The 126,278-nt window shown below is 49.7% G+C and overlaps 1 protein-coding gene across 1 annotated transcript; it reads right to left on the bottom strand.

Annotated features, from left to right (window-relative positions):
* Positions 1-26,494: 26,494 nt before the first annotated feature.
* Positions 26,495-106,582, bottom strand: P3H2 (prolyl 3-hydroxylase 2). Its single transcript, XM_063306237.1, has 15 exons — positions 106,242-106,582; positions 54,168-54,314; positions 52,792-52,981; positions 49,214-49,345; positions 46,051-46,193; positions 45,026-45,115; positions 44,357-44,397; positions 43,431-43,525; positions 41,434-41,561; positions 38,885-38,980; positions 38,266-38,416; positions 33,385-33,502; positions 30,942-31,017; positions 29,645-29,785; positions 26,495-26,824 (listed from the first exon to the last, which is right to left on the bottom strand). Exons 2-15 carry the CDS (start codon positions 54,267-54,269, stop codon positions 26,732-26,734), a joined length of 1,596 nt encoding a protein of 531 aa, XP_063162307.1. The 5' UTR covers positions 54,270-54,314; positions 106,242-106,582; the 3' UTR covers positions 26,495-26,731.
* Positions 106,583-126,278: the final 19,696 nt, after the last annotated feature.

The following is a 126,278-nucleotide window of genomic DNA, read 5'->3' as shown; positions in this document are numbered from 1 at the left end:
CCACAACCTTCCAGGAAGAAACACTGGATATTCCTGAGGGGTCCTGCCCTTCCTTTGCCCTCCTTGGGGGGCAGCTGCGGTCTCTTTGCATCAGCGCTCCCAGTCCCTCTTTTCTAGCCTTGGCACCATTCCTATGTTTAAGGTCCTGTTCTCTTTCTGGGGGGTGGGATAAGGAGTTGTGGCCAGCCAGCCGGTGGCCTAGATCTGGGGGCGGGGGGGGGGGGTTCGTTACTTCCCTTCCGTTTAAAAAGGCCCGGATCCTCAGGCCACCAGAACGTCCTCTGAAGCCAGGAGACCCGCCCCAGCTGCACCCCCCTTGGCTTCCCTTGACCATTTCAATGCGGTGGACCTTTGAGCCAGACCTAGCCTTTTCCACCCCTGCGCCAGCTTTCCTCTCTTGCGGGCAGCATTTCTACGCAAGGACCCTCTGGCTGCTTCTGAGCTTAGAGTCCAGCAAAACAGCCCCATCCCTTTTCCTTCCTTCCTTCCTTCCTTCCTTCCTTCCTTCCTTTCTCTTTCTCTCTCTCTTTCTCTCTCTTTCTTTCTCTTTCTCTTTGTGCCTCCTTTTGATCTTTGGGAAGGCGAATGTTCAATTGCAGGTCGGTTGCAAACGCCAAGGACATTGCGAAAGAAAATCGGTTTATCAGCTCTGAAAAACGTGGCGGCGGACTTCCTGTCCATCCCCCCACCCCTTGCCTTCCACTCACCTGCGCTCGTGTCTTCCATCTACATTCTGCCTTGGCTGTCCACTTCCTTGGCATTTCTCCAGCTGCCAATCTTGCAGTGATGGCCGCCCTCTGCTGTTCCCATTGCCTGCTGCCAAACTCTGCAGATCACCTGCTCCGCTCTGATGTAAAGTTTTGTAAGTAGGGATTTGTGTTGTACGTTTTTTGGTTTGTTTGTTTGTTTGTTTGTTTTTGGTAATGCCCCGGAGCTTCCTTACATCAATTCCTTTTTATATTGTTATTGTCTCTCTTTGGGATTTGGGGGCCTCTCAGAACCACAATTTTGTTTGCATTTTTTTTATTAAATTGTTTTTATGGGAAAGGCTTGTTTGCAAACTGCTGTGGATGGACATCTTCATGCTGTCTCTGCCATAATGGAAACATGATCAGGAGGACGAAATGGGTACTACCCCCTCAGGGGAGGGGAAGGGAAAGAAAAGGGAAGGGGAGGGTTGACTTGGCGTCAAGAGTCCTAGATTTCAAAGTAATCTTATTTGTTCAGCTCAAACTCCTGCATCTACAGGTTATTTGTGACTTGTAAGAAGTCTTTGACGAAAGCCACTCTATTGTCAATGCCAGTGTAAATAAACCACGTTATAAAAGCCACATTAAATCTTCCTAGCATTTGAGGTGGTCATTTCGGGGGGGGCGGGGGGGGGCAGGCTGGGGCTTCCCTTTGCGGGAGCTGGAAGAAATGCTCCCAAGCCCGTTTAAAGGCTGGGCCACAGTTTTCATATATTTTGTCCCTCCGAATGGTGGGGAGAACAGGTTTGCCGGTTTGGGGGGCTCAGAAACTGTCACGTAAGCACTCCTAATAGGGAAGAAAAGTTCAACTTTCCTACATACTCCTGTCCCTTTGGAAGAAAGTCTGCTACAGAAGCACTTTTCCCTTGTGCTGGACCTTCTGCAATGTTCATTCCCAGAAACAAAAAGGAGACATTCTGAGCTGACCACGGGGATCTCGAACAGAGAGTTGGCCAGGCATTCCCCCCACCCCCAAAAGCAGTGACTTTTTGCACAATTACAGGTAGTCTCGATTAATGACCTCAGTTGGGACCAGAATTTTGATTGCTAAGCAAAGCGGTCGTTAAGCAAATCTGACCCGATTTTACTACCTTTCTCCAGCGGTCATTAAGCGAATCAGTGCAGGCACTAAGCAAATAACATGGTTGTTAAGCAAATCACGCGGTTCCCCACTGATTTTGCTTGCCAGAAGCCGGCCGGGAAGGTCAGAAACGGTGATCACATGACCACAGGATGCTGCGACGGTCATAAATGCGAACCGGTTGCCAAGTGCCCAAATTGTGATCACGTGAGTGCAGAGATGCTGCAACGGTCGTAAGTGTGAGAACCAATCATAAGTCGTTTTCTTCAACACCGTTGTAAGTCTGAACCATCACTAAACAAATGGTTGCTAAGTGAAGAGTACCTGTAATCCAGTGGTATGAAAGGGAGAAAGAACCACTGAGCTTTTCAGCAACTATCTTAATTAGACAAGGACACAGACATTAGCTGATGAGCACCGTCAAAAGCTCTCCCCAGAATGCTTTTAGAGAGGGAACAGTTCCTGCTAACATGAGCCTTCCAAGCTGCATCAGAAGCAAAAGCGTAAGATCAGCTCTTCTGAGTCAGACTGAAGGGTCATCATCTGCTTCCAATATTGGCCAAGCAGATAGTTCTGGGAGCCCGCAGTCAGGGCCATGGAGGCAAAATGCCTCCTGTGATATGTGTTGCCCTCAAGCAGCCCAGGTACGTTGCCTCTGAAGGCCCCATCTCACCATCCTTTCCTAAGACTTGGGAAGATGCATCCACAAGCAAACAAAAAGGATTGTTTATAGCAGACCTGTGACAACATTGGCATAATTATAGAACTTTTAAGGCACACGTAACCTCACTCTCTCTGCTGGGTTGGTTGCAACTGCATAAAGAGCCCAAACTAGTTTCTGGGGGACCAGGATTGCAGCTGGAGCACCAAGGAGGAAGAACATGATTCAAGAGCATCTGCCAGCATGTCAATGCAGTTACACACCATCTGAGGTTTGCATCATAGCTCCCTCCACAGTGTTGTAAATGTGGATGTCTAACAGACCCTGGGAACACTGAGGAGGGAGTCAGACCATTACAAGAGGGAGTTGGAGAGATTTCTTAGTCCAGGGGAGGAGGAAATGTGAAGAAGAGACTCAGTGACTCCAGCTTAACTACGCTAGGTATAAGTTGACCTGGAGAATTGCTCTGACAGGTTTTCAAGATATTGTTGGGTACGCTCCTACCAACAAAGATCTTCCAGAAATCCAAATGGTTCTTGTTTCTGAGTTGGCCAGCCTCACGGAGCTTGAATCCTAACATTTTCTTCCAATTCATGAGGTCTGAGCAAAACAGTTCAAACTCGGCCTCAGCCCAGAAAGACGGAAGTTCTTCTCCATAGTCTCTGTGATCTGCACAGATGGATTATGGGCCTGTGCAGAGTCCTGTTTAAACCGCCCAGAGCTTACAGAATAGTTGATGGGAGGCAGCCTGTAGGCATACCAGGTGACTGAATGTCGTGCCTGCCAGGTACCTTCAGTCTATTTTCAACCATCACAGTGCTGGCACATTTGAGTTGATCTTCCTTCTGCTTATCAAATTTTCTTATTTTTCCCTTCCTTCTTTTCTCAACTCCTTACACCACCTTCCGTTGAGTTACTGCCCTGAGGGCCCTATTTCACAGCTTCCAGTTTTGCAGTGATACGGCGTGAACACCATGTCTCCTCCACTGGCCCAACTCCATCAGTGTCCAGTTCCTTCCCACAGCACCTGCCATCTCTACTTTGGTTAGCCCTGTCTTTGATGGACTCTCCAATCTGTCCTGTCCTTCATGCTCCTCTTGAGACATGGGAGTCGATCTTGGAAGGGCGTATTCAGGACGAAGCCTCTTCTCCATGCTGCCATCTCGCCCACGAAGATAGTCAAAACGGTCTGTCTCAAGATCACCTATGGTATAATTGGTCACCTGATGCCTATTCTTTTTCTAACAGATGTCTATCCCCAGTTAGACCCCATCAAATAAGTTGATTTTATTATGGTCCTAGACCAGCATAGAAGCCCAGTCTGTCCTCCTCTTCTAGGAAGGATCACTGGCCCTCTTTTCACCCACCGGTGGATTTCCTGCAACAACTAAAGTCACAGCATGGCAGGCCCTCAGGACTTACTGAACGTCTACATCTTCTCAAGCCATCTGATCCCCTGACGGCTTTTGCAGCCGTGAGCCCCTTACCTTCAGGACTCATCTTGCCTCCACGATACACTTTCATGGCAGATCTAACCTCTGAGTTCCGGCCTAGGAAAGCCACCTGCCCAGATTTCTCAGACTTCCCTCAATTTGTGAGAGGACCCATTTTGTTCATCCTGTAGTGGAGCTCATCCTGAGCCCTGTCAGTGTGATGACGATGCCTCTGCCGCATTTTCAGTCTGTTCGGTGTCTCCTTCAACATCATCACCCAGTGCTCAGTTTGGGAAGCAGTTCTTCTGTTGATGGTGATCCTTATTAAATCCTGGGGAAACCCCATCACAGGAAAACAACATTTTTTTTCTTAGAGGGGACTCCCATTTGGCACATTTCCCTATTGACCAAGGTCCTGCTGAAGATCAACTGGAATTTGATCAACTGCATTGTCGTCACACTTTGTGGCCTCACCAACTGTGGTGCAACCTGTTGTTCTGGCTCCCTTGTTGGAGGTTCCTCCATGTTCGAAGACCACTTGACAACTTCTCCATCTATCATGGGTCGGTCGTTCATCTAGACCTCAGCGCTCTGTACCCAGTTTAGGCATCTGGGAGGAGATAGCACAGCTCTTGGTGGCTTCTCAGAAGCTTTCCACATGACGTTTTAAATTTATTTATTAAATTTATCCCCGCCCACCTCCTCCCATCAGGGAACTCTGGGCAGTTAACAATAAAATCATCAATTAAAACGAACATACAATATAAATACAATATATAAATATATAATTACCCTTAAAATGAGTATAAAAATAAGAATAGAAATAAAAATAAGGTCCTAGGTCAATAGATTGAAACCCTTTTGCTCAGGATGAGCAGCTTTATTGCATGCAGTATGAGATCCATCCCATTTGGGACTTCCTCTTGCACCTAGAACAATGAGGCTGGGCTCTCAAACAAGGGTGTACCAAGTAGCTATAGCCCCCTTTCTGCCTTTGTTGGGAGGCAAATCTCTGCTTTTTTGCCTCCTAGTGATTAAAAGGTTAAAGCTCAGACCCTTCATGCCCATGGCTACCCTCCTGATTCACTTCCTCTCATAATAGCCATGATAATGTTGACTTGTTGAGCTGGAGAACTAACAACTTATGAAGGCATCTTCCTTAGGAAGACAAGCTAAAGGAACTGGGGATGTTTGGTCTGGAGAAAAGGAGAAGGCATGATAGCTGGGTTCAGAAATCGAACAGAAGCTACAGGGAAGATGCTGAAGAATTTTTTTCCCACGGCCACAGAAACTAGGACCAGAAACAGGGATAAGTTGCAGCTATCTAGATTTGGATGAAAATAACATTGATAGCAAGATCTGTCCAACAGTGGAACAATCTACCTATGGAGGTTGTGTGTGTCCTCCTTCCCTGCAGGTTTTTAGGGAGAAACTGGAACCTCTTGAAGATGATTTAATTGGTTTTCTGGTAAGTTGCAGAAGTTCAAACCAGATGAACCTGGGATTGTCCCTTTCCTATGTCTTTGTAGTGACAAAGTAGAAGGTACCAATAGAAGAGAGTATCTGTAGCTCAGGATTGAACTGCGGAGTTCTTGGAGAGCACCAAGGACTCCAAAGTAGAAGGTATTTCTTCCTCCCTTCCAAAATCACCCTTCTGTTTGAATCAAAATGTTCCTGTTTTCCCAACCTCTCAACACCATTGGGAACATTCATACTTCGGATGCTTTCATTCTTGCCTACACCATGTGGCTTTGTTTGACTGTTTATTCCTGGCCTTTCCAAGGTCATCTGAAAGACATGCTTTCTCCCCAGTGCCTCCAAGTGGCCTGTCAACCATCAAGCTCTGCCATGAACTGGAGAATCAGCCATGCCTCTTTCTGATCATTCCAAAGTACCCACTGGCGTGTTAGCAATCTTCCTACTGGAGTTATACTAAGCAGCCATAGGTGCTTGGCCCTCCAACTTCTAACTAAGGTTAGAGGCAATCTTAAGGACTGTCCTCTCTTCTGTCCCCTTATGAAAAGCACAGCCTCCTCCAGCTTAAGAGGTTCGTTGCTCACCCATGCGTGCATGACTCAGAGCCCCCATGAAGAAGAAAGTGTTATTTAGCTGCAACAGTTGCCCTTCAAGGGGTCATCTGAATTCACACAACCCTCCTTCCCATCCTCCTTGATCTTAGGTGGCCTCACCGTCCCTTTGGACCTGAAGGAGCTTGGTGAGAACAGTGCCTGGTTGCATGTTACACATGGGGCACAGGGCTCCCACCAATTTTGTAGGCTCTAGGAGATTCTGATCAGGGGACCCCTTGGAAGATTGGCTGATGATTGATTATATGCCATCAAGCTGATGTTGACTTGGAAGAACAGCGCCAATAAATATCCTCTTCTTTCTTGCATGACCCACAAAAGAGACATTTTCTTGTTTTATTTAGGACAGACTTGGGTGAAATCCTATATATTTTCTATCCTTCTGCCTTCCTTTACCATCTGGGTGTTGTGTTCCCAGCACTCTGGAGCACATTCCGTTTGGAGAAAACTGCCCAAGAACTTTCCCAGGGTCATAATTTGCATCTATGGATGAACTGAAGATTAAACATCAAAGTCATCATGTTGCCCTTGGGCATTGTTGACATGCAGACAGATTTGCATATGTTATGAAGCCTAGAGAGAGCCAGTTTGGTGTGGTGGTGACGGCACCAGGCTAGAAACTGGGAGGCCATGAGTTCTAGTCCCGCCTGAGGCACAGAGCCAGCCAGGGGACCTTGGGCCAGTCACTCTCTCAGCCCTGGGAAGCAGGCAATGGCAAACCACTTGTGAAAAACCTTGCCAAGAAAACTGCAGGGACTTATCCAGGCTGACTCTGAGAATCGGACATGACTGAACAGATAAAAAATAAATAAAGTCTAGGAGCATATCATGAGCACGGTGTAGTGGTTAAGGTCCTGGATGGGAAGCTCTGTGGGTGATGCTCCCAGCCCAGCCTGCTTCACAGGATTGTTGGGAGGGAGGAAGCCTAAACATTCCACCTTAAGCTGCAGGGGAATCCGTGAGAAATGAAACCACATAACAATGTATCTGCATAGCTGACTGACATTTGGTTTCTTTAGAAACTTAACTATCACCAGCCTTGAACAAAGGTGTCTCTTCCCGAGTTTGGCTTGAAGTCAAGCAAACCCCACACACACATACAAACCATTTCTTCTTCTCCCACCTGGATCAGTGGGCAATGGCCATCACTCTTTGTTTTCAAAAAGTTGGAAGGAAAAGGGCCCCCAAAGAGGACGCCATGAGCACCATTCTTGTGCTGCAACCCGACGATGAAGCGCCTGAGAAAATTCGCCGTGGGCCATGGCAAACAAGGGCCCCTGGTAGCTTGTCTCTGTGGTCGCCATCCCCCCTCTTCTCTTGGCCCAGAGGGGTCCATGCAGTGCTGCGCCCCCTCCCTTCGGCCAGTCCTTGGGGCAGGGACCTTAGGCATAAAGAACCTCGGGATCTCCTGAGTGCTGGGCTAGAAGGATACAGGAGAACTGCTGGTCAATGCACGTGGAATCAGGATCTCCACCAGTGGAAGGTGGACAGCTGGCCCCTTGGGGTGGGAGAAAAGGCGGATCTCCATCTCTCTGAGTATGCTGCGGGTTCCCCATCTCCAATTTTTATTCAGGAAAGCAAGCCAACTGGTGTCCTCCATATTCGGGTCTGGGAAAAGCTAACACTGTTTCTGAGAAAGAGAGAGAAAGAAATTTGGGCTTTGTTTGTTCAAAAACATCAGAAAAGGCCTGGGAGCACCTTTCCCGACTCACCAATTGTATTCCAAAATTTATAGAAGCTTCTGCCTTGGAATAAAATTGGTGGGCCGGAAAAGGTGCTCCCAAGCTCTCTCTGACGTTTTGCCACCATACTCTAGGATGGCTGTCCCCCTGCAAAGTCCTCTCAGAGCTTCCTTGATTGAAATATCCAATTCATTGATGAACAATATTTACAAGTAGCCTGTTCACCTTCTTCAGCTTCCTGGGATACACTGCCTTTCCAGAACCAACTCCTCTAACTGAAGCTTTGACACTCCCTTCTCCAACAAGGATTGTCTATTCTGGCTCCCCCAGGGTAGAACCAGATACTGGAGCGTTTTTGACCTCAAGCCAACCATCGCTTCAGTTCCATGTTTGGTCTTCAGGCCTGCATCTCTTGGGAAGCAATCAGCCAACCACCAGCTCTTCTGTGGAGCAATAGATGCCCTTAAGGAACCAGCTAAGTGGTGGGAACTCAATAAAGACGGGGAGGGATTTACTCATGCCTCAAGCATGACATCCAAGTAATAAACGCTCCTGGAAAGCTTGTGTCTGGTTGGCAACACCCAGGGTGTGGTCCGTACCTGCTGCCACACACAAGATTTGGCTTTCAGCACATGGTTCAGAAGAGCTGACAGGCAACTGCACTGCCAAAACTTCAGAAGTGCAGGTAACAATGTGGTTTATTCACAGAAATGTGCTTTGGGATGCCTACTTGCCCCAGGTGGTACACACATGATGCACACAGTCCATGGTTCCCTTAACCATTATTTATAGGCTTAATCCAGTCAGGGGCATGTAGGACACTCAGCTACAAAGTATCTGCACCAGCTGGGTTCACGTTACAGACCAGACACGAATCTAACACAGTCTTAGTTAAACAGGGTAATTTATTGAACGTATTCTGAATGAATGCAATCCAGGGGAAGGTTATTCTGTTTGATGACCTGAAGGGTGGATAGGGGTAAAACGAATTAGTACAGACAGCGGGGCTGGGCCATTTGGAGATCTCGTCAAAGTGGGACTCTTTGAAGAGCATCGGATGAGGAAAAGGCGTGTTGGTTTCAAACACAGGGCTGCAGCATACATCTCTTTCTATGTGCACATGACAAAGGAACAAATACACTCCAAAAGTCTGTAGGTTGAGTCATGGCAGCTGGATTTCTTTCTTTCTTTTTGGTAGAAACGCTTCGCTGCTTGTCCAGGCAGCTTCTCCAGTCTGGGCAAAGGTTGGTGAGGGACCCCATATATGTCTTCCAGGGTGGCTGCATTGTCCCTGCCCCTGAATGGCTGTTGATTGGGCCATGGAGGCGTGGATTGCCTTTGGGACGTCTTACTCCTGGATCCTTTGTTCCTCCCCAAGTGGATCGTTATCCCCAAGTGGATCAACCTTCATCTAAAAGAAAAAGGACACTCGTTTGAGGACAACGATGTTCACATTTTGGACAGAGAAGATAGGTGGTTTGAGAGAGGCGTTAAGGAATCCATTCATGCCAAAGTGGGAAATCCTTCCCTCAATAGAGGCGGAGGCCTCGGACACAACTCGTCCCCCATTTTTCATGCTGCTCTTTCATCAGTCCCCAGGGAGATTAAGACCACCAGGAAGGCCGCTCTTGATGATCCACTTGGGGAGGAACAAAGGATCCAGGAGTAAGACGTCCCAAAGGCAATCCACGCCTCCATGGCACAATCAACAGCCACTCAGGGGCAGGGACAATGCAGCCACCCTGGAAGACATATATGGGGTCCCTCACCAACCTTTGCCCAGACTGGAGAAGCTGCCTGGACAAGCAGCGAAGCGTTTCAACCAAAAAGAAAGAAAGAAATCCAGCTGCCATGACTCAACCTACAGACAATTCCACCGGGATGACTGAGAATCTTCATCGACATAATTCCAAAAGCATTTTTGATTTTGGTTTAGTTGGTTATGGAATGTGTGCTACAGATGGGGAAAAAAGGATATTTTATGATATGCAAATGCTGGCAGAAAGGTAATGAAAAATATGTGATCTATTGGGAGCAATGAGTATCATAAAAGTAAAAAAGGGCTGTGCAAAAGAGCACGTTTATGCCCACTTTGTTACATGGCAGTGAAGGCTGAATGCAGTGGGAATAGGGTACTTAAGAATGCACAAGATAGGCAGTGCCTGGATCGACAGCAGGGCCTATGAGAGGGATCTGGGTGTCCTGCTGGACGACCGCTTAAGCACGAGCCAGCCGTGGGCTGCATCAACCGAGGGATCGTTCCAAGATCGCGGGGAGTGATGGGACCGCTCTAGACCGCACTGGTGAGGCCACACTTGGAATCCTGCGTCCAGTTCTGGTCACCACAGTACAAAAAGGATGCTGAGGCCCTGGAAAGCGGGCAGAGGAGAGCAAGAAAGACGATCAGGGGTCTGGAGGCCAAAGCCTATGAGGAACGGCTACGGGAACAAGGCATGGTTAGCTTAACGAAGAGAAGACCGAGGGGAGAGAGCATCGATTTATTCTCCCGGGACAAGGAGCCACGGGTGGAAGCTCATCAGAGACCCAACCTGTAAAGGAGGAGGAATTTCCAGACAGACAGAACTCTCGAGCAGCGGAACGGCCGGCCTCCCGGAGTGGTGGGTGCTCCATCGCTGGAGGTTTTCAAGGAAAGGTTGGACAACCGTTGGTCCGAGATGGTGTGAGGACTCCTGCCTTGGGCTTGGGCAGGGGGTTGGACTAGAAGGCCTCCAAGGTCCCTTCCCACCCTGTGGTTCTGTGATTCTACGATTCTATGAAATGTGTGTGTAAAAACAAGAAGAGAAGAACTCACAAATGAATGGATGCTCATAGCATGCATCGAAGTGATTAGTAGGAAAGAAGTACCTTCAAGTGATTTGACCATATAGAAGAATAAATGAAAATCAAATGGCAAAATGAGTATTGATGAAGTGAAGAGGGAAAGGGAAATAGTAAGAAAGTTGGGATTGGATGGGGTTGATGAGATCCTGAAAAACAGAAAGAGGCAAGAAGTTTATTAAAGAACAAAGCCACCGTAGGAAATGGCAGAGAGGCACGAAGGAAGCAGGAATGGTTTGCAAGGAGAGAAGGATATGGAGAAGCATAGCAAAAGGGTGTTGGTGTAAGCTAGGCTTAGCTATATTTCCTTTATCTCCTGCCTAAATCCTTTGGTTTACTGGATTTTTTAAACTCCTTTTCTGCATTTTGCATAGCATTGCATACTCCAAGCAATGTTATCTAGGTATGGGTCTATGCATACTCACAAAACTGTGTCTGGGTGAGACAGAGAGAGAAAGAGTGAGGAAGTCCTGTTGATAAACTAGCTGCTTTGATGAGAGATGAACTTCTGGAGAAAAAGTGAGGTGTCTTCGTCAAAGTGCAGGGGTTGTATACAGGCAGGGGCTCAAGATGGAGCAGGCAAACTGCTGAGCTGGCTACCTAATTTATGAGTCCAGAGAATCCATGCCAAATTATCCCTGGAGCCTGAGGTCTGCAGCCCAGGATCCCACTGAGCAAAGTGTAACATTTCCGCAACATGTTGAGTACCATCATGCCTGGTCCCAGAAGGTGGAACTGCTTTGAAGGCCATCCTTTTGGGACATTTCCTGTGTGTGCGTGTAAATAAAGGAATTAGAAATCTACTTTTACAACCCTATAGATTAACTTGCCAATGCTGTATGTGTGATGGATTGATTGCCATTTACACAGCTGAGTAATATTTGCTATCTGTCAGAGTGGCTGTGACAGGGAGACATTTCTCATGGACATGTGAGAACTGGGTGTCTGTTCACAGTGGTGCCCATTCACTTCAATGGCACTGCTTCCTCTGGCCAGATCCTGCCCACTTTCCCTGACCCTTGCTTTTTGCCAAGCTGGACAAGATGAACAAAATTTGCTTTGTGGCTTTCTTGAAAATGTTCACCACCCTGGCTGATCACTGATGGCTTTTTTGCTGGGGAAAAAAAATTCTTTTGGTTAACCCTGATTCTAAGGGGAAGGGAAGGAATAAGGCTATTTCCCAGCTGAAACTCCCTGAAGTCATTAGTACCATCCCAGCAACATGGATAAAATGGAGTTTACTGAGGTGGCCTTAATTGTAGGCAGGCACCAATTAGTTGTAGAAAAGATAATGATATTTCAAGGTAAAAATTACAAAATGGCTCTATTTAATGTGTCTTCTGTCCAACCAACCAACCAACCAACCAACATCACCTACCCTCTTCTCCTACTCTACACCATCTGTCTATTTGTATGTCTCCTGTCTACCTATGTACCTGTTATCTACCGACATAACCAACTCACCTTTCCTATGTTCTATCTGTATGTCCATCCATCTACCCAATTCTCTTACACCAACTGCCTGTGTATCTACTCACTCATCAAACTTCCTGTGTTCCTTCTATCTGTCTGTCCGTCCATCCATCCATCCATCTTCTCCTCTCCTCCCTCCCGTACTGACTTCTCTATCTCTAGACAGGCTGGTAGTAGAAGTGTCTGTTTGCGTGGCCATCCATCCTTCCAAGCGAGCCAGCGTGCCCTGCATGCTGACCCCACCCCTGTTGCCTTCGCTCCTGTCTCTTGCCGTTCTCCACGTCTTCTTTCGGGGGCCATCAAGCTCCAGTTTGGTGCTGACAGTTCTGAGACGTGAAAATGTTCCTCTCCTCTCCCAAAGAAACTCTTTTCCATGAAAGACCTGAAAGACAAAATGGCAGCCGGATGGGGTGCCAAGGACGCCTGTCCCCTATAGCAATTGTGACTCACCACCAGAGGATTGTGCTGAAGTGTAGAAATGTGAATTGGGTGCAGGAGGAGGCACAACAGCCTTCCCTTGCCAAATAGGGGGGTGACACAGTCCTACAAATACTCATATCACCAACTCATTTGACCTCATCGCATTCAACCATCAGAAGAGGCTGATTAAGATAAAACGGTTTTGCTGGAGGGGGAAACACTAATTAAAAGCAACTCAACATCCCCTTTGTCTGTTGGAATAGGCTCTCCAAGCAATTTGCAGTTGGCAGACTGAAATAACCATGAACTGGGTACCCTGCCAGGGCTGACACACAAGGACTCATGGCTTGAAGTCACCGATGACCTAATTCAAGCTTAAAAACAACCAAAAAGCAGTCTCCTACACCTTTTTTCCAGAAGCTCCTATTTCTCCATCCATGGTAATTTGGCACATGATGTGCAGGCTCTGTCTTACATATGGCAGCTTTGCTGCGCTTTGGGATTGCTGATGTCCCAATGCTGGCACAGTTGCCAACCTAGGCGTTGGTTCCCAAGCATTCTCGCCATGCTACGAGTCATGCCCACTGATCAATCAGGTGAGGCAAGTCTGCCATAAATAATTTCCACTGACAAGTTTGCTAGACTTGTCCTCAACTTGTGGCGAAACTTCCGCCTGGTTGAGGACAAGGACCATCGTTTTGGAATGAACTCTGAGATACAAGCATGTATATTTTTGAACCGTTCTTCAGAATTTTAAAAAAACAAGAGATACACTGACACCAGGCTAGAGGGCAAGGAAGATAGGAAGTCATACTGTAAAGCAGTGTTTCTCAACCTTGGCCACTTTAAGATGGGTGGACTTCAACTCCCAGAATTCCCCAGCCAGCGCTGCTGGCTGGGGAATTCTGGGAGTTGAAGTCCACGCATCTTAAAGTGGCCAAGGCTGAGAAACACTGCTTTAAACCAGCGGATCCTCAGCCAAGCTGCACTGTAAACCTATTGGCCAATGAGCAATGTCACTCTTAGGATTTAAGTATCTAATCTGTACTTTAGAGAACTGCTTCGAAGTACAAGGCTGGGCAGGATCATTTAAGTTGCAAAGGAAGGGGGCTCGACTCGAGTCAAAAAGAGGCCAAATGCTACCATAACACGTAATTGCACCAGCAAATAAACTCAGTGGAAAAGAAGAGCGTTAAGAAAAGCCGCACAGACATGTCTGCAACCAGTACAGAAAACCACCAAAAGGCTGAGGCCGCCAGACACAGAGGCAAAGTCAATACTTTCGGGTTCGAGATCGAGATGGATGCTGGGGCAAAAACGTTCCGTTTGTTCACGTGGCAAGTTGAAGCCCCAAAGAAGAGAGGCGGCCTGCGTCTACTCAGGAGAAGGGGGATTAGCAGGGTAGCCAAGCAGAAGGATGAGTAGCTGTTCCAAAATGTCAGTTTGGGCACTTCCAGCATTTGGGGCAAGTTCACAAAGCTACAACCGACCATGCCCCCTCAGCCAGGGGCTGGGCATGTCCCTGAGAGCGCAATCACCAACTCAGCTTGGCCATCGGCATAGCGGCTGCTTGTAAGCTCTTGAAGGATCCCAGGGGAGCAAGACAGACATGCGAACCGCAAGGCCCTACCCTCCTTCACACCCAAGGCAAAGCCTTTTCCTGAGAAGATAAACAAAGACCAACCCCGCCAGGACATCAAGAGGAAAAAGGGGAAACGTTGGCCTCCACCCAGCCAGCACCCTGTTTAATCTATGAATCAGGGCAAAGAAAACCCAAGAGTTGGCACCGTTGAGACAGGAGCTGAGGCAGCTTCTCTCCTCCCCTCTTGCTGTGCCAAGGGCAGGAGGGAGGGGGCAGAAAGGGGGAAGCCGCTTGTCCAAATAGAGAGCTCTACCACAGGGAACGGCAACATTCATTTCTCCTCCCAGTTTGCTGGAACCAAGGTAAGGTCCAGGAACATCGCAGAGAAATCTCGAGCGGTTCCAAGGTCTGCATAGGAGTTCCCACCAGCCAGGCTGAATCTCCAACCTCAGTGGCCACATCAGAGACCCTTTCCCAGGCGAAATGCCACGCCTCTGTGGTGGAGGGCTGGTCCACGTGTCTGCTGTCTGAGCAAAGCCTTGGTGGGACGTGGAAAAGAACAGGGTCCCCTTGGCTTTGGGTGGGTGGGCTTGAGGCTGCGTTGGGAGTGCTTTGGGTCTGTCCAGCAGGAAAGGGGAGGGAAATCTTGCTGAGGATGTTCAAGAAACTGCTTGTATCTAGTCATGAGTCACAAAGCACAGCAAAAAAAACCCATACGATTTCAGCAGCAAGGGAGGCCACAGATGGTCTGTGATGATGGCCACAAGATGGTGACCACAACTACAGCCACCACGTTGACTTTTTTTGACGCCACCTCCTCCTCCTCCCTGCCCCCGGACACTCCTGTCCAACTCTATTTCTGTTTCTTCAAAAGAGATACCAGGTGGGGTCAACGCTGGCCTTGATCCATCCTGGTTAGTGAATTCATACTGCTTTTGCCGATGATTGGGCGGGATAGCCCAGTCTAGAAGCAAAACTCAGAATTATTTGGGTGGGCTCAAGAAAAGATGTAATAGAGACCAAGCAAAGGTCTTCATGGGTGAAAGAGAAGTCAGTTGGACAGGTATAAAATAGATTCTGAGCTTGTTTTCCTGCAGATGTGTCATTACCAGTGCCCAGATGACGTTATATAGGCTGGCAACAAATTGTCTGCGGAAGATAACCAGGCTCGAGGCACACTGAGGCCCCAACAGCTCAACCCTGAGCATCATATATTCTCAACTGTTAAAAACGGGGTATCCTTGCATTGCTACTTGTCTGCATGAAAAGGATCCGGGAATTGTAGCTGATCCCCTGTGGACTGTCCACCAGGAAGGCAGCATGGCTGCTGGAAATACCAAGACAATGTGAAGCTGCCTCTGGAAAAATACCATTTTCAAATCACAGGAAGTAACTGTTTCACTATAATCAGACCCCAGCCATAATTACTGTATTCAACTCTGGTTACAAGTAGTCCTCACTTAACAACCATTTGTTTAATGATGGTTCAGACTTATGACAGTGCTGGAAAAACGAACTTACGACCGGTCCTCACATTTAGGACCCTTGCAGCATCCCCATGGTCATGTGATCACAATTTGGGCACTTGGCAACTGGTCCGCATTTATGAATGTCCAGCCTTCTGTGGTCATGTGAGCACAATTTTCATCTCTCCTGGACAAGCAATGGAGAACTGTGTGATTTGCTTAACAACCATGTGGTTCACTTAATGCCCACCACAAAAAAAAGCTCATAAAATCAAGTTTGCTTTGCTTAGCAACTGAAATTCCAGTCCCAATTGTGGTTGTTAAGCGAGGACTACCTGTACCATATTTTAAGAAAGAGGAGAGTAGCTTCAGGGAAGGACAGTGAAGATGACCAGGGGACTAGAAAGTAGAACTGGAGAGACTGAAGGAGCTGGAGATGTTTAGAAAAACTCTGGCCAGGTGGGGGTACGTAGCCTTTTTCAGGACACAGAGAAGGCCACTGCCTCTTCTCTCTCAGTCCAGACTAGAAGAAGGGATTTACGCTGCAGGAAAGCAGACTCTGTTGGAAGGCTAGAAGAAACATCAGGGTCATTTGAGAGCAGGACCGATGGCCTGACGGAGTGGTGGCCTCGCCTTCCCTGGATGCATCCCAGGGATGTTTCAATATGGATCTTTGCCCAGGACAGAAAGTCGAGTGGCGTGGCTTCTGTGCCCTTTGTGTTCCCCACAAGGGGGACCCCAGCCAGGCCACCCTGGCAGCGATAGGGTTAGGGTTAGACTGCCAGCTTTACCCCCCAACCTGGCAGTCTTGGAGAGAAAAGGTGGGGCTGACGGGGCCCAGTTAGCCGGCCCCTCTTGTTGACTTAGCAGATGAGCCCTCCGAGACGAGCTGCTCTCTTCCTCTGCGTCACCACTCGCTGCCGCAGGTGAGGACGCCCCGAGAACAACACTGCTCCATCAGATGGACTCTCCACCACCCCCCCCACCGCCAAGAGGCAGTCGATAGGCTCTTGTCAGCTGGAGGCCGAGCGCCAGAGACAGAACGTCTTCTAGGTTGGCAACGAGCTGGCAGTTGGCAACGAAACATTCCTGGCAGCTGTGCCAGAGCCAAACAGCGGCTGATCTTGGCAGGTAGAAGTACTTGGAGACCACTTGGAGACACTTGGAGACCAAGGTAAGGCTTCCCATCCATGGCGGGAGGTGGGAAGGACCACCGCCGTGCCGGAATGCCGGCTGTCCAGCTGCTCCGCCCTTCAGCGCCAGCCTGTGCACCAGATCAAACGAGCTGCTTGTCTCATCTTCACCCTCTTGCCATTTGATTGCCCAGGAGATGCCATGTTATAAGGTCAACCATGATTCCAAAGGAGTTCATATGCAGAAGGGTGTCTGCTGGTGGTGCAGTTGAAGCTCTGCTGGATTTTGATGTGCTTTTTTGACCCTGCCTGCTGGCACCCCTGCCTACACATAAGCCACATTCAGACAAGATGCCTAACCTGGTTATGGAATTAGCCTGTTTTCAAGGTTGGCACAATACAATGAACCATCGACTCATAACATGGGTTGGGTTAGCATGACATGCTCAGCCACACTTGGAAGCAATAACCACAAAATATTACTGGTTGGTTCAAGGGCTACGGCGCCTTATATCATCACCATGGTGGGAGTCTTTATGAAGTGTGACTCTTTTGTTTCTGCATGAGTGCGTTAACAGAATTTGGAGTCTTTAAAGTGGCTCCTGTCTCCCCAGAGCCCAGTTGCTCTTCCCGTCCCACATTTGCAGTGCAAAGGAAGGTGGAAACCGCTAAGTCTTCATGCAGGGTGACCTTCCAATGAGAGTCGCGGCCATGGAATAACTGGGGTCCGGCAATAACCAGGACCCAAAATTGCGAGGGGCTGAGTTGGCCCCTCTTTCTGAGAGCCTCCAGTGCTGTAGGACATGATTCACAGAGGATCAAAGGTCAGAGCATAGGATCCAGCAGCATCAGTAGTACGAACAAGAAGGGGCGGGAGCATGTGCAGGTCGGGGCGGGGGGAGAGAAAAAAAACACAAAGCAATTTTGGACTCAGTGGAGTGAAACCTGGTGCAGAAGTCAAAACTTGAGAATTTTGAAATTTGCACCCGGATCAGAAGTGACCAATCAAAACTTTCTCCTCTAACAGCAAAGATGGGTATGAATTACTTTCCATGGCTGCAGAAAGTAAGACCGGAAATAAAGGGTGTGAGTTGCATCCATATAGATTTTGATTTTTGTGTTTTAATCCCATCGTATCCGATTCTCGGACACTGCCTGGACAGGACCCTGCAGTTTTCTTGGCAAGGTTTTCCAGAAGTGGTTTGCCATTGCCTGCTTCCTGGGGCTGAAAGAGGGGACTGGCCCAAGGTCACCCAGCGGGCTTTGTGCCCAAGGCGGGACTAGAACTCACGGCCTCCTGGTTTCTTGCCTGGTACACCGAACTGGCTCTATAGATTTTGTTCAAGCATAAGGAAAAACTTACAAAAACTTAAAAGGAAAAAAACAACAACTGGGTGACTTTGGGCCAGTCCCTCTCAGCCCAACTCACTTCACAGGGTTGTTGTGGGGAAAATAGGAGGAGGAAGGAATATTAGGTATGTTTTCCCCCTTGAGTTATTTATAAAAATAATAAAGGCAGAATAAAAAATAAAAAAACCCAACAACTTGGGTACAGAGGAACAGTCTGCCCATGGGGGTTGTGGGTTCTCCATCTCTGGAACTTCAGGACAGTCCCTTCCTGAGGATGGTTTAAATGGTTTTCTTGCCCACTGCAAAAGGTTGGACTAGATGATCTCTGGAGTTCCTTCCAACGCTACATTTCTAGGATTCTACGACTCTGGAATCGCTGGTGCTTCTGGCCAGTCGCCTTCTCATTCCCTTCAGCCGTTCACATCCACGTTCTCAGCAAAGAAATGCTGGTGTTCTTGTTTGGATATTCTGGGCAAGTAGGATTTCTGGGATGGGACCATTGCTTGATGTCAGGGGCCAACGGCCAGAGGGTAGCCTGCCGGCCTCTGTACATGCCCTTACTACATGCTGGGCTTTCTTGCTGGGTACCAGAGGTCAGCGAGAGGTGCCCTGGGGCAAAAACAGAGGAAGATCTTTTGGACTTTGAGAACTGCCTCAGCACAGGGAGGGCTGTTGATTTTTTGTTTTAAAAAATCAAATTAAATAAAAAATCAAATTTGGTAGCCACTCCATACTGAGTGGAGTTTAATACCTGCGATGCACAGAGAGGCAGCATCTCTCCAGCGACCTTTTAAAGGCCATCCTTGTTGCTGGGTAGAAGGGGGCAACTCAGGAAGTGACTTCAGGATTTTGATTCCCCTGCGCCGACTGAACATTTGTCGGATCGCCTCTCCCAGTTACACCCACCCGTCCCATCAGACCTGGCAGGAGGGGCATGTTATGGGTCTGCTGGCTGGGGAATTCTGGGAGTTGAAGTCCACCCATCTTAAACATGCTGAGGTTGGGAAACCCTGCTCTGGAAGGCTGCATTGATGGATGCAGGACTTGTACTTTCCGGCCGATGATGTTTCAATTTGGTTTTTAAGGTGGTGGTTGTTTTATTGTCATCTGTATATTGTTTATCATCTTTTGCAGTTGTTTTAATTAGGTGAGTCACGCATGTGAGATGGCCAGCTATAAAAATCGAATGAATAAATAATAAACCTTTCCATGAAGCTGTTGGGGGAAGTCAACCGATGGGACAGGGTGAGGTATCATCAGTATGGTGATGGTTGAATGTTCCCATCGCAGGCCAGCCCAGCTGTGCCGCGGAAGTTCTCTCTTGGGGTCCGGATGGGGAAGAACAAGCTTTGCTCAACCCAGCCCAAGCCAGCCCTCGGGGCTCTGGGTTCAAGGGCCTTCTAGATGCAGGGATTCTCCGTCACTGGTTCTGCATGGGGTTGCACTGCCCCAGGAGGGATCACTGCACAGCCTGGGGGTTGCCTTGGGCTCCTGGCTCATTCTCGGAGCAGATGGCAGCACTGGCCAGAGGGCTTTTGCACAACCGTGTTGTGTATCGATTGTGCGATTTTCCAGGATCAGGAGGCACTGGGCACAGCCACACATGCTTTGGGTGGATTACTGCAACCCGCTCTCCATGGGGCTGCCCTGGAAGAACACCTTTGGTCCAGAATGTGGCGGTGCATGCAATTCTGGCCATGCCTTGTAGGCCCATGTTATACCTTTGCTTTGTGAGCTCTCAAGAGGCTTCCTGGTGCAATTCAAAATGCTGGTGGTCCTTATCAAGCCCTCCAAAGCATGGGGCTGGGTTATTTGCAGGACCCCCTTTTTGCAGCTGTCTCTGCCCACCCTCAGGTCTGGCAGAAGAGCATGCTCCAGGTCCCACTGATTAGCAAGGGTCACCTGGTGGGACCCAGGAAGTGGGCCTTCTCTCAAGATGGGCAGCCACACAAACCCATGAAATAAATTGTAAAGAGAAGATGTAAAACCTAGATGACCAGGCACATTTTTTTTAATTAAAAGGAGAAGCCTTAATCTCAAACCCGGGGAAAATTTACAGTATAAAAGAAGATATTCACTAGACTTGTTCTCATGGCTGTTCATGGACAAAGCCCATGCGATGCTGAGAATCTACTGAACCTCTTCTGCAAGATTTTAGAGAGTCTGCATTGAAAGGGGCTGCAAGAAAGGCCACAGCAATTCTCAGAGCCAACAGGGAAGGATACGTCTCCTGAACAGGTGATGGATTCTTAAGAATTTGACTCAACTCCTTCAGAGCCGGATTTGGATGTTAAGTACGGCAAATGAAACAGCCTTGGTTTACAACATATTTATTTACCGTCACCAGAAAGAACATCATTTATGCCTAGAGGGCACCACCCTGCTGAACTTGGGTGAGCTTGAAAAGGATTGGAGCTGACGGGATAGGTGACCACCAGGTGAACCCAGAGGTGTAGGCTAGATTAGGAAAAAGGCTTCCTGGAAGAATGCAATGGCAAACTCTTCCGTATGGTGGCTAATTCTACTGAAATGCAAGATGGAGGTGGGATGTCGTGGGGAAACTGCAGCTTCTGCTCCATCCTGATTCAACCTTGATGGTATGTGAACAATGCCCTCAGCAGAATTAGCAGCTTGGAGGTAGGATTAAGTACTGGTTGTTTTGTGGGGAGGGGAGGGTATTGTTTTTGCACTTCCTCAGTGTGCAAATCAATGGATCATCGAACAAATCAGCCCAGAGGTCTCACTCAAGGCACCAATGGCCCGGTTCAAATGATCCTACCTTGAACAGGTTGTGTGAAGACCCAGCTCCCTGGAGAAAGCTCTGATGCTGGGAGAGGTGGAAGGAAAGAGAAGAGGAGGACCAGCCGCGAGGGGGAGGGACTCGGTTACTGCAACGATGGGTGCACTGGTGGGAGACCTGAAGGACCAGGCTGGGGACAGATCTTCCTGGAGAAAATCTATCCATTTGGTCACTGAGAGCCAACCCTGACTTGATAACACATAATCAATCCATCAATCAGTGCCAAGACCCAGCCCCCTTGAGAAGTCCATCACGCAGGGAGAGGTGGAAGGAAAGAGAAGACCGCCAGCCGCGAGGGGGAGGGACTCAGTGCCAGTGGCATTGGGGGCACCGCTGGAATTGCTGAAGGACCAGGCTGGGGACTGCTCCCTTTGGAGAAAATCTACGTGATCCTGAAGAATCAACAAGACTTGGTACCACATAATCAATTTGGTCAACTATTGGCAACCATTTGGTTTTAGCAGCTCCCGGAAAATACCATGGACAGCCAAGAAAACAAACCAATCAACATAAAACACTTCAATCCACAGTTCTCACTCGAGGCACCAATGACCAGGCTCAAACAATCCACTTCGGACGCATTATGCGAAGACCCAGCATCCTGGAGAAGGCTCTGACGCTGGGAAGGGTGGAAGGAAAGAGAAGAGGAGGAGGACCAGCAGCACGGGGGATGGCACGAATTACAGTAGCGATGGGGGCACCGTCACTGGCTGGGGAATTCTGGGAGTTGAAGTCCACACCTCTTAAAGGGGCCAAGGTCGAGAAACCCTGCTTTGGATGATACCAGAGCTGGCCTTCTAAGGAGTGCAGCATCCATGACCCTTGACAGAGTCAAGTGGCTCAGTTCTACAGCTGAAACCTTCAGCCACAATCACCGGGCGCCCATATTTTAATTTGCCAAAGTCCCACACACATTCCTCTGAGGGGGGTTGCACAGCACCCTCAACTCGGATGCCAAACGAACCCATGTTCTGAGTTGACACAATATCGTGAATCCTAAATGAACCAAATGGCATACTGTAGATTCATCCAGCATATTAAGCTACAGAAAACTAACCAAGTTTAAAAAACAATCATGCTTAGCACAGTCTACCCATGGAGCCAGTAGGCTTTTCTCGATCTGCTAAATCACGCTGCGTGAACACAGCCAATAAATTACTGGATAGAGCTGAACCTCCTGGATGAATGTTCAGAATATTATGCTGTCGGTGGATTTTCTGGGGTAAGAAGTGAGCAACTATGATCAGTCTATTGCCAAATCACCACTCAGGGTGACCGCTTTGTGCTCATTGCCTGCATTCCCACGAGATGCTTAAGCAGGCCAGGTTGATCAATGGCTGAATTGGCGAAGCATCAAAGCTTGCTTGATCTGACCCTGCTTAGCCCAGCTTGTGGCTCAATGTGCCCGAGAACTCAGCCTGCCGGATTGGCTCACGGTTCGCTGGATTGTGTGTGCTCAGAAAATGAGTTTCTTCTGCAACCAAGAGAAGCGTGTGGGTGAAGGAGAGCAGCCCACGGGTCCCAAGCAGCAGCACAGGGACGGCCAAGCACCACGTCTTTCCCTACACTGTCAAGACATCTGGCTGAAGAGATGGAAGAAAAGCGGCATCTCGACATGAATCTCAAGAACCCAGCAGATCCATCTTGACATTCAAGTTGTGTGAGGATTCAGCCTGCTGGAGACGATCGGGGCCAGAGTTCCCAGGAGAAAGTATTGCTCACCAAGCTGAAAAGATTAGAAGGGAGGATGCAACGCTACTGATGAAGTGAACAAACTTGTTTCCCTTGGCAACAAGTCAGGATCTGGTCCTCCCACCCTTTTGGAGCCATTTTTCTTCTGTCAAGAAACATCTCTTCGCCCGGGTTCTGCCACCAAACAGGGACAGGCAAGACAGGACTTTGGCTTGGGGGCCGCACACGCCAGGGTGCAAATTCAGGAGCGCCAGGTAGGCCGGACATCCACAAAAGCCACGGAAAGGAGGGATGGTTGGAAGAAGCAAGTTCCTGCCAGCTACCGAATGGCTGAGCCCAACCCTCTTCCTTAGCACAGGCCAACCAGGACTTGCCCAGGACAGTGGCTGCACCAAGATCTGAGCAGCCGCTGAGGATTGTGGCAGGGCAAGCGTGCAAAGGAAGCTGTGCAGAGCCGGGTCAGGGTTGGCGCAGATCCTCTGGCGGGGGGCTGAGCTCCTCCAGCTTGCAGAGGAGGGCCCCCTCTGGTGAGCCTCTGGAGAACCTCCCCAGAGGTGCAATCATACAAGAGGGGGTTGGACTAGATCTCAAGGCCCCGTCCAACCCTGTGATTCTACGAAGAGCGCGGGGCTGGGATGCGTCGCTCCCGAGACCCTTCCCTCCGCCTTCGTTCCCTTTGGGGAAGGTAGCTGGAATTCCCAAGCCTCCCAAATGTGGTGGTTTTCCAGGAGCTGTACGATAAAGTTACTCAACCCCGCTGGGTCCCGCCCTGCCCCGTTTTCAGCCCAGGGTGGGGAAGTGTGTGGGATAAACTGGATTCCTGCAGTGCTGGGTAGTGTACCTCCCAGGGATAGATTTAATAATCCGTTGCCTTCAATCTCAAAGCTCTGTATTGTAAATAAATCTTTCATCCTCGCAAGGCGTGGTAGACAATTCGGCAGGTTTCCCAACCCCAGTGCGAGGGCTGCTTTCCTCATCCTGAACCTTCAGGGCTGAGGGAGGGGCCTTTCAGCCTTGGGGCTTGGTTCGCCAGGCAGCCCCAGATGCTCTGATCCCATCACGGATGTGGCAAACACGCCCCCCCACCCCGTGCAAAGAACACGCAGAACGAGCCTGCCCTTCCTGTCGTCACAGACACCCCACAGCCATAGGAACTGTGGCAAGATCCCCCCCTGCCGTCTGCTGGGGGAACACACGTTCCGAGCACCGGGAGGCCCTTCAGTGTGGTTCTCTTCAGCACAAGGCACGTTGCATGGATCTGGAGCCTGAAGCCTAGGTTTAACGAAGAAATCACGAAGGAAGAAATCATGAAGAAATCACGAAGGATTAACGAAGAAATCATGAAGGTTAACGAAGGATTAACGAAGAAATCAAAGCAGATGCTTAATGTTTTTGTACTGCCTGAGGTTTTGCATGCATCAGCCGGGAAGATGCATGCTCGGCTGGCAAGGTGCGTGTTGCCTCCCCAGCTCAGATACTCTTCGGATTTTATCTCACCATTTTCGACGTGGGGAAGACAAAGCCAGGGTTGGACATTTCTCTGGGTCAGGAAGTCTCCCTCTCACCTTGCAAGGGAATCAGAGTGTCAGTGAAATCTGGATCAGGAAAGCACAGGAAGCTTTTTATAAGGACACTGTAGGAAGAGATAGGAAAAAATCAGCTTGATCTAAATACAAATTTATCTAATTTTTATCTAATTTATCTGATATTTATTTTTATTATGTATTGTATTATTTTATAGTTTTATATTCCTCTTATTTATGTTTTATTGTAAACCACCCAGAGTCCCTTTTGTGGGAGATGGGCGGTGATAAATCTAATTAATAAGTAAGTAAGTAAGTAAATTGCATGTACTAAACCCATGCATTGGAAGGAAAGAGAAGAAGAGAATGACCAGAAGAGGAAGGGGGGATGGACTCCGTTAAAGTGGCAATGGGGGTACTATTGGAAGACCTGAAGGAACCGGCTGGGGACAGATCCTGATAGCACATAATCAATCGATTGGTCAATGCAAAGACCCAGCACTCTTGAGGGGTCTACAATGTTAGGAAAGGTGGAAGGAACGAAGAGGACGACCAGCAGCAAGACGGATGGACTCAGTTACGGTGGCGATGCGGGCACCACCGGAAGATCTGAAGAACCAAGCTGAGGACAGACCATCCTGGAGAAAATCTATCTATGTGATTGTTAAGAGATGACAACAACTTGGTGGCACATAAGCCAGCCAGCCAGCCTCCGCACAAGCAGAAATGCAGCTTTACTCCAAAATCTGTGCTCTTATGTTCATAGTTTGAAATTCTGCACGTTGCGTGTTGCCCAGCAAGAACCATGTCAATGTTTTGAAATGTGTTTAGAAAAGAAGTATAAAATGCATACCAATATCAGACTTTTGGTGACTTTTTTATGCAGTAATGCAGAAATGAACCTGTCATACAGCTCCTTGGAAAAGATTCGAAAATGAACATGGACCCATTTGCCCTCAGGCTCAAGAAGCCTATCCACCTTTGAGGGCTTCTAACAGGTGGCCTCCTGGGTTGGCCAGAGGTAATTCTAATCTTTCCTGCTGCAGGATGGCAGCCTTCATCCAAGTTTAATCTGAGTTAACCCATTCTCTAGATTCAGACAATATAGCTGAACCCTAAACGAAGTGGCTGTTCTGCACAACCTACTGAGGTCAAATGTAAACATCCACCAAGCTTTGCATGTTGTGTGAATGCAGTTGTGAGGTCTTTAACGCTGGTTAAGTCTGCTGTGTGAATGCAGTGAATAGGCCAGCAGGGCTACAGAAGATGACCGACTGCCTATTTCTAGTCTTTTCCAGCTAATTTGATAAGAACAAAGAAGGCAAAATAGTAGAGAAGCAAAACACAAACAAGGTTTGCTTTCTGAGTTTAGTTTATTCCTCCCGGGCTGAGACACAGTTCTGTGGTTAACATCAAATTCCCCTCTGCACCCTCTTATGCCATGCACCTGTTATTCCACCTGGAGGCATCGTCTCCTCATAGGCCGCAATCCAGTTCAGATGCTTCTCTATTTTCAGAGGCTGGGGGAAATCGAGAATATAAATTTCCAGCACATTGGCGCCAGGGGCCTGTTCTGCACAGATAATCAAGGAGGCGGCTTTCTCAGGAATACAGAAATGAGTGGCAGAGGGCAAATCACAGACAGTTGGTCCTGAGCGGATAATCCACTCCCCACACATCCCTGTTTTCTGCGTTCCATGGAGCTTCTGCAGAAAATCATTCCAGATTAAAGCAATGCGGTGGTTAATGCATTTTGATATTGAATTTGTATTAAGGTACTTGGTGTATATGTCACTTACATGTACGAAAGGGGGAGGGCTTGGACTGCCACGCAGTGACCGCCATCTCTGACTCCCCCCGCCCCTCAGATGCCCTCAAGAGACAACATTCAGGGAAGACCATCCAGAATGAAATATCTTGAGGATCAAGGCAAGACAGATCTTACGCTTGGATTGAAATTGTTCAAACCAACTCAGTTTGTGGGCAAGTGGCCAGTTGGGGAAACAGGTTTCCACCAGCCCAGACATACACCGGGCCAAAATTACAGGCAACTTATAAAATAATTGAATTGTTCAACCTGGAAAGCTCTGAAGACAAAGGTTCGAAGCCCACAAAATTGTGCCTATCATTTAAAAAAAACATTTTCCCTTATTGGGGGGGGTGGCGGCGGCAGCGATGGGGGAATCTTCCTGCCTGCTCCAAGGTGGTTTAAATTTCTCCCCGTCTTTAGAGAAGCCAGGGGAATGCTGCATTTGCCCTTCCTGGCAAGCCTCTTCGGGGCTCTCCGTGTGCCAGCATCAGAGCCAAGCTGCTTCCGAGGCTTGGAAGTCAGAGTTTGCTCCAAAATTGGGGTCTTCCCTCCAGCACTGGAGCAGGAGATCCACACCACCCAGGAATTGCTGGAATGTTTTTCAATAGCGGGGACTCAGCCTGGCACACCTTGTGGGCCTTTTGAGTTGGGAAAAGAGGACCAATGGGCCACCTGCCCCGCAGATTCTCAGGGCAAAGGGAAACAGTTTTTTGGGGGCCACAGCGTAGAAGGAGGATCCAGAAAGTCCTGGAGAATCTCATCTGAAGGCTCTGGAGGGGTGAACCGACCCCCAAGCAGGAGGAGATGGAGCCTGGAGGGTCCCCTCTGCCCTTCCCATGCCCCACCCCTTCTTTAAATTATACCGAGGCTCTGTACAAAAATAAAAACGGTTCTCATAAGATTTACAACAAATATTAAATAAATATTCTGATGGAGAGTCCTTGGCCTGGTTCATAGCTCATCCTTGGGGTTGATGCCCAACTCGCTGGGTCCAAAGAGCTCCTGGTCTAAAGCAGCAACGACTTCGTCAGCTTGGAGTCGCTCCTGGAGAGAAAAGGAAGGGGCAAGTGCTGAAGGCTGAGAGGGCAGAGGAAGGTCCTCCACACCGTTTTCAAGGCCAAAGACTCTGCCCGGATCTGGAAGATGACGTTGGGTTTGTGCCATAAACAGAAAATCTCTTCACTTGTTCAGGGGATAAGAGGGCAGACAGCCCTTCCTTAGCCCTTCCTTCCTTATTTCTGAAGGAAATCTGTGTTAATTATAATTAAAGTATCTCAAGGAGAGGTCTTCAGTGGTGGTGAAGCAGAGTTTTGAAGCCCTGAAGCATCGGCTTAACTCACTGGTCTATTCCAACAACTTTCTCTCCCAGCCATGGATGTCCCTCTCTTGAATCATCCCGGGCAGCGAAGAGCCTGGGTTATTGCCCTTATTATTTCATGGAGCTGATGAGAGAGGGCATCGCAGTCTTGAGGCTGACTCCAGCTGAAAAGAGAGCGCTGGGGAGCCTGTTCCTGGTTAATCCAACTGCTGAGAAACTGTGCAAGAATCCCAACATTTCAGACGATGCCAACCTCCATGATTGGGGAGAGGTGCATCAAATCCCACTGGGTCACAGGTTCTGCCTCTTGCCAATCTCATGAAAGATCTAGTTCCTTGTTTGGTTTATTCACACCCAAAATGGTCCTCATGAGGTCAGGTTCCTATCCTGTAGACCAGTGTGTCTCAACCTTGGCGGTTTTAAGATGCGTGGACTTCAACTCCCAAAATTCCCCAGCCAGCATGGCTGGCTGGGGAATTCTGGGAGTTGAAGTCCACGCATCTTAAAACCGCCAAGGTTGAGACACACTGCTGTAGACTCATGAGCATCAAGGTCATAAGTATCCAGTAGAAGCCACAACGATGTCATGCCAGTCATTGTGCAAATGACATCATTTCCAGAATGATGTCAAGCGTGACTTCATCATGGCTTCCACCGTGCTACGTCCTTGACTTGGATTGTAGCTGGCAGGCAGGAAAAATTGGACAATAGGATTTTGCATGGCCAAGGTTTAATTTTGGGTTTAAAAGTTGAGTTGTAGCAATGTTTATATAGATGCCGCTATTACATCTATATTGTAGAAAAGTACAGTTATTTAATGTCCTTTCCCTCTTCTTTTTCTCTTCCTATTTATATAAGTTGGTTGGTTTTGCGCTATCTATCTATCTATCTATCTATCTATCTATCTATCTATCTATCTATCTATTTTGTTTTGTCTGAACCGTATTCCTAAGTTGGGTTGTTTTATTTCCAATGGCAATTGTAAGAAACTACAATTATAGTAGCCACCTCTGGCTACGAATAATAATAATAATAATAATAATAGTAGTAGCCACCTCTGACAGCAAAGTAACTCTCAAGCACTCCGAGAGTAAGGGATTAAAACAGAACTTCCTTTTACGGAGGAAGAAAACTTGGTATATTGCAAGCCAGATTTCGGGAAGGGTGTCAATTTTTAGGCATCTTGCCTTACGGACGTACAAAAGAGGCTGCACTGCCTTGAAGGTGCTGCTCTCCCTTCTGTGGATGTCTGTTGCTCTATGTGAACCTTGAGTGGATCTAATAAAAACATCGCTCAAGAAAGTCTCCCACCTCCAGCATTGCAAATCTGCTTTGCTTTTCCTTCTCCCTTTGGTCAACACAAACAATTCAACCCATGCAGGGAAAAAAACAATCCTGCTTAGTATTTCAGACTGATTCCAACAGAAGAGAATCGCTGTAGCTTGGGACTGAAATGTGGAGCTCCCTGAGCTGGGTGGTCGGCTTGCAGATGTTTCGTTGCCTGATTAGGCAACAGCTTCCGTGCTGAAGATGTTGCCTAGTCGGGCAACGAAACATCTGCAAGCCGACCACCCAGCTCAGAGAGCACCCAGGATGCCACATTTCAGTTTGAAGAGGGGAAGAACATTTAATCCTGACCTTCCTTTAAAATTGGTGCAGCTGTGAGAAGAGGCTGTGGAGGGAATCCCATCTTACAACCCCAACGGCCTGATGCCCCGTCCTTGCCAAGCACACTTCAGTCTGGCTGGGCTGGCACTGTTGCAGGCAGAATCTCTGCTTGCAGAGAGAAATCTCACGGCTAGCTGCTCAAAGAAGCACGGCCCAGCCTTCTCTCACTCCTCTGGGAATTTGCAACAGGTTTCTCTTCCCACAGCAACAACCCTGGATTGTCCTGTCCATCATTCCCTTTTCTGGAATAGCTTTTCCCAAATTGGCACCAGCCAGATACATCTGGCAGGAATCCCCATAATCCCCAAATCATCCAGGCTGGACGAGAATTGCAATCTCATCTGGCTGGATGGCTAGCTGTCAGCTTGGGAAAGTCTGGATTGTTTGGAATTGCCTAGAAATCTTTTACAGGATGGCAGATGCTGGGTGCTTTGGGGGTATCATTAGAATACTCCCAAACCGAACCTTGGAGTGAAAATGAGGTCAGCCAGACATCTGCCTGTCTTAGTAGCCCCACGATCAGAGATGCACGCCAGTTTTTCACTGGTTCGCTTGGTGTGTGTTTTTACCACTTGGGGGCGCTGTTCTACAACTAATATTCCCACGTCCTCCTAATTAGTTAAAAAATCAGAAGGGGCCTGTGATTGCAGCTGTTTATAAATATCATATATGTGTGTGTTAAACATCAGGAGCAGTCTGGGAGCATCTTTTCAGATAAACAAATGCCATTAAGCGGCATCAGCTTTCGTGAGCTACAGCACACTTTGCCAGATGCAACAGCTTCTGCCTCAAAATAAAATGGGTTTGCCTGAAAAGGTGCAAATGGGATCCTGATTTTTACTACCCCTGGCAATGTGTCTCGCTGCAGTCAAACTCACAAGTTCCCGGTAAAGAGGGTTGAGGGTGAACCACAAAGCCACTGCACATCGCTGGCCTCTGGTGACGGCCTTCACACCATGCGGATTCTCCCCACCGGATGAAAAGCTGATCATTCGCCCACATTTGGGTTTGATTGACGCCTGGGAACAGGACAAAAAGTGGTAAGGGGAACTTGGGTTGGATCAGCCCCAAACTGAGCGACCTGTTTCTTATCAGATATGGATGGATGGATGGAGTCTACAGACCAACTTTCATTTAAAATACAGCCAAGCATAGGCATCTGGTAGAAGCTATGACGACATTACATGCAAATGCGTGATGGCATCATTACATATGTGATGTCACTTGCCCCCTTTCTCTTAGACCAGTGTTTCTCAACCTTGGCCACTTGAAGATGTGAGGACTTCAACTCCCAGAGTTCCCCAGCCAGCCTTGCTGGCTGGGGAATTCTGGGAGTTGAAGTCCACACAACTTCAAGTGGCCAAGGTTGAGAAACACAGGTCTAGACATCCATATGGTTAAGGTGGCTAACATTAAAATACATACACTTTATGTATTTTAAATCAAATGCAGATTAGAAGAACTAGGGGACATAACAACATCGCCCGGATTTCAACCTGCTCCAACAGCTGGTCTATTTGCATGCTAAGAGTCTACTTGAAAGCAAGGCAATTCTTGCTTTGTGGAAACCCTGCCTGGGCTGGGAGCAGCATCTGAGGAAGCCTTCTCTGGAGTCCCCACGAAACGGCTGACTTCACACCAGAGAATTAATCCGGTTCTTGAACTAGCCCATGTTCTGGGTCGGCACAACACGCTGAAGCCAGAATAAATTGAAGGAGCTAGGTTCAGACAACACACCAAGCCCCCCTCCCCACTAGAGGAAGCTCAACACAGACCAATCTTAGCATGGGGTGGGAGAGCAAGCGCTGCCTCTTAAGCTCACTTCTCTGCAAAACACACTTTTCTAGGTTAATAAAAGACCCAGCGGCTCCATTCGCACAGCATAGGGAGGATTGGTTAGTGATAACTGTGCTTTGCATTCTCGTCACTTGCTGTGTTGAACCAGCATGTGTGTGTGTGTGTGTGGTGGGTGGGTATGGGTGTTTCCACAAAACACCTGGCTGTCAACCTCTGTCAACTGATGTACCAGGTTGATCTCATCGTCTTTACACCAACATGGAAAGTCACATTCCAGGGAGCAATAACGGATAAATGTGTGTTTGTGTATAATGTAACAGGTGTATTATTTAACTAGCCATGCTGCTCCTCTGAAGATGATTAGCGATCTCAGCTCACCGTTACCGTCTTGGCATCCATTTCGGTGAAAATAAATTCGCCACCTTCAAAATCGCTGTTCATGTACAGAAGGGCACTGCAACGGAGAAGCAGAATGGTGGCAGGAAAATCAGTTCAAGCAAGGGTGTCCACGGGACGGTGTCCAGAAGGTCAAGGTGACGACCATGGCGTGGCAATCAAAACCCTGCCCTTTGTTACGGGTGTTGTAGACACCATCTGGGCTGTTTTGACTCCCCCCACCCCTGTGGACACACACATTAAGGGGTGACACACACTGGGAAGTCCACTCAGTCTTCTGGCTGCAGCAGGAAGGACAATGGAGAAGCAAGGCCGCCAGTGGATTCAGAGGCACCAGAACTGGGTTAGAGGAGGATGATGAAGATGGTCAGTGTCAGATCCACCGATCAAAAGGATCACAGAACCCCTTATTGGAGCATCTCCTACTAGTTTCTTATCACTGGGAACAGACTCCATGTCGCCAGATGGGAGTGGGTGCTGAGATGGAGTGTGAGTTGTATTATTATGGCTAGGGAGTTACGGTGTTCACAGGTCAAGGCCAGAGAGCAGAGATACACCAGAGATTGGGAAGGGGGGTGACATACTTTAGTGGGAAGAGGGGAAAAAGTAATTAAGTGAATGTAGTTTTAAATGTAGGTCTGAGCGGGAATTCTCCATTCGCAGCTTTGCTCCTGTGCTGGTCATTTCGCTTCATTAAAACAGTAAAAGGAGCTTGGTCTCTCGACTGTCACTGTGCGAGTGCTTGGACGTGCCAGAGCTTACAGCCAGAGGAAGAGCAGCCAAGCTCTATCAAGAGGGGGGCCTCTTGAGAAAAGATTACTTGGGGGCGGGGTGGGGGTGGAGGTAGGGTAGCAGTCTTCAAATACTTGAAGGGGCATCACGTAGGAGAAGATCAACCCCTGCCCTCCCTCATTTCAAAGGGCAGAACAGGAATGGTGGCTGTGTCCCTGGGAGGCAGATTCTGACCGAATGCCAGGAGACGCTTTCTAAGTGGGAGAGCAGGAGGACGGGGGACCAGTGGCCCACAGAGGTGGGGCATCTCCTTCCTTGGATGCCGTCAAGCGCAGCGTGGGCGATCCTCTGCCAGGGATGCTTGAATCTGGGTTCCCTCACTGGCAGAGAGTTAGGCTGGATGGCCTCAAGGGCTCTGCCCTCCTCAAGGATCCCTTATGAAGGTAGACGTTGCTGAGCCTCCATCCTTTTCCCCATTGTGTCCTCTGACTTGGAGGACAAACATCTGCGGGAGGGGTTGTTTTACTCATAGGGGACCCTAACCCTGCGTAATACAGCAGCCAGATCTTCTGGGGTCCCAGGGCATTTCCACAGAAAGCTTTGGGGCCACTTCTGGATCAATGGCAGGCCCCTTGGCTCCCCCATTGCCATGATCCAGCAGATCTCCGTCCACCTTGGCTGTCCAACATCTCAGAGAATGCCAGGATTGGAAGGGACCTTGGAGATCTTCTAGTGCAATGTTTCTCAACCTTGGCAGCTTGAAGATGTGTGGAGTTCAACTCCCAGAGTTCCCCAGCCGGCCATGCTGGCTGGGGAATTCTGGGAGTTGAACTCCACACATCTTCAAGCTGCCAAGGTTGAGAAACATTGTTCTAGTCCAATCTCAAATGATAAAACTTGGTTTGGTGATTTGAGTAGCTAAAGCTCTGGAGGGCAGCAAGTTCCTCACTGGCAGAATTCACCCCATGGCCTGCCTTTGGGCTATTGTTCCATATCTCCATCTCAGATGACTTCAGAGCCCCCACTGCCATTACACCAAGCTACAGAGCTTGGTTTTGGGTTTATTGTCCTTATTCCATCATGTGGACAGGCAAGAACTGGGGGGTGGGGGGTGCTGCTGGAGGCCAAGTTTTGCACTGTCCTCTTGGTCAACTGGAGGAAGCACTGAATGGAGGTTCAGCCATTCACACAACATGGCTGCAGTGAGTCCCATCATGGACTGTTGCAAAAGGAGGGCTTGAGGTGAGTGTGAGGGGTAAAATACTGCACGGAGAGGAAGAATCCTTGCAAAAGCAAAGGATGGGCACCGAAGGAGCAAAGAGAGCCCACGGCCACTGTCACAGAAGAAACTGGATGGCCTCTTCTCTTGGGAGGTGCAACCAACTTCTGCATTTCGCCTATATGGCTGAACAAGAAACCTAACCAAGGTGGATGAGAGGTTGAGTGCTGCAAATGGGAGGTGAAAAGATTATCCCAACCTACAGGCAGATAGGCTTCTGTCCCCACCTGAGAACATGGGTGAGACTTGTGTAAAGGAGTGTGCATTGTACACTGGGGTGGAGGTCACACAGCAGGGCCTGATGGTCCTTATGACTTTTCTTCAGTAGCATCATCTGGAGCGGGGGAGACCAAGCTCTCAGCTGGAGCACCTGAAGTCCCTTCTTACATTCAGGGTCACAAGTGACCAACCCACCTGTAATCCCGGAAGGTATAAGCGGGGGGCTCCTTCCAACACTCATTGGCTTCCGGGTCCAGGAGACAATTGTCCGCATGGATTGGGTGGCTCAGATCATTCCTCCGTTCCTGCTGACCTGAACAGGCCAAAACAAAAGTGATATTTGGTCAGCAGCCTGTTCCTTCAGAAGAAGGTGGACTACGAAGGGTTGTTTTCCAGACTGATTCCGAACCTCTAAGAGGGGCTGAGGTAGCTCCAGAGGTGCCGTCAAGAATGCTCCAGGGGGACAGAAGAGTTTGCAGCTGAACCAACCCAGAGTGTCTTGGGGGCCCTAGAAGTCTGGCCAATGCCCAGAGGAAGAGGTGTTTGTGGACCAGAGGACGATACCTTCTGCTCCATTTGAAGGGCAGGGAAGGGAATCAGCCTCATTGGGCGTGGAGGCCAAATCTGTCTCTTTGCAGTGAACAGATTGCCAGTTTCTAGAGTGACCCCATTGCTCCGGTATCTTCTTCCCCAAACCTCTGAGAGCTGGGAAGACGCAAGCAACGTTCTGAACAGGAATTAGGTACCTTGTGTGGCAGAGACCACGCCATGGCTTCATAAGGTTGCATAAAATAAGCCAACCCCTGGAGCCATCCTGCTACTTCTATCCTATTTGTGTCTGGGCACGCCAAGCCACGTAGCTTAGCCATGAGAGCTGGTTTCCTGGAATTTGAGGGTTCAGCATTCGCTTCAACAGGATGTAGTGTCAATGGAAGGAAAACAATTTGGAAAATATCAGGTTGTTCATGTTTGAACCATGAATGGGACTCCCTCTGACCAAGGTTTTGACCATCAGCAGCTCAACTGGAACCTCGGGGCCACCTCAACCATCCAGCAAGTGAAATGGCCATGGGGCTATTTTGTCTGGTGGTGGCCTTTTTCAGGTGCAGACCAGCTGGCTTCACCCAACACTCCAAGCCAGTGCTTCCCAACCTCAGCAACTTTAAGAGGTGTGGACTTCAACTCCCAGAATTCCCCAGCCAGCCATGCTGGGAGTTGAGGTCCAGACCTCTTAAAGTGGCCAAGGTTGAGAAACACTCCTGGGATGGGATGCCAGCTCTTTCCTTGACCTGCTCAAGAGGGCTGGGTGAACTGGGTCCAAGGGAAGCAACGCCGGGTCCTGGGTCCTGCTCCTGGGCTGCACCACTGACCCAGAGTTGGTGCAGCAAGTGTGCAAAGACAGAAGGTTGCAGGGGAAGGGAGGGGAGCATCCCAGCCAGGAAGTGTCATGTTCACCGTTCCAATGTTGCTGGTACATCGTAACGTTTCGCATGTCATTTGCCTGATATGTGTTTGATCTCGGGAGGGAGGAGGATTCCTCTTCGGGGAGTTGTTATCTGTTGTCCGCTGGGTTGGAATGTGTTTGGGTTATCTCATGTGTTCAAGGTTGCTTTCCCAGGATGTGTGGAAAACGGTTACCGGCACCTGGGAGGGGGGTGGTTGCCATGGCGGTAGGGGGGAGGGATTACGTTTGGAGCCGAGGGTTTTTAGTTTGTATTTGGTGCGCTTTTAGTCATTCTCAGCTTTCTCTGTATCTGCCATATTTCCCTAATAAATCAGATTTCATTTAAGTAACCTCTTGTGAGTCTGAGTGTTTGGGGTAGGCAAACATTACATAAAGCTGAGAATCTCAAAACTTCAAATCCAGCTGGCCCCTATCCAGGAAAAGAAAGGCTCTTTCGATCCTGTGAGGGAGAGTGCTGGCGATGACCGATCCAAATGTGCTACTCGTGGAGAGTGATGGGTCGAGCGAGGGAGAGCCCGACTCTACCATGATGCGACCCGACAGAGCCCCCCCGTGGAGATTCGGGAGGAGGCGAGTTCGGGGTCTGAAGGCGAAGCTGCGGGCATGAAAACCACGCCAGAGACCACGGTCACGACCCTGGGCGAACTGGTCACCTGGGACGACAGTCGTGGGGACTTCTCGGAGGCGAGAGGCTCGTCCTGGAGGCAGAGATACCCGCTCTCCCCAACGGTGGTACAGGTGCCACCGAGGGGGGACTCCCCCCCTCCAGACCGAATTCGGGTACTAGAGTCGAAGATGGACTCCCTGGAGCTCATTCTGCAGAAAATGAGCATGGACTTGAGTTCGCTGAGAGAAGAGCGGGAGGGGTCATTCGACCCCTTCCTCCCAGCTACAGTCTCCGGAGCGGAGAAGGGGAGCTCGCTCGAGAGAGGGGACCCGGGCTCCCAGGGTGGAACTAGCGCCGCCGCTTGTCCCTGAGCGCAGGCAGCTGGGAGCTGTCAAAGCCGCCGAACCGCCAGTGGGGGGGCGCGGCCCGCCGGGCGGAGGGCTGAGGGATTTCCCTGTCAAGTTCGATGGAGACCCGACGAAGCTCTCGTTCTTTTTGGCGAATGCCAAGGCTTACATGGAAGAATGGGGGTCGCTTTTTCGCTCGGAAAAAGCAAGAATCATTACCATTGCCACGAAGCTCAAGGGGAGGGCAGCGGACTGGAATGTACAGATGTGCCAGTCGGAAGCCCCTGAATTGGAGAAATTCGACGAATTCCTCTGGGCTCTTCAGCACCATTTCGAAGATCCACTGGCTAAGGAGCGGGCAAAGCGTGCCTTGAAAGAACTCAAGCAGGGATCGAGGACCGTGGCTGATTACGCGCTGGAGTTTAAAGCACTAGCGGGGAAGGTGGAAGACTGGTCGCAGGCAACCATAATAGAGTTGTTCAAGGATGGTCTAAACACCAAAGTGCTGCGCTGGTCGCTGGGACGAGATGACCCTGACAGCCTGTATGGGTGGATCCAGCTCGCGGGAAAGGCTGAGCATGCCCACGAGGTGTTCGCGCAGAGACGGGCGGCGAAGTCGGGGCGAGACGGGAAACCCACCCACCCTTCGGACACCGCAGGGAGGCCCGGACAACGTTCGTGGGAAGAGGAGAAGGAGCGCCGCTACGCGAAGGGGCCGTGCCTGTGCTGCGGCAAAGAGGGGCACCGCGCGGCGGCGTGCCCGAGGGGAAAGGGCGAGGACCGGCAGGGAAAGTCGACTGCGAAGTCCCCCTCCTTGCCAAGAAAGATGAAAGCAGCCGTGGCTGACAGCGAGATGGAAAGCGTGCCGTTTTACGGGGATGAGGGTGAGCCTGAATTGCTGCAGCCGGCGGGAAATGCCAGCCACCTGCTCTAAAGGGCACCACAAGGCAGGTGGTAGAGGAGGGGCACGAGCCTGTGTCGGTGAGTGGCAACTATCGCATTCTCACTGTGAAAGTAAAGTTGGGATCCCGCTCGAAGACGATAGAAGTGTGGGCGATGATTGATTCTGGGTGCTCACGGTGCTTAATGCATCCCAACGTGGTGGCTGCTTTGGAGTTGCCCACCTTTCCGTTGCAACGGCCCATGGCTTTCACCCAATTGGACGGATCCATGGCAGGGGGCAAACCGGTCATGCATTTCACCGGTTTGGTAGCCTTGCAAATGGGTAGCCACCGGGAAGGGTTGTCATTTGTAGTAGCTCCGGTGGGGGGTCCTTTGGTGGTTTTGGGTGTCCCATGGTTGGTCCAGCAAAATCCTCAGATAAATTGGGTCTATTGAACTGTAACCTTTAGGGACGGATTTTATCAAGCACCGGGGGGGAATGAAGCCCCAGAGGAGGTGGTGGGGGTAGCGGCAGCTGCGACTCCGCAGTACCCAACCCCTCCTCTTGAGGGTCTACCAGAGGAATACCAGGGATTTGCTGATGTGTTTGGGGAGAAAGAAGCGGATCAACTTCCCCCCCATCGGAAAACTGACTGTGCCATTGAGCTGGTGCCTAACACCCAATTGCCTAAGCCAAAGATTTACTCAATGACTCAGAAGGAACTAACTTTGTTACGGGAGTTTGTGGACAAAAACTTGGCAAGAGGGTTCATTGAACCAGCTAGTTCGCCAGTGGGGGCACCGGTCCTCTTCCGCCCGAAGAAAGATGGGACATTAAGAATCTGTACCGATTTCCATGGGCTCAATGCAGTCTCGATATCAAATAAATATCCTCTGCCCTTGATAAAAGATATGTTATCACATCTGGCTAAGGGGAAAATCTTCTCGAAACTGGATTTAAGGGAAGCCTATTACCGTGTGAGGATCCGGGAGGGGGATGAATGGAAAACGGCATTCAATTGCCCGTTGGGAGCTTTTCAATATAAGGTTTTGCCGTTTGGTTTGGCTGGGGCACCTGGGGTGTTTATGCAATTGATCAATGAAGTATTACGTGAACATCTGTTTAAAGGGGTATTGGTCTATTTGGATGATGTATTGATTTATACTGAAGCGCTGGAGGAACATGTACAGTTGGTTAAGCAGGTGCTTCGCAAGCTAAGGAAAGCTGAGTTGTATGCCAAACTGTCCAAATGTGCATTCCATCAAACACAAATTGATTATCTGGGATACAGGATCTCAGATAAAGGCATAGAGATGGATCCTGCTAAGATCCAGGCCATCCTGGAATGGGAGAGACCCCGCACCCGCAGGCAACTTCAAAGTTTCCTGGGGTTCAGCAATTACTACCGGCTGTTCATAAAGGGGTTCGCAGAGATAACTTTGCCTCTGACAGATTTGCTTTGGACGAAGGGGGTGGGAGAAACCCGCCGGGTAAAAAACCCAGGCGCGCTGCTTAGATGGACTCCGGCTTGTCAGGCGGCGTTCGATAAGCTGAAGGAGTCTTTTACACAGGAGCCTATTTTACAACATCCTGACCCCTCCAAGCCTTTTGTTGTTCAGGTGGATGCCTCTGATTATTCCATTGGAGCCCTGTTGTTGCAAGCAGATGGGGCGGGTTGCTTAAAGCCATGTGCCTACCTGTCGCGCAAATTCTCTGAGACGGAGAGACGTTGGCATGTATGGGAAAAGGGGCTGGCCTTGTACCCCAGCCTTACCTGAGAGGGCCGTCCGGCACACCAGATGCGTGTAAGAGAAATAGAGGGTGGAACTGAGCATGAAGTAGGATTCCACGATCTTCCGGGCTTTCTCACTGACGTCGTAAAAGAGGCGGGCGCTTCTCAAAGGGATCCGCCCCTCGTAGCCAAACTGCAGGCAAACCAGATAATGGAGTTATTCCTCTCTCCCTCTCCCTCTTTGCCCCACCATAATCATGGCGAGGAGCAAGCCTTGTACTGCTGGAAGGGAAGCACCTCGCCCCTTCTAATAGCAAGCAGGGGAGCGATGAAAGTGTGGGGTGAAAGGCTGGCCATAAAGGGGGCCACGAGAAACAAGGGGGATGGATCAGATGCGGCTGTGCTGTGCTTTGCGTCTGAAGGGAAAAGGTGCTCTGGAGCATTTGGGGGACGGCACGCAAAGCAGGGAGAGAAGGTCTGGAGATTCCGCTTTTCTACCCGATTACAAAATGAACATTTCTGGAATCCCGCCTGGCCTGCCTAACCCAAACCCCACAGATGCTGGAGTGCACGATGGGAGGGTCCTCCATCCATGATCTGCTGAGGGACCTGATCTAAGCTAGTTTTGGGGCTCTCCAGCTAGCTTGGCACGACATCATACCTTTAGAGCTTTGAGGACAGTGGCTCCTTCAAACCTCTCATTGGGGGTGTGGGGTGAGGTCTTCCCCCAGTATCCATCGCCAGCCAGGAGAATGTTCTGCCAGAGAAGATGGGCCAAGGTTAGAGAGGACCGCAGTTAAACCCACCCTGAAATATAAATATATAGATTTATATATATGTACACACACACACACAATGTATGCATGTATGTATGGCAGAAGAAGGAACAAGCTGGAGTGCTGCTCAGCTTCCAGAACCCAAAAATCCTTCGCTGGGAGGAAACCTGAGTGACGCAGGTGGGGAATCCTGTTGTCCCCAGAGGGGTGGGGATGGTTTCTCCACTCTGGTGCCTCCTTTTCTGCTCTGGAGTTTGGTCTCAACGTTTTCTCATTAAACCAGCCTTCTCTTAGACGTATTGCTGCAGCGAAAGGAATTTCTCTGAGGGCTGAACCCACTAGGTTCCAAACACCCATGGAAAAGTCCAGGTCCCCCAAATACCTTGCTTGACCAGTGAGGAGCGGCCAGCAAACGCAATCCTATTCCAGTTGGAACGAGCTCACGTGAGTATTTTTCCCCTTCTACATGAGCCCGGCAGCTTCTGCATCCGACCAGCAGCACCATTATCTTGTACACATTTGACTTGGCAAGCAAAGATACGGGCTCCCCCAATTCCTTCCCCAAGCGGACGCCCTCAAGATCATCAGCCCTGTTTTTCCCAGGCGAAAGGGACTGTTTGGAGGCTCACCCCAAGCCTGGGGGAAGGACGACCACAAGGAAACCGAGCCCGCCCAGCGTGTGATTAGAGCTACTTAGCTGCTGAAGTTCATGGAGGACAGATGGCTTCATTTTTAATTCCTTACTTAGACACAGATAAATGTTTTTCCTGTCTGGCATCGTATCTAGTGAAGCCCACGAGGCTGTGCCACGCAGATCAAGCCATGGAGCCATTTCCAGAGGCTGGACTGAGGCCCTTTCCATTTCACAGGGAAATCTTTTCAGAAGAACAAGAACCACATTCCCCTATCAGAGCACCGGCAACCAAGAAAGTGGGGGCTTCTCAAGCACAAACTCCATTATCGGGCATCAGTTTTTCTGGAATGCAGTTCATTGCACTCAGGCCCATGAAGGCTTCTTAACCGTATCCAATTCTCTGCTCAGGTTGCTGCCTTAGGAGAAGTGGGAATGCTGTGGGTGTAATTTTGGAATTTTCATAGCCACTTGGATTCTATATTTATTTATATTGCATTTTATATTTGTAACGTGCTTTGTTTTAATGGGATTTTAACGTTTATCATTGTAGCATTGATTTTACTGTAAGCCGCCCAGAGTCCCTCTTTCGGGGGAGATGGGCGGTACCAAAATTTGAATGAATAAATAAAAACAAATAAATATATCTTTATTTCAGCAAAGCATTTGCTGACATTCCAAGCTGGTGGCTGGATGGTGCAATGAGAGCCCATGAATTGTTTCCCACCCAAGTAAAAGGGATAATGTGTGAGATCCCGCAAGGATCAGTCCTCAGCTCGCTACTCCCCAATATTTTTATTAATGACTTGGATGAGGTGGAGGGAAAGATTATCACATTTGCAGATGGCACAAAACGGGGTGGCTAAGAAGGCAGAGGTAACATTCAGAGCAACCTTGATAGGTTGGAGAAATGGGCTGAAGATAACAAAATGGAGTTTAACAGCGACAGCTGGAAAGCTCTCCACTTAGGACCTAGAAATCAAGTACCTCTGATTTGAAAAGATTCCTTGAGGAAAGGATCTTGGGACAGTATTGGCTGTGACCTTGGTAAGAGTCAGAGGCGCCAGATGGCTGCAAAAAAGGCAAATGGTGTTTTAGCTGCACCCCACGCCCACGCCAGATGGATTGGGGTCACAGAAGGACTGTGAGGACCTTGATGAGAAGAAGACCAAGGACCTTAAGAAGACCCAGGGGGGATCTGATATCCCCCATCAGATGCTGAAGGGAGGCCACACCGAAGAGTGTCAGTGTCTCTTCTTCCTTATTCCAGAGTGCAAGGCATGGGATGCCAGATTGAAATGACAGGAAGGAGGAGTCCAACTGACTGTGAGTAAAGCAAACTGTTTTTCCAAGCAGAAAAGCAATTTGTCAGCAGAATCAGATCCCTCTCCTTGCTGTCTTCAGAGGCTGGAGAGACATCCCCAGGGATGCTTAAATTCCTGCCCTCAAGGGTCTCCACAGCCCGTTCTGCCTCCCGGGGTTATATAATTCCACATAATTCATGCCTCTCCTGGTGTGATAATTTTCAGAGGCATCGGGGCATCCCTGGCCCCAGAACAGCCCAGATGGCTAGGAATTGTAAGATAAATAATCCAAGCACTTTGCAGGGCATCTGACTGATGACGTCTGGCTTCTGCTTCAACACGACGCCTTCCATGGGTTGGTCTTTCAGATGCCACAGGATTCCTGCTGATTTTGGCTCCCAGAGATGAACAAGGCAACCCTTCTGGAACTCAAACCGTTCCTAGCCGCCTGCGCAGAGGTGCCCTCTGCTCTGGCACCCACAGGCGGGCAGTGACTCACATCGGCAATGTGCTGCAGCTCCCGGCACTCTCCCTGCGAGATGACGTTGTCCAGCAGCACTCGCTGCGTCCCGTTCAGCTGCTTGGAATTGTAGACAAACTGCACTTCGTTGAAGAGAAGGGGGCCTCCTAGCCGGAGAGGGAAGGAAGGAGAGAAACCGCTTTTAGGAGGCCTCCCTGTGGGGGAGAGGACCAGGGACGGCCACAACTAAGACGTATGCCCAAGAACGTCCAGGATTCCAGAAGGCATGACCACAGGGCATCTTGCAAAGAGGCAGCCAACCCCTTGCTGAGATCCCCGTGTCCTTTGGCGATGGGACGTGAAAAGGCCTCCTAGAACAGAAATGGAGAGCAAGGCGGGCCAGGCCTGAGCTTTACTGCTAAGTCTGCATCAACACTCCATGAAGGGGCAATGCATAACACAGATAGTCCTCACTTAATGACCGTTCTTTTAGCAACGGTTTGGACTTATGATGGCGCTGAAAAAAAAACTACTTATGACTGGTCCTCACATTTACGATCGTCACAGGGTCCCGCAGTCACGTGATTGCTATTTTTTACCTTCCCATCTGGCTTCCGGCAAGCAAAATCAATGGGGAACCACACAATTTGCTAAACGACCACGTGGTTCGCTTGACAACCACAGCGATTCACTTAACAACCGCTGCTGCAAAAAAGTTCGTAAAATCAGGTTGGCTTGCCTAATGACCACTTTGCTTAGCAACCAAAATGCCAGTCCCAATTGTGGTCGTTACATGAGGACTACCTGCATAGGGAAGCCAAAGGACATGGATTTGCTCCCCACACCATCGCTCTTCTCAGATCATTTCAACTGGCAGATTTGGACAGGCCTCCCGGCCGTTGAAAGGTCCGGAGAGCTGCACAACACCCGCAGGGGTTGAACGCAGAATTTCAGCATCAAGGGACAATGTCTCCTTACAAGGAAACTAGTAAAAACCCGGCAACTTATTTTAGCAGATCTAGACACTCGAAGGAGGTGGATTGTGGAGAAAGGCAAAAGGTTGGCTTAACTTCCATCATTGCAGGTAATCATAGGGTTTCGGCTACAGAAGAACCAGCCCTGTGTTTTTCTGACCACTGGGGTCAGAAAAACACAGGGTTGGCACTGCCCACCTTTGCCCTCTGGGTGGGATTTCCAAGCACAACCAAGCGAAGAAGCCGCCAGCCCCACGAAATGCTGTGGGAACAAAACGCTGCCCCCGCCTTGGCGCAGGCTCGCTTGACGGCTTTCACACTTTTCCAGATGCCGAAAGAACCTCCTCTTTCCCTCCAGACATTTTGAGGGCAACAGCAAGGCAGAAGCCGAAGCAAATCCATCTGCGGGAGGGAGACGAAAGCCAGGCGTGCCGGGCTCTCCGGGCTGGATGGCGCAAGCGGAAAGCAAACCAGATGGGAAGTGGGAGAAATGGCTTTACAATACTGTATGGGCCATTTCTCAATCATTGCAAAACAATAAGGTATTTTAAGTGTGGGAGGGAGGCAAACAAAGAAGAAGGCATCTGTGAAAATGGACTCTCTGTGAAAAGTGTTCTGGTGCGGGTAACTCCGTTTCATTCTGAAGCCAGCAGAAGGCTAATTCCCCAAGGCAGTGTTTCTCAACCTTGGCCGCTTGAAGCTGTGTGGACTTCAACTCCCAGAATTCCCCAGCCAGGAGTTGAAGTCCACACACGTTTAAGCTGCCAAGGTTGAGAAACTCTGGCTTAGACTATGGCCCCAAAACAGTGTTATATAGAAATGAGGAATAAGTGCCTGGAGGAACTGGGGAGAAGTGATGTCATGCATGTCATGACACTGTTATGGAAATGATGCAATTTTGCAATGTGTGCAATGACATCCCATCCATGACATCATGGTAAGTGTGGCACCACGCTGATGCCATCCCCTTTTCTAATGGATGGCTATGGACCCTGCAGTGATGGCCACTTCTTTCAGGCACGTTAACCACAAAGCAGCCTTGGGCTGTGCATGGAGCCTCACCTTCCCGCAGCTGGTGGCCCGCTTTGGACGAATCCTTCTCGGCAGGCACATTCCCGGGGCCATCCGCTTGGTTGCCCTGCAGCCCGGAAGGAACCCTGCAGAAGACAAGCCGAGAGCTGCTGGCTGGGTTCCCACAACACGCCGAGCCCAACTTTGGTCACTGAAGCAGAACTGCATACTGACTGAACAAGCCACGCCAAAAATAAGTCAGTGAATTTTAGACAGCGCATTATTTTGGTTCAGAAAAGAGGTGCGGACCACACCGTGCAGTTCATGTGGTCTGGTCACGGCCACGTTAATGTTTCTGAGTTGTGGGGAAGGCCCATCAGCCTCAACTGCCCCCCTGCCCCCCACAACTTATCCTTCTCTGTGCCTCGGCCAGGAGGTGAACCAGCGCTGCTGCCCACGTGCAATTTGACTGGATTAATTTCAGGGCTCAGATGGGCAGATTCCCCGCTGTCCTTTCCACAGCCCTCTGCCATCATCTGGCAGCAGGAAAACCGGCCCCTGGTCTTCCTCCTGGGTAGTGGGGTGAACTCGGGGGTCCCATCTTTAATTGGCATTATTGACTTAGCCTAATTTTTAGAAGATATTGCGTGCTTCTCCAGCCTGCCCACAAGGGGTAACTTGGGCACCCTCTAAAGCAGTGTTTCTCAACCTTACCAACTTTAAGAAGTGTGGAAAGTATCGATTGAAGCCCCACCCCCTTTTTTACACACATCTAAAAAGGGGAGGGGCTTTGACGGTATGGTCACCACCACCATCTTGACTTCCCTGTCCCCTCCTGCAGACACCCCTGGCACCAACCGTAATCACCTTTCAAATATTCACAAACTGCACTGAGATTTCTGCCCCCACCGAGACCGCCAACTGCTGTGCTTCAGGGTGACACAGCTTCCCTTCACCTGCCATCAGGTGTGCCTTACCTCTGGCCATCCTGCTGGGACCCAGAGACGCTCCAATAGATCTGAAAGAAGGAGGGGCTGGTTAGTTAAGGTGAAGGAGGGAGGGAGGGAGGGAGGGAGGGAGGGAGGAAGGAAGGAAGGAAGGAAGGAAGGAAGGAAGGAAGGGAGCTTTCTCCCCCCGCCCCCCAACATATCCCCCAATGAATCGGCCAAAGAAGCATCTCCTTTTAACTGTGTCTCAAGAGCTGGTTGGAAAATTCATGCACTGAGTTCCCCTTAAATCATAAATCCAGGTTAAGAATGTGCAATTGCTATATGCATACGGCATGCAATGCTTGAACAGTGCACTGTGTTAGCACAAAGCCCTAGTCTGCGTCACATATTAAGAGAGCAGCTAGCTTATGAAACCGGAAGGCACCCGCCCCGTTTTAGCTGAGCCTCCTGGGTTGTGTGAAGTGGTGCACAGGTTGCTTGCCCTGTAAGAGTTTCTGCCACCTTCGCTACCTAGCTGGCCTCTCCACGTGCCCATGACCTCGCCAAGCCCAGATTTATTTTATCCCCACCAGCACCCTGGGCAGGATGCATGGCTGAAAGGGATGGTCCTCAAAGCAGTGCCGAGTTTTGCCGCCAGGCCTAAGCTGCAATTCTCATCTCCGTCTGTCCTCCCTGGCCCCAGCAGCGCATTCTCACCGGCTCGGTGTACAGGAAGCCCAGGCTGGCAGCAGCGGACTCCAGCAAGTCTGCTTCCAGCTGATGTCGCCTCAGGAACGTCACAGCTTCCTGAAAAAACAAAAGGACGGACCTGGAATCTGCTGGTGGTGGAAAATTTCATTCAGGCGGACACAGAGCTGCCTCCAAAATCCAGGAAGCCCCACAGTCCCTCCCCAGCAGGAGACCAAGGCCAGGCTCACACCACACACTTCGAGTTAATGGAAGACCTACCAGCTGCATTTACAGAACAGGCTCAACGTGGTTAGTGTTAGTCTTTGTCAGCTTTCCACGGCTTCACTCATACTGCAAACCCAGTCTCTTTGGGGAGCTCACGGCTCAGTGCACTGTGCAAACCCAGATAATGGGTTAGTTCAGGAACCAGGTTCAATGTGTTGTGTGAATGCAGTCAATAAAAACGCTGCAGACTTGATGAAACACACAGACACGTCACAGATCCAGTTCGCATATTGCCCTTTCAATGCATTTTTCTGGGAATTTATGCCCATAATCAACTTTACAAGAGCACAGGCAGCAGCTTTTATGTTCCTAGAAGGCGGAAAGCAGAAGTATCAATGGAGAGGGACACCCACCCTAAAAATAGAGAACAAATGCTAAGTTGAAAATGACGCTAGAGTCCACTTGGGAAACTACAGTACTGATCAAGCGGCTGATAGATCTCATCACAACCCGGGGAAAGGGATGCTGTTGGGCCCTGAAGGCGTCAGTCCCGATTCTGCTGTGAAGGCTTTGGCGTCACACTGCTTGCCCTCCCAGAAGATGCTCTCAGCAACTGACAATGCGGACTCTGACGCGAGCCACCTCCTTGGAACCACGGCAGGAGAGGTTGCGCGCGTGCAGAAGGCGGCCGCGGGCTGCTTCAGTCCTGGGGTTCCCCACCCTGATCCAGACACCACAGAGGGCCCACAATGGAGTCGGCATGCGCCTCGCCAGGGCCAAGGATCCGCCCTACGCCGACGCACCGCTTCCACGTCTGAGCCCCTTACCTCTCTGGGCTTGATGGCCTCCAGGTCCACGAACCCTTCTAGGAGGCTCTCGTAATAATCCTCGTTCTCTAGGACATCTTCACCATCTGGGTGGAACAGGAGATACGTCCTCGTGCACTCCAGCGCTTGGACGTAACTGCCCACTGCAACAAGGAGAGAGAGCAGCAGCCCAGGGTTTCACTTCAGCGTTGCTGCATCCCAGCTGAGGAAACCTCAAGGGAAGCGCGTCGGAAGTTGCCAGAAGAGATCAGCCGGAGCACGACCTGTGGCAGCAGGCCGCTGCGCCCAAAGCTCAGAGAGGTTGCATTCACCCAGCCCTTTTAAGCCCCCTCCTCCACCCCAGTCGACATCCCATAACTTTTGAGCATGCTCAGTTCCACCCAGCAGTTCTTTGAGCACCCCCCCCACCTCTCCAGCTGCTTCAACTTATATCCTATATTTGGGCAAGAGCTGATGGCCAAAGTTCCTGCCAAACTCTTCATGGGTCTCCGTGGGGAGGCGGGGGGGGGGGCACGTGTCATTTTGCTTTCATAAGATGAGAACGCATTTCTTGTAAGCACCGGTACCCGGAACTGTATTTTTCAAAGCGTATACTTTGGAAAAGCGTTTGGAGGGTGTAGCTCTGGGTTGAAAGACAAATCCATATGAAAATGGAAGCTAAGCAAGTACATTTCTGGGCATGAAACCAGGAGTGGGCAGGAACTTGTTTAGCGTCCATCTTCAAACAAACCGATGTAAATTGCACTTCTTATTCCTAATGGGCTGGAAGCTGCGCATTCTGGATAGGGCTGATTTACACCTCCTGGCAGGGAGAGCAGCAGGAACTGGTAGCTCAGTGAAACTCTTGATGGCCAGAGATTGTCCGCCTCCCACTCACTGTACACACACTGTGTAAACTCCTCTTGTCTGTCTAGGTGCAGACTGGAGTTCAATTATTTTATACAGGCAGTCCTCAACTTATGACCATTCGTTTAACGACGTTCGAAGTTACGATGGTGCTGAAAAAAGTGACTTGCGACCAGTCCTCGCACTTACAAACGTCGCAGCATCCTTCTGGTCATGTGATCAAAATTTGGGCGCTTGGCAACTGGCATGATTTATGACGGCTGCAGCGTCCCGGGTCGCGCGATCACCATTTGCGACCTTCTCAGCCGGCTTCCGACAAGCGAAGTCAATGGGGGAAGCCGGATTTGCTTAATGGCCATGGCAAAAATAAAATCAGGCGGGCATCACTTAAGGGCCACACTGCTTAGTGATGGAAGTTCCAGCCCCAATTGTAGTTGTAAGTCTTATATGCCGCTCCATTTCTGAAGACTCTGAGCAGCCTAAATTAACAACCTAAAATTAAAACACAGAAGACCAACGACGTAAGCCAAAGGACAGGAAGGCTCTGAGGTGTCACCCTTTTGCAGCAAAATTTTCAGGTGTTCCCAAATGCCTTGCCTTAAAAATATAATGGGGAGCAGTGGAAGATGTGACTACGCCATTATCCTTTGGCTTCACAGTTCTCTAACAGTTTTAACACAGATTGAAAAAGGTATACCAACATTCGTACAAAAGGCATAGATTAAGCCTTTTGTAAGAACTTCACACACACACACATGCATACATTCTTGCAAAAATGCATGTGGAGGCACAAAAAAGGAGGAAAAAATGTGCATTTTCACCTGGACTACATGGGTGCAGACTCAGAAATGAGTGAACGTGAGCTTGGAAAATCTAGCACGCGATAGAAGCCAACCCAATTTGGCCGTCTGCGGCTGAACTTTCTAGCAGCCGTAGCTTTCCAATTAGCTCCGCTAAATGCAGATCCCAACCTCATCTTTTGCAGGGAGCCTCCTAGCCCCAAAGTGGGCAGTGACTCCCCTTCTCCCAGCCGGCTACCATTTTCCCCTCTCCCGCCCCCAACCCTTGGCGAACAGGACAAAGGACGCGTTTACTCAGAAGCACAACCTTGAGGTTTCAGATGTCAGGGAGTGCAGACCCAGGATAGCTCCCCCTGCAAAAACACAGCTCCTGCCAGGGCCAGAATAATAATAAAGCCAAACAGCTGCTTTGGAAGAACAGCTGTTCCTGGCAGAAGAGCAGGAAAGGCAGCTGTGTGTACCGGTAGGTGAGACGGGCTGGCCCTGGCTCTGCGTCCAAGGATTTTGGACCAAGGATGCTCGTCTCTCGCCTGAACCAGCTTACCAGGAACGCAAACTCAGCCGTTGCTGAGTCCCGTGTCCCACCTGGGCCAGCCTGAAAAACCGAAGCACTTACGTGACACAGGGCTATTTGGCTCCCCACCTGACAGAGAGCCCATGCCAGTTTCCTAACAGTGAGCGCCACCCTCTCTGTTCGTGCGCTGTTTTGATTACATCACTCTTCTATACTGTTTCAGGTTTTCCTTCTTTTTTTTTTTAAAGATAGAGGTTTCATTAAACAGGCACTTCAGAGGGTTTTTACCCAGACAGGTAGAAAAAGTGAAAATGGGTGAAATGACCCTAACACAGATATGCAAGAGAAACTGCATTTCTCACTGAGTTGATAAGGGTTTAAAAATAACCTCAGGTCTGTCAGACCCTCCACGTGAATAATTATTGGTGGAAGTTAGAACTCCCATATATAATTATGTTTCGTCGGATGATCCTGGTCTACTCTGAAGTAGCCTCAGCAAATTGGGTGCTCCTTTTGGGCAGGAGCACCAAATCATACCCCACTTCCGTGACTTAGGGCAGCACAAGACGCATCAGGGGCACTGATTGGACATGGACTGGTAAAAATGGTCGTAAAATCAGGTCCAGTCATGTGATGACTTGACTTATGACTGCAATGACTTACAATGTGGTCCTTTGTGGCCAGTCCAAATTATGGCCTTAAGTTGAGGACTCCCTGTACATTCACGGAGGAAAGGTCTTTTGAGGGCTCCTGGTCCTAAAGACTCCAGGTTGGGGACCACCTGCCTCCAAATCCCACTTGCAGAGGAACAAAGGCGGGAGAGGAGAAGGTCTCTGTCCTCTGGTTGGCCACCATGAGAAACAAAATGCTGGACTAGGATGGGCTTGGCCTGACCCAGCAGGACCGTTCTTGCATTCTTGGACCTGGGCATTGTTTAGCTTTTGGATGACAACGCGTTCACCAGTCTCCACGCGGCAAGGGAGCCCTGAAAAACAAGACCCACCTCTGTAGTAGGCAAACTGCAAGAAGTCGTAATGCAGGGGCAAGAAGTTATCGATGGGTGAGAGTCGCCCGGGCCGTGTGGCGAGTTGCCGCACACACTCGTGCTGACACCGCAGGACTTGCATGTAATGCTCTGCAAGGAAGCAGAAAGGGAGAAAACACCGGTTTTGCCACCGAGAAAAAGACCGATTCCACTCGCTCGACGGAGCCCAGATCCCTAGGGCCCCAAGCACGCGAGAGGCCTTCCTCCGTAGGAAAGCTTTAACCAAATCAGAACAATGATTTAGGAAGCGCTGAGTTCTGTGCAAAGATTCTGAAAGGACCCCGCCACTGGTGTCCGCAGGGAGGGTCACCGGCTGTTTCGTAGTTCCGCGCACTGGGTCAGCACATCCCACTGTGTGGAATGTTGCGGTTCAACGTATTACGCAACCCCGGACGCCGGGAGCGTTCCACCCCCGGTGAGGTGTGCCTGCACAGTGCTGTGAGGAAGGAGACTTGCTCCCCTGCCTCCCTGGAGCCTGAGCAGGTGGCGAACACCGCTATCGAGCTTGGGAAGGTTTGGTTTCGCTGCACAGGGCACAGGAAAATGGGGCTGCCGTTATGCCAGCTGGGGCTCCGAGCTTTCTTCCCAGAACCAAGATGCGGGTGTGGCAGCAGGAGCCTGTGCAGAGGGCACCCTGGGCCGACTGCCCGTCACAGGCAGGGCCACCACCGCCCCTGCAGCAGCAGCCCCTGCGCTGCTTTCTCCCCACTTCCGCTCTTTCGCGGGCTTCTCATCGCTTCTGATTCCCACACACTTTCTATCTTTTTTCCATCTGATATTGACACAGCACCAGCACTGAAGCCAAGGGCCACCCGCAGCCTTTTCCCCCAGCTTAAACCGTTTCTGGGACTGGATTAATTTCATAATGCTCCACTCCTTGCCGCTGTGGTGACTTCAAGAGGAATTACCGACTCTGCTCCACCAAGACCCTTTCTTGGCACCCTCGCAGGAGGCTCAAGCGAAGGCTTCTCATTTTAATTGAAGCCTTTTCGGTTGAAAAACAAAACAAAACATGAACATGGAAGCAAGTGAGGAAGATCAGTCATGAGCACGTGAACAAAAGGAAGGGTTCATAACAACAACAACAACAACAACAATAATAATAATAAAAATTTGCCCTAACACTGGAGTTTTACACTTCTCCACTGTTTGCCTTTTCAGTTGGTTGAGCAGGATGGAAAACTCACAGGGGGGAGGGGGCCCATGGGGGTCTCAAAGAAGTCAATGTGGTAGCTGAGCCCCTGCAGTCAAAGCCCTGCCCTCTTAGGACTGACCATCAACAGGAAAGGCACCAGCAGTCAAGCAATACAGCATGCCACAGACTAACACTTGGTAGAGCAGCCACAAAGGCCTTGGAGAAGATATTCAGATGCCGGGATGCGTCTCCACCTACAAAGATCAGAACTGGGCAAGCCGTGGTCTTCCCTGTGACACCCTACGGAAGCCAGAGTTGGACTTTGAAGAAGCAGGAGAGGAAGAGCACTGATGCCTTTGAACTTCGGTGTTGGAGAAGACTCCTGAGAAGACCGTGGACAATGAAGAAAGCAAACCACTGGATCACTGAACAAATCAGCCCAGAGTTCTTACTTGAGGCACAGATGACCAGGCTCAAATTATTATATTTTGGACGCATTATCTGAAGATCTAGTTCTCTGGAGAAGCCTCTAATGCTGGGAAAAGTGGAAGGAAAAAGAAGAAGAGGACAACTAACAGGAAGTTAAATGGACTCAGTTACAGTGGTGAAAGGGGCACCGTTGGAAGACATGAAAGACCAGGATAGGAACAGAAAGAAATCTATCTGTGTGGTTGCTTAGAGCCAACAACAACTTGATGGTACATAATCAACATCAAAATAAACAAACCAAAAGCTGCACAGGATCCTGCAGGATCAAAGTGACTGGGCAGATGCAGTGGTCCCTCAGAATCATGCAGCAATGCTATTTCCTGTGACAATCAATCAATGAATGTGTTAATCTAGCTCCTTTAAGAAGTCCACAGTGCTGGGAAAGGTGGACGGAAAGAGAAGAGGATGACCAGCCACGAGCGGGATGGACTCGGTTACAGTGGCGAGGGGGGCACCGTTGGAAGAGCTGAAGGACCAGGTTGGGGACAGACCCTCCTGGAGGAAATCTGTGAGGTCTTAGAGTTGACACTGACTTGATGGCACATAATCAATCAATCAATTGATCAGAAGTATAGTCACAGCAACTTTGTTCCCAGGCCTTGATATAACCAAGCCTTCACTGACTTTTTGAAGTATCGCCAGATGATATGCATCACAACCTCCTAACACACATGACTTTCTGTGAATTACCGTATATCATCTGTTCAGTAGTGTGATGTCATGGTCCAGTTGCATCATTGTGGCTTCAGTGGGGAGACAGCACGCAGTGGGAACCACACCCTAGATCAGCCTTTCTCAACCTTTTGACCCTGGAGGAACCCTTGAAATATCTTTCAGGCCTCGGGGAACCTCTGAATTCACATTCAGGCTCAAATAGAGGCCAGAAGCTACAAATTATTCTATATGGTTCATGCGTAGGCCTGTATAGATGCATTAACCATGTTCTTAAACCAAAAATAAAGAATGAAACCTACCTCTTTAATGTGAAGTTGCCCAAATTTGAAACAATTTTTAAAATAAATCGTGATCTCCCAGGGAACCCCGCGTGACCTCTCGCGGAACCCGAGGGTGCGCGGAACACTTAAGGCGCTGGGCTAGAAACCAGGAGACGGTGAGTTCTAGTCCTGCCTTAGGCATGAAAGCCGGCCGGGTGACCTTGGGCCAGTCCCTCTCTCTCAGCCCAACCCACCTCACAGGGTGGTTGTTGTGGGGAAAACAGGAGGAGGAAGGAGTATTTTTATTTATTTATTTATTCGATTTCTACAGCCGCCCATCTCAGCGAGTGACCCTGGGCGGCTTATAACAATAAAACTATAGAACAATTAAAACAATTAAAATACAAAATAAATACAAGATAAATATACATGGCTGCCAAGTAAGCAATTTATGGATGTTAATACAGCCAAGAGGCGGGACCATCCACAAGCTCGAGGTCCCAGGCCCGGGCACACAGCCTGGTCTTCACGGCCTTAGGAAGGGCCAACAGGGTCGGGGACATCCTGATCTCAGGAGGGAGGACTTTCCAGAGGGCAGGCGCTACGGAGGGGAAGGCACACCTTCTAGTTCCCGCCAACTGACACTCCCTGGCTGACGGGACCTGCAGCATACCCAACCTGCCAGATTGTATTAGGTATGTTTGGCACCTTGAGTTATTTATAAAAACAGTAAGGGCAGGATAATAAAAAAAATTAAATTAAATTAAAATTTAAAAACCTCCCACATCAGTTAAGGTGTATGTTGATCAGCATAGCTGAAACATCCATCTGCTTCTTTTTGCAAGGGTGGAGAACCCACAGGTTGGAGAAACCTTCATCATCCTGAGCAAGACCCATCCAGGATTGGAAGGACAGGCTGGAGAAGCCCCTCTGGACCACCCTTGGTGGCAATAATCTCCTTCCACTGGGGGGCTTACCTGCAATGGCTTCGTAGAGGGTGGCCTTATAATCCAGATATTCATATTCCTCAAATCTCTGGGGCCCTTCACACAAGACCCGGCACTCGTCGTCAGCCACACCATATTCCTTCAGCGCCCGCTCTAGGAAATCAATGGCCAGGTGATATTCCTCTTTATCATAGTGTCGAACTCCTGACAGGTAGTCCTCCTGGAAAAGGTAAGGAGACATTGAAGCCGAGGCTGGGCGGCCACCTGTTCACCGAGCAGGGGGTGGGCTTGATGGCCCCCAGGATCCCTTCCAACCTGAGGATTCTAGGACTCTATGCAGACAACGTGGGAAGCAACACATAGTTGCACTTTATTCTGCTCTGGCCAGACTTCATCTCAAGGGTAGTGCCCAAGGCATCACACCGACTGGGTGCAACTCTAAGATTTTATGACGCTGTGGGCCCTTTCGGATGCTTCTATTGCGTGCCCCTTACTAGCTTTTTTCCTAAGCTAAAAAGCCCCTGATGCAGACTCTGCTGATTGCTGGTTTCTCTGCCTGGCCAGATCGGACGTAGGCACACCCTTCCTGCCTTTCAGTGCCCTTCAGAGGCAGCTGCCCTCAAGACGACTCTTTCTGCAAAATATTTGCAATACTGTATTCTAAAAACCGGAGTACAGAGAAAGGACACACTTGGCAAAGTTGCTACACCATCCCCCAACCTGCCGGTGCAACTTCAATGAAATGGGTGGGGAGACTTCGGACCTCAGAGGGGGAGGCCTCACCTTATCCAGTTGAGGTCTGGGAGCATTTCGATCAGACCCTTAGCCCCCACCCCGTCAAGATTTTTGAACATTCAGCCCATGCGCTCCAAAGCTGAACGCGTGTCTAACTACATCAGCAAAGACCGGCTGGTTGCATTCACACAACACACTAAGCTTGATGAGAATTGACTGTGTGCCATATCCTGGCTTAGTGTGTTTTGCAAACCCAGCCTGTTTGATTTATGCCACAATGTTACATGCAAACTCAGAAAATAGGTCAAATCAGTGTCCAGGTTACAGGGTGTTGAATCAACCTAGCAGTTTTTAGCAGGAGGAAAAAAGAAAATACAGCTCGCTCATCACAGCGTCATCGGCGCCTGGCCGAAAGAAAATTGCATCGTGTGTGTTATTGGTAGGATGACGTCACAATGCATGTGATGTCACTGGCCCCCCTTTTACTTCCCCAGCAGTCACCCATGCAGGGGACAATGCAAGTGGTCATTACAGGTTTTCTTCACCTGATTTAAAACCTGGGCAATTCTCCAAGGCTTGCTTTCATTTAAATTTGGGTGGGAGAGGGGGTAGCATCTACTTCGGCTTCATCGTAAGCCATTTCACACACACACACACCCTTCCGCCTTTACCATGTGAGGCCGAGCCTCTCGATCAACCAAGTCCACCTTCCCTGCCATTGTCTTATAACTGCTGAGGTCTTGCTGAATTTCCACGTGTTCTGGGTTGGCCATAAAGAAGGTGTGCGCAGCATCGGCTGCCTTGTCCAACTCATTCAGCTGGGAGGGAGGGAGGGAGGGAGGGAGGGAGAAAGGAGAGAGGGTGGTTACCTAAACATCTATAATAGTTTTTTTTTTAATCATCACAAAACAATCAAAAATACAGTGAAGGAATTCAAAAAGTACTTGCTTTCGAATGAAACTACGGAAAAACGCAAAGAGAAGCTGCTTGGGCCGTTAAAAGAAGTGAATCAAATCTGTGTTGCTCTGCTAGGAGCCCATCAGTAGCTTAAACCTGACTTTTCAGAACATTTATGGGCCACCATGGACACCGCTCTCCCCCAGGGTCCCTCCCGTGGCACATCAGGCTCCCTGCCCACCTGGCTTCCTTTGAAGATTCTTTGTCTTAACAGTTGAAACAGGACATTCCTCTCCTGCTGAAGGAAGCGGTGATGCTTATATCTCAGCTATCATTTACAGCAGCGTTTCTCAATCTCAGCAACTTTAAGATGTGTGGACTTCAACTCCCAGAATTCCCCAGCCAGCATGCTGGCTGGGGAATTCTGGGAGTTGAAGTCCACACATCTTCAACTCGCCAAGGTTGAGAAACACTGATTTACAGCAACATTCTCAGGCCTCACACAGGAGCAGCTGTTTTGTGAATCCAGCCCCTCAAATTTCAACTGTGCCCCTGGCTTAAAAAGGCTGTTTTGCCCCAGGACTTGGCACAATTTGGCCCCTTATTTCCTAAGCAGCGTTATTTGGGGCACTGGGTCTTCACCACTTGGCAGCAGGACAAACTGGGGTGGGGTGGGGGGTGGGGGGAAGCACCCCAGTGAGTTTTGCCGTACGCAACTTGTTCTAACAGGATTTGGGGTCTCTCTGTCTCCAATTCCAGCCACGGTAAACCAAGCCTCTCACACAAATTAGCGAAATGTCCACTTAATTCCCCTGAGCCCCTGCCAGGGATTGCCAATCTAATTCTCTTTACCCAGAAGGTGGGGGAGGCAGAATAAATCCTCAGGTAATGACAGACCATCTTTGCATCCTCCTGAAATTTGGCAAGGGTTGGCAGCATCGGTCCTTCCTACAGAGGGCTTGGCAGGGGCGGCCGTGAAGGGGCCCCAGGGCATTTCAGCTGCAGACATGCCTTCTTCAAGGGCACAGCATTCCTCTCCATGCTGTGCCAAGGAAGCACGTCCCAGCAAGAATGGCCAGGAGAGCAAACAGTTCCCGATGCCAACTGGTGCCCCACCTTGTACGTTCCAGGACAAGCAGGCCAGGTTCTCCTCCTCCTCCTCCAAATCTTTGACTCACATGCTTTGCATTTTTTGTGATGGCTTCAAACAGCCTTCGGTAGACTTTCCCTCAAGAAAGCACCGAATGGCAAACCCTTGGCAGAATGGGAGAAAGTCCAAGGTGGGGCACCAGGGAAGGGTGGTTTGTGCCAACGGCCTAGCTCGGAGACCATCCCCACTGGAGACTTGATAACCTGGATTATTCCACTTTTGCAACTGGCCAGTCCACCCCCCAAATCTCTGCTCTAACCAAAACAAGGACAGGCAGAAATTGCTTTTTAATCCCACCCTCCCACCACCCAATTTGTGAGCAGAGAAATTGGGTATATGATTTTTCTGAGTTTCTCCCTAGGAAGGAGAAACCCTTCAATCCTTTCTCCAAGGGCAGGCCTTCCCGTTTGCGGTGACCCATCTGAAAGCCCCTTGGAATTGATCCCTCCCATGGAATGGATCCATAGGAAGCCTGGGAGCAGGCAGATCACTGGGCATGAAAGCCAGGAGGTCGGGCACACCTCCTGTTCACCTCATAAGCAAATTACCACCCACTTCACCAGGTCAAGGCTTAGCAAAGCCATTCACACAACATGCCAACCTTGGTTCATACAATATCCTGTTATTGTGAGGATGCTGGACATGTGGGGCGGAGAACGCTCCCAGAGCTGCTCTGGGGAAGCACTTACAGAGGGCAGGTACCCTACGCCAGGGAGGGGGCCCTCGGCATCTTGTACCTTAAAGGCTGGCTTTATTCAACATGCCGCAGTGGGCTAGGGATCCCTGCACACAATAAACTAACCTTGGTTAATTTAAACCTGGTTCGTATTTCTGTGGCTTACAGTGTTCTGTGAATCCAGCCTGTTTGGCTCACTTATGTTCAGTGCAGAGTGCAAATCCAGAACATGGTTAGATTCTGTATGCAAGTTAAGAATGGGTGTGAACAGTAAGCAAGTATATAACTCAGTAAGTAGATTTCTGCTTTGGGAAGGCAACAGAGATGGCCTTGCAGCCCCATAGTGTTCCTAATTACATTGCTAAGGGTGTAGTAAAACCCAGAGGCTTTGCAGAACCAAAGAAGTAATGTGTGTGCGCGCTTACATTATGGGGAGGCAACCCATCATATATTAAAATTGCAAAGTGCCTTACATGCCCGCTGTAATGGTTGCCTATTCTAGAACACCCTCAGACTCATGAGCAGGAATTCAAAGATATCTGGTTTATTAAGGAATAGTATGCAGGATCACAGAGAAAGCTGAGAATGATGAAAGCGCGCCAAATGCAAACTAAAAACCCTCGGTGCAAACGAGATCCCTCCCCCCGTGGAATCTTCCCAGGCTCACAATTCCAGGTGCTCCTAACGGCTCCTGATAGTCTGCGGGAAAAGTCCTTGAGCCGAGCACATAACCCAAACGCATTCCATTGTAAGGAACACAGATACAGAGCTTGGCACAAGGTCTCCCAGCAGCTCCCTCCCAAACAGAAACGCGTGTCAGCGCCATGGCACGGGAAACGTTACGATGTACAGTGCACACTGAAACAGTGAACATGACACGCGCATCATTACATCATATTTTGAAAGTGCTGACATGCTTAACCAGACCTACTAGTTGCATTCAGACAACATATTCAAATTGTTTAGCGTCAAATCTGGCTATGGGTTGTGGGGGGGAGGCATATAGTTCAACGTGTCTGAATTCAGCCCATTTGGTTAGTTTAGGGTTCAATGGATTGTGCAAATGCAGAAAGTGGGTTACTTCAGTAACCAGGTTAGGTCTGCTATGTGAAGACCTCTGGGCCAGCTCATTTGTGACTTTCAGTGGCCGGTTTGTTAACAAAGTAAGAAACCAGAGGAAGGAACGATGGTCAGGATCTGTTTTCCACAGCCACGGAAACGAAGGCTGATTTCTCCATCTCTGGAGGCTTTGAAGAAGAGGCTGGAGAGGCCCCTCTCAAGGTGTAATGGGTCTTCCTGCATTCTGCAGAGGGTTGGAGTCGATGACGACTAGGATCCCTCCCACCTCTGTGATTTATGGTTAACTTACGGTGTTTTGCTACCACTCACCAGCCAGAGCTCTGCAATGCATAACCCCTTTCAGCCTTACCGCTTGTTCCCCCACATTACTGAAATAACAAGGTTATTTTTTAATCTCACAGTAACGGGATAAGTAAGTAACACGACCCCTTTCATTTTAAAACCTGAGAATAGAGAAATATGATTAAACTCATAGGAAATAAACCTTTAACTGTGTAGCTCAATGTTGCTCAGCCTTAGCCACTTTAAGATGGGTGGACTTCAACTCCCAGAATTCCCCAGCCAGCCATGCTGGGAGTTGAAGTCCACCCGTCTTAAAGTGGCGAAGATTCAGAAACACTGCTGTAGCTATACAATGCATTTGGAGAAGGCTAAAGGAAAGGACCCCCCTCTTCAGGCAAAGGGCTGGCGTTGAGAGCAACAGGCTTCATTTTCATCAACCGCTGGACAGGATGAGTGGATTCCAAGCAGATGAATTTGCACCTTTGGGATACCGATTTCAAAACAAAGCTAAGGCTTTAGTCATTTCTTCTCTATGCTAGCCATGCCAAGTAGCCATGGTGGGGAAGAAAACCAGATCTGTTGCGGAAAGGGGCTAAGAGAGAAGGAGAGGTTGTTAATCGCAAGGAGATGCCCTGTTTAAGGAGCACCGTGTCTCTGGAGCTTCTCGGCCTGACCAAGGGCAACCTGGGAGCCCTCCCAGGCCACTGCACTGCTTCATTGATTTTTCTTTCCCAGGAAACAGATCTGAAATCTTAAACTCGCTCAGGGAGGAAATACAGAGGTTAAATATTCAGAGATCTGGTGAATCCATCAGGTTTTAGCACGGCCTTGGCCCCTTCGCACCGCTCCCACGTCTTAAGGACAAGAAGATCTGCTGCTGCCAGTCTTCTCCGAGTCATCCCGTTCCCTGCTCATCCCAAATTCTGGTTTAGCTACCATTCCCTGTAATAATGAAGCAGGTGGTTCATTGCCAGCAGGACACGGTTACATTAGGACACTTTGCAGACACTCAGCAGTTCATTATTCTGTTTGGTTAGGAAAACAGAGGGCAGAGGCTTGGAGGGGAGAAAACCCATCGCTTGCTGAGAACTGTCACAGGGCCGAGGTCCATCTCAGTCTCTGGGGAGATCACCTGGGTCCTTTGGTGGGCATTTTCACTTCTCCTGCAAAGGTGGAGCCATGAAGCTTTCCCCGCCCCTCTCCTCATAGCTCAGTCAATGCCCCACCAGCTGGTTGATCAGCTGGAACCCAGTGACTGGTCTTGAGAATGCTAAGATTATGTTGGGAATTGGGGCAGGCAAAGATTTTAGATCCTTTACAGCCCAGGCACCATCTCAGCCTTGTGCATTACAAGCATGGACCTGGGCACCGATGCAAAATGCACAGGTTTGTATCTGCAAAAGAGAAGTATAGCCCTGAAGTGGTTGCATGTATGGTGGAATCAAGGTATTTCGGGGGGTTGGGACGGGCCCTCCTGCAGGAACTCACCATGTGGGTGGAAGGCTCTGAACCAAACCAAATGCATTAGGACATCGAAGGTGTTCAGGGAGGAGTGACTGGGTGGTGCCTGCGCAGATCACAATCCATCAGCCTCAAGGAAACCCTCTGTCTCGCAGAGGCAAGACCAAGGTGTAGCACAGCACAACCCTGGTTCAAAACCCGGCAGGGCACTTTGCATCATTCGCCTTCAGCCCAACCAACCTTGCAGGGTTATTGCTATGGATAAAGCTTCAATCAATCAGTCGATCAATCAATCAATCAACGGCTCTGCCTCAACATAGCAAAGTTGCTTGGTATACTGAGGCATGGAAGAAGGCTGATGCGTTTGTGCATATATTTATAGGCAAATTATATTTTTGGAGTTACATCCATGTGCCTGTTATAAAGAGGTAGATACTTTATTTCTTAATTGTAGGCTGTATTTGCACTTTTACAGTTGCAGAAAAAATGGATACTACAGGGCTGGAAGGACACCCTTCTATCACCTAGTATATAGTGGTCCAAAGAACATAGCTCTCATATTAAAGGTAGTCCTCGACTTACGACCACAATTGGGACTAGAACTTCTGCTGCTAAGTGAGGTGGTGGTTAAGTGAGCCACACCCGATTTTACCACCTTTTTTGCCATGGCTGTTAACTGAATCACTGCAGTCATTAAGCAAAGCCGGCTTCCCCCATTGTCTTTGCTTGTTGGAAGCTGTCTGGGAAGGTGGCAAATGGTGATCATGTGACCCCGGAATGCTGCAGCCATCTTAAGCGTGAGCCAGTTGCCAAATGCCTGAATTTTGATCACATGACCACAGGGATGCTGTGACGGTCATAAGTGCAAGGACAGGTCATAAGTCACTTTTTCAGTGCTGTCGTAACTGTATGGTCACTAAACGAATGGTTGTAAATCAAGGACTACCAAAACTTTTGCTGCCTGGATTTCCAACTGATGGATTGTTTGGATATTTGGACTGTGAACATTCGTTTACATGCTTTCTTTCCATTTTTTTTCTTATTGTTAAACAAAATGACAAAGGTTAATTTAATTGTATCATGTGACACAAATAGATATGAAATATTAGTTTTTACAGGAACATGCGCTCTTTTGTGAGGGGGGCTGCACAGAATATTAAAAAATGTAAAAATACCACGCAGGACTATGTGTAGCATTTAGAACTACAAATCTGGAACAAAATATCTGCCAATATCGTGAAGGGACTGGGAAGAGAAGAATTGGAGAATTGAATCTTGGGACTTCTCAAGAAGCAAGCCCAAGAAAATGGGATTAACTCAGTATTCAGGTCAAGTGTCTTGTGTGAATGCAGCTCTTCACTCTTTAGCCCCACAGTTCATTAGAGATGGTGGCCCTTGGACCACGGGACGCCTTCATTCTGCCCCTTTGCAAGAGGACCTACACACGCCTTCTCCCCCCAACTATAGCTTGCACACAATTATCACATACTTAAGAACCAGGCTCTCCTTATCCCAGTTCAACCCTAATCTCAAGGCCATCAATCAAAATCCAACAGGGGCTTATCAGGAACTGCCAGAGTCTAAAATTTAGCATCCAAAATGCTCTTGGGGAAAACTTCCACACAATGGGATTGCTTCAGTTGTGAACTGATGTGCAAAAGGCTTTCCGAGTTCACCGTTTGCTGAATATGGGCTACGCCAAGTATGTTTTCTGCAGCCTGGGATGTAGGAGAGATGCGTTATGCCCAATAAAAGAAACAATAAAATATTCATTGTTGGGAGACTATATTTCAATGCCAAGTAAGATCCAACTTGATTTGATTAGCAATGCTGTAATAGCACTAAGTAGGAGGCAGTTACACAAACAGCTTTTGTCTCCCATTTTCTGTATGGGATTTTTTCCACGCACAGGGCTCACTTGTTTAATGCTGCATAATAAAAGGCTGCAGAACCTTGAGACCCAGCCCTTTAACAATTTTCTAGGGGGAAAAAAATTAGGCTCCAACTATCTTTGTGCTCCCAAATCAGAAAAATTAGAAACAGCCTAGGAAAGAGTAAGGTTTGGAAGCTTATTCTTTTTTTCCCCAAGTAGCATGCTACCATTAATTGGTTCTGGTGATCGGTCCAGATCCTGAAGGGTGTTTACAGTGCACACAACCATCCTCCTACATTTCTTTGCAGGTCTGGAATGCAATAACCCAGTCACTCACTCCCGGGAAGCAAAGAGGTGGAGCTGCATCTGACTTCCATCTAGCTTTGGCCCCGAGCTCGAGAGGGGCCAAGTTAGGAAAGTCCCAGCAGAAGGCTAGGAATGTGACCAAAGATAACCTTGTTTTTCTCCACAGGTTGAGAGGCTTTTCAAGTGCCAACCGAGGAATGGCTTCACCAGAAGGGGCGTTGATTTCTTTTGCAAAATTCGGAGCCTGAATAAAACCCACATTTTCAGAGGCCAATGGGCTCCTTCTGGGGTACCCGAGAGCAGCCCTTGTGAGATCGAGCCTGAGCAGGTTCATTCCCTTGGTGGCACATTTAAGCTTGGTTTGGTTTTATTGTACAAACCAGGCCTTTTTTGGGTTAGTTTATGGTTTCAGGTATTGCTCCAACCTAGAAAATGGGTTAATTCAGTACCCAGATTAAGCAAGTTGTGTGAATGCACCTGCCCTTTGGAATCTGGCTTCTGAGAGCTGATCCTATATATGTTTATTCTATATTATGCCCCCCTAGCTTGGTTGATAATGCATGGCTATCACAGTCACCATATTGCAGCTAGACGGGGCAGCCCCATAACCACCTCCTGCAAGCTACTTCTGCATCACACCACGTCAAGGGGGCATCCAGGTCCTCCAAGCCCACCTAAGGGGCAACATCTCCTGAGCCTTGGCTAAGCTTAGAAAAGCTAAGCAGGGCCAGGACTGGTTAATCCTTGGATGGGAGTCCATCCAAGGTCAGGGCAGAAGTAGACCGGGGGATCAAAATAACAGTAAAAGGAATCCAGACAGCAGCAAATCATTTTGGTACTGCTGTCCCGAAATCAGTAGAGTGGTCCATGAAACCATCAAGAAGGCAAATTTTATTTTGTTTTGAACTCTGTCTTAATGATCTGTTCCCCACCCCACCAGAGTCCCCTTTTTGGGAGAGATGGGTGGTGATAGAAATTTGATAAACAAACAAACAAACAAACAAATCCCCTGCCTCCAGCATTAAAAAGGTTCAGATGCTGTGCATTGCAGGGAAGGGGGTCTACAAGGCTGACCCTTTTCCCTGCTTCTTTCCCAACCTTGTGGACAAGAACTGTGATCGGTCCCTGTTGGGGCAGGGGAAAGGGTCACCCTTGTAGACCAGTGTTTCTCAACCTTGGCCACTTTTAGACGGGTGGACTTCAACTCCCAGAATTCCCCAGCCAGAGCTGGCTGGCTGGGGAATTCTGGGAGTTGAAGTCCACCCGTCTAAAAGTGGCCAAGGTTGAGAAACACTGTTGCAGAGCCTCTTCCCAACCTGGCATCAACCTGGCCCATTCTCAAACTCCTCCCCATCGATAGCGCAACAACGAAGGGCTCGGGCAGTTTCTTCATGAGAGCAGAACTGAGCGGCCAAACACCACGGGTGGCTGAAGTTCTGCTCCCTGGAAATCATTCCTTGTACCTTGCATTTCCCATCCCTTGCTTGGCCTGCCCCAAGGGATGGCAACGACCACCTTCTCTTCCCCTGAAAGGGCACGGATGGGACCGGATGAGCTCCATCCAGCCCCGTGGAGCTGGGGAAAGGCCAGGCACCCTGGGTGGTTTTTCCAAATGTCACCCATGGCCCATCTCCTTGTGCCCAAGCATGGAAAAAAGGCTTTTTGTTTATTAGCCTAAAGACACAATTGTCCCTTCTGTGCAGATCAGCTTCCTCTGGTTTGACATACCCGAAAGGATCACCTCATTCCCAAGGCCTCTTGCAGACGTGACATTCTGCTCGGGGCACTGCGAGATCTCCAGCCAGGGCTGCCCGTGAACCCCAAGATGGGAGTTGGCTTCCTCACCCCTGGCTGCTTGTCTGGGACCCCCCCTGTCCAGGAACAGAGCCCCCAACAGCAAACCTGGCTACTCTGGCTTCAGCGGGATTTCTTTCCGCCCCTTTGTTGTACAAGCAGTCCTCGACTTATGACTACAATTGGGACCAGAAGACCTGTTGCTAAGTGAGGTGGTTGTTAAGTGAGTCACCCACAATTTCACCACCTTTTTTGCTGCAGTCGTTAAGCTAATCACTGTGGTCATTAAGTGAATCCAGCTTCCCCCATTGACTTTGCTTGTCAGAAGCCTCCTGGGAAGGTTGCAAGTGGGGATCACATGACCCAAGGACACTGCAACCGTCATAAATATATGCTGGATGCCAAGCACCCATATCATGATCATGTGACTGGACAGAAGCTGCGACTGTTATAAGTGTGAGGACCAGTCACAAGTCACTTTTTCCAGTGCCGTCGTAACTTTGAACTGTCACTGAACAAATGGTCATAAGTTGAGGACTACCTGTATCTCTGACCTTGTAAACTTTCTCCATTGCCCTTTGGGGTTGCTGGCTGGGGAATCTGGGAGCTCAAGTCCACACATCTTAAAGGTTGAGAAATATCGATCTAGACTTTAATTCTAAGCCTCTCTGTGACATACAGTAGTTCGAGAAACATTGCAATTTACGAAGGTGTGTCTGGAGACAATTTGGCAGCAACTCTTCATGCACTGCCGTACTTGCGCTTAACTGCTACATTTGTTACGCATGGGGTGCCCTTGAATGCGGTTCGGAAATTCAGATGGTGCAGAAGATGGTCGCAGAAGCATTAATTAGCAGGAACAAAGGACACTCTTGCAGTTATTGAAAAAGCCGGCCTGATGTTACTTGAAATTAAAATTGCTCCTTCCATCTCGCACAAGGAGCTGCTTGCCTCTTACAACACAACCCTCACTCACACACAAGAGTCACTGCCTCGTGAGACGGAGTCCTCCGGTGACCCATGCAAAAACAGAGTCGATGACCGATCCTCCTGCGGTCACTTAAGTAACCCATTAATTTTGCGGCAGCAGCCGAGCACTTGAACAACATGTTATGCTCGTTGCTGAGATTAATGCAAACCATGCCCCAGTCCTGCTTCTGAGAAACAAAGAGATTTATCCTTTCAGGGGAAATAAAAGATGGAGGAGCAGGAGATGAGTTCAGCCAGGATTCTGCATTTCTTCATGGGCTCATTTGTGCACATTGACACACACGCATAGATCCAAATTAACTTTGTCATGGTGTCCTTTGAGGATGAGGGGGGGGAAGAGATGGGGAATGCAGTCGCACCAACAACCACACATTCAATAAGGTCACGTACACTCAGGAGCAGCGCCCAGCGCTTGAACTACAGCCTCCCTCCTCACTCAGAAACAAGAAACAGACTTGTAAGAAGTCTGGATAGAACATCTGAGGACGTATCTGGACCTTTATCCCCAAATTATCTTTAGCGGCTACTCTCCTAGAATCTTAAAGCACAGGGCACCTTGCGGTCATCTAGTCCAACCTCCTACTCAGGGCAAGACTCTGAATTCAAGCGTCCCTGGCCTTGGGCCAGTCCCCCTCTCTCAGCCCAACTCACCTTGCAGGGTGGTTGTTGTGGGGAAAATAGGAGGATGAGGAAGGAGTATTAGGGATGTTTGCCACCTTGAGTTATTTATAAAAATAATAAAGGCGGGATAGAAAATAAATAAATAAATAAATAAATAAATAAATAAAATGAGTTCAACTGTCCAACTGCTCCACCTCTTTGGAAGTTTCTTGTAACATTTCGTCGGAATCTGTCTTCTAGTAATTTTTTCCTGCCCAAAGGTGCCGTAGGCTCTGCAGAGAGAAGGGACAGTCCAGGTGTTTCTCAAACTTGGCAACTTTAAGACAGGTGGACTTTAACTCCCAGAATTCTAATCCTGGGAGTTGAAGTCCACCTGTCCTAAAGTTGCCATGTTTGAGGAACACTGGGCTGTGGGTTTGAGGAGGCTGATCTGACCCGCAGCTCTAACACCGTTGAGAAACAGAGCTGGGATCTCTTGGCAGAAGGAAATAACAAGGCTGTTGCACCTCCTGGTTTAGCCAGGAGGGTCTCCAAAGCCCCTGGAACAGCGGACGAGACCAGCTGTCAGCAGAGCAGGCAGACACTCAGCTCCTGAATGGATGCAAATGTTTTCTTTGCCACATCCTTTCCTCCATTCCTCACCCACACATCAGGGGCCTCAGCCACAGGTCGCCGCTGACAAGCCTTCCTCATTCTCTAACTTAATCCCAGCAGGAATTTGTGGAAAAGTCGATGGAGCATGTGATGCTTTTCAGCACCTCCTGGCCAGCATCTGTGAGGCTCAGGATCTGCAGAAAAATTAGCAGTATTCTGGAAGGTCTTTCTCCGTTCCCACCCCTCTTCCCACCACCTGTTAATAGATCTGTGACCTCCTAATAGAGTTCAGCAGTGTTGACATGTCCTTCCGGTCTGGGTCATGTGTTGGCTCATTATTCCATGCCCCTTAATCTTCTACAATCCCCAAGCCAACCCACTTCTTTGCACATCCAATGTAACCGTCTACTGTGCATCTTCTAAGCAATTTTCTCTAACAGGAGTTGGATTTCATGCAACAAACTCACTACAGAAATGGTTTATTGGGGTGGAGGTAGACAACTTTCCCAACAATGCAGTTGGGAGTTCTCTGTCTCTGGAGGCTTTTAAGAAAAGGCTGGAGAACCACCATGGCAGAAGGTTGGACCACAGCAATGCTTCTCAACCTTGGCAAGTTTAAGACGTGTGGACTTCAACTCCCAGAATTCCCCAGCCAGCTGGGGAATTCTGGGAGTTGAAGTTCACACGTCTTAAACTTGCCAAGGTTGAAAAACATTAGTCTAAAAGATCCCTGGGGTCCCTTCCAACTGTACACTTCTATGATTCTTGCTTGTCTATATGCAATGTTTGAGTCTAAGGATCGTTGCTAGTGCATTCCAACCCATCACATCCCTTCATTCTCCAAAGAAATTTAACAACAAAGAAGATTCTTTGTTACTTCCGGATCTGGGAGGGAGATGCTGGGAAACACGGCATTTGTTTCCTACGTGGGAAAAAGCAGTGGAAGGTCAAGGCCAGGGAGGCGCAGATTGGTGCCCCAAGCTGACCAGAGTTGAACATTTGCATTCAGGGGACGGCCAAGAAGGATGCAGCACCCTCTGGAACACGGCGGTGCATTTTCCCGACAAGAGGCCTGCGCAGCCAGGACGGTTCCAAGCCAGGAGGGGAAACACAGCTTCTCCTTGTCGGCTGGCAGCCGGGAAGCGCAAGTGAACCTTGGAAGGCGCAGCGATTTTTATCCACAGAAAGGATCTATAAACATGGGAGGATGACTTCACCGGGAAGAAGCTTGTAATGAACAGAGCCCCAGAGGGCACTGCAGGGCCGGCCCAGCGGAGGAGAACGGAAAGATCAAAAGGGTGTGACGCCATGCGGAAAAAGCCGTCCAGTTTTCTGCCTCTGCAGGGCAGCAAGGAGACAGATGTCTTCAGCAATGTGCAGATGTGCTGGGCCACAATGCCCACCGTCTCTCGCCAAGTGCCCAGACGCGTGCCACAAACTGGGCTTTTGCATCTTGCCAGCCAGTCTTTCCACACTCCAGACCCCGAGTGCCCTGCACCATGTTCCGGAGGGCCCTGGCTCCCCGCCGTCCAAGGCAGAGGGAGCTCTCAGGCCCTGCACCGTGCGCGCGTCCGGTTTGGCCAGGTCACAGCATTGCATGCGGCTGAAAGGACTCATCTGTTCGGCCTCTGGGGAGTAGAGGGTGGGCAGTACGCAGCCCGCCCTGAAGCCAGCTGTGACTCATGTCCACAGCTGCCAAAGTAGTAGTGTTGGATCAGGGAAGGGAGAGGAAGGCTTAAATTAGAAAGGCGGAGGGAGCGGGGAGAGGGGCCTCTTGTCAGTTTGGCCTCCCCACCTGAAGGCGGAAATTCAGATACAAACTGGCAGCTGGGAGCTTCTCCAGCTTTTCTGCTCAGCCCCTGTTCGCATCACCAGCAAATCTATCACCTAAAGTAGCGTTTCTCAAACTTAGCAACTTTCAGATGCGTGGACTTCAACTCCCAGAATTCCAGAAGTCTGGAAGTTGAAGGCCACGCATCTGTAAGCTACCAAGGTTGAGAAATGCTGGCCTAAAGAAGATGATTGATGGATTGATAGATTGATAGATAAATAGATGAGAGAGAGAGAGAGAGATGAGAGGGAGAAATGATAGATGATAGATGAGAGATAGATAGATAGATAGATAGATAGATAGATAGATAGATAGATAGATAGATAGATAGATAGATAGATAGATAGATAGATAATGGGAGGGAGGGAGGGAGGGAGATTTGGTACTGCGCGCAAACCCCATGTGCCTTTCCAGGGTCCCTGCTCTCATGCAGCTCTAAACCGTACATGAGAACAGGTTAAGGGCTGGTTGTGCAACATTGCTGGAATCCCCCATTGCGGTCGTCTGTGCAAACAGGCCGCACCTTGTGCAAAGTCCCTGGCAGTGGCTTGTGCCAAGAGTCATGTGTCAATGCTGGAGGAGAGGAGGGGAGCCAGCACGACTGCCCTTGGAGGGGGATCTCAGCACAGGCCTGGGAACGCACTCGGGCATTCGGAGCACCTGCCCACACACTGGCAAAGGCCCGGTTCAAGAGATTCCCGGGACACGCTCCGTCTAGCGAACTGGCATTTCACTGGGAGGGGGCTCCGATTCCTGACGCTCGTGGCTTCGGGACAGCCCACGAGGCAGGTGCCCGCCATGCGTCTTGAACTCCCATCACCCTGGCAAATGTGTTAGTGTGCCACGCACGGAAAGCACCCCGGCCGGGAAGGTTGTTTTTAAAGCCCAGACGCTGCTCATTTTAGGTTTTCAATTACGCCACCGAGATGGAGCCTCTGCTGCCTTCGGGGGCCGGATCAAGACGTCTCGGGCCCCCTTTTCCGGCTCCAGGAGAAGAGGATCCCTGTGGCTCAGGGTTGGACTGTGGAGGCCTTGGTGCTCTCTCCGCCTGATGGTTGGCTTGCAGACGCTCCCTCACCCAACCAAGTAGCATCATCAGGGTGAGGGAGGGTGGGGTTTGGGGGGGGTCTTTTTTAGCCTCCCAGTAAGAGCTGGCTGTTAGGACCGGTCTTGGCCACCACCAGAGAGCTGAGCGGGTGTTCAGAGAGCTTCCTGTGTCTCCACCATGCAGAAATGGCAGCGTCTTTCTCTAGCCTTACAGTCCTCCCATTGTCCTAGGAAAAGTTTTCCATTTCAACCTCTCAGAAAAGGCAAGCTTGCTCCAGGCCCAGCGTTACCATGGCAACATCTTTCTTCTTCCTTGTCCGCCATCCCACAACATTTCTGTAGGATGTACAGTCCTGTTTTCAGTGAGGAGGCTCAGCTGAGATTACAGTCCTCGCTTAACGACCACGGAATTTCAGTTGCTGCCGAAGCGGTCATTAAGCGAATCCGACCTGATTTTACAACCTTTTGGTGGCAGTCGTTAAGTGAATCATGCGGTTCCCCATTGATTTTGCTTGCCAGAAGCTGGCTGGGAAAGTCGAAAATGGCGATCGTGTGACCATGAGACATTGCGACAGTCATAAATGCAAACTGGTTGCCAAGCACCCAAATTGTGATCACGTGACCTTTGGGACACTGCGATGGTCGTTAATGTGAGGACCAGTCCTAAGTTAGTTTTTCAGCACTGTCATAAGTCTGAACCATCACTAAATGAATGGTTGTTAAGCAAGGACTACCTGTACAGCACCCTGGCCACATCCTGGGCAAATGGCTGTTAACAGTGGACTCCAAAGATGCAGAATTTTAGGCAACTCCTCTCTGCAGATGCATGGTGGGACCTTGAGGCCTAGTGAGCATGTTTTGAACCATCTGGTCCTTTAAGAGCCAAACTGAAGCAAGGTTCCTGATCCTGCAGGATCCAGGAGAAATCCGATCCAAATTGCAACACTAGTCTCAAGAGCACAACAGGCCGCTGGATGTTCTCAGTGTGAGAAAGCAAAATGTTCCTCTCCCAGATGACCTCACAGCCTCTTCTCAGGCCAGGGCTGCTGCCTGTGGGCTGGGTTCACCCCCCTTGCTTCCCCAGGTCACCCAAAGGCCAGGCCGGTCCCCTCAGAGGGCAGTTTTAATCTTGCTTGTGTCCAGCTTCCTGCACCAAGCATAAGGAAGGGACTTCAGGAGAGCTCCTTGATAGCGTTCAGCCCCCCTCGGCTTCTTCCATGCGCAGGAAAAGAGTTTTGGAAAATGCAATGCTGTTGGAGAGCATCCAGGAGCCAGGGCTGGGCCGAGGAAACAGAGGCGGAGGAACACGGCGCACTGGGGGGCCTTGGCCGATGCTCTTTTGAATCGCCCCCTGGTCACACTGCTGGTGGCACCGTGCACCGGCTGCCTTCGTCCAAAAGCACAGCCAGGGCCAGGTCAGGCACAGGCTGAGCAGCTGCAGCGGTCCGACATGCACAGCACGAGCGGTGTCATGCGGGTAAATTCTTTTCCTCCTTGCACGAACCCAGCCCTTCTGACTCAGCTGCAATCCGGTGCATTGTGCAAACCAAGACAAGGAGTCTGTTCCAGTGAGTAACGCCTCTGGTGAAGTGAGCTGCGGCCGATGAAGGCTTCTGTCTCTGAATTTGTCAGAAATGGGGCTCTCTGAGTCCTCCTGACCCCGGTCTGCCTGGATCCCTCCCTCCCCATTGTCCAGGTTCAGGTTTCCTGGCTGCAAAGGGGCCAAAGAGCGGTACCAGTCACGCCGTCCCAGAATCTGGTGTAGGAATTGGCTGCTGCCCAGCTGGCAGAGGAGGAGGAGGAGGTGACAGCTCTGGGCCCCGAAAGAGCTGGTGCCTCCAAAAACAGCCGCAGTCCTTGTCCACAACCCCTGCAGTCCGGCTGCCCCCGGCCCCACTTCCGTTGGTCATGAGAAGCAAGAGGGAGGGGATTTCTCTGCTATCGGCTCCACATTCTGCCTCTGGGGCCAGCCCCTTCCAGGGTGCATCGTGCATCGCTTCCCCCCGTCGGGACAGGCGTTCATCAGCCAAATGCCCGAGGGGCAGCCGACCCCTTTCGCCAGGCTGAACTAGCAAGCATGTCTGTGGGCCACATGAAGAGGACTGCGGGACCGTGCTGGCTGGGAACAATGGGAGTTGGAGTCCACACACCTTAAAGTCGCCACTGGTTGAGAAACACTGCTCTATACAGTAGCTTTGGTCAAAGATGGGCAAATCTGCCGAGTTTGGTTACACTCAGCTTCTCATTTCCCCTAACCCTTTTCTGCAATCAGTTGCAAGCTTTTAAAGTCTGCGGAAAACTTGGCCCAAATTGGCATGCACTTTTCTTACCATGTTGTTTATTCATTTAGTCGCTTCCGACTCTTCGTGACTTCATGGACCAGCCCACACCAGAGCTTCCTGTCGGTCGTCAACACCCCCAGCTCCCCCAGGGACGAGTCCGTCACCTCTAGAATATCATCCATCCATCTTGCCCTTGGTCGGCCCCTCTTCCTTTGGCCCTCCACTCTCCCCAGCATCAGCATCTTCTCCAGGGTGTCCTGTCTTCTCATTATGTGGCCAAAGTATTTCAGTTTGGCCTTTAATATCATTCCCTCAAGTGAGCAGTCTGGCTTTATTTCCTGGAGGATGGACTGGTTTGATCTTCTTGCAGTCCAAGGCACTCTCAGGATTTTCCTCCAGCACCACAGTTCAAAAGCATCCATCTTCCTTCTCTCAGCCTTCCTTATGGTCCAGCTCTTGCAGCCATATGTTACTATGGGGAACACCATTACTTTACCTATGCGGACCTTGGTTGTCAGTGTGATGTCTCTGCTCTTAACTATTTTATCGAGATTTGTCATTGCTCTTCTCCCAAGGATTAAGCGTCTTCTGATTTCCTGGCTGCAGTCAGCATCTGCAGTAATCTTCGCACCTAGGAATACAAAGTCTTTCACTGGTTCTACATTTTCTCCATTTGCCAGTTATCGATCAAGCTGGTTGCCATAATCTTGGTTTTGTTGAGGTTTAGCTGCAAGCCAGCTTTTGCACTTTCTTCTTTCACCTTCATCATAAGGCTCCTCAGTTCCTCTTCGCTTTCAGCCATCAAAGTGGTATCATCTGCATATCTGAGATTGTTAATGTTTCTTCCAGCAATTTTAACTCCAGCCTTGGATTCCTCAAGCCCAGCATGTCGCATGATGTGTTCTGCATACAAGTTGAATAGGTAGGGTGAGAGTATACAGCCCTGCCGTACTCCTTTCCCAATCTTAAACCAGTCCGTTGTTCCGTGGTCTGTTCTTACTGTTGCTACTTGGTCGTTATACAGATTCTTCAGGAGGCAGACAAGATGACTTGGCATCCCCATACCGCTAAGAACTTGCCACAATTTGTTATGGTCCACACAGTCAAAGGCTTTAGAATAGTCAAGAAAACAGAAATAGATGTTTTTCTGAAACTCCCTGGCTTTTTCCATTATCCAGCGGATATTGGCAATTTGGTCTCTAGTTCCTCTGCCTTTTCTAAACCCAGCTTGTACATCTGGCAATTCTCGCTCCATGAACTGCTGAAGTCTACCTTGCAGGATCTTGAGCATTACCTTACTGGCATGTGAAATGAGTGCCACTGTTCGATAGTTTGAACATTCTTTAGTGTTTCCCTTTTTTGGTATGGGGATATAAATTGATTTTTTCCAATCTGATGGCCATTCTTGTGTTTTCCAAATTTGCTGGCATATAGCATGCATTACCTTGACAGCATCATCTTGCAAGATTTTGAACAGTTCAGCTGGGATGCCATCGTCTCCTGCTGCCTTGTTATTAGCAATGCTTCTTAAGGCCCATTCAACCTCACTCTTCAGGATGTCTGGCTCTAGCTCACTGACCACACCATCAAAGCTATCCCCGATGTTGTTATCCTTCCTATACAGGTCTTCTGTATATTCTTGCCACCTTTTCTTGATCTCTTCTTCTTCTGTTAGGTCCTTGCCATCTTTGTTTTTGATCATACCCATTTTGGCCTGGAATTTACCTCCAAGGTTTCTAATTTTCTGGAAGAGGTCTCTTGTCCTTCCTATTCTATTGTCTTCTTCCACTTCCGCGCATTGCTTGTTTAAAAATAATTCCTTATCTCTTCTGGCTAACCTCTGGAATTTTGCATTTAATTGGGCATATCTCCCCCTATCACTGTTGCCTTTTGCTTTCCTTCTTTCTTGGGCTACTTCTAGTGTCTCAGCAGACAGCCATTTTGCCTTCTTGGTTTTCTCTTTCTTTGGGATGTATTTTGTTGCCGCCTCCTGAACAATGCTGCCAACTTCTGTCCAGAGTTCTTCCGGGACCCTATCTACTAAGTCCAGTCCCTTAAATCTGTTCTTCACCTCCACTGCATATTCCTTAGGAATATTAGTGAGCTCATATCTAGCTGATCTGTGGGTCTTCCCTAATCTCTTGAGTCTGATCCTAAATTGTGCAATAAGAAGTTCATGATCGGAACTACAGTCAGCTCCAGGTCTTGTTTTTACCGACTGTATAGATGTCCGCCACCTTTGGCTGCAAAGGATGTAATCAATCTGATTTCGGTGTTGTCCATCTGGTGAAGTCCATGTATAAAGCCGTCTCTTAGGTTGTTGGAAGAGAGTGTTTGTTATGCAGAGTGAGTTGTCTTGGCAAAATTCTATCAGCCTATGTCCTGCTTCGTTTTGTTCTCCCAGGCCATGCTTACCTGTAATTCCAGGTGTCATTTGACTGCCCACCTTAGCATTCCAGTCTCCCGTGATGAAAATAACATCTCTTTTAGGCGTATTGTCCAGTAGGTGCTGCAGATCCTCACAGAACTGCTCTACTTCAGCTTCTTCAGCATCTGTGGTTGGGGCGTATATTTGGATCACTGTGATGTTAGATGGCTTGCCCTGAATTCGAATTGAGATCATTCTGTCGTTTTTTGGGTTGTATCCAAGCACTGCTTTAGCCACTTTACTATTAATTATGAAGGCTACTCCATTTCTTCTGTGGTCCTCTTGTCCGCAGTAGTAGATCTGGTGGTCGTTTGATGTGAAGTGGCCCATTCCAGTCCATTCCAGTTCACTGACGCCCAAAATGTCTATCTTTAATCTTGACATCTCACCAAGAACCACATCCAATTTGCCCTGGCTCATAGATCTTACATTCCAGGTTCCGATGGTGTGTTGATCCTTAGAACATCGGATTCGCCGTTCACCACCAGCACCGTCGGCCGCTAGCCGTCCTTTCGGCTTTGAGCTAGCTGCGTCATCACGTCTGGGGCTAGTTGAGCTCATCCTCTGTTCCTCCCCAGTAGCATTTTGACCATCTTCCGACCTGGGGGTCTCATCTTCCGATGGTATACCGACATATCTCTGGTTGTACTGATCCATTTAGTTTTCACGGCAAGAATACTGGGGTGGGTTGCCATTACCTTCCCCAGGGATCGCATTTAGTCTGACCTCTCTGTCACGACCTTCCCGTCTTGGGTGGCCCTTCACGGTTTAGCTCATGGCATCATTGAGGTGCTCAAGCTCCAGCACCACGAGAAGGCAACGATCCTTTCCTGAAGTTTCTTACCATAGCTGTTCTGTTTTTATGCTCTCTTTCTAACAAATGCTGCTTTTTTGGCCAGTTAAATGTAATTCTCTCATTCTTCCTTTAACAGAATGTTGTGCGCAGAAAGATAAAGAAAAATGAATGTATTCAGGGAAATATATGCACACGGCCTGAGTGACGCCGTGGATGTCCTATCCCAGTGCCTGGAGGCTGTGAGGGCCTGGATGAGGCGCAATGGGCTTCGACTCAACCCGAGCAAGACCCAGTGGCTTTGGGTTGGTGGGCCTCCCGGTGGTAAGGTTTTTCCATCTTTGGCCCTGGATGGGGTGGCACTGCCCCAGACGGACCCGGTGCACAATCTGGGGTCCTCGTAGACTCACGGCTCCTGCTCAAAGAGCAGATGGCAGCCATGGCTATGAGGGCCTTTGCACACCTTCGGGTTGTGTGCCAGCTGCGCCCATTCCTAGACCGAGAGGCTTTGCTCACAGTCACTCATGCCCTCGTGACCTCCCATCTGGACTACTGTAATGCGCTCTACATGGGGCTGCCCTTGAAGAGCATTCAGAAGCTTCAACTGGTGCAGAATGCAGCTGCACGGATAGCAAATGGTGTCAGATACTAGACACATGTAACACCATTGTTACGTGAGCTGCATTGGTTGCTGTTGTGCTTCTGGGTGCAATTCAAGGTGCTGGTTGTCACCTTTAAAGCCCTTCATGGCTTGGGGCCGGATTAGCCAAGGGACCGCCTTCTCCCAGTTGTTTCTGCCCGTCCAATTCGATCTAGCAGGTTGGGTATGCTGCGGGTCCCGTCAGCCAGGGAGTGTCGGTTGGTGGGAACTAGAAGGCGTGCCTTCTCCTTGGTAGCGCCTGCCCTCTGGAACATCCTCCCTCCAGAAATTAGGATGTCCCCGACCCTGCTGGCCTTTCATAAGGCCGTGAAGACCTGGCTTTGTGCCCGGGCCTGGGGCCTCGAGCGTGTGGATGGTCCCATCTCTTGGCTGTATTAACATCCATGCATTGCTCGCTTGGCAGCCATGTATATTTATCTTGTATTTATCTTGTATTTTAATTGTTTTAATTGTAATTGTTTTAACTGTTTTATAGTTTTATTGTTGTAAGCTGCCCAGAGTCACTTGCTGAGATGGGCGGCTATAGAAATCAAATAAACAAACAAACAAGCAAACATAATAGGCATAAGGGATGCCTATTATGTGTGCATATATTCCCCTGAATACATCCATTTTTCTTTAGCTTTCTGTCCAGTTGCCAAATATATTGTCAATTCTAGAAAAGTGAGGCTATTGGCACATAATTGCACTCTGGTTCCCATTTAGGTTAAGGAATTGTGAACAGGATATACTGTCATTAAACGGTGAAGCAAACACAGTTCTCTTTTGTGCCTAGTTTCTACACCACCACTACGGATAGAAGATATCACCTGGTGCAGAGTCCAGAATCCGTGTGGCACTATGTGACCTAAAAAAGGTAAAAGGGATATTGCTGTGAGGGAAGCAGAAACGGCTTAAAAGATGGAGCAGGACTGCAGTGTTCAGAAATACTGAAATTCCAAAATGGATGGGCTGCTGAAATGTTTGGATTCTCTCCCAACAGTCCTGTAGAACAAATTTCTGTCCTGACATACACAGTTAAGAGACGGCTTCGAGGCTCACATAAACACCACTTCTTGAGTTCTTCCAAAGATTTATGAGGTAAGTGTTAGCCTCTTACAGGATACATAAACATCTGAAATCTGGGTGTTTTTTTTTCATTATTATTATTTTAGTATTCCCAGGTAACCCAGACATCACTGAAGGTTCTAACCACGCTTTGGAAGGATGAGTGAGAAACTCTCCAAGATGGCCAGTGAAAGGAACTTATAGGAAGTCTGCCAGACAAATACCTTCTAAAAGTTGTGGCCTTAATTCATCACCCTGCAAAGCTGGGAAGCAGATGCCAATTGGCAGTGGTTAAAGCAGTGTTTCTCAACCATGGCAACTTGAAGATGTCTGGACTTCAACTCCCAGAATTCCCCAGCCAGCATCGCACTTTTCCACCAGTAATTAATTGTTGCATTATTCATCTTAAGGAGTGGGGAAGAGGGGGCAAGCAATGGAAATCATTGGGTTGCTTTGTCCTATGTTAGATTATGTTCCAGGATATCATCGCATATCAGTATATCACTGTCATTAAAAAATTCAGTTACACGTTAGCACGTTTTGGATTTATTTCTGCTGCTCTCAACCCAATAAAGTGGTTTGTTATGAAAGGAGAATTGAAATGAATTCTGTACAAGCGTTACCCTTTGCAAATGTTGAACTCCAATATTTACTGGATATTCTTGGCATATTTACCAGTAGATACCTTTATTTCACATCCAATCCAATTAGACTCAATCTCAGTACTGAAGGACTGACTTGAGCCATCCTTCAGCACTCCTGTGCATATGCAAATGTGGTACCCCAAAATAAAATCCATTGCGGTTTTGTTCCAAAGGCAAGCCTGGATGTCTGGGTTCTGTCAAGTGGTTTTCTGACATAGATTTTCCACTGAATAAGCCCTGCTGAATACAGTGGACTTTTTGTGACAAATATAACTCAAATTCCAAGCATTGTGGTCTCTCTGAGAGAGGATTTTCCTTCATATCCAGGGAATTCCCAAACTCTAAAGAGAAATTCAAAGCAAACTATTTTTCATCTCAGCTCCCCCAGGCAAAACAAAATGGGGGTGTGTGCATGCTGCAGGGACAGGAATTGGCCTGAAACATCCTTTAATTAAGCAATACAAACTGTGTAATGAATTCTGTTTAAAACAACTCCGCACATCTGCTCCATGTCACAACAGACAGGAAATGTTGGTGGACATCTGTGCATTGGCTGAAGATCCCAGATTCTTTGTTAACGAAGAATCCCAACATATAAACAGGCCTGTAATGAACCACCCCAGGGCTGAAACCTCACTGCAGACGCAGCCGTCCCTGGGCAAAAAAAGGTGGGTTTGATGTGCTCCTGGCTCAAAGCAGAAGGCAATGCAATCCAGAAGGGTTCAGAAAGATCCTGTTCCACAATGCTGCCTCCCCCGCCAGTCCAGATGCACGGACCCTGCTGCGGGGTCTTTCTTCCACAATGTATGGCATGGTCAAAGGGACGTAATGCAGCCATGTTAAGGTGCAATGGAATGGGAAGTGGATAAGGTCCAGCATGGATGTCTGCAGGGCACAGTCAAAAACGTCCAGATGGTGCAATCAAAACCCACCGGCCCAAAGTGCACAAAAGACAGATGGGGCTTCAAACACCCCATCGTAGCTGCCATCTTGACTTTTTGACCATAGCCTCTGGACATCCCTGGGTGCATGGGAAAGGGAGGAGAGAATAGCAACCTGTACCTCATGGGCATCCACAGGAGCAAATGCTGTTACATGCTTCAGGATGGGTGTGATGCCTTCATGACTTCTATTGGGCACCTGCACCTTGACCTGTTCCCACGATCCTGGTTTTTCACAACACACAAGCCACAGTTTGCTAATAAAGTATAACTACTGAATAATCACAGCTGCCTAGTTTCATACATCAAGCCATAATTTACACATTCACTCTGGCTGGGTCACTCTTAGCCACAACTTTGTTCTGCCTGAACCACGTTCGGCTGCGGCTTAAGGTCTTGTACGAAGCAGGCCACAAAATGCATGGCTAGAAGGAATGTCTTTCACCTTGGCTTTCCCTTTTATAGGAAGATCTGCTCTGAGGGACCTTGGAAGCAGCCACTCCATGCATCCAGTCCTTGCCAAGGAACACAGACCCTGAACGTCATTAAACCATGATTTGCTGCTAACCCATAAATCATGATTTACAGCCAAACATGGGTTGATTTATAGATCATGCTAAAACAAAGCCAAAAAAAGCCACCTGGTGGCTTTGTAGACCCTCTCTCTGTTAGGACGAGGCCCAACCCAAGCTTTGATGAAGAGCATTCTTGACTGAACCCATCCCATCTCAGTCTGTGGCCAATGGAGAAGTCCCTCTTGATGAAAGAGCGAACTGAGAGCACCAGAGTGTGGTGGGTAAAGGAAGGTTTGTGTGGTGGGGGAGAGCAGAAAGAAGGAATCTGCAGCTAAAGGAGGGGGCAGCTGTCAGCTCAACAGGCAACTGAGGGTGATGGAGAAGCAGGCTTGGACCTCACCCAACCAGCAGCAGACCAGCTGGACGGAGAAGCAGAGCCCAACAGCTTCGCCATGCCAGCAGCCATGCTGAGAAGCCACAGCCAGCCAGCAGCTGGTAGAGCACCTTCTTTTTTGTCCCCCAGCACAGATGCCAATGCTTCAGCACTAGTTTAGACCAGCAGCTGACAGCAACAGAAGCCAACATGGAGGTGGCTGAATGGTGGCTCAAGACTTTGGTGGAAGCTCAGGCAACCAAGAACAAATTGCTCTCAAGAGGGACTTCTCCATTGGCCACAGATTGAAATGGGATGGGGTCAGTCAAGAATGCTCTTCATCAAAGCTTGGGTTGGGCCTTGTCCTAACAGCGAGAGGGTCTACAAAGCCACAAGGACAGAATTGTTATAGACCAGTGTTTCTCAGCCTTGGCCACCTGAAGATGGGTGGACTTCAACTCCCAGAATTCCCCAGCCAGAGTTGAAGTCCACCCATCTTCAGGTGGCCAATGTTGAGAAATATTGTTATAGACTAACACAGGAAATATTGTAACAGTCTGTTGCTGGTCTGTAAACATTTCCCCAAAGAACCTCCTCATACACATTCTCTCCACCTACAATCCCAACTTCCAAGAGGCCTCCCTGTAAGCACCCCTTACAGAACAAAAACGTGGAAAAAGTTTGCAAGCACCAGGTGGTTTTTTATCACGGCCCCGCAGCGTGATTGATTTGGAAAGCTCTTCCAAATTGACTTAGTAAAACATGGCATGTGAACATGAATTGCAAGCTGCGGGGAGGAGCGATGGGGTGGGGAGGAAGAGCGAGCCGCTTAAGAGTTCCAAATTCTCTGGCTGATCAATGACCCTGGGTCACTGGGAGTTGCATTTTAATCGACCGTGTGAGCTTTCCCAGAATTCATGGAGCAAGAAAGGAAAAAGTGTGCAAAAGGTCTTGGATTGTGCACGTTCCAGAACTGGGACGGATGTTTTGCTACAATCTGGATCAACCTGGAATTATCAAGAAGTTTTGTTCTTTCTATCCACTGTGGAAGGAGAGCCGTGACAGTCTGGGGTGGCAAAAGTACCAGGAGGAACCTGGTAGCGTCTTTTCCAACTCACAAATTTTATTCCAAGGCTGTAGCTTTCGTGAGCTCACGAAAGCTTCAGCCTTGGAGTAAAATTTGTGAGTCGAAAAACTGCTACCAGATTGCTCCTGATGCTTTTTATCCAGAAGCTTGGAACGGGCTTTAATGGGAATTAGCTGATCGGCCCCACCATCAGCAAAAGATGGCGTTCTTCAGGCTGTTCCTTACAGCACGGAGGGGTGTGTGTCATCAGGAGCCGGTCTGATCTCACAACGCTGGTCCAAGGGAAGAAGACCAGGCTCCCAACTGGATGAGAGAGCCTCAAGCCAAGGGTACAACTTGAACAAGACAGTGACTGAAACACACTCAGGAGACCCCAGCATCTGCTGTAAGACGACAGAAGCGTTCCCAATGCATTTGTCTTGGCTTTTCCAAAGGAAATCTCCCCGGCTCTATTTACTCTACCGAGACGCTCCGGTGGCCAAAAGCTGGAAGGGAAAGCACATGAGCACATCTGCCCGAACACCGTGCGAGAGATTTCCCTTGGAGGAAGAAATGCTGAAATACGCTGGGAAGAAATTCTTTTGCTCCGTCTGTTGTTCCTGGACAGATTGCTGACTCGTGTTCAGAAAAGGAAAGCAAGCAACTTTGTGTGCCCCCAGATTTCAGCTGCTGCTGGGATGTCCACTTACGGAGTGCAAGCGCTTTTCCACTGACCCACGGCTTTGCCTTTTTTTTTCCTTACCTAAAATCAGTTCTGTTTTTAAATAAAACATTTGAAAAATTATTTCATTTCCTGTCATGCTCTTTTGTGAGACTGCTAGAGTGGGTGGCCATAATACATTTAATTAATAATAATGATAATAAATCCTTGTCTTACAAATTTCTCAGTGCAACCATGAAATTCTCCACCGGAAGCGCCATTTCTGGATGGAAAGGTGGGGTACAGGTGGTCCTCGCTTAACAACCATTCTTTTAGCGACAGTTTGGACTTAGGACAGTGCTAAAAAGCCAACTTGCGGCTGGTCCTTGCACTTACAACCACTGCAGTGTCCCCACAGTCACATGATCATGATTTGGGCACTTGGCAACCAGTTCGCATTTATGACCATTGCAGCATCCCGTGGCCACGTGATCGCCATTTCTGACCTTCCCAGCCAGCTTCTGGCAAGCAAAATTAATCTGGAACCACGCGATTCACTTAATGACCCATGTGGTTCGCTTAACAACTGTGGTGATTCACTTAATGACCTCTGCAACAAGCTCATAAAATCAAGTCGGATTTACTTAATAACCGCTTTGCTTAGCAACCAAAATTCTGGTCCCAATTGTGGTCGTTAAGTGAGGAGAGGGTGTTTTTTAGTAAATCACACTGTTTGTGAGATTTCTATCCTGCCTTTCCACTAGAAGTTGTGGGGGGGGCTGCACTGCAGTCCCTCCTTCAAATTCTCCCCACAACAATCCTTTAAGAGGGCTGAGCTGAGAGAGGGCGATGGGCCCAAAGCCACCAAAGCAGCTTTCATGGCTGAGGGGGGGTTGAACCTGCCCCCCCAGAAGTCCACCCCCCAACCACTCCATGCTGTGCCAAGTAAACGGGAAGGAAGGTTCTCATGTCACGTTGCCAAGGCCTGTTTACTCAGTCTGGATGCCGTAGACAGAAGCCAGCGCTGCAAGGGGTGGGTGAAGCCAATCAGATTTCCAACCGACACGCACTTTTTTCCACTGACTTCAGTCACGTTTGGCAAAGTCCCCTCTTGATGGCACCGGTGCTGCCCGGAGGCTCTCATTCTGTCGACCAAGATGTCGGGCTTCCAAAAAATCTGAGCCCCCCTGGAGTAACGGAGACTTCCGCGAGGCCGGTCTGCTCCGCTTGTCTTGGACCAGGCAGCGGCTTGGCAAGACGCTCTGCAATTCCCATTTCAAACCGCAGCTTCTGTCTCTCTCTGGGACTCCCCGCCGGCCGCCTGCTCGAGCCCAGGGTGGCAAGCCCGTGGGCAGCACGCCACCTTGGCCCCTGGCCAGTACCCAGCCTGCCTCTTCCCCCTTGCCCATTTCCTGCAATCCCCTTAGCCTTTCCATCCCTCTTTATTTTCCCGTTTCCAGAAACCTGCGGATTGCATTTAAGGCTCCGATGGACTGGGGTTCAGCAGCCAGGAGGGGGCTGTTTGGGGAGGGGGTTGGAAACTGAGCAGCAGGAAAGGATCCACCAGCCTCAGCATCCCGGCTGCAAGCCGGCCTCTCCGTTTCTTCTCCGGGGGAATTCTGCTCTCCTCCCTTTCAGATCCCCTCCTCTGATTAAGGACACAGCGGGTGCATTCACACAGGATGTTTAAGCAGAGGCAATCACAGAACACCCTGAGTGACACTGGTATGTGTGTATGTGGGGGGCGGGGGGAGATGCTGCATGTTGTGTGATCCCAGCCCATTTTGTAAGGTTAGGATTATTGATTTATTAATTTATTTATCAGATGTACATAGCTTCCCATCTCACAAACGTGACTCTGGGCAATGTGCAATAAAACAACCAGTTAAAAACAAAGCTAAAGCAACAGTGAAAAACAATTAAGCACACATATAAATAAGACCGCGGGAGAACGGACCAGCATCCTACACAAAGTGTAACCATCTCGTGGGCTCCCTCGGAACTCCACAAGTGGGTTCAGTGGATGGTGCAAACCGCAAATAACGTGGTTTATTTCACAGGGGCAGGTTCCCTGGGGGAGGAATGGACATCTTGTAGTGCGAAATTGGAGCAGAGGGAGGACAGGCTGCAGCAGAAGAGCAGACCATCGATAGAGGGGCTGGTGTCTGACGTCAGTGGAAGAGAAAGGAAGACGCGTGGACAATGAGGGAGGCGGCCTTTCCCCCCTCCGCTCACAGCAGAGCAGAGGACATCAAGGTGAGGATCGCAACCTTCAAGTCTTGGATGTGTGAACAATCCCCAAAGGAAACTCAGCAGGCCTCCAAGATGGGGCAGCCAACTTAAACACCCCCAGCGTTTCTTCTGAAATGATCACAACTTTCTTCCGAGGAAAACATCTGTGTGAACGCAAGGGACCAACCCATCACAGCGGCTCCTGGAAGGCTCCCTGCGCGAGCGATCCAAGTGTGAGACGCTTGAACCAAGTCTGGTTTCCAGAAAATAAGAACTCAGCAATTTTCGACAACCAAGTCTCTCCCCCTCCCCGCTTTTTTGTAAAGCTACATCTGGATTGCATTCACACTCAGTTAAAAAAGTATGTTTAAGGGATTAGTCTACTCCCTCCTTTTCCACTCCCAAGCTTTAAATTTTCTCAAACAATGCATTTAAAAATAAGGGCCAGCTCTGCCTCACCTTTCCTTCCTTTCTATCACTGCAAGGACATGAGAATGACATTCGTCTGGACCCATCATGACGTCATTGTGCCATGATGCACATTACGTCATCTGCACTGGTTCCATCATGCAAGGACGTAAGGCATGTTGTGACTCACACACAATGCCATGTTGACGTCACTGCAGCCTCTATCAGCCACAGCCACACGGAGAACCCCTGCAAAGAGACATTTTAACAGGACTCTCCATGCATCCAGATTGCAGCAGGATGCAAATGGTTCGTCAGTGTTCCCAGCAGCTCCCGCTTTTGCAAGCCAGTAGCCCCAGACTACACACTGTAGGCCCAGAGAGCCAGTTTGGTGCGGTGGTTAAGGCCCCAGGCTAGAAACCGAAAGGCTGTGAGTTCGACTCCTGCCTTGGGCATGAAGCCAGCTGGGTGTCCTTGAGCCAGTCATCCCCTCAGCTCTAGGACGGGGTCAATGGCAAGCCACTTCCAAAAAACCTTGCCAAGAAAACTGCAGTGACTTGTCCAGGCAATCTCCGAAAATCAGATTAAAAAAAGAAAAAAGCTCCAGAAACAGCTCCTCCATTCTTCCCTCCACCCCAGGTCAAGAGAACCCAAACTATCGCTTTCAGATGATTAAGATAATATTTACAAGATTTAGCTGAACCTCAGCTGGGACTTCTGCGGCTGAGCCTCCCTGCATAACCTTCGATTGTTACTCCCTGTGTTCAGACCACATCAGGGAAGGCAGCCCTCAGGGGGAAGAAAGCTGCGCTCCATCTCAGGCCGTCTTTCCCCCGTTAATGAGATAATGGGAGTGCGGCAGCAAGGGATCCCACCATGCCCTAAAGTGGAAGGAATGCAAAGCATCTACTCAAGAGGACTCGGCCAGCCGTGAGCAACTGAGAGCTGTTCAGCCTCCTTTCGAGTTGGTTTGCCTGACTCTGACACCCAACACCAGCTCCACAAACACATTCCGAAGCTTCTACGGCGGAGTTTCTCAACCTCAGCAACTTGAAGATGTGTGGACTTCAACTCCCAGAGTTCCCCAGCCAGCATGGTCTCCTCCGAGTCATGAATGATCTACCGGAGCATCCTCCTCTAAATATGAGTTGCTTACACCGAGGCTGGGCTGCTACAGGGGATGTTGTAGTCATGGATTCCTGTGTGGGCAAGGGGATGGCCTAGAGGACCTCTAAGAGCCCTTCAAACAGCGATTCTACAAGAGAAGACGCGAGGGAGAGATGAGAAGGATCTCGGAAGCATCTGAAGGATTGTATGGAGAAGATGGGGCAAAATCGGTCAGGGTTGTTCCAGACAAGACGACCATCAACGACCGGCTTAAATGACAAGGAAGGAGATTTTGGTTGGATCTCTGGAAGAACTTCCTGAGTGGAAGAGCTGTTCAACAACAGAAGAGGTGCCTCATGAGGGGGAGGGCTCTCCTCCTCCGGAGGTGTCTGAACAGAGGCTGGGTGGCCATCTGCCCCGGAAGCTTTAAGGGTGGATTCCTGCATTGAGCAGGGGTTGGACTAGATGATCTCCATGATCCCAACCTTACATTCTATGGTTCTATGTCAGAGAGAGGGTGCCAACACCAGGACAGGGCAGGCGGCACTGCCAAATTATGCCCAGAGAGCGTTTTCTGTTCCAAAGTGCCCAAAGTCAGCCAGGCAGAGAGAGAATGCCAAGCTTAACTGGCCAGCCCAGGAGGGGCACCCTTGATATAACTCCAGGAGTGAAAAACTCTTGTTTGAAAACCAAGCCCTGAATTCAACGGCTCTCTGGAGTCCCCTTGCACTTTTATGGCGCACGAGCACCGAGTGGACAAATGTTTCCGGAAGGGGAGCGAAGCTGCTCCAAGTTGATGCAGCTCAGTGCCGTACGCACACGTGGATGCCCCTCTTCCTGAACATGCCCGCGTATGAGCGGCTGGAGAGCTTGCAGCTGCCAAGAGCAGCCTCCCCACATCCGAGACCTCCGTGCACAAGCCAAGGGCAAGCGAAACACAAACATGACTCTTAATGAGTTTTGCTGATGAGAAAAACGGATTTCATGCTAATGCACAAGAGCTGCTTCTTAAGTGGAAATGTTCTTGCTAGTACAGGTAGTCCTCGCTTAATGACCACAATTGAGACCAGAATTTCGGTTGCTAAGCCAAGTGGTCATTAAGCGAATCTGACCCAATTTTACGACCTTTTTTGTGGTGGCCATTAAGCAAATCACCACAGCCGTTAAGTGAACCACACGGTTCCCCATTGATTTTCTTGCCAGAAGCTGGCCGGGAAGGTTGAAAATGGTGATGATGTGACCACAGGATGCTGCGAACCAGTTGCCGAGCTCCCAAACTGTGATCACGTGACCACAGGGACACTGCGATGGTCATAAGTGTGAGGATTGGTCATAAGTCGGTTTTCCTAGCATCATTTTAAGTCTGAACCATCACTAAACGGATGGTTGTTAAGCAAGGACTACCTGTAACCAAATTCTCATGGGCTGGGAGAAATTAGAGCCCTCGTAATTTGCATCCACACTGCAGAGGTACCAACACACACTTACTAGCTGGGACAGGTTTGGCATCCTGACTCACAACCATTTGGACACTGAATGTCTGGACAAGCACGGTGGCTGGGGATTGGCAAGGCCAGCACATCTGGAGGACAATGGGCTTGGAGGAAGGGCTTAGCAAATGACGCTTTTGCCTCTGGGGGGAAAAAGGGAGGGAAGTCATTACTGGGTCTTCCTGCAGGGTTTTTCCAATGGGTGTTCCGTCTTGGATGGAAACCCAGACAGGACTGAATACAGCTTTTCCTGTCCAATCCACCAAGTTGCCCGGCGCAACACAGTGTGGTGAATTTTGCAAATTCAGCTTCTTCCGTTACAATCTAGAGGGAAACACTTGCCATCTGCCACTGGCAACATGATCTGGCAGGCTGGGCAAATTCTCCACTATAGTAGTTTTTCAAAGCAGATAAATGTGCCGGCAGACTTTTGAACCACCTCAGTACAAAGTAAAACGGGGCTTGAAAACTTTTTCAAGCCGGGGAAGCTGTTGGTTAAAAAATAATAATAAAAATGCCGAACCCCTATCAAGAGGCAAAGCTCTAATGATAGAAAACTGGCTGCATATGAGTGAACTCCTTTTTTGACCCAAATCTCTCACAGCATCCCTGGATTCCATGAAACACACTCTAAAAACACACACACACATGCACACACAAACACACAAGTAGGCATATCCAGCTAGAAACCCTCTTTTCTTCTACTAAAGAAAGTGGGGGACACGGGAGTCCACAGCAAGTCATATGTGACATCATGCACGTCGCATCGGTTGCAATTTACCATAGCTTCTAATGGATGCTTACGGTGGGGGAAATTCCTTAACCAGGAAATGAAATAAAAATAATAAAAGCGGGATAGAAAATAAAATAATAAAATCAATCAATCCTGCAAACACCTTCGTGCAATTGACAGAACTGGCGCAGAAACAGGGGTGGTGCCCTCTGGGTCTGATCCGCTTGCGTCCTGCTGGGTTTAGTACCTGCAGTCACTACCCAAAGTCGCCATGCTCATATAAGCTGAAAGAGGGTCCTGTGCAACATTTTCAAACTGTGCCCAGATTGTGTGCCCAAGAGTGTCTCCGGCCTAGCAACTAAGCGGCTGTGCCCGCAAACAGCGTCGCCTGGCAGAAAAACCCACCCTCCCTCGCACAAATGACGTCACCTAGCGGGTAACGAAACGTCTGCAAGCACGCCACCAAATCCAGGGAGTACCAAGGACTCCAGAGTTCACTACACAGGGCCAACCCAGGAAATGGATTAATAACAAGGTTTGGCGTATGCTGTGAACAGAACGGCGCACAAGCTCCGTGGAGCAGTGTTCCTCAACCTCAGCTGCTTTAAGCTGTGTGGACTTCAACTCCCAGAATTCCCCAGCCAGCATTGCTGAAGTCCACACAGCTTAAAGCAGCTGAGGTTGAGGAACACTGCTCCGTGGTTATCATCAACCAGGTGGGCTGAATTCTTCCTCTGGTGGGGTGGGGAGGCCGGTCCCTGGCCAGGCAGACAGTCCATGTCAGAAATTGACCTGTGATTTTGGGGAGAGGGGAGAGGGGAGAGCTAATGGTTCAGTCTTAATGAGAGGGCAGCATGGTTTAGGAGCTGAACTGTTTTCCACACAACAACCACCCTGTGCAGTGGGCTGGGCTGAGAGAGGGGCTGGCCCAAGGTCACCCAGACGGCTTTCGTGCCTAAGGCGGGACTAGAACTCTCCTACCACGCCTGATTGGCTCTTGGGCTGAGAGAGAGGGGCTGGCCCAAGGTCACCCAGCCAGCTTTCGTGCCTAAGGCGGGACTAGAACTCTCCTACCACGCCTGATTGGCTCTTGGGCTGAGAGAGAGGGGCTGGCCCAAGGCCACCCAGCCGGCTTTCAGGCCTAAGGCGGGACTAGAACTCGCAGCCTCCTGGCAAGCCACAGTGATGTCATTATCCATTCAATTAATCTAATCAGAATGACTCAAGGGGGACCACGATGTCACTTGTCTTGTTGGTGCGATGTTCACACGTGTACAGATAGTTTCCATCTCGGAGTCCAACTTTTAAAATCATCAGTATTTTTTGTTACTCACGTAATCCCTGAGTTGGAGGGGGCCCTAGAGGCCACCCAGGCCACCCCCTTCTCAGGGCAGACATCATAATTCAAGCACCCCCAACAGATGGCTATCCAGCCTCTGCTTGAACCCATCTCCTGAAGGGGAGCCCCCAATCTCTCTGGGTCATTAGTTCCTTTTCCAAATGTCTCCTACTCTTTTCTTTTCATTTTTACGTTCAGTTGGAATCTGCCTGTCTGTAGCATTAGATTCCATTTTCAAGCGGAAGGAAAACAGTCTTTTATTGGGGGGGGGGACAGGAGGAGGAGGGAATCACTTCCTCCGATTTCTCTGCCTTTTAAAGAGAGTTGGGTTAAAAAGTTCTGGCTCAGATAAGTGACCCCGAGTCAATTCCAACCCTATCCCACTTGGAAAAGCACAACTCAGTTCTCTGGACCAACTTCCATGCCATGCGGTCTCTGGGCAAACACGGGAACCGCTCGGATTGAGCAGAGCCAGCCTCCAGAGCGGTGGACCGTGTGCCCAGCAGCGCTTTCAAGCCCCGGGCTCAGCGCATAGTAGACTAAGCACACGCCTCTGAGCCTCTGCCAGGGGAATTGGCTTCACCGCTGCCCGGGCACAGGTCTTGCAGTGACCGGAGCCGGGCTGCGTGAGAGGGCCGGAAAGTGCGCCTGCTCTCTCGCAGGCTCCTTGATTTTTGCAGTCTAGATACGGCACCCTCTAAGCTGTGGGGCACCTTTGGGTCCAGCAGGCCTGGGCACAAATTGCCGAGGGTACACCGATCAGGTCTGGCCCTGGAAAGCCCAAAGCACAACGGGTCACCGCTTCCCCACACCCTGCCCGTGTCAAGGCCACTTCCTCTCCCAGCTGCGGTGCCTGGCAGAAGCCGGATTCTCTTTCCAAGGTGGAAGGGGCTGCGGCCAACGGTTCCCTCCCTTTTTATTTCAGGCTCTGCTCGTCCCTTGCAGAAGGACCACCGCTTGGCCTCACCCCCGTCTGCCACGGAAAAAGCCCTCGGGAGACAGAGGAGCCGCTCGGCCCCATGGGAATCCTTTGGGGGGCTTCAGGAATTCAGACATGCAGGGACCCCGAGAACACGACCTCAGTGGGGAGTAAAAGCTTCTGAAACCCTCTTCCAAAGAAGCGATTGTGGCACTAATGGGGTAAATCTGGGCTATGGATCTGCTGAGGTTTTAAAAAATCAGCCTTTTTTTCCAATCATTTCATCTTAACACACCGCTATGCTCCTTCTGCAGACAAACAGCCTTGCCACTGCTTTGGGGCATCCGCAGGGTGTGGTAAAAAAAGTCAAGATGGCAGCCACAATGGTGCACTTGAAGCCCCACCTGTGGGCGTACTGGCACGGCTCCATCTTGGCCACACCCTGCAGAGGCCCCTGCTCGAAAGGATCTGAAAGCCTGGCCACCATGGCTGCTGTCGAAAAGCCCTAAGCTGGGTCAGGCTTGATTGGTGTTTGGATGGGAGACCACCAGGAAAACAGCTAGGTCAGGAAGGAGGCCAGGGCAAGTCCCTTCTGCACAGCTGCCAAGCAAACCAAGTGGGCACGCCTGAGCCTCACCAGTGGTCAAGCCCAACTTGAGGAAGCTTCTGCCTTTGGAAAAGGGATTGTCGCATTCAAAGCCATGGCCACGTTCAGTGGCCGGGAGTTCTCTTACGGAATTGCAGCAAGCACGCTCTACAGGCCTTTGTCCCCCTGCTCCTACGGCCCCCCGTCGAATATTCAGTGTTAGGAAGGAAGAAGAAAAAGCTTATTTTGAGCAATAAAAACCACAGAGAGTTCAGGGCAGACTTCCTGGAACTGAAAACGGAGAAGACCCTGGAGGGTAAATTTGAGACCAGTGGGAGGGGGAGGGGGGGAGGAGGACACACACACACACACACACACACACACCCCATCTCCATCTGATGTGTGTCTTGTAGGGAGAAATCTCAGCTGTTTCCCTCCCATCCCCCTCCCTGGGGTTTCACAAGACCAAGCGAGTGCGCCTGCCCCAAATGCGCCCTTCCCAGCCCCCCCACCCTGGGGCCAGGGTGCCTGCTGGCAAAGGAGGGGACTGTTCCATGACAGCACAAAGCAGCAGCCCTACCTCCACCCCTCGCCCGGGGCCCTGGCAAGGAGAAGGGTCTCCCCCCTAGGAGGCGGATCTGCTTCTGCTTTTCAAAAGAATCCACCCCCGTCTTTGCAGCGGGGGAAGAAGACCTCAAGGGCAGCCCTACCGGGGAGAAGCCGAAATGGGCCGATTTATCCACCCCTAATTCCCACCCACCCCTCCACCCACCCCAACCTCAGGGTCCCCTTCGGAGAGGGGGCTTGCCACGGGGGAGGAGAACGGCTGGGACCCCCCTGCACCGTGCAACCTCTATTCCGCCATTTCACCCGCCCCCAGTAACAGCCAACGCTCCTGCCAAGGCCAGCCCAAAGCTATTCACCTTTTCAGAGCAGGGATTACTACTATTTTTTTAAGAAGGGAAACTTGACTGCAGAGTTCACAGCTCAGCCTCTCTCCTCAGTCAAACCAAGCTCGGGGTCAGTTCCCGTAAGACCTACAGCGATTAAACGTGAAGCAGGGTCCCCAAAGAAATCAAAAACTGATTAAGCGTCCAGTGTTGTGCAAATGCATCCACCCAGGCTGTACCTGACCCAGCTGTAAAAAGCGACATCATGGCAAGCTTAGAAAGATGATCCATCTTGCTCACGGTGATGTGTAAAATTGCAAGAGGAATGTTTAGAAAACAGAGAACGTAGTCAAAGGTGGCAAGGACGAACCATCTTGGCTGCCCAGGAAACTGCACGCACGCAGGGGCCGGGAGTCCAGCTACTTGTGGATGTTTTGGAAAATACATCTGTCCCTGAGGAGCATTTTGAACCCTGGCAGTCAAGCCTTGATGGTCCGGCTAGAAGTCAGGGGTCCTCATTTGCTCCCAAGGGGACCTCAAGGGACAACGACTTTTCTGGGCACGTTCTCATTTTGCCATCATCACAGCTCACTGCAGCCACAGGTAGTCCTTGCTTAACAACCATTCATTTAGCGAGGGTTCGGATTTATGACAGTGCTGAAAAAACTGACTTGCAACTGGTCCTCACACTTACGACTGTAGCAGCATCCCCGCAGTCAGGTGAGCACAATTTGGGCACTTGGTAACCGGTTTGCATTTACGATTGTCACAGCATCACGTGGTCACGTGATCACCATTTTTGACCTTCCCAGTCAGCTTCTGACAAGCAAAATCAATGGGGAACTGCATGATTCGCTTAAAGACCATGTGGTTCACTTAATGCCCATGGTGATTCACTTAACAACAGTCTCAAAAAGGTCATAAAATTGGGTTGGATTCGCTTAAGGACCACTTCACTTAGCAACCAAAATTCCAGTCCCATTCCACCATCTCTCTCTCTTGAGAAAGAACCAGATGATGCGGATTCTGGGCCCATTGGATGCTCTGCCAAAAATGGATAAAGAGGGAGAGATGTGGGGGCTGCACATACCCACAGTTCCGTCTCCATCTTGAGAACAGGTTTCTAGTCCCTACCCTTTCAGGGCTCAAGGCCCCCACCAACTAACTGACAGCAAGATTTTTGCTTCAAGCTAGCAGCTCCAACAATACCACCAGTCATATCAATACATTTTCCATATGTTGCTTCCCACGGGAGGACTTGGTTTGGAAGTTACTGTCTTAAAAAGAGAACAGGCTCTAAACCTGTGCAAGACAGTTTGAAATTCCTGAAGACGACAAGCTACAAAAACACAGAGATGCCTGTTAATTCCTGGCTCTCGTTAATGCCATTGGTGTAACTCAGTCTTATACATCCAACTCAGGATGTGTGGACTTCAACATGCTGGCTGGGGAATTCTGGGAGTTGAAGTCCACCCATCTTAAAGTTGCTGAGGTTGAGAAACACTGGTGTAACTTAACATATGTTTGGAGTAGCCTGGGAGTAAATCTCTGCACTTACAAACCAGGAGCCAGACGAAATTGCCATTTGGGATGGAGTTTTAGTGTAAGCTTTCTCAAAAGCCAGGACTCTTCAAAGACCTTTGCAAAGCATTTTTGTAACTCATCCAGGACAGAAGAGTTCTGGAAATAGCCATGGAAAAAAAAAAGTGTGTTGATTAAAATAGCAGGGGTCCAGAGTTTTCAAAACAAGTCCACATATAAATTCACTCTCTGGGACAAGTTATTTTCTAGTGTTATGTTTTGCAGAGGAATCAAAGCTTGTGAAGAAACAGTGTCCCTCAAGACAGGTCATTCATTAGCCAATTCTAAAGAATTTCAGTCTGCAGATATCTAATTGCCAGGCCCTAGACCAACATGGGCAGAATTGGTATTTTTCTCTTTTCTCTGCCCTGCCCTTTGGCACAAAGATTGCCCGGTGACCCACAAACGAAATCAAACACGGCGCAAACAGAATTACAGTACAATTCAAAGTCACCCGTTGCCCCAACCTCCAGGAATTAGCCTGCTAGATATATGGGAAAGCAGGTAAAAACCTAACAGATGATCATCTGTTTGGATCTGGGCACCTCTACTTGGCGAGGTGTTTCCAGTGCTAATGTGACCCAGCCAGGATGGATCAGGGACCCTTTCCTCTGGGACCCTGAGGCAAAAGGCTTCCGCCTTGGATTTTTAAATATTTTTAAATTTTTAAAATAGGAGGAAGGAGGAGTATTAGGTATGTTCACCGCCTGTCCTAACAGCCAGGAACCACGCCGAGACGAGGAGTAGGTCTCTAGTGCTTTATTACTGCTACAGTAGACAGAAAATCCCAACAAACTGAAGAAGCGTGGAAAAAACCCAGACAGACAAACCCCAAAGGTTAAGGCGGGTCTGATCTGTGTCTCTCTGAATGGCCGCTTAATTCCTCAGTGCTACGCATGCGTTTTCCCCCCTGGATAGGGGCCCCCTCCTGCTCACCATCAGTACTCATGACATCGCCTTATTTATAAAAATAATAAAGGTGGGATAGAAAATAAAGTAAAATAAAATAATATATATTTTTTTTCCAAATGTGCCAACTCTGAGCAAGCAGCAGCTTTCACAACTCATCAACCCCTCCTGGTTGCAACCTCTGATGTCTCCACCCTGCGGGGGCTTGTCTTGGAGAGGGCAGTGGTGGCAAAGGTCACAATACCAGCTGAAAGGCTACTCAGGACAGAGAGAGCTTTGGAGGGGAACAAATCTGCTTCTAGTCTGTATGGCAGGGTTTCTCAACCCTGGGAACTTTAAGAGGTGTGGACTTCAACTCCCAGAATTCCCCAGCCAGCTTGCATTAAACACAGTACATACAGAATCCCTGAATATAAAAAGCTGAGCAGGTCATTAAGAAGGATTCCTCCTGGCATGCTGGATGGATGGATGGATTTTTCAATACAAAAGAATACAGAGAAAAAGAAAACATAGACTCCCGCCCTTCTATCTATTGAGTAATTGCCATCTTACTTTTTCCCCTCCCTCGTTAACCCTTTTTAATCCCCTGATCCATAAATTGTCAACTCAGTCTCTTCTTCTTTCTGCAAAAAGTCCCTATAAGGCTTCCAGTCTTTCAAAAAAAGTCTTTCTTGTTTTTTCCCTCACCAAACTGGTCGGCTTCGCCCTTTCCACGATCTCTACCGATTTTATAATCCAGCCTTCTACTGTGAGCCTTCCACCACATGGGCAGATGGATCTATTTACGTCGGCCGACAGACCCATCCCCAGCTGCCGCCTGGGGGGTGACAGATCAGAGGCGGCGCAATTCAGCTAAGATGCAAATCCATCCCAAACGAAGGAGACGGTACGTGGAGTAACTAAGGGAGCGTCACGTCCTCCATCGTGATAAATGGCATATTTCCACGTTTCTATGTGTTCAACTGCCAGGTTCTGCCTTCCAGGAGCAATGCCTGGGCCTGCTCAGCAACCAGCCCATCCCTCCAAACCCGTCCCGGTCAAAAGCCAACTTGGAATCAGCTCAAACGCCAACTTCTCATCCCCGCTTCCCCACCTGCCAGCAACCTCTTCCTGCCCATCTGGTCCTGACTCTGTCCCACCAAGAAGGCCCCTCAGGGCTCACAAAGGCTTTCCACAGACAGGGAACCACAAGCTTTCCAACCAGCTGACGGGGATGTTCAGCTTCATCTGCAGCTGCCAGTTGGGTGCCCAGCACGACGGGAGAAGAGGTCCATGGTTGCCCAGTTCTGAATCCTGAAGCCTGGTCAGAAAGGAAGCTAGAACAAGATAGTCTATCCCAGTGTTTCTCAACCTCGGCCACTTGAAGACGTGTGGACTTCAACTCCGAGAATTCGTGGCTGGCTGGGGGATTCCGGGAGTTGAAGTCCACACGTCTTCAAGTGGCCGAGGTTGAGAAACACTGGGCTATCCCAAGCTTCAAAAAGGGAATGTTATATTGAAAAGGTTGCATTGTTGGAATTGTGTTCACACCCGGCCAAGTGTAAATAGAAGGCAGAACTGATTTGGGTGACAGAATCCAGCTCTGGAAGAGCCCCGTGTGCTGGAACAACAGAGAGCATCTCTCTTCTGTGATGTCCTTCCAGATACCTCAAAAGTGCAAACCTGTCTCGCCCCCCATCTTCTCTTCTCAAGACTAAACACGCCCAGCTCCTGCATTCTCTTCTCCTAGCAGTTCGTTCCTTGTTGCTCTTTTCCGAACCTGTTCCAATTTCTCAAAGTCCTTCTTAAAACCTGGCGTGAGGGGGTCTGGCACACAGGATTCTTCCATGCCTACGGCTAGGTGGTTTGTACTTGGCATCAAATGCTAACTCAAAGAAGCAAAACGAAGCCTTGAGCAAAGAGGCCGGGGTCAAGCAGGTGTTCCACACTCAAATGCAGAATCGTGCCGCGTGGAAACTCAGGCCCCCGTTGTCCCGCCGTCTATCAAACACAAAGCCGTCTTTGTTCCCAAGCCCAGCCTGGTCGCCACCTCTGCTTTGCAGGCAAACTATTTTGTGCAAAGCGTTCTTTGTTCAGTCCGGTCACTAAGGGGCAAATCTGAGGATCCAGAACAAGCTTTGTGGCCTTGGCGGAAGTGCCCACCACCACCTCCCGATTGGCAACTCTGCATGCCACCTCTGGAGCTCCCAAGGGGGCAAGAGCTGCTGCTTCCAGGTTGAGCATCGCAAAGGCAAAGCATCACAAGAGCAGCAGTCTACCTGGGAGCCAGCTGTTGCTCCTAACTGCAGCAATAACCCCAGTCCGATTCGAGAAGTCCTGGCGCTGCTTGGCTGAAGACCAGGCACTTCTAGGTGGAAAGCCACTGATGGGTTCATGCAAATGCTGGAACATGAATGCTCTGAATGCCCTTTATTTTTAACCTCTGTTTGGCAACCTGAACACTAACTTTTGTCAGAACTGATGTCAGAGCAATGGAAAACAGGAGTTTTGCACTTTTATTGACAAAAGGTAGAACTTACGGAGGTAAAACTCTCCTTGGCATTTTCACTTCCTATCAGGGAAAAAAAAATGTCTCTCATCATCAAGCGTCTCCTCAGCAGAAGTGCCTGAACACTGGAAATAAAGAACCCAGGAACTTCTGATGAATGATTTATCATTAAAACTAAACTAAACTAAGAAGTCATTATGGAAGAATTCCAGCAACAGCTGAGTATCAAATGCAAGTCCTATTTATAAGGATCGGATTTCTTGCTTCCTTTTCCCCCACCCACTTTGTGTAAAAGACTAGAAAACGTTATCTTTTTTTATTTTTGTTTAGCATTTTTAACATACACAATCAGCAAAACAAACTTTAACATTAAATACAAAAATTAATAGAAACTAAAACAAACAAACAAAAAGAACAAAAAGTAGAAACAACCCAAAGACAGAAAAGAAAAAGGGGGGAAAAAATGGGAAAAAATTCTACCTTATATATTATACAGGTATTCCTCACTTAACATCCACAATAGGGACTGGAAAAGTGGTTGTTATGCGTTGCAGTTATTGAGCGAGTCACAATGTGACCAGGCCGGATTTTACGACCATTTTTACCGTCGTAACTTCAGACTATTGTTAAACGAATGGTCGTTAAGTGAGCACTACTTGTATTTATCAATAGTCACTAGTTCACTAATAAATACACAATGGTAATATAATCAGTACAAAATATTATTATAAATTATGACAAAATCTCTGCCATAGAAACACAAATTGCTTCATTATTTGATGAGTAGAAAATATGGCCTTTTCCAAAACGGACTACCCGTTTCCCTTAACATCTGGAATAATACCATATTTCCAACTTCTCAGTATGATTCTTCCAGCCACCCCTTGCTCAGTACACCCCTAATTCCTGACCAACAGACAATTCCAAAGCTTTGGGGTTGAGTTCAAACTAGAAACGACGCTTGCTCGGGCAGGGAATGAGAGCTTCCCTCCCTCCTGATGCAGCATCAGGTTGTTTCCTTCTGGCCCTGTGAGAACCAGCTGTCATACCACGAGAACAGGGTCTTTCAGACAGCTGTGAGAAGCCAAGGAACAGCCAGGCCAGAGGGGGACAGAGGTGGTGGCTATGGCGGGAGCGGAAAATTCAGCACAAAGAGCTTGGCCAGCAATGCCCCTTTTTAATGCGCACACCCTAAGCTGGTGGTCTGATGAGCGATTTTTTTCAAACTTGTTTTGACAATTCCATTTATTCTTTTACTGGCAGGTTTAGGCCTGGCTGCTTCTCTTCTTCTGGGTTCCTTTTCCCTTAGACTTGAGCCTTGCTTCCAGTGAGGTTTCAATACTTTCGCCAGGTTCAGTTACAGAAAACGTGCATTTTTTTCCTCTCTGCATCACAACCATTGGGGGGGGGGCTTCTCGTGGTTATGTTTTATGGGGTATTGTAGGCCACCCAGAGTCTTTTGGAATGGGGCAGCTATAAATCACCATCATCCAAAGTGCCGTCCACAGCTGGAAAACTGGCAAGCCATTTAACTCAATAGCCTCAAGCCCCAAATGGACCCGAGTGAGGGAGAGAGAGCCATCCGGCTTCTCTGAAGATTTGGCGGATGCTGCAAAAATTCACAAGCAAAATTCTGCCATGAAGATGTGCAGAAAGAATTTCAGAAGCCATGAAGAAGCTGATGGGATCTGCAGCTCTCCCATCATGCGCACACCGGGAGGGGGAGGAGGAGGAAACATCTGCTTTCTTCTCCCTGTGGTCCAAGGCCACACTGGGTCACGTGGGACAGAAAAAACAGGCCGTTCAATCCTATCCAGAATCATCTTGCCAACCAGGCAGAACAGCAGGTTACTGCATGAGGAAGCAGAGGTTATTTTAACTGCTGTCCACTGCAGATGACCAGAGCCAGATGACCTTGGCTGTCCTCAAGAACCTAAGTGTGTGGCCTGGTTAGTTCTTAGATGGAAAACCAGGGTAGATAAGGTCTGGGGACAGCTCTGAGAAAACGTATCTGTCTGCCTGTCTATTTACCATCTATCTATCTATCTATCTATCTATCTATCTATCTATCTATCTATCTATCTATCTATCTATCTATCTATCTATCTATCTATCATCTATCCACCTATCTGTCTAGCCCATCCATCCATCCATCCATCCATCCATCCATCTTCTCTCTCTCTTTCTCTCTCTTTCCATCCAATTACTTGCCAGGGAGATTAAAGACTGAGTTGGGTTTTAAAAAGGAGGCATAGCACAGAAATGCCCCTTCATTGCCTTCTCTGTGCACTCACAGTCATCTCTCACCATGACTGCAAAAAAACAAAGTTTTTGATTTTATAAATGAAATGTTTAAAAGTCCTCTGACTGTGGCTGAAAACCCTCCCTGTAGGGCGAATGGTTTCATTAACTCCAGGCAGCTCCACTCTGCGCAGTAATTGGGGGGTGAAACTATAGCTAATTTGCTGCGGCTCCCAGATGGCTTGAGATGGAGCAGAAAGGGCCGAGAGACGGGAGAAGGAATTTTCCAAACCCCAATGGAGCAGCATATAATTTAAGGAATTCAGATGTCTGGGTATTTGGAAGGCAAAGATGACATATGGTTATTTGCTAATAACCCTTTTTAGCATTTCAGGGGCAATTTTGTGCTGGAAAGAAGAAGCCTGACACTCAGTGCCTGGATTTTTGAGATCCCCGCAGAGCAGATGCGTCCAGCGAGGGACTAAGATTCTCCAGGTTTTATTTCTGTCCCGCAATTAATTTTAACTCTTCACAACACGGTGCTATTTATCCCAGTTACAGTTGGGCTAAGCTGGGGAACAGCCAGGAATTCCTTTCTCTTTCATTCTTCTATTGCCTGTGTATAATCATTGAAGAACAATTGCCAGGGAATTACATAAATTCTGCAACAGACCCACAATTACTTGTTTTCTGCAGCAGAGCGAGCAGCCCTACGAATCAGAACAACAGGTCAAGAACCAGAGGAAAAGTCTCATGTCAACCTGCAATTTTAAAAGCCTCGAGAAAGTACCGGGCTGAATCCTCATGAAATACCAGGAGACACTGGAGTTCTGAACATCCCATCTAGTGATCTGCTTGCAAATTTCACGGCAATTTGCCATGACTGGCCTTCCGTCATAATACTGGCGGGCTCTGTGCACACAGCACGCTTATAACCGAATTAACCAACTTCCTAACTGGCTAAGTGAATGGGCTGCATTCACGCAACAAATTAAACAAGCCAAGTTCTATCCCAAGCTGGTTGGGCAGATGCAGCCACAAGGTCTTTACTTGCCCTGGCGAAGTGAGTTGTGTGAACACAGGTAATTAATGCAGGCTACCATCTTTGCCCTCCCATCCCTCCTTTACAGGAGACACAAACAGGTCTTCTGCCCAACACACCCAAAGTGCTATACCGTGGTTTGTACTGATACTGAATAAAACACAATTGGTTGGGCTCACACAACCCTTGCAGGGGCCTAAACCAAACAAATCACTCGGTGGTGCAGCAGAATAATGCCAGTGTATTCGACCACCCGTTAAGGTGAAACTGGGTTGGGCCGGATGTCCATTCGGGATCCCATTCAGTTCTGCAGTTCTGGATTGCCTTTGGGATCTGCCGAACAGGCTAATGTGCTAATCCAGGCTGCAACTACATTTGATCCTGCTCAGCCTTTCTGGGATCAGCCAAGGTTAGCAGGTGCTGACCCTGCCAAGGGAATGCTTAAACAGTGTGCAGGAGGTGTCTGTACCCACAGAATCATGCAGGCAGTGGTTTCACTGCACAGAAGCGGAAGTTGGACTTTGAAGAAGCAGGATAGGAGGAAACTGACCCTTCTGAACTTTGGTGTTGGAGAAGATTCCTGAGAAGACTGTGGACAGCCAGGAAAACAAAGCCTTAGATCATTGAACAAAGCAACCCAGAATTCTCACTCAAGGCACAGACCAGGCTCAAATTATCCTATAGAAGAGAATCTCTGGAGCTCAGGGTTGAACTGTGGAGTCCTTGCACTCTCGAGCTTGATTGTTTGCTTGCAGATGTTTCATTACCCAACTGGGGAACATCTGACTCCACAGCTCAAATTACCTGACTTCAGACACATTCTGCAAAGGCCCAGCTCTCTGGGAAGGCTCCAATGCTGGGAGAGGTGGAAGGAAAGAGAAGAAGAGGACCACCAGCAGCAACATGGATGGACTCAGTTGTGGTGGTGATGGGGGCACAGTTGGAAGACCTGAAGGACCAAGTTAGGGACAGATACCCTGGAGAAGGTCTAACTATATGGTCACTAGCAGTTGACCCCAACTTGATGGCACATAATCAACTGATCAATCAATCAGTCAATCGGTGCAAAGACCCAGCTCCTCTGAGAAGTCCATAATGCAGGGAGAGGTGGAAGGAAAGAGAAGAGGAGGACGGCCAGAGGCAAGGGGGATGGACTGAATTACAGTGGTGATGGGTAAACCATTGGAAGACCAGGTTAGACACAGATCATCATGGAGAAAATCTATGAGGTCACTAAGAGTTGACACTGACTTGCTGGCACTTAGTCAGTCAGTCAGTCAGTCAGTCAGTCAGTGTTGGGAAGTGGTTGGATTAATAACATCCTGGTCAGGCCTGGAGGCACTGGGTAAGAGAAACTCAAGCAGGATGAATGCAAAGAACGGCTCCTCTGAGGAGGGACCTTTCAACTTTCCCATGAAAAATCCCAGCTTGCTGTCCTTGGCCGAGCGCCTGCTGACTCCAGGGAGGCTGCGCTAGTCATCCCTGCTTGGCTAATCAGACCTTGGGAGAAAGAGCTGGGGACTCCCCCGGATGGGGATCTGATGTGCTGGAGAAAGCCTTCTTGGCCTTTCTGGGACGTGCGAAGGGACGCACCCAGTTTCACTCAAGGCGACAGATGGGCCAGAACAGTTCCTGGGCCCGGGTGCAACCTGGGCCAGCTGCAGCCGAAAGGGCTGCAGAAACTGTGAGAGGGCAGAGACGGCGTCAGGGGGAAGAAAAGGGAGGCAGCAAAAAATAAGGTGCCTTTGCAAATTAAAGGGCTGGGGAGAAAGCTTTCAGGGAGACGGGTTCTCCCCATCTCCTTGACAACTTTCTCCCCAGCCCTTTAATTTGCAAAGGCACCAAGCAGTCTGCACCCTGGATATGTGCACACAGTTTATCTCACTTCCTGCCAGGCCCACATGCTCTTCCAAAGGGACTCCAGGACATAAAACCCACTGAAATTCTGGGCTCCCATCCTTGCACAGGGCTTGCAGGGGATGGAAATTCGCCATGCGTTGAGATTAAAGGGCAGAATGTTGTTTTTTCCTATTCTGAGCAGTTCTTACAAAATAAGTTATTTATCCTTTGCAGCTATTTTACATCATTAAAACAATGGCTTGTCATCGTTCCATCAACCCACCATCAGCCCACCATCAGCCCACCTCCCCACCACAAAACCACCATCCGACAAGCCTAACGATGCAATCCTGCTTGGAAGGAAGCTCCATTTCATTCAGTGAATTTATGTCTGAATAAAGGGCCGGGTTTTCCCAACGTGCTCAATCTATTTACTGAATGAACCCATATTCTGGGTTTAAACAAGACCCTGGGCCACCACCTCACCCAATGGGCTGGCTTCACGTAACCATCTGAACCAGAGAAATACTAACCCCAAGTGAATTTAGTATGTTGTGTGGACGCAGCTGCTGGGTTTCCAAGTCCCGTGATGAAGCATGTGCTGAGAACACAGCCAATGGCTGTGGGGTTGGGTGGCGGGCTAAGGACCCTGGTTCAGGAACAGAAAGTCTCAAGTGTTTCCAACATCCCCAAACCAAGAAACACGGATGGTGGGTTTACATAATCTGCTAACCCCAAATTAACAAAACGTAATCCCTGTTCTGCCCTCAAGCACCTGTTAGCCTGCCTGGCACTCAGCCCCTCTAATCCATCCTGCCCGGCCCAGGCTTCCAGGTGAGGATCTACCGATGTCCCTGAAGTCTTCCAACGGGTCTGAAAATTCCTGCCCTGGGCTGGGGGTGGGCTGGAAGACCTCCAAGGTCCCCTCCAGCCCTTTGGTCCTCTGCTTTAACCTGCTACAGAACAGACTTACTTTGGACTGTAAGAACGCTCTAGGGGGGTAGAACTTTGACGGCCTTTGTCTAGCGAGGTTCCAGATTTACCTTCTGACAAGGTCAGAATAACTCCAGGGTTCACTTAACAAAAGGGACTCGGGCAACGGCTTAACATGGCGGCATAACGTGGTTCAGCAATAACTAAACCTGGTCGCTTGAGAGTGAAGACGAGGGCTGGGCTCCCACAGAGGAACCCGCGTCAGCTTTGTGCTGCTGGGCATCCTGGGCAGAGCCAGCCTGTTTTGCTTTCCACGTCAGCGCGATCTCCAGCCGAGGGGTGGGAGGGGGGCTGTCCTGGAAGCCACCGGCCAACCGAGAGCCACGCCAAAAGCAGGAGGTGCGTTCCAGGCACCGCGTGGCCTCTGCAAAAGGCAAACCGTTTCGGAAGGGTGCTTTTCCGTTGCGTTTTCCCGGGCGGAGAAAGCTGCAGAGCCCACCCCACCCAGCTGGCATTAGAGGAGGAGAGCTGCGCTAGTGGCAGCTGCAGCTCACGGAAGGCCTTGCCTCTGAAGGAGGTGGCTTGGTCGGACAAGGAGCTTCCAGGCCCAGAGGTTTTTCCCCACCCCGGTGGGAGAAGCCTTCAGGACGCTTGCCCTAACCTGCTGCCCTTAAAAGAAGCTGAGCCCGCGGGGTGCTGGGGCGAACAGAACTGCTGCAGCCCTTTCTCTGCCAAAGGGCTGCCAGCAGGGAAGGGCGGCATCTGCAAGGTGGGAGGAGGAGAGGGGCTGGTCCTGCCCCGTGCAAGGACATGCTGTGGCTTTTATGCCCGTTCAGGCTGGCCCATCCTGCGATTCTCAGATAGACTGCCCCTGCCCCAAGAGCTTCAGTGCGGGGCTGACGATGAGCACCCCTCTGGGTCAGGGGCAGTGAAGCTCTTGGGGCAGGGGCAGCCTATCTGAGAATCTCAGGAGTTGAAGCTAATGCCCGTCCAGAGCTTTCTCAGGGCCTAAGCCGCGTGCCCATCACCAGCTCAGCAGGCTGTGTTCTGGGTTCCCCAAATAGACTGAAGTGCAAACCAAGCCACACCACAGGCTAAGCCCCAAACAAACCAAGATTGACACCCCCCCCTTAGCATACTGAGTGGATGCCACGGCTACCTCTGAGCTGAGTTTGGTACTTTTCAATCCTTTAAACGTCCTTGTTTTCACTGGACTTTGTTTGCATTTTGTTTCAACTGTTATCCTCCTTCTGTGGCCTAGAGGTGGATTCCAGATGTTGCAAATGCCCACAGGTTTTTTCCTGAAGTGGCCAAGAACGGGTGGCATAGTGGCCAGCCAAAATTTAGCCAACAGAGTGGGGGGGGGGTGTTCAAAGACCCTGTTTTTGAAGGGAGGAAATCCCCCCACCACTGCTGCCCAGGAGAAGCCACAACAACGTCTTGGAGCTGCAAGTCATGACATCATCACGTGGTGCCTCACGAGGTCATTGCTCCACACGTCATGACACACACATCACTTCCTCCCCCCCCTCCGATACATATGCTCAAGACTTTTAAAGAGGTCTGAAAAAGTTGCACTGATACATTCCTTACGAACTGACTCATCGCTGTGCAGCGTGGAACAGCCCATCCCCTCCTCTCCATGTCTGGAGGGCCACCTCTCGAGTATGGTTCAACTGGTTTTCCTGCATATCACAGAAGGCTGGACTAGATGACCTCTGAGGTCCCTTCCAGCTCTATAAATCTAAGGTTCTGCAATGCCAGTTAAAAGGCAAACTTTAGAGGCCAGATACAAATGTTACCCACCTGGTCCTGGATGCAGAACTAACCCCTTTGCACATGCTAAACCACAAACTCCCACCAAGGTTAACCCTATGCAGATTCAGTCTGTTGTGCACCGCCTGTAATTGACCTGGCTAGCACACTGCTTCCTGTAATGCTGATGCTGCCCGATTCCAACCACTTCCACAAGAACAGGGCTGTATGGAGGGTAACGTATGGGATTAGGAGTCCCGGGTTCAAATCTACCCACTTAAGTACAGTGAGCAAATTCTGGGAAATTCCTCTTTTTCAGCCAGGCCTCCTTCAAAGGGCTTTAGTGAGGGGGACGGAGCTGGGAGAGGAAAAGCAGGCTATACATCCAGTACATATTTTAGAGAAAGTATGTTCACTCTATTCACACTTCCCGAACTTGGATGGAAACCATATATAGTTTGATCCATACCAAAAGACATCCTGCTGCGCTCCTATTATTTTTATTGATTGATTATTGATTGATTTGGTTTCTACAGCCACCCATCTCAGCAAGCGACTCTGGGCGGCCTACAGTCATAAAAAACATAAAACACTTAAAGCAATACAAATTAGATATATATGGTTGCTGAGGAAACAATTGCCATCGATGTTAATATAGCCAAGAAATGGGGCCCTTCACGCACTCGGGGCCCCAGGCCCAGGCACAATGCCGGGTCTTCAAGGCCTTCGGAAAAGCCAGCCGGGTCGGGGCCATCCTGATCTCAGGAGGGGGGATGTTCCAGAGCGCAGGCGCTGTGGCAGAGAAGGCACGTCTCCTGGTCCCCACCAGCCGACATTCCTTGGCTGACGGGACCCGGAGCACACCCACCCCTCCGGACCGGATTGGATGGGTAGAGACAGCTGGGGGAAGATGGTCCCTCAGGTAACCCGGCCCCAAGCCACGAAGGGCTTTAAAGCGGACAACCAGCACCTTGAACTGCACCCGGAAGCACACCGGCAACCAATGCAGCTCACATAGAAGGGGTGTTACCTGTGTCGAGTACCCGACACCATTTACTACCCGGGCAGCCGCATTCTGCACCAGCTGAAGCTTCCGAATGCTCTTCAAGGGCAGCCCCAAGTAGAGCATGTTGCAGTAATCCAGATGGCGTAACCTGTAAGCAATCCTATGGTTTAGTCTGGTGGCAATGCATCATGCACCATATTGCATGAGCAGGACCCCCTTCCCGTCTTCCAGGCACTGACTGGGAACACCGAACTGGATTCTGCGCCAGCCCCTGGAACCAGGTGGCAAGGCCAGCAAAGGCACAGCGATGGGGACCTCAGGCTGCAGCTCTTCCCAGGTTGAAGATGGACACTCACAGGGGACGGAGGAATTAAGGCACAACAGGCGCAAAAAGGCATGGCCGAAAACAGGAAAACGGGAACTGGAGCAAAATGCCATGTGACAGATTTGCCTGCCCCAAGCAAAAGCTAGAAAAACAAAAGGGAGCATTAGGAAGCCCTTGTCTTTCCAGAAACCAAGGAATTTGCCTGGACGGAAAGGTTTCCCAGACCTCATTAAGCTGGAACCGCTGCTTTTTGAAAGACAAACATCTAAATGGAAAACAGTCTTTTCATCACACAGCTGCTATTAAAAGAAATTCTATCTTGGGGCCAAACAGTTGGCCTTCTCTTGCAAAGGCATCAGGGATGACATAATGAAAATAATAATTTCACAATTGCACGCACAGTACCGGCTGCACCTCCAGCAATTCTGCAAATCATGCATCAGCCCCATAACACTTACAACAACCTTGCAAGGTAGGAAAACAGTGTTCCCGGTCAGAGGTCTAAGGAGCTCAGTTGGGGTCTGCCCGACGAGTTCCCAGTCAGGAAAGATTTACATCACATTCTCCACAGCTGTAGGGGTTACACTCACATTGCCTGTCTGTCTGCAGCTAACCTTGGTTAACCTGGTCAACCTAAGTACACAGACTTCCGGGAGAGAAATGGCAGACTGAAGACGGCTCCGCAAAAAGCAGAGCCAGCGACCGCAGCGAAGAATGGAGAGCTGGTGAGTAGACCAACTCTTCGAACCTCTCCGGACGCAGACAGGACTTGGGATTGCCCACAAGTGCTACAGACAGTTGCTCCTCATGAGGAGACCACAAGACAGTGGTCTCTGGCGGGTTTACAGCTCTGGGAGATGAGGGAATACCTATCTTGCTCAAACCGCAGTCAGCGCCTTTGAAAGGACACTAAGTTTGCATACTTCCTTTTCTAATCACTTTCTGAAATTGCTCATTAACTTCTTTTCAGCTATTAGGAATCTTTGGATCGACAAGTTTTACAGTACCAGGTGAGTTTCCTTCAATCCTTATCAAAAGAAAGTTTTAATTACACGTGCAAGGACTTACAATTTTTTTTTTCCTTTTAGAATAAACAGCAAAAGGGTGATTAGATTTTTGATTTTGGAAAGTTATAAATGAACTAAGGGTCCAGATGGTTTTGAAATAAGATTTGGGAATTAATTATAAGAATCCTTCCCTTGGAAAAATGCTTTTGTTTTGAATTATTTTTTTAAAAGCCTAATAAGTTAAGACTTTAGAAATTGGACACTAGCGGGAACCAGAAGGAACTAAAGATTACAATTAGAGGAGAAGAACCCTCAAACTCGACTTACAATCACAGAATGAAACAAAATATTTTAACGTTGGACATATTGAAGGCTATTTTTCAACAATGGACCCAGAAGTTAATTTTAAGAGTGTCTGCTTCTATAGATAGGCTATGTTTAAAAGATGTTATGGAACAAGTTCTACCTGACAAAATTAAGACTGAGTTGAAAGTGGATTTAAAAATGACAGGCTACAAGAATGACACAGAAAAAGATGTTACACTGGACATACAAAAGAAACCAGCTGATGTCTTAATAATTAAAAAGGGCATACAAATAACAAACCGAGAGAGTGACCTGGATAACAAGATTTAGAGGCTTGTTAAAGTTTTGAAGAATTTTGTGAGAAGGGACAAAGAAAAAATGAAAACAAATCAAGTTCTATGACATTATTCGAAGGGACTAAAGATCAAGATTGTTAGAAGTAAAAGGGAGGAATATAAAGTTGGTTTATATGATCAAGGTTAAAATAAATAAGTTATCTTTCTTTTCCTTTATTTCTTTTTTTTTGCACCTACTTCTTTTATTCCTTTAGGTTTTTTTCAGTTTGTATTAGTTTTTACTGTCATAATTATACTTCTTAAAACAATAACTACAAAAAGAAGGAACTATAAACGACATAGACTCTGTGGCACAATGCTGTGTGTGCTGGTTTGTATTCAGCTGTGGGATGGGGACAGGATTTTTGGTTCCTGTGCTTACTCAAAGCAGGCTTGTTTTCCTAGATCCCTCTTTGTGTATCTTGAGCGTAAGAGCACACAGGTGAAGTAACCAATGGGCTTGAGCAGTGGTTTTCAACCTTGGTGACTTTGAGTTAGGTGGACTTCAACTCCCAGAATTCCCCAGCCAGTCATGCTAGCTGAGGAATTCTGGGAGTTGAAGTCCACCCAACTCAAAGTCACCAAGGTTGAAAAACATTGGCCTACAGCTTTGGCTAATTTCAAGGCTGCTAATCTTGATCATACCCTGGCTGCCTCAAAAGCTAGTAAGGATCAAGCCAGGTTAGCCCTTGGATGGGAGGCCACCAGGAATTCCCAGGGTGGGAATTTGGGGTCCATGAGGAAGTGGAGAAAACACCCCAGAGGTGGCAGCAGGGGCAGACCATGTGGATGGAGGCATGAGTTTGAGCCAAGGGTGTTATAGCTGCCCCTCCAGGTGGCTAAGGGGGGCCTGGGAAATACCCAGAGAGGGTGCAGAGGCATATCCAAACCTTGCAAGGGCTGCGGGGGAGGAAGAGAGACTGGAGGGCAGCAAGCAGCCCTGGGGCAGGAGGGCTCCCCAGCTGGGAAGGGGGCACCTGGGCCACACCTGGGGGCACCGCGCAGGGATCAGGTGAGCCTTGCATGGGGAGGGAAGCGGGCGGGGCAGTGGGAGCAAGACACCTCCCTTCAGCCCCCCGCTCCTGCTGGACCCACCCTGGGAGCTCCCCAAAGACACCGGGGCGGAGTGGGGGGGCCTCTCCCCACCGAGTCGGGCCCCGTGGGCGGGCTGCCTTTCCTCAGCCCCGGCTGCATGCCCACCCTTCCGCCGAGCCTCGCACCGCCCGCGCAGCAGCAACGCCGGCGGCCGCGCGCACCTTACCTGGATGTAGCCGCGCTGCAGGTAGCTGTAGGGCAGGCGGCGCTGGAAGTCGGCGCGCACCTCCTCGCTGGCGGCGGCCCGGGCGGCGGCGGCCAGGCAGGAGCGCAGGCAGCGCGCCCGGCGGAGCACGGCGGCGGCGAAGGGCAGCTCCGCGCGGCCCGGGGCCAGCGGCGCCTCGCGGCGGCAGCGCAGCCCGCAGCCCACGCGCGTCTCCCGCAGGCGCCGCTCGGCGCTCAGCGCCCGCTCCAGCCAGCGCACGGCGCCCGCGAAGTCCGCCCGCGAGTGCGCCTCCACCCCGGCCGCGTACAGCGCCTCGAAGGGCGGCTCCGGCCGCGCCGGCGGCGGCAGCAGCAGCAGCAGCAGCAGCAGCCCGAGCCGCGGCGCGGCGGCCATCCCGGGGGCGGCGGGCAGGTGCCGGCGGCGGGGCAGGCGGGGAGCGGGCGCGGCGGCGAGCGGGCGTCCTTCCCCGAGCGGCTCCCGCGAGTCTCGCCGCGCCCGGCGGAACCGGCGGCCCTTCGAGGGCGGCGCGCCTCGGCGCCCTCCGCCCGCCCCTCGCCGCCCGCGCCCGCCCTCCTCGCTTCCCCGGCTCGCGGGGGGGGGGGCGCCGGAGCGCCGCTGGGGAGGAGGCGGAGCCGCGGAGGCCGCCGGCCAGCCCGGCTCCTGTCCTCGGCGCGGCGCGGCGGGCGGGCGGGCGGCGGCGCCCGGCGTCGCGGAGCGCTGCAGCGTCCTTCCCCCCCCACCCCCCACCCCCCACCCCCCACCCCCCCTCGCCGGCCTTCTGAGCCTCGCCCCCCGCCTGCACCGGCGGGCGGCGGGCACTTCTGCGCCGAGGGTCGCGGCCGGCTGCGGAATCGCCGCGAGACTGAAGCGAGGAGAGAGCGAGGAAGCGCGCCGGCTGCGGAGCACAACCCGCCCGCTTTGACAACCCCGCTCCACGAGCCCACTTTGATCCCCAGAGCTAACCAGGGTCGGGTGTCGACAGTCCCTGGAGGGGAGACCACCGGGAGATCCCCGGGCTGTAGGCTAGACTAGGAAGAAAACCAACCAAACCCCATACGGAGCGGCAAGCTGGGTTTTCCCCTTGAATTGCTCAACCTTAATCCCCAAAATCTCATGAAAGCTTAAATGATGACTGACTGATTTACTTACCCCATTTCTAGGGTACCCAACTCCCAGGCAACTGCGGGCAGCTTCACAGACTTAAAACACAATAACACATAAAATAACATGGAGGGAAACCAGGGAAAGACATGGAGTAACTCCACTCCACCCACCACTCAAAGGGGGTCCACCTAGCCCCAGGCCCAGGGACCTGGTTTCAGAAATTCCCCTGCAGGCAGGCAAGAGGGGGGGCCTTGCAACTCTCCTGTGGGATGCTGTTCCACCAGGTACCCTACATCACAGAGAGGCCCTGCCTCCTGGGTCCTGCTCATGGTATGACAGGCAGTCAGTCCTCAACTTATGACCACAATTGGACTGGAACTTCCATTGCTAAGTGAGGCAGTTGTTAAGTGAGTCACCCCCAATTTTATGACCTTTTTCGCTGTGGTCATTAAGTGAATCACCATGGTCAGGTCATTAAGAGAATCCAGCTTCCCCCATTGACATTGCTTGTCAGAAGCCAGCTGGGAAGGTCATAAATGGTGATTGCATGACCTTGGAATACTGCAACCATTGTTAAGTGTGTCTAGCATGTGGTTGGCTAATTGCCAAAAGCCTGGCACAATTTTGATCATGTGACCGCAGGGACCCTGCAATAGTCATAAGTGCGAGGACCGGTCGCAAGTCACTTTTTTCAGCACCATCATAACTTCAAACAGCCATTAAAGGAATGGTCATAAGTGAGGTCTATCTGTACTCGATGGGACCCGGAGTAGGGCAGCCCTGTGGGGGCAAACAGGAAGGGGAGACACCACAGGAGACAGGTGGTCCCTTACCAAGCCCAAGAGCCCAAGAGCTGAAGAAGTGGTGAGCGGCACCTTGAATGGCCCCCGGGAGCAAAGTGGCCGCTGGCACAGCTGGAGAAGCAGAGGTTTCACATCGGCTATCCGAGGCAGGCCCCTCCCTGCTCCTGCTGCTGCACCCTGGACCACCCGTGGCTTCTGGGGGGTGTCCAAGGGGAGCCTCACGGAGAGCGTGCTGCAGTGGTCCATCTGTGAGACACCAAACTGTGAGTGGCTGTGAAGGCCACCTCTTGACCCAGGCACGGGCACAATGGGCACAGAGGCCTGACCTGTGCAAAGGCCCTCCTGGCCACACCAGCCGCCTGTTCCTCAGGCAGGCAGGAGCTGAAAGTCCAGGGAGGCCCCCAAACGGCCCCCAAGTCCTGAGCAGGGCCGGGGGATGCTGTTCCACAGGGAGGGCGCCACCACGGAGAAGGCCCTTCTTGGTCCCACTGGATGGACCTCCTAAATGGGGGGAACCCGTAACGTACCACACCTCCCTGCTCTGGTGGGCCAGGTGGGTGTGACTGGGGAGAGGCGGTCTGCAAATAGCCCGGCCCCACGCCAGGTAGGGCTTTCAAGGGGATAACCAGCACCTTGGATTGGACCTGGAAGCAAATCGGCAACCAATGCAGCTCCTGCAAAAGGGGTGACACATGGGCAAGGCTAGGCTTGTGCAAAACCATGCAGGCCGCCGCATTTTGAACCAACTGAAGCTCCCGGATACTTTCCAAGGGCAGCCCCACGTAGAGCACATTACAATAGCCTGAACAGGAGGTGACTAGGGCATGGGTGACTGTGAGAAGGGATTAAAAGCTGCTGAGAGATTTAAGAAGGCCAGCGGTAATTGACAAGCACGACCAATGCCGTCTTGGTGATACGTTGGCTTGTATAACAAAAAATAATATTTCAGATTTATAGGACCACGTTGCATTTATACAGAAAAGGTATGTGTAAATAATCTGGCTGTGGGAGATGCAACTCGAGTCAAGCTTAATGAAAACATATGTTTTTGCAATGTCCTAACGTGATGTTCTGGGAAGAGGTAATTGCATATACAGTATTAACTTGGTTTGGAAACAAAGTCTGACATTTTCAGATGCACACGCTTTTGAACGACATATGGGAACTGACAGCTGGGCAGCGGAAATGCATTCTCTGTGCCTTGATTCTTGCCAAAAGATTAGTTGGAAAGACAGATTTATGGCCTCAATTACCCAATGGATTGAAAAATCGATGCTACTTGTGACTTACGAGCAAGCATTATGGATTATGCATGGACAATTATGGTGAAATATGGTCAACTTTTCTTGAAACTGTTATGTCAACTTTCCTAATGCACATCTATGTATGCATGAGAAGCCCTTCTATTTGTGATTTATTTTGTTGTAATTGCATCTTTTTCTCTTTTTTAAAGTATGTTTTTCTTATTTTTCCCTCTGTTGTGTTTGATTAAGTCTCAGGCAGAGCCCAGACTGATTTTCAAGACCCCTTTGTAGAGCCACAAAATTGATCATTTAAGGAACACGTCGGTTGTGTTCACATGACGTGTTTACCCAGTTGAGGTAAATACCTTCCAAGTGCAATCAAACGACATGCTAAGTTTAATCATTTTTCATCTTTGTTTTTTCCTGCTTAGTTCATGGTCCTGCATGCAAACTCACAAAATAGGTAATTTCAGCAGCCAAATTGGAGGGGAAACTTGCAATTCTATTTAAAAGTGGGGAAAATGCAGTAACAACATCACATTGGAAAGGACCCACTGAGGATTAACTATTTTAAATCAGCGTACAGGTAGTCCTCACTTAACGACCATAATTGAGACCAGAATTTTGGTTGCTAGGCAAAGTGGTCATTAAGTGAATCTGACCTGATTTTACGACCTTTTGCGGTGGTCGTTAAGCCAACCACATGGTCATTAAGTGAATCATGCGGTTCCCCATTAATTTTGCTTGCCAGAAGCTGGCCAGGAAAGTTGAAAATGGCAATCACATGACCGCATGACACTGCGACGGTCATAAATGCAAACTGATTGCCAAGCGCCCAAATTGTGATCATGTGACTGCAGGGACACTGCGATGGTCATAAGTGTGAGAACTGGTTGTAAGTCAGTTTTTCCAGCACCATTGTAAGTCTGAATTGTTACTAAACGAATGGTTATTAAGTGAGGACTACCTGTATATTATTGAAACAAAAAATAGTGGGCATGAGATCTGCCTCCTTCTCCAGAAGTGTACACTCTGGATGTATTCACACAACCACTAAATCAAGTTAGTTACAAACCGCAAGGCTGCATTTATACAGCAGCCTAAGCTTGGCTCATTTTTGTGGTTAGTTATTTTGTAGCTTAGCATCACCCACAAAAATCAACCCTTTTGGTTCTATGTATGACCGGAGAAAATGGGTTCATTCAGGATCCAGGTTAAGAATGTGCGAATGCCGGCCTGCAGAAGACAATGTGCACAAGCACGCAACCCGACAAGGCCACGCCCTGTTGAGCGCAAGGGTTCCCTGAAGTGGTTTAGGCTCTTTTAGCGATAAAACCAAGGGAGGAATGCTGGGGAGAAGGGGAGATACACAGAAGGGAAATCCAGGCTGTGCGTAAAAGTCTCCCGTTAACAGAGAGGGCCAGGGCTTCTCGGCCTTGGCAACTTTAAGATGTGTGGACTTCAACTCTCATCACCCGCAAGGGCAAGTAATGAGGACTCGGCCCCATACCAGGGCCTGAATTCGAACTGATAATCCCTTTCTTCCAGGACTGTCTGCAGCTGCAGAACCACCACTGTCTCAATGGCTGTCCCCAGAAGGAAACCTTGGAGAACAGCTGAAAATTGTGCCGACTTGCTGGTTCAGCGACGGCTTCCTGAGATGGAGGTGCATCTCTGCCTCCTTCAAGACAGGCCGGAGCAGCTCTGACCTGAGACAGACTCGTGGTGGCCACCAACTCCTGAGTTCCCTCTCCCAAGGAAGGTAAGTTAAAATCCATGAGCAGCATAAAGCGGGGGAGCGTCACGGCCAACCGTGAGACAAGGTCCAGCAGCTCAGGCCGAGATGCTGATCTGCAACAGGGTCACCGGCAGAGTTTCTGCAGGACAACAGCCACCCTCCTCCCCTGTCCCAGAGCAGCACACCCCCTCCACAGCTATCCAGGTCTTGGAAACGCAGGCCAGGCCTACCTTATCCTCCACAATCAAGTTGTGGATAGACTGAGATTCCCTGCAGGCAGAGATGAGATTCAGCCGCAGCCGGAGAGTGCAGCCTCCGAGGACACGGGAACCTGGTTTAAGAAAAGGGGCTGGAAGCGGGGACGGGTCGCACCCAAGTCCCTCTCCAGGAGTAGCCTGCACCCTTCCTCCTGCCAGGTCTCCCGCTCTTCATTCCTTCTCCTACACCCCTCCCAGCCCCGCAGACCTTGAGGAAATGTCCTCCTTGCCTTCTTCCCTGTTTCTATCTTGAGAATAGAGGATATTCGTCCCGGATAATTATTGGCAGGCATGGTTTGCTTTTTAAGGGAAGGGGAGGGTGGAGGGGAGGCAGGCAGAGTGGCTCCCCTCCTGCACAATTCCTCTGAGTTGGAAAATGGGGCCTTAGAAGGAAAAAGTATGTGTAAAAGACAGGACAATGCAGGTTGGACTCCTTCCTTGGCAGTTCAGGCTGGTAGAAGTGGGGAGGAAGACGCCCAGCAGGACTGTCGATGGGCATGCAGCTGAGGAGGCCTGGAGTCGGACGTCTCTCGGATTCCTTCCTTCTGCGCCCAAGCCTTCTATGATTTATTGGGGAGGGGGGGCGATGAAGCCCCTCGGTTCTGCTCTGGAGAGGTGGAGGAGAGTCCAGAGAAGCCAAAAGCAAATTTTCAAAGCGGTTGTTTGAAACACAGAATTCAAGGGGGCTGCAGAGAAGAGGAATCCGTGTGCTCCCAGTTGGGGTGGTTCGGGGGAACATCTGCTAGAAATGCTGGGGTTTTAGCTGCATCCGATCCCATCCTGAGCCTGTTTAGAAGGATTAATGGCTTTCAGCTAACAATCTACTCTCTTGTAGTGCTCACCCCCCTTCTGCCACTCTGCCCACCCCCATTGTCGAATCTAATACTTGTAAGAAACAGGTGCTATTTAATTATCCCACCCCCCCAGCTTCCAAGGCATATCCACCCCATAAATTAAGCTCTATGCTACATCCATGCCATAAATCTCTATAGGGGGAGGAAAGGCTGTCAGCTCAGAAACTCTTGTTCTCATAGCAGAAATATTCATTTTTCAGACCCAGATTTGGATGCTGGACACATCAGCTGTTCAGGGTTATGCAGAGGCACCATCTGTGTCTCCTAATTGGGGCAAGGCGAACAGAAGTTCTGTTGGCCCTGGCTCATTCTGAATCTGGAGAAACACAGTCCAAGAGAGTGAATTCAACCTTCTCAGGCATAAAAGCACCGATTCCTGAAAAGGAAAACCCATGCTTAAACTAAGAGCACCATGGCACCATGTGCCTTTGGGTTACTTCCAGGTAGTACATAAGATAAGGTGTGTTACTTCAATGTATTTCCTTTAGGAACACAATCCACTGAAGTTAAGTATGATTTAATGGACTGTGGGAATGCTCTGGATGTAATTTATCTTGATATCAGCAAAACCTTTGGCAAACTATCCAATGACATTCTGATGAGCAAGTTGGTTAAAAGAGGGATGGATTGCATGATAATTAAAGGATTCAGTGGTCCTTATGGAATTCCAAAAGCTTCAATTCCAGGCCTTCTGCTCTTCAAACAATCTGAAATAAGTTTCGAGAAGGTCAGTAAGGATGAACGGGGGACTAGAAAGTTCATGAAGAAAGATTGAAGGAATGGGCCTAGAGAACACTGAGTGTGGGATATCAGCTCTTCAAATGGCTGAAATGTTGTTACCTTGAAGGTCAAGGCCTGTCTGGTTTGAGTGTCTGAAACAAATGAAGTTTTGATTTTGGGTTTTGATGATTAAATGGTTTGATTTTATAGAAATAATGTTACTAAGGTTTAATTAATGGTAAGAGATCATATCTGTATAATATGCATTTATATCTGTATTGGAGAAAGTCAGAAGTCACTCTCTTTTTCTGTTTTCTATCTAATTTTGCACCTTTATAGATTTTCTTTTTTCTTTAGTTCTGTATTCTATCTTATCTATACCCTACATTTTGTATTTTAACCATACTTTGAAAATCAATAAAGTCCTTTAAAAAAAACCTGTCTGGTTTGAGAGGAGGACATGGATTAATGGATTTAAGGCACAGGGAAGTTTATTGCAACTGAATGTTAGGGGGGGGGGAAACTTCATAGCAATAACAGCACCAAGACCATTTTAAGTTAACTCAAGATAATGCACTTAACTGTCTTACTTCCAGAATTAAACATGAAAAGGATTGTGCCACTGAATTTCAGCAGCATGATCTGAGAGATGGTGGGAGAGGGAGGGAGGGGAGTATAATTACTCAATGAGCTGTCCCACTTCAAGGGAAAATTCCTATGCAGAACAGATTTGAAAGCCATGTTCAAAAATACATGCAGAGAGAAATGACACTGCCACTTCATTTATGCTACCCTGGCTGCATACATTGCAATACTTCTATCTGTTGCCTTCAAGGATTTTTGCTAGGAAAAGCACACAAATCTGCTCAAGCATCTCGTGTTCAAAGTATCAGGAAAAGAGATGTCTGATCCAGGCTAACCGCAAAGGACAAATTATTTTAGAAACAAGGTTTTACAGAAGCTTAATTCTCTTGCAGGCTGCTTTGATTAAACCGTCTGACTGACTGGCAGCAACATTATTTAGAAAAGCTGAACGAGAAGGGAAGCTGTCATGATAAGAACTGAGTTAGAGAGCTGCATTTTGGCATAGTGGAGGGATCTGTTTTTAATTGGGTCCCTCCTGCTCCTCATGGGGATGGAAAGAAACGTGAGCTTCCCTTCCCTTGCATGGAAACTAACCTGTGCAAATTCATTTGGAAATCAAGCCCTCCGTCTTCAATAGCACTGCAGTCCAATGCGACCGCCGAATGCAAGTGTCTTGCAGTAACTGTCCTTCTGTAGCAGATTATTTTAAATGATTTTATTTTAACAACTGGGTATTTAATTTTAAAATCTGGGTATTTAATTTTAAAATATCGGGATGCCACCTTTCTGTCAGAAACAGGACTCCAGGGAAGATAACTAGAGTTTTTGTTGGGGGACTGTATCCATTGAAACCAGGGTTTCTCCACCTTGGGAACTTTAAGATGCGTGGACTTCAGCTCCCAGAATTCCCAGCATGTGCTGGCTGGGAATTCTGGGAGTTGAAGTCCACGCATCTTAAAGTTCCCAAGGTGGAGAAACACTGAGCTAGAGGACTATTCTAGAATTCTTTGAGTTGAGGTTGCTATCAGACTCCTTTAGGCAAACTCCGCTGAGGCTTCCAACCTTCCTTCCTTGCCATGGCAAGGTTAGAACTGAATCTTTATTATAACATCTGAACAGAGGCCCTTTTATAATCGTTGATAGCCTCTGGTGGTTAGGGCTGACACCCCATCTTATTTATTTATCTACCACATTTATAAAGCCACCCAGCTCATTCATACACTCTGGGCAGTGTATAACCCTGGCACATTCCCTTCCCACATTCTCCACAGAAAAACAGTAACCCCACCGTATGTTTCCACAGGCATTTCTAAAAAGCCGTTGCCTGTTTACATTCTCAGCGTTCCAGTCCCTGGAAACTCTTAATGAAACTCCAACTCCAGACACGTTTATCCTTAGCTTGCCGGGGGTGGGGGGTGTATATAAAAGAAGGTCAAGATCTGTACTCACTTATTCCAGAATTCAGGAGAGGGAATAACAAATTCCAGGTACTGGAAGACAGATTCCAATGAAATGTTTGGAAAATTTTCCCAAGAATAGGAACGATTGGACAGTGGGACCAATGACCCAGAGAAGTAGTCAATTCCCCTGCATTGGATGTGCTCAAATGGAGGCCAGAATTCTTGGATTCTATGGAATCCACACCTCCTTTTTTAACCAAGTGTTATTTATGGTCAAATTTCTCTCCTATCTGTTCTCTGTGAGATCAAGGCAGGGAATTCCTTGGGAGGCAGGATGAGCTGGAAGGCAGGGACTGGTCCAATATGACCTGGTGAGCTTCTGTGGCTGAGGGGGAGGAACCCGGGCTTCCCTGGTGCTGGTCTAACCCCTTAACCCAATGTTTTTCAAACTTGGCAACTTTTAAGATGTGTGGACTTCAACTCCCAGAACGCTTGCTGGCTGGGGAGTTCTGGGTGTTGAAGTCCACACATCTTAAAGTTGCTGAGGTTGAGAAACACTGTCCTAGAGGACTATTCTAGAGTTCTTTGAGTTGAGGTAGCTATCAGACTCCTTTAGGCAAACTCAGCTGTCCAGTTGGATCGGGGGCCCATTGCATGGAAGGAGGTTTTTAAGCTAGACAGCCCAAGGAAAGGGATGGAAGAGAATGTGCGCAATGCATAGGCCCTGAGGGTGTCCACATTTGGGAAACTTAGATACAGTTCTGTTCCTTCCTGTGAAAACTCTAATTAGCCTTGTGCATTCCATGGGGAGTTTCTGTTATGATGTTGTGGGATGGTTTGATGCAACAGTATTTCCCATCAGGGAAGGGAAGGGATGATTTTTCATCTGCAAAGCCAGAGGCAGTTGGAGTGATCCGAATCCCTGGCAAAGGAGCGAGAAAGCAGATCCCCTCTCTTTGATCACAGAGTTTATTATTTTATTTTATTTTATTTTATTTTATTTTATTTTATTTTATTTTATTTTATTTTATTTTATTTTATTTTATTTTATTTTATTTTATTTTATATTTTATTTTATTTTATTTTATTTTATTTTATTTTATTTTATTTTATTATTTTATTTATTATTTTAAACTCATTAGCTGCCCAACTCCAGTGGACTCTGTTGCGCAGCTCTTGTTAAAGCTGCCCTGAATTTGCTGCCTGTGCTTAAAGCGTTTAGGGAATTCGCTCTGCATTGTGGTAGAACCCATTTAAGGCAAGGCTTTTCTCAAGCTGATTTCCTGCAACCCTTTCATCTGCATTCCACTGACCCCGAAGGGCACGTTGTTTTCAGCTTCCCCATCCAGTCTGCTCTGCTGTTGCCTGCCTGAAAATGCTCCTTCATCTGTAACACGGTGTTTGGAAAACAGGAGTTTGTGGTTACCGGGACCAGTTCAAAGGGAGGCTGAACTCCGCTCGCCAAACACACCTTAGGCTGGGAAGGGAGTTCCCTTTGGCTCCTGGTGTTGTCCTTGAGTCACCCGGTGGCAAAAGAAAGCCGGCTGGGGCTCTGAACAGCCTCTTTGAGCTTGGGTTGGACTCAAGATGAAAGGTTAGGAAAAGCTGCCTTAGAGGTTTTCTTCCCTCTCTGTAAGCAGGGGTGGCGGGGAAGGGGGACCCAAGACCCATCTTCTGAGATCCTCTTTCAGACCAGGCACCGCTTGTTTTTCCCAAGGGTGATCCAAGTCACGTCTCCTCACGTAGGCTGATCGTATTTCCTTGAGACAAAAAGGGGACATTGGGATGGCAAAATGGGATGGGGTTAAAAACGGGACATTGGGATGGCAAAACGGGGCAGGGCTGGGCGACGGGCTGGATTGGCAGGCAGGACCTTCTCCGCTTTTCTCGGGCTGGGAATCTCTGGATTCCTTCGTTTGCGAGAGGCAAGGCTGGGCTGGAGAGTCGAGTGAACGGTTGTCCCCGACAAGCCGTTCCTCCTCTGGCTGTGCTTCGACATTATTTTCTTCCTGCTGTTTCAAGACAGGGGCCAGTCGGCTCGCCCTTTGATCACCGCCTATCAGCCAATCCTGTTTTTTTCTTTTTAGGTTTCCCGCCGGGTTGAGCTCTGCACCTTTTTCCCCACCATTTCTGCTGAGCTCCCCCTCCTTCCCCTCAAAGTCAGACTGCCTTCTGACAGGTTCGCGGGAACTTTCAAATTTTTAAGTAAGGTTTTTAAGAAAACGGGACAAAATGGACATTTATATTAAAACGACGGGACCGTCTGGAAATGTTAAAAAAACGGGACTGTCCAGTTCCAAATGGGACGTAGGGTCAGCCTACCTCACGCCAAGAGGGCCTCTAGGAGAACAAACATGGGGGCGGGAATAGGAGCAGGGTCCTGAAGCAGGAGCAGACCAAGGAAGCCTTGGTCCACCTCCTGCTTCCTGCAAAAGACGGCGAAGTTGCTCACCTGGGACTCTCCTCAAGCAGGCTGAGAGCAGAACAGGGCCTCCTCTGTGCCTGCTCCATCCACAGATTCTTAGGGACAGGCCACTTCCAAGACATCAGGCAAAAAAACGACCCTCCAGCTTAGGAGCTGCTGATCTTCTCCAAGAACTTGTCTCGGTTGCTTTGAAAGCTGTCCAGGTTGGTGGCCACCGCCCCATCGTGTGGTTGCAAATTCTGGTGAAGAGCAAAATTTTTGAAGTCTGGGTGAAAATCACCTTTCCCTCTTTTGGATACAGCTCCCCGCCTCATCCTTCAATTTTCTCTGTCCCTTGAAAAATAAAGTTGAACTCCACTTTTATTCTTCTCTTGTGATCTCCTAAGAGACAAAGCTGCCAACTGCCCCAGCGACGCTGGTTTGGCAGTTGCAATGCAGTTCCTTCACTATCGGAACAGGGATTTTTAGGAAAGAAATATCCATCTCTGCCTGGAATGTATCTTTTTTTCTCTCTCTCTCTCTTCCTTTTTTTGGTTTGGGGAAGCAGAAAAAAACCCATCTTTACACAGAGTGGCCTTTGTGCCCAGCTGTTACAAATTAGAGTGTGGTTGCTGACCACGACAATATCACAAGCACGAGGGGGGGGTGCCCTTGCCTGAGTCCAATCCTGGCTACGTTAAGGAAGGGGGCTAGAGAGAGACCCCCTGGCCCCGTAAGCCGCAGATGGTCTTCGGAGCACGTCGCCGGAGGGAACGGACCGATTGTCAGTCCCTGCAACCAGCCTTCCAGCTGCGTAGATCCATTAACCGCTGGGGGATGTCAGAAAAGTCCCAGCAGCTGGATTTCCTGTGCTTATGGACAGGGTGTCTGTGTAGATGTGTGTGTGATGAATGAGGAATGAGCACCTTGGACGTTTTGACCCAGAAACTGAGTGGCTTCTGTAAGGAAAATGCGCTTTCATTTGCTTACAAGGGCTGGAAAAATTAGGCTGACTTGCCCGAAGTGTGGCTTTAGCATCACCACCCCACTGCCACAGTTTGCAAAGCAAGCACGAGGCAGCCGTGAACTGGGGTGGGAGGAGTCCGGGGGCTTAAGGTATCTGGAAGGTCTTCTCCATGCCTCTGAACTCTGGGACTGGGGGCCACCCAGTGAAGCTGATGGGAAGGAGATTTAGAACAGAGGAAAGGAAGCTATTCTTCACACAGCACATGCCCAACCTGGGGATTTGTCACCACAAGATATGGTATGATGGTGTGATGATGGCCACAACTTGAACAGCTTTAGGAGGGAATTGGAGGAAGCCCAGAAGGACAGTCCATCAAGATCGACCGGTTTTGAAGACTCCACCTTGTCTCTAAATTAGGGGCAACTCCAAATCCAGTTCCAAGGGAACAACAGCTAGAGAAGGGAAGGTCTCCGTCTCCTGCTTGTGAGTGACCCCAGAGGCACCTGGTTTCCTTCCTTCCTTCCTTCCTTCCTTCCTTCCTTCCTTCCTTCCTTCCTTCCTTCCTTCCTTCCTTCCTTCCTTCCTTCCCACAGAAGAGAGAATGGACTTATTCTCTATTGCCCCCCACAGGACCAGAACCAAAGGATTAGAATTACAAAGAAGGAGGTTCAGGCTAACCATCAAGAGCAACAGCTTGCATCCGGTGGAACCAGCTGCCACTTGAAGTAGTGAGCTCTCCTTCACTGGAGGCCTTCAAACCAGAGTTGGATGATCAGCTACCAGAGGTCTTCTAATAGATCCTGCGCGTAGCAGAGGGTTGGACCTGGTGACCCCTTTTCCCACCCTATGTTTCTACTAAAAGGTTGAGGTGCCAGATCTACTTGAGTCAACGCTGTGATCCTAGACACGAGGGATGTGCAGAGCCTCGAAGGGCGCTTCCCTTCCCTTGAAGGTTCACCAAAGCCCCCTTTGGAAACCGCCCTGCAAAAGATTGCCCCCGTCAACCATCAAGGCACGGCTGGTCAAGTCAGATCAGCCTCACCCGGACGCTGTGCAAAGCCAGAGGCCTTCTCCACCCATGCAACCCTGTGAACGTGCGCTGGCATGGCAGGGCCCATGTGCCCACAAGCAGAGGGACCCAGTCAGTGGAGGGTGAATGTGAGCATGGTGCACCTACAGAAGGAAACTTCTGCAGATTGGCAAAAGGGCAAACTAATAGCCTGGAAAAGCACTATCTTCCAAAAGAGACACCCCCACCCCCTGCCCCCACCCTGCATAAACTCTTCCCTCTTCCAGCCTCCCCCTTCCTTTGGTCCTGTTGCACAAAGGCCCGGGGCGCATACGGGGACGAACGGATTGGGTGTTAGAAGCTTGACTCGTTCAGCTTTATCCAGACCTTGCTCCCTGGCTGCGTCTTCTCTCTCACTCGTGCCTTCTGATATTTTTAGTGCTGTGGTAAAAGTTACATTCCAGGCGCACCAATCGGCGGTGTTGTGTTTGGATTGCTCCGCGTTCCTCTCCCTCTGGCAGCAGGGATTTCATTGCTCTGTCCTGTTTGGGAGGAAGGGGGGCGCGTGAATGTTGGGGAGCCAGGAAGGTTCTGAGCACCTCTGGTGAAGACACAGCTTGAAGGTTAATCTCAACTTTCCTTCCGCTGCCGAGTTAGCACAGGGAAAGGTCTTCTACCTGGATGGAGCGGTAGTGGGTTCTTCTGTTTCCTCCTGGCCTCCCACCACAAAAACCGAAATCCCACCATGCCTGGCGACGTTCAGTGGGGGTTTGTTTGAGGAAAGAATGGGAGTGGGGCCCGTGCGGTGGGAAGGGCCTGGGGAAGCCCTTTGAAGACGGGGATCCGAGGGGCCGAGGGCTCGGCTAAGCCAGCCCTAAACTGCTCCTGAACCCCTGGAGATAAGGTGGCTTTCAACCTGGTGGGTCTTAAAATGTCCCAAAGACCCCCGCTCCACCCCCTCCTGGGTTGCAAACTCAGACCATGTGTGCAGCTCAGGGTTCTTGCCCCGGGGCAAGACGATGACCACAAGTGCTGGGTTGCTGGTCAATAGGCCCCTTGGCAGCGACTTTCTGCTGGGCGCAGTCTTGGTGCCCAAGAGTCAACAGGGTTCTTGCTGCCCAAGCTGCACATCTCCTCCCTCCCTCCTTCCCTTCCCTCTTTCTCCTCTTTTTTCCTTTCCCCCCCTCCCCCTCCCTCCCTCCCCCTTCCTTCCTTCCTTCCTTTCCCATCTCCTTCCCTCCTTCCCTCCTTCCTTCTTTCCCTTCCTTCCTTCTCCTCTTTTTTCCCTCCCTCCCCCTTCCTTCCTTCTTTCCTTTCCTTCCTTCCTTCTTCTCATTCCCATCTCCTTCCCTCCGTCCCTCCCTCCTTCCTCCTTTTCCTTCCTTTTCTTTTTCTTTTCTCCTCTTTTTTCCCTGCCTCCCTCCCTCCCCTTCTTCTCATTCCCATCTCCTCCCTCCCTCCTTCTTTCTCCTCTTTTTCCTGTTTCTCACCTCCCTCCCTCCCGCCTGCCTGCTTTGGGAGTGGAGGGGGGCAGAAACCCTGATCCCCCTTGCTCAGCCCTCTCCAAGAACATTCTTCTTCCTTCCCAAAACCTCTTTCCCCGCTTTGCATCCAGTTATGCTTGGGGAGGTGGGATCTCCCGCTGTTTGTATTTCCGCCCCCCTCTCCTGCCTCCTGATACATTTCAGGAAGCCTCCCACCCCCCACCCCCGGGTCACGCTCTGCAATGGGGGGTGGGGGTGACCTCTGAGAGCAGGAGGGGATCAGCTTACAGGTGGAGGAGGGGGTGGGGGGGCTGGGGTGGAAACAGGAGTCGCTACAGCCAAAGCCGCCCAGGCTCTGGAGTCTGGCGGGGGTGGGCAGGGGGCGGGGGGGAGGATGCCAGGAAGTGCTCACTGGAGGGGAGGAACTGAGGAATTTTCTGACCCCCCAGGGCTCTTTCTGACCTCCACGCCAGGGGGTGTACAGTGGGGCACTCTGGGGCTTCTCCAAAATCTCCACCCACTTTCCAAGCAGAAAAACCGTGGTGTGGGGGGTGGGGGGGGAGGACCGGCCTGCATTTCTGCAGCAATCTCAGGCCTTTCCCGCCTCCCCTTCAGAAAGGAGGGGAGCACCGTTATGGCCAAACCACCCCCCCCCCGGGAAGCTCAGCTGGGGAGGGGGCAGGTTGCCAGAGACAGGACGTGGGCATTCTCAGATATCCCGCCAATATTAGGACATGAGGGTGAAGGCACCACCTTCCCCCAGGAGAATTTCTCCCTGCTTGTCCTCTACGTGCAAAGGAAGCACAAAAGCAACTTCTCTTTCCAGACTGTGCACTGGTCAGCAGGGCCGTGTTAAATCCTGTGTGTGTGTGTGTGACTTTCTTGACCAGGGGGAGCGGGTGTCAAGACCAGGGACACCACTGATGGCAAGAGAAAAAGTAGAGTTTTTCTGCCAAGCTGGGCTCATAAACTCTCATCAGGGCTCAGAGGCCTTTCCTGTGGGGTCCCCAGAGCAGGAAGACCCCCTCACCCAAGAAACCCACCTTGTCATGGCCTGGGAGGGGGGCCCAGCAGGCCACGGCAGTTCCTGCGCTCCCACACCACACTGAGCCAGGAACTCCCAATGGCCAGCCCTTCAAGGTAGTCCGTGTCAAGAAACAGATCCTACAAGCATTCCCAAAAGGCTCTCTATTCTACTGAAGTTGAATCCTGAAAGCAAAGGGGTTTTTTTGCCCCATCCTAAGTAAAATCAAGGTGGGGTTATTTTGAGTGTCTTTCTCATCGTTTCCCTGTCAAGGTTAGCTCTCCATTCCCTTACAGGTAGTCCTTGTTTAACAACCATTTCTTTAGTTCAGATTTACAATGGTGCTGGGAAAAAAGACATATAATCGGTCCTTACACTTACAACCATCACAGTGTCCCCACGGCCACATGATCACAATCTGGGTGCTCAGCAACCGGTTTGCATTTATGACCATTGCAGCATCCTGTGGTCATGAGATTGCCTTTTTCAACCTTCCTGGCTGGCTTCTGGCAAGCAAAATCAAAGGGCAACCTCATGATTTGCTTAACGACCACATGGTTTGCTTAACACCTGCAGTGATTCACTTAACGACCGCCACAAAAAGGTTGTAAAATCCAGGCAGATTTGCTTACTGACCACTTCACTTAGCAATGAAAATTCCAGTCCCAATTGTGGTCGTTAAGGGAGGACTACCTGTACTCCAGTGTTTTTCAAACTTGGCAACTTTAAGATGTGCGGACTTCAACTCCCAGAATTCCCCAGCCTGCCATGCTGGCTGGGGAATTCTGGGAGTTGAAGTCCGCGCATCTTAAAGTTCCCAAGTTTGAAAAACGCTGCTTGAATATACCAAGCAAGCAAAACTCGAGGGCACTGTGGGGTGTGAAAGGAGCGGGGCAATTGGCAGCAGTAAGGTGGGGCCGGATAAAGTGGGGAGCTGTAGTGTTAAGCGGTGTGTCATTTGTGCAGTATGTGATTGCACAGATTCATGTGGAGAAAGGACAAAGTGCACCAAAACTCCAAAGGGGTTACAAACTGTTATTCAGGGGAGTTGGAGGGTGTGTCAAAAGTAAAAAAAGTCAAGATGTCAGTTACTTGCAATTGAAGCTCCATCCTTTTTTTTTTTACATGCATCACAAAGCTTCAATTGCACGGCTGTGATTGCCCTCTTGACTTTTTGGACCCGTTTTGTGGACACCCCTGCATTATAGGGCAACCCCAAAGGGTTATTAAACAGGGGAAAAATACTCTGTAGTTTTAAAAATAATTTTAGTTAAATACACTAAACAAAATTCACTAAATACGCTAAAAAAAACCCATGCACAATTAACAAGACAATTTTTAAACCTGAGAGAGAAAATAGAAACCAAAAGGGGAAAAAAACAGAACAAACAAAACAAAGAAAGAAAGAGGGGGAAAAAACCTTCGTGTATTTTACTAAGCCATCATTCGTTGGATATATTTTATCTCATCCTGATCAGACAGGGATGGAAGGGGCAGATGGCCAACTCTTGTCCTGGGACTATGCTGCCACCTGGTGGACGTTCCCTGCAGTGCTGCATCTGCGAGGGGTGGCCTCTGAAAATCCCCGTCTCCAGGTTTTTGGGAGGGAGCCGAGTGAAACGGGGGCTCCCTTGGAAAGGGGCTGGGAAGGAGCCAGGAAACGTCCAGGGTGGCCCGGCGGGAACCCAGCTGGGGGGTCCAAAAACCGTCCAGGTGCAGACGGAATGGCTTAAACGCCTGTGCTTGGTTTCCAGCAGAGGAGAAACGTGCTACCCTGGGAAGCAGATGTGCAAACGCCGCCCGCTTTTTTTTTTTTTTTTGCCATTCTATCGTGTCCGATTCTCAGGGACCGCCTGGACCAGCCCCTGCAGTTTTCTTGGCAAGATTTCCGAAGTGGTTTGCCACTGCCTCCCTCCCAGGGCTGAGCGCGGGGGACTGGCCCAAGGTCGCCCAGCTGGCTCTGTGCCCGGGGCGGGACTGGAATCCAGGGTCTCCCGGTTTCCAGCCCGGTGCCTTCACCACGACCCCGAACTGGCTCTCACGGTCCCGCAGAGGCTGGCCAAGGGCTTGGGATGCTCCTGTCCTGCCTCAGGCCGGGCATGCGCAGTACGCAAGAGAGGCGCTTGCAACTTCCACCTGGCACAAGCGGCAGCACAGCGGCGTGCGGCCACGCGCAGGCCGAGGCAGCCGCGTCCCACGAGGCCGGCAGCCTGTCCGGTTGCAGAGTCCAACGTCCAGGGAGCGGGCGCAAGGCGGGCCGGGCCGGGCCGTCCAGGCGCCCGAGGCGCTGGGGAGGCCAGAGAATCGACGCGCGCTCCTTTCGGACAGCCGCCGGGGGCTCGTCGCTCTCTTTCAGCACGAGCAGCCCCGGCAGCGGGGCTCACGGCGGAGGGCGAGGCGGCTTCCTCGCGAGTAACCTCGCTGACTCCCTCTGCTCTGCTCTCCTGCCTGCTCTCCGTGCTCTCGCACTGGGAGGGGGTGGCAACTCCGCGTCCCCACCCTCGCTGGCCGCCCCGCCTCCTCTGCCCGCTCAGGCGGCTGTTCGTCCGGCGCGCCCGGCGCTGACTGCTCGCCCCCTCCCCCGACTGGCTGCCCCTCCTCGTCTTCCCCCTCGGAATCCGAGCCCCCCATGACACTCCCCTCTGTCTGTGCACGGGGGCTTGGTGAAGTGGGGATCAAAGAGGCATGCATGCACACCCATGCACACAGCCCAATGCTTCTGGTATCAGGTGACAAAAAATCTGATAGTGCCTTTTCTGCCTTGCCAATTTTATTCCAAGGCAGAAGTGGGCAAATGCTCCCCAGCCAGCCTCCGTGGTGGATGGTCATTTTCTATCTTGAGGCCTGACGCTTCAGAAGGCCCAGTGGGACAGATTCATTCGTGCTTTAGGGATGGGGAACTTTGGAACTTTTTTCCAAAAATCCACCAGCCCAAATTCTTGCCCTCTGCTTTCCAGACTCAAGCCTTAAAAAGCCTTGAAGCAATTCATTATTTCACTGGTTAAAATATCACACCTCCCATTGTAGAAACCGAGAAGTGCCCTACCAAAGTGACAACAGTGTTCTGTGGGGGGAAAAAAAGTAAACCCTAGATTAAGACACAATAAAAGAGGAACTAAAACGGGATCAAATGAGTACCTCTGGAGATTTAGTGGCTGTGGAAAGGTGCAGTGGTCATCTGAAACGTTTCTGAATGATTTCTCTTCCCGCTTAGGTCGTCCTGAACGCCGTTTCGCTGGGTTTTCTAACAGCTTCAGGAGAGATGTGCAGAGTGTTGCTCAGGAGGAGGGGCCAACAAGCTGCGTGACAGATTGTGCAAAGCCCTTGCTGGAACCCCTTGTTCTCGCCTGCCAAAATGCTGCTTGCCAATGTTCCCTTAGCCTGCAGAGGGCAGTGAGAGAACAGCTTTTCCTTCAGAGGGCTCAGCAAAGGATGGGGGAAGCTTCTTGCCCTGGAGGATGTTGTGCGAACAGGCCTGCTGGATCAGGCCCCTGGCCTGTCTAGTCTGGCAGCCTGTTCTCACAGGGGCCAACCACCACACAAGCTGTGCATGCCCTCATCTGGAAGTCCACTCTTCGTGGCAGCGACGGGGAGAGAGGCAGGTGCCCGCTTAAACGCCAGCTGATGTCATCTGGGAAGCCTGGCCTGGCCTGGCAAATGCCCCTTTCTTTGGGAAACGGAGTCTCTGGGGCCTCCCTGTTCCTTAATCTTGCAGTCACGGTCAGGGCCTAAGCCAGCAAGCCTCTCAGTCTCCACCTGGAGCATCTGCAGAGCATTGGTGGCAGCAGCAGCACTGTGAGGTTATCATGATAGGTTGATTAGGGACCATCAAGTCAGTGGTGACTCTCAGCCACCACGTGGATAGATTTCTTGTCTCTCTCACCAACAGCTGAGAAGTCTGGGGTGCTGCGTGGCAGGTGCTTGTCTGCCTGAATTCTCAAGCCCCGGAGCACGTTGGCGCCTTCCTTTTCTATGACTTTGTCTGTTTTGTGGCCCCACCAGTTCTTGCTTGCAGGCAAGGGGCATTTCGTGCAGATACCCCGATGCGCCAGTGTTGCTACTTCGTCACGCCGTTGTCTGTGGTCAGCCTGTGCGATCTTCTTGCAGCAGCTGACCAGGAGGGCCGCTGTTCCTTCGGCTTCTTTGCAGAGGGGGCGTTTGCTGTCTGCTGCTGTCTTCTCGATTCTGGTTTGATGTGGGTTTGTTCTTAAGGCCTGGCCTTGTGCAGCCAGAATCAGCCCCTCCGTCTCTTCCTTCAGCTTTCCTGCTCGTAGCCATTGCCAGGTCTTGTTGTATCTGCTTTGCCTGTCAGATGATGATGATGATGATATAAACAACAATGTGAAATCACAGCTGCCAGTGTGTGCCAGTTACCACTGGGACCACCATGGCTGGTTTACACCATAATCTTTCAACTTCGATTTTCAGATCTTGATACTTTGTG

Source organism: Candoia aspera, chromosome 6, assembly GCF_035149785.1.
Source record: "Candoia aspera isolate rCanAsp1 chromosome 6, rCanAsp1.hap2, whole genome shotgun sequence".
Taxonomy (NCBI): domain Eukaryota; kingdom Metazoa; phylum Chordata; class Lepidosauria; order Squamata; family Boidae; genus Candoia; species Candoia aspera.
This window is presented reverse-complemented; position numbering and strand designations above follow the sequence as displayed.

What these genes read in the sequence shown, in the direction of transcription:
- P3H2 (XM_063306237.1), bottom strand. Translation starts at nt 54,269, where the DNA reads ATGGCCAACCCAGAACACGTGGAAATTCAGCAAGACCTCAGCAGTTAT. An exon ending in GAGAGGCTCGGCCTCACATG is followed by an intron (nt 52,982 to 54,167) that starts GTAAAGGCGGAA and finishes TACCTTTTCCAG; the next exon opens with GAGGACTACCTGTCAGGAGT. An exon ending in CCTCTACGAAGCCATTGCAG is followed by an intron (nt 49,346 to 52,791) that starts GTAAGCCCCCCA and finishes GCTTCCTTGCAG; the next exon opens with AGCATTACATGCAAGTCCTG.